The sequence below is a fragment of the Canis lupus genome, chromosome 25 (assembly GCF_003254725.2).
Source record: "Canis lupus dingo isolate Sandy chromosome 25, ASM325472v2, whole genome shotgun sequence".
Classification (NCBI taxonomy): Eukaryota; Metazoa; Chordata; class Mammalia; order Carnivora; family Canidae; genus Canis; species Canis lupus.
The window spans coordinates 4,178,359-4,295,596 of record NC_064267.1 but is presented as its reverse complement, the minus strand read 5'-3'; the positions used below and the strand labels follow the sequence as shown (position 1 = coordinate 4,295,596).

At 37.1% G+C, this 117,238-nt stretch overlaps 2 protein-coding genes and 1 pseudogene across 10 annotated transcripts; 1 reads left to right on the top strand and 2 right to left on the bottom strand.

Annotated features, from left to right (window-relative positions):
• Window positions 1-5,204: 5,204 nt before the first annotated feature.
• On the bottom strand, window positions 5,205-46,314 carry CCDC169 (coiled-coil domain containing 169). The gene is given in 8 exon segments (XM_049100839.1): window positions 5,205-5,783; window positions 17,767-17,843; window positions 18,412-18,465; window positions 18,687-18,785; window positions 37,511-37,551; window positions 37,833-37,854; window positions 37,856-37,944; window positions 46,235-46,314. Coding segments are annotated over 8 exon segments (543 nt in total). The 5' UTR covers window positions 46,296-46,314; the 3' UTR covers window positions 5,205-5,683.
• Window positions 37,833-84,550, bottom strand: SPART (spartin). Of its 9 annotated transcripts, none has more exons than XR_007405723.1 (12): window positions 83,804-84,007; window positions 79,638-80,449; window positions 77,128-77,325; window positions 74,695-74,862; window positions 70,813-70,936; window positions 65,253-65,447; window positions 64,111-64,269; window positions 63,941-64,031; window positions 55,390-55,702; window positions 47,915-49,907; window positions 46,235-46,314; window positions 37,833-37,944 (listed from the first exon to the last, which is right to left on the bottom strand). XR_007405723.1 is itself a non-coding variant. In XM_049100837.1 (10 exons), the coding sequence occupies exons 2-9, from the start codon at window positions 80,445-80,447 to the stop codon at window positions 55,429-55,431; spliced, it is 2,019 nt and encodes a 672-aa protein (XP_048956794.1). In that variant the 5' UTR covers window positions 80,448-80,449; window positions 83,804-84,007; the 3' UTR covers window positions 37,833-37,944; window positions 55,390-55,428. The 9 variants fall into 9 exon arrangements, 5 of the variants coding, with proteins under 5 accessions (XP_048956794.1, XP_035573609.1, XP_035573611.1 ...); XR_007405722.1 differs by having other exon boundaries at window positions 47,964-49,907; XR_007405724.1 differs by lacking the exon at window positions 46,235-46,314 and having other exon boundaries at window positions 47,964-49,907.
• An 11,822-nt stretch (window positions 84,551-96,372) lies between these two features.
• On the top strand, window positions 96,373-110,802 carry LOC112669398 (nuclear transport factor 2-like; annotated as a pseudogene).
• The last annotated feature ends 6,436 nt before the right edge of the window (window positions 110,803-117,238 follow it).

Below are 117,238 nucleotides of genomic sequence, written 5' to 3'. Positions count from 1 at the left end.
TTAACTGTGAAGTCACGTCAGAGTACTTAACGTTTGTTCAAACAGAAAATGAACCCTAAAAAAGCTGTTCATCCACAAAGGAAGGCCTCATCTCCAACATCCGCTTCAAACATGGGCAAGAAGACTGAAAAGGAAGAAACTCCCATGGAGTAGTGCCGGAGGCCACTGAGAAACATGGATAAGAATATTCTTCTCTGGAAACAAAATCAGAATCTGATCAAGGAACCTACCCCATTCCCAGAGAAGAGGGCTTTCACCATATCTGCCCAATGGGATTCCATAAATGCTATGGACCAGTGATGTTGTGCATTCTTCCTTTTTTGAGTAAAGGTGAGTATGGGTATGCTCCCCTGCTCAGGCATTGGTTGGTGCATTCCACCAATGTTTGAGCACAGTCTCTTTGGCTATCAGTCTGTATAGCCTTTGTACTAGGCTTAAAAGAACAATAACCTAGAAAGTCATTGATGGAAAAGCAAGAGATTCTGTTTAGTAAAAAATAAAAAAATAAAATTCTAGTTATGTTCAGCAAACTGAAAAATACACTGAGTTAGAACCAATTTAAAAACATCAACTGAGGGGTGCCTAGTGGCTCAGTCAGTTAAGCATCTACCTTCAGCTCAGATCTTGATCTCAGAGTCCTGGGATCGAGCCCTGCATCAGGCTCACTACTCTGAGGAGAGCCTGCTTCTCTCTCTCTCCCTCTCCCTCTGCCCTGCCCCCTGCTCGTGCTCTCTATCTCAAATAAGTAAATAAAACATTTTAAAAAATAAAAAATATCAATTGAGGGGTGCCTGGATGACTCAGTTGGTTTAAATATCCTAAATATCCAACTCTTGATTTCAGCTCAGGTCATGATCTCAAGGCCATGAGATTCAGCCCCACTTTAGGCTCTGCACCCAGCACAGAGTCTGCTTGAGATTCTCTCTACCCCTTTCCTTCTGCCCCTCTCCCTACTCCAAAAACAAAAACAAAAAATATCAATTGATGTTATAGAATTTGACTCAATGATGCAGGCAGGCCAGAGGCCATCACTACCAATAAATAGCTAAATTTATCTCTATGTGGTTTCAAAGAACAGTATCATTATCTACTGAAAAGAAAAAAAAATACATGTAAGACTTACTAAAAATAATTTGGTGCTTTAATAGTGAATATCAGTTAACTGTTTCAACAAATAAAACCCAAATCTCAGTGACAACACATGCACATGCACATACACTCATTCACAGAAGGATTTACTTTTCCCATACACCACAATCAAATGAGGGTCAAGAAGCTGAGATCAGTGAATCTGCCATATGTAATAATTCAGGCACACATGTTTCTTTCATCTGTGGCTCTACCATGCCCTGATGCCTTGGCATTTACTTCTCAACCCTAGATGTCCACTCATCAAAATTTTCAAAGAGCACAACCAAGAATGATCACCTGGGTGGTTTTTATGGGCCAGTCACAGAAATGTGTATCATATATGCCTAGATTATATATATAGTCACAAGACCACACCTAGCTGCACACGTTTCACAATCGTATTTCTAAACACAGCAGCATATATACATTAACCACTACTTACCAGCATGTTTCACACATGTATCACTTTAAAAAAAAGTAGTATATGCACCAGGCACTGTTAGACCATCTGTTTCACACATGGAAAACGTGACCTTGTTCTGCTCCATTAGAGAAAAGGTAAGGAAGTCTGGTAAGCACATAGCAGCCTCACCACAGTCTATCAATTTGATCACCAAATATCCTTTTGTTCCTTTCTTCCCAGAATATACTTACCTCCCCACCAATCAAGACAAGACAAAGCCCTATCTAGTCATTTTACCCATTGTAAGTTTCAGTGATTAGGGTGAGAGAAATTTATTTAGGTGATAACATAAAAAAATGTTATAGACTGGAGTGTCTATGTGTCTATGTGTCTAACTTAGTTAGTTAAGTGTCTACCTTCAGCTTGATCCCAGAGTCTTGGGATAGAGCCCCATGGTTAGGTCCCTGCTCAATGGGGAATCGGCTTCTCTCTCTCCCTCTGTTGCTATCCCTGCTTGTTCTATCTCTCTCTCTCTCTGTCAAATAAATAAATAAATAAAATCTTTAAAAAATTGTTTTAATGCAATGCCCCCATATTTCTCATTTACCTCTATCTCTTGGCAGGTTATTATTATAAGAGTTACTCTCAAACTACAGTTCCTTTTCTTAAGGCCTTGATTCTTGGGTTATTCATATTTTGCTTTGTCATTCTTATATTTTTTACACTACAAGACTTTTTAATTCCTTATGTGCTTAAGGGTCCTTATAGAACATTTACCTTATGTTTAGATCCACCTTTTCATTTCTGATATTTAATGAGTGTCAAAAAAAATATGCATGTCCCTGAGGTAAGTTCTGATGGAGATACAAAGATGAATAAGACATGGCCCTACCTATACCCAGCCCCACCCTAAAGTCCTCCTCCCCCGCTGCCGCCAACTCAAAACCTGTCCTAGAAGCCAACTCTCTTGTAACAGAAAAGACATGGAAAGCATACAAGAAAATAAACCTATCATTCAGGACAGAGGTGGTTAGAGCCACAGAAGTGGCATAAGCAAGGTAGTTAATCAAAGGAGTTTATTTACTAAAGAAGTCAATTCTAGTTAGGAAGATTAAAGAATTCTCCATGTCCATCAACAGGAAGTATTATTGACTGACTCTCAACACCCTAGTATGAAATTTTTACCCCCTTTTTCTCCTTTGTCTAGCTATCTGGCTATAATAAAGGCTTAACTAAGTTGTAACAATAAGAAAAAGGAAACGATAGAGATAGAGGAAAATATTATCCCTGAAAACTCCTAAACCCTAGAGTGAAATTATTTCATTGATCTCTTCCCACTATTTCCTTATTCTTTGCCTCAATTCCTTCAACATTATATAGACAAATTACTCTAGTGCTGTCAGCTACTTTCAAAACTTTCTTAACTATTTACAAACTGGAAAGTCAGAATAATTTTCTAGATACTTTATGATGTTCTATAATTTCTATTACTTGTTTTTATTACATTAAGATACCAGAATTATTGCAATAAAAATAATAAAAAGGTTTATACTCCCCTCTCTGTGCCACACACACACATAAAGGTACCTTTGAGATCAATTATTTCTATCTTCACTCTACAAAGTAAAATCTTGACAGGAAGTTAAGCAAGCCTTCCTAAGTTCGGCACTGTGTCAAGGTATGCTCCCTTGTACTCCACAGGTCTCCTCTTCTCCCTCCCGCTTTTCGCTAGCTCACCATTTGGAGCCTAATTCACATTCCTTTGTAGAGCTGGACAGTAAATTTGTAAAGCAGAAACATGTCTTTTGGCATAAGTAGACTAAAGCTCCCTTTTTGTCTCCTACAGATATATTTAAATAGTTAAAATCAATGAATTGACTTTGTACCATTATGTTAACATTCACTACTAAATCATCCCACGATATTATAAACTCTGTTTTGCAAACATTCATTTAAGTTAAACAAAATGTATTAACTACCTGTCCTATACTAGGTATTAAGCTAGCTGGTGACAAATGATGAATAAGATTGTTCATTTAAGTGCTAAGATAAATGACATTGAAGTGCTTCAAGTGCAGGAAATGTATGAGAGGAAATAATTTCAATATTAGAAAGTGCTGATTGCCGCATAATAAACTATGTGGATGAATCACAATCCACTTATGCATATAATTGTACAGTGAGGAAGTCTCCATTTTTTGGTATTATAAATGCTGTTAAACCATTTAACATCCTGCATTTTCTATACGCATGATTTTTCATTACAATAGATTATAGAAATATAATCATGGAGTCAATGTATGAATGTTAAGGCTAATTGAAAATATAATCAAATTGTTTTCCTAAAGAATTATATTTTATATCCCTACCAGCAGTATACTAGAACTTTTAAACTTCAGATGTATTAGTATTGAAAATTATCATTTTGAAACCACTGTTTAAAGAAAAAAGAAAACCACTGTTTCTTATAGATGAAAAAATACCTGTTTTTGGTTTACATTTAACAAGTGGCCATTAATAATACTATACCTGGTTTTGTTAGTTGTGGCTACTGGTAAAGCCATAATGTTTTTGTTTTTTAAATTTATTTATTCATGAAAGACACACACACACACACACACACACACACACACACACACAGAGGCAGAGACACAGGCAGAGGAAGAAGCAGGCTCCATGCAGGGAGCCCGACGCGGAACTCGATCCCAGGACTCCAGGATCACGCCCTAGGCCTAAGGCAGGCACTAAACCACTGAGCCACCCAGGGATCCCCTCCATAATGTTTTTGAAAGTCCATATTTACAGCCTACATGATACAATCACATTTCAGGAAGTGGATTTTCGTCTCTGGTTTTCTTATCTGATAAATGAGCAGGGAATCACAGAAGGGATTTTTGGCAGTCTTTGAATCCAACTTCCACTCATTGCAGGAATTCTTTCTAAGACATCCCTGACAAAGGTCTCTCAGCCTTGAACATTTCCAATAATGATAAACTCACTGTTGGGTGGTTCTCCAGATAACAAGGCTTTCCCTGTAACTGAGATAATATCTATGAAATTGCCTTGTTAAAATAAAAGGATATTCTATAAATTCAAAAATTTTCTAATTCATAGATCAGATCAATCTATTAGCTTCTTTTTATTTTTATTTTTTAAGAGTTTATTTATTTATTCATGAGAGACAGAGACACAGGCAGAGGGAGAAGCAGGCTCCATGCAAGGAGCCCGATGTGGGACTTGATCCTGGATGCCAGGATCATGCCCTGGGCCAAAGGCAGGCGCCAAACCGCTGCGCCACCCAGGGATCCCTAAATATTAGTTTTCTAGCAAAGTACAAAGCTTAGAAGTTGTATCATTTGCCTCCATCATTTTACAGATGTGGGAAATAAAGATGAGATGAAGGAATCTGCCCAAAATCTCCTAAGTTCACGGCAGGGTGGGAATTATAACCAAGCTGATTATTGGTTCAAGGCTATTTCTGTAACACCATGATAGTTCAAATCAAAATTTAAAATCCATCTGATTTTGGCAGCCCTGGTGGCGCAGCGGTTTAGCGCCGCCTGCAGCCCAGGGCGTGATCCAGGAGACCCGAATGGAGTCCCACGTCAGGCTCCCTGCATGGAGCCTGCTTCTCCCTCTGCCTGTGTCTCTGCCTCTCTCTCTGTGTGTCTCTATGAATAAATAAAATAAAAAATCTTAAAAAAAAATAAAATCCATCTGATTTGTAGCTTTGTTTAAACCATAAGTTTAAAAGACCCAAACAGGATAGAGCCTATAATAGCCAAATGTTTTGATGAATTCATATTTTTAGCTGATAGTCAACTAGAAACCAAATATAATAGCAATGTTACTATCAGCATATGTTATGGATATATTATTAAATGTTAAGTGTAATAATGCCAACCTTCAGGCTTTCTAGGATATTTCTAAAATCATAAGCAATGCTATTAGATGTTTTAGGATCTATCACTTGAGAAAATTATTTTCATACAGACAAAGGAACAAACTTCTGGAAGAGGAGCTAAACAGAAGTTTGATAGTTCTTTCTTGTCTATTTCATTCCCTGAAAAATGTGTTAAACATTAACTTCACCAGTTGAATATTACAGATGAAAAAAAGGAAGATATAGAAATCCACCCAGTTCTACAATTACGGATTGAGTTTTGGAAGATGGTTTGATCTTGTAATCTTTTTTACTGGTCCTCTCTTGGCATTCATTGTCTTCTGATTAACTGAATTATATCTTCTCCTGAAATAAAAGAAGTGTTAATCATAATTCTTCAGTCATCATCATGTACAGCAAAAACATGATATGCTTATAGTACCATCCTAAACAGCCATATGTATTACCATATTATCTCATTACAGATAGAGGAAACCAACTCAAGGGCAGATAATCCAAAGGCCTGGAAGGAGTCCATGAGGTGGCCTAATGTAAAAGGCTCTGACCAAAGAGGGATGAGATGGACCATTCTGATACTGCCTCTGGAAATATGAATTAAAGCTAAGAAAGTAGAGAGAAGCCATGAAGTCAGGCAGGGAGAATAAAGAAATAAGGATCTGTGAGTAAGCCAAAGATATGTACCTAAAATTATAATAAGATTGAAACTAAGATATACCAAGGTCTGTGATATTAAAAAAATGTAGAGAGTGAAGACGGCAGTCAGTAATGAGAAGAAAAGTGAAGTAGAGACTGAACTAGTTGATTATATAAAAATAACAGCAACATTTTTAAAGAACATAATTTATGTCAGGGACTGTTCTAAATTCTATTTATTAACTGATTCACATCAACCTCACAAAATCCCTATGAAGTAGGTACTATTATTAACCCTGTTATATAGGTGTGCAAAACAAGGTTATATAGTTAGTAAGTGGATCTGGAATTTGAATCCAGAAAGGCTGAGTTCAAAGTCTATGCCTTTAACTACTTTTCTGTATGACAGACCACTATAGTAGTGAACTAAGATGTTCTGCTCAGGTTTTTAAAGCTTCCTTGAATTCTAGTTTTAATACTGTGGGCTCAGTTATACTGGGATTCCTGTTCTTGGATTTCCATGGGACCATCTTTCCTTTATTGATTTACAGATCTTTATAAAGCCAACTTCCCTACACCCTTACCTAAGAGTAGAGTCAGCTTCAATTCCCTGGAAGGTGCTTTTCACAAGTACCTTACTCAGGGAGTGATGTCAGGAAAAATGACAGAATAAGGACTTTAGAAATTTTTTTCCTCCATAAAAGCAATGGAAAAATTGGGAAAAGTGGTCAGAAGAAACTTTTTCAGAGCTCAGGAAAGTAACCAAGTACTTGCAGCAATCTTGGAGAATTTGTTAAACACACTACACACACACACACACACACACACACACACACACACACCTGAAACTTAGCAAAAATACTAAACTTTGTAGCATTTTAACTTGCCCCCTTTCCCCAGCTGTGTGGTATCCCTATGAAAAAAGTTGAAAAACTGATCCTAAAATTCATATGGAAATTAAAGAGACTCCAAAAAAAACAAAACCATCTTGAAAAAGAAGAATAAAGTTGAAATAATCACACTTACTTATTTCGAAACTTACTGAAAAGCTAGTCATCAAGACAGTATGGCACTGGCATAAGGGTAAAATTATAGATCAACAGAGAAGAGCTGAGAGTCTAGAAATGTATGTTTATGGTTGACTGATTTTTTAAAAGGGTGCAAAGACAATCAAATAAGGAAGAATAGTCCTTACAAAAAAAATGGGGGTTAGGACAACTGGATAAACATGCACAAGACTGAAACTGGACCCCAATCTTACACTATATACAAAAATTGACTAAAAATTGAATTAAAAAGAAGCTAAAGCTATAAAAACTCTTCGAAGAAAACATGTATAAATCTTTGTGCTCCTGGATTAGGCAAAAATTTCTTAGATATGATACCTAAAGCACAAGTAACCAACAAAAAAGATTCTAGGAAGCCAAGATCAATTGGGCTTCATCCAAATCAAAACTTTTTTGCCTCAAAGAACATCATTAATACAGGAAAAAAAAAACAATAACAGAATGGGAGAAAATATTTGCAAATCATGTATCTGATAAGGTCTAGTAACCAGAATATATATAAAGTACTCTTATAACACAAGACAAAAACCCAGTTTAAAAATGGGCAAAAGGGGGTGCCTGGGTGGCTCAGTTAGTTAAATGTTTGTCTTCAGCTCAGGTCATGATCCCAGGGTCCTGAGATCTAGTGACATTGGACTCCTGCTCAGTGGAGAGCCTGCTCCTCCTTCTCCCTCTACCACTCCCCCTACTTGTGCTTTCTTGCTCTCTCTCAAATAAATAAATAAATAAAATCTTTTTTAAAAAATGGGCAAAAGATTTGAACAGGCATTTCTCCAAAGAAGATATACAAATAGCAAGCAAGTACACAAAAAGATACTTAATATCATTTGTCCTGGGGTAAGTACAAATCAAAACTACAATGAGATACAACTTCACAAGTACTGGGATAGCTAGAAAAAGAAAGAGTAATAACAAATGTTGATAAAGATTTGGAGAAACTAGAATCCATATACATTGCCAGTGGGAATATAAAATGGTACAGCTGCTCTGGAAAATAATTTGGCAGTTCCTCAAAAAGGCACAAGAGTTACCAATTGACCTAGCAATTCAATTCCAAGGCATATACCCAACAGAATTAAAAACACATATGCACAAAAACTTGTGTAAGAATATTCATAGCAGCATTATTCATAATAGTCAAAGGTATAAACAACCCAAATGTCCATCAATTGATTAATGGATAAACAAAATGTGACAGATCCAAAAACTGGATTATTCAGCCACAAAAAGGAATAAAATACTTATATATGCTCCCACATGAATGACTTTGAAAAATTATGCTAAGTGACAAAGTCATGCACATAAGGCCACATATTGTTTGCTTCCATTTATAGGAAGAATAAACAAATCTATAAAGACAGAAAGTAGATTAGTGATTGGTAGGGGCTGGAGGAGGGAGGAATGGAGAATGAATGTTAATGGGTAAAGGGGTTTTGGGGGGATGTGAAAATGTTCTTTAAGTATATAGTGAGGATGGTTGTACAACTTTGTGAATATACCAAAAAGCAATGAGTTTCACTTTAAAGGGATAAATTATGTGGGAGATATAAAACTGGACCACTTATGTGGAAGAATGAAACTGGACCACTTTCTTACACCATACACACAAATCAATTCAAGATGGATAAAAGACTAACTGTGAGACAGGAATCCATCAAAATCCTAGAGGAGAACACAGGCGACAACCTCTTTGACCTCGGCAGCAGAAACTTCTTGCTAGGCACATCTCTGGAGGCAAGGAAAACAAAAGCAAAAATGAATTATTGGGACTACATCAAGATAAAAAGCTTCTGCACACCAAAGGAAACAATCAACCAAACTAAAAGGCAACCTATGGAATAGGAGAAGATATTTGCAAATAACAGATTGGATAAAGGGCTAGTATCTAAAATCTATAAAGAATTTATCAAGCTTAACACCCAAAAAACAAACAATCGAGTTAAGAAATGGCCAGAAAACATGAATAGACATTTCTCCAAAGAAGACATACAAATGGCTAACAAACATATGAAGAAATGGTAAACATCACTCATTATTAAGGAAATACAAATTAAGACCACAATGAGATACCACCTCACACCAGTCAGAATGGCTAAAATTAACAACTCAGGAAACAACAGACATTGGCAAGAATGCAAAAAAAGGGGAATCCTCTTGGACTATTAGTAGGAATGTAAATGGGTGCAGCCACTCTGGAAAACAGTATAGAAGTTTCTCAAAAAGTTAAAAATAGAACTACCCTATGACACAGCAATTATACTTCTAGGTATTTATCCAATGGATACAAAAATAGTATGATTTTAAATCTTCACTTATAAGTGAAATTTAAGAAATGAAACAGATGGGGTGCCTGGGTGGCTCATTGGTTGAGCATCTGCCTTCTGCTCAGGGCATGATCCCAGGATCCTGGGATCAAGTCCCACATCAGGCTCCCCTCAGGGAGTCTGCTTCTCCCTCTGCCTATGTCTCTCCTCTCTCTGTGTGTCTCTCATGAATAAATAAATAAAATCTTTTAAAAGAATGAAACAGATGGACATAGGGGAAAGGAAAGAAAAATATAAAAAAGATAAAGACAGAGAGGAAAGCAAACCATTATGAGACTCTTAACTACAGGCAACAAAATGAAGGTTGCTGGAGGGGACGTTTTAAGGGGGGATGCGGCAATTGGGTAAAAGGCATCCGGGAGGACACTTGATGTAATGAGCACTGGATGTTATATACAACTGATAAATCCCTAAATTTAACCCCTGAAACTAATACTACACTATATGTGAACTAACTTAAATTTAAATAGAATCTTGAAAGGAAAAAAAAGGGGGGGTAAATTTTGGGGTATATCAATTATATCTCAATATAAATATTTTTAAATGTTGTATTTTGGGAATAAGCCATTTCCTGTGCAAAGAGTTTCCTTAATTAAATAACAATGTTTTAGAATAATTTCATCTTCTGGTATAAGAGGTAATTAACCACAAGCATTCACTTATATCATATTCAAGTAATAGCTCATTATTGTTTACTATACTACATGCTTTTATATTATGCTAAGGCTGTTTTAAATAGCTTCCTTAATATCAACCATTTCCATAAGATCTAACTGACATGATGACTCTAATCATCAAGCTGAGGTACATAACTCTAAAAACATGTTTAATCTACTAGGCCTCTTTTAAAACCGTGTTTTTTTTTTTTTTTTTTTTTTTAATTTTTATTTATTTATGATAGTCACAGAGAGAGAGAGAGAGAGAGAGAGAGGCAGAGACATAGGCAGAGGGAGAAGCAGGCTCCATGCACCGGGAGCCCGACATGGGATTCGATCCCGGGTCTCCAGGATCGCGCCCTGGGCCAAAGGCAGGCGCTAAACCGCTGCGCCACCCAGGGATCCCTAAAACCGTGTTTTTTGAACTGCAGGATGCAATTCAATAGTTGATTGATTTAGTGAATTATAGCAATATAAAAAATAGAACAAAACAAAATATTAGCATGCATCACACATAAGGCTAAGTATTATTTCATACATGGTTTCAGTTATATATAAATATATATGTGGGTATATTGGGTCACAATATGTGATCAGCCATGGTCAACAAAATTTGACCTGAGTATCATAGTTTTTCATTTTTCATTCCTGAGTATCATAGTTTTTAATACATGAGAGTAGCTGAGACCCTTGCAAGATTACGCAAGCATAACAGTGTTATAGCTTTGTCACTTGCAGTTTCAAATTATTGTCATATGTCTTATTTTCTTCCCACAAATAAATTCTTTGTTACTTTATTCTTTATATTCAATAAAATACTACATTGTAGAAAATAATAATAGCTGATATTTATTGAACTGGAGATTTTTCAATAATTTCTAATTCTCATATTAGCCATTCAATTTGGATTTTGTCATTCTCATCTTATAGGTGAATAAACTAAATCTGAAGGAGTTACTTACATAAAGCCACATTAAATAATAAGTGGCAGAGGCAAAAACTGATTATCTGCTCCAAACCCAGTGCAAATTTTCATTTACCACCTTAATTTTACCATACTATTTTTAAAAATACCACACTGGATTAGGTACACAAATATTTACACTGTTGTTTTGACTTGAGGTATTCTATAGTCATTCTAGGAGATGGACTTTATTTTTATTTTATTTATTTTTATTTCTCTTTTCTTTTTTTAATTTTTAATTTTTTCAGGGCAGTTGGATGGTTCAGTCAGTTAAGTGTTTGCCTTTGGCTCAGGTCATGATCTCGGGATCCTTAGACTGAGCCTCACATCAGGCTCCCTGCTCAGTGAGGCATCTGCTTTTCCTTCTCCCTTTGCCTCAGCCCTCCACTTATGCTTGCTCTGTCGCTCTCTCTCTTTCTCAAAGAAATAAATAAAATCTTTTTTAAAAGATATTTTTTTCTTTTTTTAAGTAATCTCTATACCCAATGTGAGACTCAAACTCCTAACCCTAAGATAGATCAAGAGTTGCATGCCCTACCAACTGAGCCAGCCAGGCAACCCTTGACTTTTCTCCTTTTTTAAAAAAAATTTTTTTAGTTAAGAGAGAGAGTGAGTGCATGAGTGGGAAGAGCAGAGGGAGGGACAAGCAGACTCCATGCTGAGCGCAGAGCCCTGTGTGAAGCTCCATCTCATGACCCCGAGCTCATGACATCAGTTGAAATCAAAAGTCTGATGCTCAATGGACTAAACCACCCAAGCACCTCGATTTATCTCCTTTAATATAATGTAGTTAAAAATTATTATGAAGTATACATACTCTTTTTTTTTAATTGGCTGCCCCAATCTTACCCTACAAAAACAAATGGAAACACTAACAGCAATTAGACACAAGTATTCCGTTAATAATTACCCTGACCTCCTATATATGTTTGGTTCCAAACGAAGTTTAGGTTTTTTTCTATATTTATTTAAAATCTGTATTGTTCTTTCCTTAGTAGAACCAATGGAACCTTATAAAAAACAGCTCCTTATCTTAAATGCCCTTTTTGAGCTGGGTAGTTTTTTGTTTTTTTTAAGATCATATTTATTTATTTGAGAAAGTAAGAGAGAGAGAGAGAGAGAGCACGTGCACAAGTAGGGGGAGCAGCAGAGGGAGAGGGAGAAGCAGACACCTCCCTGCTGAGCAGGGAGTCCAGTGCAGCTAGATCTCAGGACCCTGGGATTATGACCCAAGCCAAAGGCAGACACTTAACTGACTGAACCACCCAGGCACCCCAAGCTGGGTACTTTAAATTGTGTTAAAAGTACACATATTCTTATAGAAAATACTACAAAGTACAAATATAAATTATCCATAATCCCATTATACTATTTTGTATTATAATTTTTCTTTACTACTATAGGTAAACATTTAGCTGTATCAATTATCTATTTTCCTAGAATGTAACTTTTTGTAACTTTATAATATCATCACAGTTAATTGAATTATTCCCTTAATTTTGGATATTTTGGTTGTATTTTCTCTACTCTAGCTGCTTTTCTTATCAAAAGGAGGTTCCCTGAACAATCTGTCTCTCAGTGAGTCTCAGAATTTCCTTCAGGTCCTGTGGATTCCAGGGCACTAACGATTGCCTTGTTACTTTCTTCTCTAGAGTTCTTAATCACTCTAGAACACTTCTAAGCAGAAAAAAAAAAATGAGGATGTTCACACTAAAGAAAAAATAAATTTTACAGTTTTCTACTTTTAGGAATCATTACTAGTGGTATCAGCTTTTGAAGTCTTTGCTTCTAGGAAGATGATTTTTTTATAGTTATATGTGCCATGAGTCATTGTCATAAGGTTAACTATTAAGTTGGCAATTCCAAATCTCATGCTAAAAAGATCATTTCTCCTATTTATCTTAAAGGTGATATCTCTTATTTATCTATCTTTTTTTTAAGGTTTTACTTTTAAGTACTCTGTACACCCAATATGAAGCTCGAACTTACAAACCTAAGATCAAGAGTCACACGCTCCACTGACTGATCCAGCCAGAGGCCTCATACCCTTTTTTCAAATAAGTATATATAAGGATCTCTAAGATACATCTTACAGTAGCAGTATATCTCATTCATTTTGTGGCTATGGTTCCTCAAAGTAGGAATATATGTAATAGCTAATATTTAGTATCCCTCTCTGATAGATTTTTTTATAAATAGTATATCACAGTCAAATAGGTATTTTCTTCCTTTTTTTTTTCTTTTTTTTTTTTTTTGAGAGGGAGAGAAAGTAAGCAGGGGAGGGTGAGGGGTAGAAGGAGAGGTAGAGAGAGAATCTTAGGCAGGTCCCATGCCCAGTTCATAGCCCAACATGGGGCTACATCTCATGACCCTGAGATCATGACCTGAACTGAAATTAAGAGTTGGATGTTCAACCGACTGAGCCACCCAAGTACCTCATCTGGGTATTTTTTAATGCTCTGATTTATTCTGAACATTAGGAAACTCCATAGTCAACATTTAGCATTAGCATATGTAAGAGTATCAACCAAAAGAAACATGAAAAGCCACTAAAACTTTATTTTTAAAACACTGCTTTAAGTATAGCACATATAGAACAGTGCACAAAATAGAGAACTAAGTTCCATGAATTATAATAAAGCAAATACTCATGTAACCACTACCTAGGTCAACAAACAGAACATTGCCATCACATTGGAAAACCTTCTATTTATCCCAATCAGCATTCTACTCCTTTCTTCTTTTTTTTAAAATATTTTATTTATTTATTCATGAGAGAGAGAGAGAGGGGCAGAGACACAGGCAGAGGGAGAAGCAGGCTCCATGCAGTGAGCCTGACGAGGGACTCGATCCCGGGTCTCCAGGATCATGCCCTGGGCTGAAGGCAGTACTAAACTGCTGAGCCACCCGGGCTGCCCTCTACTCCTTTCTATTGGTAACCACTCACTATCCTATCTTCTGACACCACGGTTTAGTTAGTTGTACGTGTCTTTGAATATTATATAAATAGAAACATATTATATGTATTCTTTTATTTCTGGCCTCTTTTCCCTAATACTGTAGTAATTATTCATGATTTTGTGTGAGCTGGAGTTTGTTTTTATTGTTATTATTCATATGTATATAATATAATGTTACTATTCATAAATATATGAATATTTGTTTTTACATAAGAATAACATATGTATGAATATATATCTCTCAAAAAATCTTATCCAATCTACTATTGATGGATATTTGAGTTCAGTCTATGGCTGTTATGAATAAAGCTGCTATGAACATTCTTGTACAGGTTTTTTGGTATAAATATATGCACTACTCTTTTAAATATATAACTAAGAGTGCAATTGTTGGTTTATAGAGTAGGTGTATGATCAGCTAAATGTATAAAGTAATACTAAACACTATTCCAAAGTGGTTGCATAAATTTACAATTCTTCCATATATTTGATAACACTTGGAATCATCAATCTTTAAAATTGTGGTGGCCTCTCATAATTTTAATTTGCATTCCATTGAATAAGTAATGATTTAAGTCCATTGGCCATTTGGATATCCCCCTCTGTGAGGTGCTTAATACTAAAACTTGGTTTAAAGACTAAAACTTAAAAATAAATAAATAAATAAATAAACAAATAAAGACTAAAACTTGAATCAAAAAGTTACTAAATTCCAGAGTTGAGATAGTAACTCAGAATAACAATATTTTAAAGTATAACCAATTATATATAACTAATTTGGAAGGTTATAGGTATATAGAAATGTTTCAATTTGAGTTATGTGGGTTATTAATATTTCCAGAAAGTTTTTTTCCCATTTGTATGATCATTTATTCACTCATGAATTCATTTAAAAAATTAGTAAACACCTATTTATTTATGCCAGGCACTGTATTCAACATTAGGTTCCATCGAAGGTGGAAGTGACATATCCAAAATCAAGCCTGTGCATTGCCAGAGGGCACAGACCAGCTTACTGAGCAGGTATCCCAGACCATGTCATCCACCTCTGATGCACTAGCACCTCCAGCTCAGTTCAGGCCTATGGCATGGAAGGATCCAAAGAGGAACTGATCATCAGGATGATATAGCAGGGGACAAGGAGGAATGGGTTGGCATCCAGGTCATCTACTTCAGTGTCCTTTAGTATCATCTTTCCCAATTTGACAATTAAGTGGATGAGAATCACTTATACATGGCCTGGAAAGGACATGGAAAACAGGGCTTTGACCGGGTAGGTCACCCCATCAGAGGAAGAGAAAGCCCACACTTTATTCACTTGTGAGTCAGCTTGATACATGAAGACTGCAGCTGCACTGTAGCCCTATTCTCTCCTCCAAACCTATTTCCTTCCCTTACCCTTGAGGTACTCATTCTAATAATGCTCACAAGCAAACTTCCTGCATGCTGATTTCCATTTCAGAGTGTACTCCCTGAGAGATCCAATGTACAACAGTATTCAGTGGAAAACTAAACCGTCCTAACAGACCTATAGTCTAATAGTACAGATGTGTGTGTATATGTTAATATGTAATTAGAATGAATTTTATTTGCATTTTCAAAATCTTTCCCCATTATTTAAGCAAATTTGAATAAAGAGGTATTATCTTTCTACAAGAAATTTGATTTGGAAGATAAATGTAACAATAAAAAAGAAATAAGTAGGGTAATTGTGCAGAAAGAGTTACTGTAGCATGGGATGCCTGGGTGGTTCCGCAGTTTAGCGCCTGCCTTTGGCCCAGGATGTGATCCTGGAGTCCCGGGATCGAGTCCCACATCGGGCTCCCTGCATAAAGCCTGCTTCTCCCTCTGCCTGTGTCTCTGCCTCTCTCATGAATAAATAAAATCTTAAAGAAAAAAAAGAGGGTTACTGTTGCAGGCCTAAAACTGCTGCCCTCAGAAAGACCTGTATGCAAGACTGGTTTAGTGGTAAAAAGTTCGCAACACTAATATAGAACTTTCCTTAAATGAAAAGGAATGGCTCACTGTACTTAAACTGTACAAACAATATGGTTTTCTGTCTATATATCTTCCTTCTGGAAGTTGGGAATTTAGTATATGTTAAGCAGAGGTTACCTACATGACTGGTCCCCAGTAAAACACCTGGGCTCAGTACCTAATGAATTTCCCTGGAAGATAAAATTTCATATGTTGTCACACATGTTACATGACCTATTGTTGGAGGAATGAAGTGTGTCCTATGTGACTGTACTAGAGGATTTTAAGAAGCTTGTGCCTAGTTTCCTCCAAACTTCATCCCATACACCTTTTTCCTTTGATGATTTTTCTTTGTATCCTTTGGCTGCAATACATCCTAGCTGTATGCACAAATATACATTGAGTCCTGTGAGTTGTTCTCGCAAATCACTGAACATAGGACTGGCCTTGGGGCCCCCAAGTATACTAGTTTTCAGAGGGAAGTAATTTTCCAGAATTTAATGTTTTAACCATATTATATTTCTATTGATAAAAATGTACAGGATAATGAATTATAATTTATTGATTTTATTTTTAAAGATTTATTTATTCATGACAGACACAGAGAGGGGGGTGTGTGCAGAGACACAGGCTGAGGGAGAAGCAGGTTCCATGAAGGGAGCCTGATGTGGGACTCAATCCCAGGTCTCCAGGATCAGGCCCTGGGCTGAAGGCGGCGCTAAACCGCTAAGCCACCCGGGCTGCCCCATGAATCATAATTTAAAATATTTATGACTACTCAAGGAAAATACACTTTCATCTAGCTATCAATATATTGGACAAAATGTTGCTATCCCATAAATCTCCACCAAAAATACTTGCTATAATATACCTTGAATGTCCATATTTGAAAAGAATTCTGATTTACAGCTAATTTTATATCATGGATTACTTTTTTCATATTGTTAAGTTATATAAGGATATATTGCCCCCACTACATAGAAAAGGTTATGTAAGACAAGGATTACCTGGATTAATTCTTCTGTACTCAGTACAGAACAAGAAAATTATGGGTAGATATAACCTCCTAAACCCATAAAATATTCCTCTGTTCTTTATTCATGCTACATTGCTTTTATTTGCATAGGAAAACACAGTTTATTATTTTATTTATTTAAATTTTTAAAGATTTTACTTATTTATTCATGAGAGACAGAGAGAGAGAGAGAGAGAGAACGAGAGAGGCAGAGACACAGGCAGAGGGAGAAGCAGTCCCACTTCATGCCAGAAGCCTGAAGTGGGACTTGATCCTGGGACTCCAGGATCAGGCCCTGGGCTGAAGGTGGTGCTAAACCGCTGAGCCACCTGGGCTGCCCAGGAAAACACAGTTTAAACTGCACTGTCCTCTACACTAATTTCAGTGTCCACATTTCATCAGTAAAAAAGTTAAGGCTGGTAATTTAATTGTATTTATATTGTTAATGATGTAGATTTATGTTCCTCTTGGGTAGGGTATTGTTTTAGTTTAGAAAATAAGAACTTATCATATTGGAAGACAAAACATATTCTTGGGATCTACAAAAATGTATATAAATAGTGAATAGAGAGCACAAAGTTCTTTAAGTTCTTCTACCATCTGTCTGTTATTTTATATCATTGCTATAAAATCTAGAAGTTACGCTTCCAAAATATAATGGACACCTGTTTTGTCAGTACCATTCACATGCAAATATAATTAATTAGAAAGGAAAGATATAGTTAGACTTACATTTTCACTAGATTCTCTTTCACTCTAGGCAGTTGATCCATCTGTTGCCTTTTAGAAACTTGGTATGAGTCAGAGATCTGAAATACAAACATTTGAGCATTTGATCTCTTATTTCATGACTGATTTTGGAGATAAGAGTTAATAGTCCATTCTCAATTAACTCTTTTATACCAGTATTAAAAGGTTTTTAAAGATTCTGGAAACTCCTTTATCTCAACCCCACATTCCATGTAGTATTTAAAATAAATAGAGGAAATTGTGAAAAGCATATCATTTTGTGATATAAAGATCATTGAAGGTTTTCATAATAAACATTGAATATAAATAATACATACACTTTGCCATTAAGAAAGATATGACAATAGTTTGAATTCTAGAAATTATAGATCAAACTAAAAGGATAACTCAGGAAGCAAATATACAAAATATTCCCTTAATCTAGGAAACTTTTATCTCCTTTTTACGTTTTTATAAAAGCTATAAATTTTCCTTTTACTTTCTATATTTAGAAAGTTGGTACATTTTCTCCCATAATTCCAACATATGTTTGTTTACCAAACCAAACCAATCAAAAGCCTAGAAGACTGAAAAATGTAATTTACAGTGAGAGGAAACTCTTAAAATTTGGAAGACAATAAAAGTTACCTGTGACATTTTAGCTAGGTATATACGGCACTCATTGTTGGTCTTATGGTAAGCCTACAGGAAAGATATAAAAGTAAATAATCTAACATCAGAGAGGATTTGCAATACTAGCAAGACTATTCCTAAGTCAAGTTTATGTCTCTATACTGTTTTTTAAAATAGTGTAGGAAATAGTTTTGTAAGCATTTTGGGATAATAATATAGTAGATTTGTAGATAACATATTAAAAATAATGGCAGTTACAAAGAAATATCTAGTATAGAATGAAAACAAACCTTTGAATCTTGTTCCAATCTCAGTGCACAGTCTTTCACTTAATTTTCAAGGCTCCTTTTCTCTTTTTCTAGCTATTTAAGCAATGTATTTAAGGATTCCTGAAAATATAAATAGTAAATTTTTACATGAACTCATGCTCAAAATAGCAGTAAGAAATTTCTTCTTTGGTAAATTCCTCTACCTCATAATGTTCTGTGACTTCAAATTCTCTAAAATGTACCTACTAAGTAATAGTAATAATAATAATTAGAATATTTATTGAACCCTAACAACATGCCAAGTCAGTACCTGTGCTAAGTGCTTTCCACAGATTATTTCATTTAATCCTTATAAAATCCATGAAGATGACTAATATATTTATTTCCATTTTACTGTTGAGAAAACGGCATCTGACAGATATTGAATAACTGGTACAAAGACATACAGCTAATAAGTGGTAGAGCTGGAATTAGAACCCAGGTAGTTTGGAGTGCTACTACCAGTGGCTGGCTCAGTCAGTGGAGCGTGCGACTCTTGACCTTGAGCCATACGTTAAAGATTTTAAAATAAAATCTTAAAAAAAAGAACCCAGGTAATCTGACTCCAAAGCCCACACATACTAAATAAACAATTATATATTTTTCATATGACTGATACCAGTGTAACAACAGTACAGTAGAGGAATAGACCATAAAGTTAATGACCAGGAGAAATGAGAGAATATTGCAAAGTGGGACAGTTCTGGAAACTAAGACCTCAGTCCAAATGCCATTCATCACAAATAGTTGGAGCTAAATATAGGTTTAGCCAAATGCCAGAGAAATACTGCATTACACCAATTTGGTTTAAAAATTTAATCCCTAAACCAACAACTAATTATTTGCAGTAACTCCAATTATTTCTCATATTCTTACACATTACCACAATAACATTAAAAAAAATCTCCAAATTGAATTCTACATAACCCTTGTTGGTCATGATCTAGGTAACTGAATATATTAAAAGAAACATTTAAAGAAAAACAGAAGCAGCTGATTTAAATATCCACAAAGTGACACTGCAAGATATTTTAGAGCTCATACCCTCCTCCTGAAAAACAGCTAATTCTCTAAAAATGCTTCTAGATACTTAATACTTATTAGAATTTTAAAAATTGTATTGATAGGATAATTAGGTCAGCTGAAACAAGACAAGTTCTTGTCTCTAAAAATAACACCAGTGATAAAACAAATCCCTTGTTGTGACAATTCTTCACTATGTATATTTGATAACCATTAAAACATAACTGGGTGTTATTTCTTAGGCAGGCATTATTTGTCTTTGAATATCATACATTGGGCATCATAAATGGCTTTCAGTCCCTTCCCCCAAATATAAACTTGCTCCAGAAGAAAGTCCATGAAAGCTCCACAAATTTAAGAGGTTAAACTGGGTTATCTTATAGAAAATTAAGCCCTTATGAAATAAACCACTGCTCAAGTATGAAGAGTTTTTAAATTCAAATCAAGGAGTGATGGAAGTAGTTCAAAATTTTTGCTGTACAGATCCTTGCTAGGGGAATTCCAAGCTTAGCCTACCATAGTAATATGGTTTAGTTACATCATTTGTTAAATGCATTTTTATAAATGTAAAAGAGAATTTAACTCTTTTTAATATTGTTTCAATGGAAAAATGCACTCTAAGTTCTAAGAGAAATTAGCTTATTAATAAACTAATACTGGAATACAAGTTATTTTATATTAAAGATGACCAGAATGAAATATAATCCCAAACTCTAGAAACTCATATAAGAAATGTGCATAAGAAATGGGTAAAATTTAAAAAAAAAAAAGAAATGAGGAAAATTCGGGATGGCTGGGTGGCTCAGTGGTTGAGCGCCTGCCTTTGGCTCAGGTCGTGATCCCAAGGTCTTGGGATCAAGTACCACATCAGGCTCCCCACAGGGAGCCTGATTTTCCCTCTGCCTTTGTCTCTGCCTCTCTCTGTGTGTCTCTCATGAATGAATAAATAAAATCTTAAAAAAACAGAAATAGGCAAAATTCAAGGCAATATATGATTAAATGCCAAAATGTGAAATATAGATAATAAATGCCTTACAAGTTTTTAAAAGAAGCTGATCAACATGGGCTAGAGCACTCAGGATCCCCCAAAGAGGAAGGATTTGGATGGACAAAAAAGAGGGAGACAGGAGAGATTGATATTGATCAAAGACGAGTCAAAATGATTGCTTAGTGGTAATAATAGAGCTGAAGCAAAATATTTGAGCAATAAATAAGAAATAAGGTAACATAAATAAGGAAGGACCTGTTTAATAGAAGATTTAGACTGCCAGGCTCAGGAAGTAAAACACTGGGAGCTATTGGAAATTATTAAACAAGTGGCATGATGAAAGCAGAGGGTTAGGAATACTAATCAAGTGGCAGTTCTTATGACAGAAGAGTGTTTTCTGTTATTTCTTGATGTGGATTTGCAGTTCTAAGCTTTGTAGCTTAAATTTATTTATTTATTTATTTACTTACTTACTTACTTACTTACTTACTTACTTACTTACTTATTGAGAGTGTGAGCGAGGTGGGGTGGTGGGAAGGACAGAGGGAGAGAGAGAGAGAATCTCAAGCTAGAACACAGAGCCAGACACAGAGCACCATCTCACAATCCTGAGATCTTGACCTGAGCTGAAATCAAGAATCAGACACTCAACCAACTGAACTACTCAGGTTCCCCCAAAGCTTAAATATTTTTAATATGCTTTCTTTGGGTTAGACTATATCTCACTACTATTCCTATCCTGACTAAATTCTTTGTCATTTAATTTTACAATTCATTAATTTTACTCAAAATACATTAAAAAAATACATTCATCGAGCAGCTCCTATGTGCCAGACATTGTGCTAAGGATACCACTGAGAATTACAAATCCAGACCCTGTCCTCATTGAGCTGAGTGTCTTATATGGTTTACCTTTATGAATGTTACATAAAAGCTTGAGAAGAATCTGTATTCTGTCTTTGGATGGAATACTTTATAAATGTCAATTGATTGTGTTGTTTGACACTGCTGTTCAGGTCAATTATGTCTTTATTGATTTTCCTCCCTTTTTGACTTATCAATTACTGATACGTTCAGTATTGAAGTCTCTAACTTTAATAGTGGATTTGTCTATTTTTCCTCCATTAATTCATCAAAATCACCATTTAAGTGTTCCTGCTAGTTTATGTTTCCAGCATCTTCTGTTCCAGGTAAGCAGAGGTTAGTGACTACCTGGATTTGTCTATTTATTAGATTTCAGGATGGGAGTTTGCCTAGCAAACTCAGGTCACTGACTGACTGATTTTCAGATTATTTACCTCTTGCTTGTTGTAATGACAGCACTATGAATATTGGAGCCGAAACCAGAAGTTGCAACTGTTCTTGGTCCTCTTTTCTAATTGGAACAAAAAGAATACGTTCTCCAAATCAGTGGTTACACACCCTACACATGAAAACTTATTAGTTTGCTTAGTGGTAATACTACATCTGGCAAAGCAACTGCAGTTGGGGCTACTAACTGGTTAAGCCTGCAATGGCCTACAGTGTTTCTCCAAAATATATCCAGTTTTTGGGACACCTGGGTGGCTCAGTGGTTGAGCATCTGCCTTCGGCTCAGGGTGTGATCCCTGGGTCCTGGGATCAAGTCCTACATTGGGCTCCCCATGGGGAGCCTGCTTCTCCCTTTGCCTATGTCTCTGCTTCTATGTGTCTCTCATGAGTAAATAAATAAAATCTTAAAAAAAAATTCAGTTTTTGCAGAGCCCAGACTGGCAAATTAAACAGAGTAATAGCAGGCACTAGGACCCTTGCATCTTTTAGGTTTTTAATTGTGATACTAATCACTGCTGTCTTCCCTGGGATAAAAAAAATGGTTTTTGCTTTACAATTTTGGCATTGGGTTAGGATGGGACAGTTTCTAAAGCTCCCATTTTGTTTTTCCCATTGTAATAGTTTTTACTTCAGAGATGAAGGTCTAGTGTGGGGGTTAACTTCAACTGCCAAGTATATCTGTTTTAATTATGTACTCAGGGACTGGCAAAATGACAACCATGGGGGTAGAGGAGTCTACAGACACATGGAGCCCATGTGATTTGGACTCTAGGCCTAGATTCCTATTTGAGGAATCAATGTCAACTCAGATCTCAAAATGTCTGGTTGTTTCCTTTTCCACAGTGTACAGGCACCCACATAAATGGTTAGAGGCCTTTTTGGGGGAAGATTGGAGATATGGTCATGATATATATGTGGACTGTTATAGGGTCCTTTCTCCTAGGAACCCAGGCACCTCTTTGGTCAATGATTTCTGGAACTGAAAAGTGGTTAAGATCTGGGAAATGATCAAAGAATTGTGCTTTCTATTGGGTTAACTGTCCTCAGCCTCCTGCTCCCCCATTCTGGTTTTTTTTTAATAGATGTTGAACAGCACCCTCATTAACTGACCTGGCAGCCAGAAGAGGTGGAGGCAGATCTTGAGGGGAGAACCCACTGCTTTATCAGAGAGAGGACTCTGTAGCATCTTCTAAAACAGTGAGTATTCTAGCCCTTACTAGAAGTATACCTGGGCCAGAGGGTCCAGCTGGAGTTGCAGAGTCAATATCCTTAGGCCCATCCAGCCAGATGTCCTCTTATACTTTCCAGGATTCCTGGTTATTCTTTTTAGGGCCCTATCTTTTGCATAACACACGTGCATGGCCTGAGCATTTATTTTTTTATTTATTTTTTATATTTTTTTTCTTTATTTATGATAGTCACAGAGAGAGAGACAGAGAGAGAGAGAGAGAGAGGCAGAGACACAGGCAGAGGGAGAAGCAGGCTCCCTGCACTGGGAGTCCGACGTGGGATTCGATCCCGGGTCTCCAGGATCATGCCCTGGGCCAAAAGCAGGCGCCAAACCGCTGCGCCACCCAGGGATCTCGGCCTGAGCATTTAAATGTCTCTGGAACTCTGTAACTCACAATCTGGTCTTCAGCTTTATTATTCTATGGTGTCTGCCCTTCTACTACGGGTATAGAAGACTTTTACCACCAAGACACTCTGGTTTTCACTCTTAAATATTAGTGCTTGTTCACTGTTCTCAGTCTCATTTATCCTTACACAGGGTGTCACTACAACTTAAAAATAACTCCATCTTTTCCAAATGCCTACATCTTGGATTCTTCTATAACATTTCCCTCTGTCATAACATTTTCCAAGGTCACCATCAGTGAGGTTTTTAGCAGTTGAACTGCTGCACTGAACCAGGATCTGCTATTGCCATATCTACAAATCAGGACAGCATCCTCTGCCTGCCACACAGTAAGTGAGCCAGGCCCAAATCCCCATCTTACCTCCTGTTTTTTTTTTTTTTTTTTTTTTTTTTTTTCGGTTGTTTTGTTTTGTTTTGTTTTGCATCACTCCCAGTACATCTAGTTGTAGGCTTAGTCTTCTGAGAAGCAGACACCAAGATGGGATTAAATGTGAAAGGATTCTGTTATCAGAAATGCCTGCCTGAGAGGAAATAGGGTAAGAGCAGAAGGATGGGAAAGTAGTTTGATTATAATGCAAGTCTGAGCCTTAGGGAAGGGGAAAGGGAAAGAAAGTTAGGTAGAAGTAGAAGCATGCTAGGCTGGCATGCAGCCTAAGGAAAGTTTGGCAAAACCATCAAGGAATCCTTAAGCCAAAGTCACGGACAATGGAGTCCCATGTTTCCCAGGAATAGGGTTGCTTTTAGTATCCCCCCTATACCTACATGGGCAAAGAGCAGCCTATGGGAGGTGTGGCTTTGATGCAAAAAATAGTAATGTATTTTGAAGCCCAATTCCTCAATTAACTTCCCTATTCTGGGAAGTCTGTGAGATGCATTCTCTGGGGAGCCACACTAACAGTCTTTTCTTTTCTTTTTTAGGATTTTATTTATTCATTTGAGAAAGAGAGAGACACAGAGATAGACAGAGAGAGAGATCGCATGAGCATGAGGAGCAGGTGGAGAAGAAGAGGAAGTAGATTCCCCGCTGAGCCGGGAGCCCAACATGGGGCTGCATCCCAGGACCTGGAAGTCATGACTTAAGCAGAAGGCAGACGCTTAACCATCTGAGCCACGTAGGCACCTCACTAACCATTTTTTAAGGGCATTTCCATTTTACAACTGAAGAACTGTCCAATGTCCTACCTTAGCCATTTGTTTTCTGTGAGTAGTGCAAGGGGAGAGAGCTGAGAGTTCCATTATTCGAACCACATATTTTTGTTTAATTCCATCATTCTTAGACCTCTATCTCATTCTCATCCTCCTCTGTGCCTGAAGGCCCCAAATCCAGAGCTTCTGCAGTTTAATTTCTCCAGTGGGGGGGGGGGGGACACTAACTGAAGGAAAGTATCCTATGTGGGATGGCAGAGGGGTCCCAGTGGCCAACTGTTCCATGTCTATATGTTCAACTAATTTCCCAGTTTCCTTCCTCATCTCCACCTTTTTCAATACTTGGGGCTGCCAAGTTCCAATGCACTAAGCAGGTCTAAAGAGTGACTGCTTTGTTTTTATTCATATGCCTTCCTCTTGCCAACTGCTTGTTGTTACTTTCTCAACTTTGTCAAGTGAATGACTACGGTCCACCTGAGGATCTTCAAAAATTTGTTTAAGTCTCTCACCTCCTGAGATCTTCTATATTCTCCTTATCCATTATAAACTATCATTTCACTGCTAATAAATATCACATCCAAATCTAAATCTGTGTGCCTATTCTTAACATTTGCTTGATGCCTCAATTTTACCAAAACCACTTTAAAACAATGTTACACAACTTCTATCCCAATAAACCCAATTCTTTAATGGTACCAGGCATAGTTTTCTAATTTCACATGGGATATTTGGATTTGGTTAGGAGGGAGTATTTTAGGACTTCTGTACATAGTAAGAAGAGTAGGAAGAAGGGTTTGTGAGACAGGGTAAGAGTGAATATGCCAAACAATGAATTGTAGTACTCGTTAAAATTTTTTTCCTAACAGATCTCAGGCCTGAGAGCCTACTACATATACCATCTACCTTCTTAATTTTATAACAGAAAAAAAAAAATCTTGACCAAAATGGGAACCATTATAATTAAGCACATTTTTAAAAGCACCATACTACTACTACTATTCACTAATAGTTCTTCAATAATTTATACTCAACACAGTGAATTATAAAATGGACTGTATTCAAGATGGTAGCTACCCATCCTGGTACTTGAGTTAGGAATTCCTAAATTAAAAAATGTTTAAAAATGGCAAAATGTTAATTTCATAAGTTTGTATATACATGTGGAAAACATATTAAGCAGAAACTTCATATCAGATGTGGACCCCTTGCCTTGTCCTTCTGACTTTCTTCGTAACTACCTTCAGCTTTAACATCTTGATTTCTTATCCTTCCAGCCTATAACACACCATCTTCCAGCTCTGCGCTTGTTTGTTCCCCTTTGAGTCTGCATGGAGACACACAGTACAGTATTTTCTCGTTAGCCTTAGGACTGCTCCTACAAGTAGAATTCCTGGGACCCACCTCACTTTTCTTCCCTGAGCCTGCTTCCTACAGTTGAGTTTTAGATGCACCATGCTTTGATATTATGCAATAACTCAGGAAAGTAGGATGGTTCATTAGGGCAAGCCCACGGGAATAAGGCAAACATAAAAATAAACTGTCTCAATTAATGGCATCTGTCATATCAACAGACTAAAAAAAATCATGTGATCAGATCAATAGATGCAGAAAAAGCATTTGACAAAATCCAACACCCACTGATACCAAAAACTCTCAATAAACTAGGAATAAAAAAAATAAAATAAAAAAATAAACTAGGAATAGAGGGGAACTTCCTCAACTTGATGAAGAATTATCTTAAACAACAACAACAATTATAGTAACATCATACTTAATGGTTAGAAACTTGAAGCTTTCCCACTAAGATCAGACGTACAAGGTAAGGATGACCCCTCTCATCACTTGCAACATGACACTAGAAGTCCTTGCTAATATAATAAGGCAAGACAAGGCATAAAATGTATACAGATTGGGAAAGAAAATAAAACTATCTTTGTTTGCAGACAACATGATCATCTACATAGAATATTCAAGATAATCAACAACAAGCTCTGGAACTAATAAGAGATTATAACAAGGTTGCAGAATACAAGGCTAATATATGAAAATCAACTGTTTTGCCAAAGGTCAGTTGAAAAGGATCTCTTTGTTCTGGGTGTTCTATTTCTGGGCTTTCTATTCTGTTTTATTTATATGTCTATCCTTTTGCTAATACTAATCTTGATTACTGTAGCTTTTTGGTAAATCTTGAGGTTAGTAAACAACAGTCCTCCAATTTTGTTCTTCTTTTTCAACATCATATTGGCTGTTTGGGTCTTTTACTTCTCCTATAAACTTTAGAATCAGTTCATCAATATCCATAAAATAACATGTTGGAATTTTGATTGAGATTGCATTGGATTTATAGATTATGGTGGGAAGAACTGACATCTTGACAATATAGAGTCTTCCTATTCATGAAAATGGAATATCTTTTCCATGTATTTAGTTCTTTGATTTTGTTCATCATAGTTTTGTAGTTTTCCCTATCCAGATCTTACACACATCTTGTTAGATCTATATCTAAGTATTTCATTTTGGGGGGGTGCTAATATAAATGGTATTGTGTTCTTAGATTTCAAATTCTACTTGTTCATTACCAGTAAAACAAAGGAACAAAGATAGTCTCTTTTCCACAAATGGTGCCAGAACAACTGGACATCCACATGCAAAAAAACTAATCTAGACATCTTATACCCTTCACAAAAATTAACCCAAAGTAGATCACAGATCTAAATGTAAGATGCAAAATGAGGGGCGCCTGGGTGGCTCAATCAGTCAGCCTATGACTCTTGATTTCTGCTCAGGTCATGATCTCAGGGTTGTGCAATTGAGCCCTGCGTCAGGCTCTGTGCTCAGCACAGTCTGCTGGTCCCTCTCCTTCTGCTCCTCCCCCTGCTTGAGCACTCTCTCTCTCTCTCTCTCTCAAAGAAATAAAATCTTTAAAAAATAAAAATAAAAAGAAGTCTGGCAGTATCTTATAAAACTAAACATACTCTTACCATATGACCCAGTGATTGCCCTCCTTGGTATTTGCCCAAAGGAGTTGAAACTTATGTCCGTACAAAACCTGCATATGGATGTTTATATAAGCTTTATTCATAGCTACTAAAACTGGGAAGAAACCAAGATGCCCTTCAATAGGTGGATGGACAAATGAACCATGATACATCCAGACAATGAAATATTATTCAGCACTAAAAATAAATGAACTATTGGAAAACACATGAAGGAATCTTAAATTCATATTACTAAAACCAATCTGAAAAGACTGGATCTATAGGACATTCTGGAAAAAGCAAAACTATGCAGACAATAAAAAGATCAGTGATTGCCAGGGGTTGGGGGTGGATAGTGGGGAGGAACAGGTGGAACACGGAGGATTTTTAGGGCAGTGAAAATACTCTGTATTATATTATAAGGATCAATATATGTCATCATACATTTTCCAAACTCATAAAACATACAACACCAAGAGTAAATTCTAAGGTAAATTATGGACTTTGGGTGATTATGATGAGTCAGTATAGATTCATTCCAGTAATGGAATGAATAATGCTGATAATAAGGAGGCTATGTGTAGGGGTAAGGAGTATGCGGGAAATCTCTGTGCCTTCCATCCAAATTTGTTAACTTAGAACTGCTCTAAAAAAGGTATTAACTAATTAATTTAAAAAACTGTCCTGGGGAGAACATGAGAACACATTCGGGATTTTGTAAAAACTGTATTAGTCATTAAATACTCTGGATCATTAAATGCAAGATATTTGTAATTATCCATTTATAAAATTATTATAAACATCAGAAATCCTTTAAAATTATAAAATTATACTACAGTAACTTCAAGGTTCATTCTAGATTTTGCTTCTTTATTTTACTAACTCCAAAATGAACTATTTTTTAAATGTTTTTATCAAAGTCACATATTCTCTTATCCCATCACTTCTAATTCATTAGAAGACCCATAATTTAATGTGCTTGATCTTCCCGAGGAGCTTGTTTTAGCTAATTATATAATCAATGGTCACACACTAGGAAACTATAGCCTGAAAAAACATACTAAAGCCAGAGGTAAATTGAAGACTACACTGGAAATTAACCAAAAAGAAATCGCGTACACAAAAATTAATTCTCTTATCATGGAAGAGGTGTTTTGTTTTGTTTCTGATACTAATTAGTTCTTAGTATTTCACCTATGATCATGTCTTAATTTGCTTGGAAAAGATCATTTTCTAACAGCACATTGAAACTATATGGCAGATATAGCACTTTAGGGGTAAGAATAAGAAATTTTAGGATGCTTTTACATACCTGAAATCAAATATACTTAGTTGTGCTTTTCTTAAGCCCCTTTTTTCTATCCTAAGTAAAAAGGAAACTCTATCAGCCACCAATTTTTTAAGCAATGGTAATTGCTATACTATACTAAAGAACACATAAAAATTACAAGTGAAAAAAATCACTCTACTGAATGGTTACAAGAGAAAAAATATGAGAATATAATTACAGCTCCTAGATATGCAGTACTTTTCAATGAAGGCAATTGCAGCAATGAATGAATACAGCCTCTGCGTGCTTAAATATCAAGTGCCCCCTTGTGGACAACATTGTTATTAAATTCATATATAAAATATGTGTTACTTGTTTTGTGATTTGAGGCTACACCTGTCTCCAAACTGACACATGATCTTTGAGAACACAAACTTGGTAATATCTGGGACAGAATACATCAGGAAGCAGCCTCAGATGGATTCTACATATCTACCACTAGTCAGATGACTAGTGGGAATTTCTCCTCTTGCTTTGTTTATATCACATTCTTGATAATCCAAGATCCCTTCAATAATCCTTTCACTATATGGCAGATATATCACTTTAAACACAAATATATTTAGGAGTGTCAATAGTGTTTTAGATTCGTTACTATTAATGCCTGGCTATCAGGTTCTAAAATGTATATTTATGGCTTTAAAAACAAAATTTCTAAGAATGTTCTGAAGGTGGAAATGACCAAATTGAACCTACTGGGAGCATGATGCCACTACAGTGAGGTAATAGTTCCCTGGAAGGTCCAAACTGGGCTAAATGTTTGTCCAGGATCCCATAAAGCAGCATAACTAAAAGAAGAATCTGAATCACAACAAAGGGGATTCAGGAAAATGATATGGGGCATCAGGATGAACAAAAGAGTAGGATGCTGATTAAAGACATCAGCAGTCAACATGTAGAATTAAATGGACGAAAATAGAGAATGATATGAGGGGAGAGTCTTGTTTCTTTGAAGGCTCAAGTGCATGATGAAGAGACTAGTCCAGCTGTTTGAAATGCCTCTCCTACTAAGGCAGGGCAAGGAGAGATTTTATGGTTCGTCTTAAGGAAAGCTAAAACATCCTTCAGAAAGGAAACTAGGTAAATATCCAAAAGTTAATATTGCAAGAAGTCAATTGACCAAAGGATTAACTTGCAAAGAGGCCAATTCACCAAGGATTCTAAATTTACCAAATTATCCAAAACTTGCTTTTAGGAGAATCTTCCATGCATGTGAACTTATAACCTAAACATATTCTTTTTTGGAATATATTTTTCAATGATGATACTAAATGCTAAGCCATTTTCATAAGTTTTAGCTTTTAACAAATTGAACATTCTTTAAAATGCTAGGGTTACAATCATAAGAATGTATTCAATGATTTAGATTTTGGCAAATTAATTTCCTATGACTTGATTTTCTACAAATTGATCAAGAGTCTTCCAGAGAACATTTAATGTGAAACTCAAAATTTTCCTAAATATTGTTTCTCTGTTTCCATACTTTTTCCTTCATGTCCCCCATCATCAGATAGCTTTGTTGGCTTTGGGAGCAGGATCTTCTGTGCTATCTCCATCTGACTGACAGAGTGTGTGTTCTGGTGAGAGTTTTCCCTGAAGGGTCCAAGCTGTCTGGGTATAATGAGAAACAAAGGAATGCACTGATGGGAAAAAGAAGCAGAGAGAAATAGAAGTTCTGTGGTTTGAATGTCTGTGTCCTTCCCAAATTCATATGTTGAAATCCTAATGCCTCATATGATGATATACAGAGGTGGGGACTTTGGGAGATGCTCAGGTTATGGGGATAGGAGCCTCAAGAATAGAATTAATGCTCTTATAAAAAAGACTCCACAGAGGTTCTTAGCCCTCTCCCACCATGGAGGGCACAGCAAGAAGGAGTCATCTCTGAATCAGAAATCAAGCTATTACCAAACACCATATATGCTGATGCCTTGATCTTGGGACTTCCAGACTCTAATGAGAAATAAATTTCTGTTGTTTGTAAGCCACCCCGTCTGCGGTATTTTTTTTATGGCAGCCAGAACAGACTATAAGATAAGGGGTCATCAATTTTATGACTCCTGATGAATCAAGGAATAGCATTTCCATCATGCAATAGAGTTGACCACAGGGTTATGGTAGAACTTTTTGATCAACACTTTATAGTAACTTTTCACAAGAGAGACTATCTTGTACATCTTTCCCTGAGGGATATAGATCCCCTAAATCTGTTATTATTGTTGTTGTTATTTTATATATTAGTGTTTTGCAATAGAACCTATTGTGATGTCTGCTAAAAAATGCAATGTCCAGGCCTTATCCCAGACCTACCCAATAAGGATCTCTGGGTGGTAAACCCAAGAATATACACTTTTAATAAATTTTTCACCATGATTCATGGTTTGATAATTAAAGGACCCCAACTCTATATACTGACCAGCAACTAAGAACATGGCAGCATTGGACCGTAAAGGGAGGCAGGGAAGTAAAGGGGCCAATCATCCTTTCTGTTTGTGGCACAGTGTAATAGATATTCAGCTTGAGTGGGCCTAAATAAAGTAATCAAAGAGAGAAGACATCAGCTACCAGTATGCTAGTAGTGACAGTAAAGCACTCAAAGATTACTCAAAACACTGCTGGGGAACCACCTACGGATGGGGCTGTCCACCAGGAGCCATAAAGTTCTGATAAAGAGTTCATCTGAATCCTCAGCTTCATATTCTAATTGGATATTAATGAGGAGGCCTAGAATGCCATGTCAGAACCAGAAAAACAGCTTCTGCTCATCAGAGTCAGCAAAGCCTAATTATCCTTAACTTTGAATCATTTGGAATGCTTAAAACAGATCCTAGTCTTCCAGTGAATGGCTACAGATCTTTGTTCAATACACCACAAAATTCTTGGAGATAACATTAGGTAGACACTAGGTTCTTCTGGTAGATGTAAATAAAAGGGGTTAGAAAGCCCAGCAACCCCAAGAGAAGTAAAATTTCTGTTCTTTTTATTATATCCCAAAAGAAGCCCCTGTTCTCTGGACAGGTACTAAAAGACCACAGAATTCTATAGTTTTAAGAGGTACCAGAATATTCACAACTTCTGTAACAGCACAGCTGAATAAGTGAAAACATACTGCACAACTTATCCTTGCCCTTATTTCCTTGAAATGGGCTAAACTTAATTTCACAACTGGCTTGTTCTAAGGCAGCTTAGAGCTCCCTCTAAAGTTCGAGTTATCAAAGAAGGGATGAAGGGAACTAACACTGTATCAAGGGAAGTGCTTACTCTGTATTATGCATGATACTATTTGCTTTATGTATCTCTAATAATCTTTATGACAACCTTGCAAGAGAGCATAATTAACTCCATTTTACAGATGAGGAAATTAAGCCTCAGACAGATGAAATAATTTCCTTAATGCCCCATAGTCTGAATTTGAACCAGGATAGTCTAATTCTAAAAGCCATGTTTCTGGGCAAGGTGGGTTAAACCCACTCCATTGTCTCACCCCTTTTTTTTCCACTACACAACATTTTCTTTCAATAGCCTGTCTTCTAATTAACTTGCTTCTAACCTGCTTACCTTGTTCCCCTTTGAATCAATAATGTGCTGGAATTTCAAATTATGTGCTTTATCCTACCTTGCACCTGAAATTTCTTGGAGAACATTCTTCTGCTGAACACTCATCAAACCCTTCTCCTCCCTTGGCTTCTGTGATACCACTCTTTTCCACACTTTTGTCTTCCCTCTCCCTTTCTCAATAATTTTTCTTCTTAGTTATCTTCACTGTATCGCCTCCTCAGCTAACATCTTAAGTGTTAGTACTCCCTAGGGTTCCATCCTCAATTCTTCTTTTCAGATTTTGTATTTCTTTCTGAACAATCTCATACTTTGATGACTTCAGATGACACTGATGATTCCAGGATCTCTCCTTTCAGAGAGACAACTTTCCATAGTCTAAAACCATGTCCAGGTGGCTGATCACTATGATTTGTGTAATACATACAAAACTAAACTCATTTCCTAACATTCAGCCTACTTCTGATGCCTACAGTGCTGTTGACTGTAATAATTGTTCAAGAGAGAGTCCTTAATCTCCCTCCAATCCTCTTCCAGTCTCACCTGAGCATCCACATACTCACAAAATCCACATTCTTAAATATCTCTTCAATCTGTCACATTGCCTCCATCCCCATATACTACTGTCCAAGCTGAACAACTTACCTTCCTGTACCTGGACTGCTACAAAAGCGTCCTATCTGGTTTCTCTGCCTCAAATCTCACTCACCCTGGGGAAGCCTTTCTCCATGGGGGGAAAGACTTAAACTTCTATTAAATACTTTTTTATGCTTCCCATTAAAAAAAAAAAGTTTCTCATCACATATAAAGAGGTTCATATGCATATAAAATCCCTTGTTATCAAGGCCCTGCTTATATTTCCAGTCTTATCTCCCATCATCATCTCTTTTACTTATTACAGACCTAACTATAGACCTTGGGTGTCTTTAGATTGATTTAGAGGGATTCTATCATTATTTGAAAATGTGCATATCCCATGTTCTAATATTTTCACTCTATGTATGTTAGAGCAGTTGTTCTCAAAATTGGTGTATATCTAAATTATCTGGAGAGTTAATAAAGAACTCAGAATTGGCAAGCTGTTTAAAGGATAGGGCAGGCTGGGGATGCCTGGGTGGCTCAGCAGTTGAGCATCTATCTGCCTTTGGCTCAGAATGTGATCCTGGAGCCTGGGGTCTGGGATTGAGTCCTACATCAAGCTCCTTGTAGGAAGCTTGCTTCTCCTGCTTCCTGTGTCTCTGCCCTTCTCCCTGTGTTTCTCATGAATAAATAAATGAAATCCTTAAAAAAAAAAAAAGGATAAGCCTGGCCTTTGTATTTTTATGAAGTTTCCTACATGATTCTGTTACCTTAGGAAAGTTTAAGGACCACTGCCCTAACCCAAGGGCTGGCAAACTATAGCTTGAAGACCAAATCCAGTCACAGTCTGTTTTTGTAAGCCAACATTTGTTAGAATAAAATCCTATCTATTTATTTAGATATTGTCTATGGCTCCTTTCACACTACAACAGCGGCATCAAATAGTTGCAACGGAGATCATATGGCCTGCAAAGTTGAAGTATTAATTACCTAGCTCTCTACAGAAAAGTTAGCCAATTCTGGAGGAATACTTTGTATCAGGAGACATGTATAAGTATGTTCCCTGTGGCAATGTTTGTCACAGTGAGATTTTGAAAAATCCTCATAGGGGAATAAATAAATAAATAAATAAATAAATAAATAAATAAATAAATAAATAAAGATATATAGATAGAAGAATACTATGTAGCAAATAAAATTTACCAGATCTTTATGTATTATAACATGGACAGAATAAAAAGAATGATATGTACAATATGATGTTTTTACATGCATTTTTTGATATATCTGCAGGTAAGATATTACTTAATATAAATATTAAGTAATATTTATATTAAGTAATATTTATCTTTGTCTTTTATTTTTCAAATAATATTAAATGAATATATATAACTTTAAAATGAAATGGTACTGGGGCACCAGGATCTCAAGGTCCTGGGATGGAGCCCCCCGTTAAGTCATGCTCCCTGCTCAGTGAGAGTCTGCTTCTCCCTTTCCCTCTGCCCTTCCTCCTCACCCTTACTTGAGTTCTCTAAATCTTAAAAAATAAGTGAAATAGTACTCATTGAAAGTGCCTTTGTGTGGCAAATAGAGCTAATTGCATAACAGATATTCATTCTACCCTTCTTCCTACTACTATGCTCAGTAAAACACTAAATATTCCAGCCTTTCTTGCAGATACAGGAGGCCATATGATAGAGTTCTTTTTTTTTTTTAAGATTTTATTTATTTATTCATGAAGAGACACACGGAGAGGGACAGAGACATAGGCAGAGGGAGAAGCAGGCTCCCCACGGGGGGCCGGATGTGGGACTCCATCTCAGTGCCTCAGTACCTCGGGATCAAGACCTGATCCCAAAGGCAGATGCTCAACCACTGAGCCACCTAGGTGCCCATATTATGCAATTCTAAGCAATGAGATATAAGGGGAGACTCTGGGTACAGCAGTGTTAGAAAATGCTTTGAAAGAAAGCAAATTTGACTGGCCTTCACCTTTGCCCTTTGCCCTTCACCTACTTCTTTCTATGAAAAAGAAAGTGAAGCGGTCATCTTGTGAGCATTAGCCACTCATTAAAGGATGGCAGAGCGGAAAGTCAAGTCAGGAGCCTGGAGGAGCCACTGTGCCAACCCCAACAAGGATAAAGAATCAGTAAATTTACAAGTAGTGTTTGAATTCATATTCTATCACTCCCAAGAAGTTCAAAATCTTTCTCTAATTATCAGCCTTAATAGAAAGTCAAAACTGTCTGCATTCCATAAAGAGTATGCATCTGAATTTCATAAATATTGTTTTTATATAAAGAATAAGGCTTAGTATACTATCTTCTGTCCTTGAATAAAACATTTCATCACTGGATATAGGATCCTTGGATCCCAATGTTTTTTGTTTGGTAGTTGGCGACTTCTACCACCAGCTCCTAGGCTAGATTCCTAATCCCTGCTGTTTTTGCAGACTCCTCCTGATTCCCCTGTGTAAGAAACACCAGATACTCATACATGCATCTGCCTAGAGAATAAAGAGAACCAGTTCCTTAAGAGCCTGAACTTTCATTATCTTTCCTTTCTGCTTGGTACATGACCCTGCTCTTAGTTTTTCTAACGTTTCTTTAGTCCTTTACTGAAGAGAAATAGAATTCTCTGCCTCCAGATCTAAACCTCTTAGAGAAACACATTTTTTTCAAGAATAACACAAATTCATAAAAAGAAAGAATTTTGTCAACATGAGTATGTTACAGTCTGAGGTAGCTGTGAGAAAAACCAATCAAATGCTTCTTATGTATGCTATAAAGTATCATACCATGTCACACCAGCACTTGCTGCTATTCTCCATAAGGCTGGAGCTAGCACTGAGGATGAGTTATCAAGCAACTGAGAATCAGAATATTTTATGTTCTGTAGGTAGTATTTTATATTTTATATTTTATAGGTAGAACTAAAATTATATCCATAGTTAAAGAAAGACAAGGCCTAAAATAACCCTTGCAGTGATTTCTAAGTACCACAAGATGGAGATATAACTCCATGATTTTTCCTGACTGCAAGACAAAAATAAATTTCTGAGTTGAAAATGACAGAGGTGTACAAAATAGGTTATTTCTCTCCTGATTTATGATTAAAAAAAGATATTTTTATGTATTTTTCACTAAAGGTCTGCAGTTATTCAATGAGCAATCTCTGTAGCGCTCCGGTCCTCAGGACCTCTGTGAATATAGCAGTCAGTTAAGTGCTCTACATAAAACACGTTAAAAAACATGTTATTTCTGATAGGTAGTATAGAAGGGCTGTTGGCATAGCACAGTATAGTCAAATGGGTCTGGGTTTTTTTAGAGAAACAGAATCAATTTCCACATTTCCAGACTGTGATTCTGAGCAAATCACTTAATTGTTTTAAGCTTAGTGTCAAATGTGTTAAAGGAAATAATATTAAATTTTAGCTCATGGGGTTGTGTAGTTCTGCCAGTTTAGCAGAGTATTATATTTATATTTTCAGATAAAGTACCCTTGATTTTTATAAGATTTCCATGTTTTTCTAGATATTCTAGAAATAAAAATTCAGTGTGAGTTCTAAAGAAAAGGCTATTTCCAAGCATATTCTAAATCCACCATAAGCCATGCTTTACGTCTCCTCCACATTTTAAAAAACAAACGTTTAAATGAATTAAAAACAAATACATGTGCTTTGTAAAGTAAAAACATATAAATTTAAGTAACTTATCAGGAGGAAAGGGCAGCCCAAAGAAAATTAGGTAAAGCAGCCAATAATTGTTTTTTTTTTTTCATGTGATAGGGTAATTTTATAGGTTCTCTGTTGGATTTTATACATTATGTGTATATGTGTGTTAATGTGAATATGTGTGTGTGTATATCTATACATGTGTATATCTATGTTCTAGAGGAAATAGAATGGAAATGTTTTTAAATAGGTATGATATATATTTCTGTGTTTAATAGGCTCTTTTAGGTTGCAGGAAGTAGAAACATTTTCCACCTGGACTGACTATTGAGATTTGAGATTCTTTTTCTTCCATTTTTTTTTTCCATTTTGTTTGTACCTGCAACCCTGCCCAGCTTTATAAGGGGGAGATTAAGTTGAAGGATCTACTATAGGATTCCTTACTTCCTAGAAACAGTTCCACTGAACAAAATATTTTATTTGGAATTTTCAACAGTCTTTAAACTTTTTTTTGGAACCTATCTAAAAAAGAAATACATAATTTCTTTCCTTCAATTATTCTTTTAGTTAAACCAGTCTTTACTCACCACTGGCATTTGTTCATAGACACGGATAGAAGACAATCTATCTACAACAAAACAAATATGAACAATTAATATTTTATCACTTTGGGGGCAGCCCCGGTGGCGCAGCGGTTTAGCGCCGCCTGCAGCCCAGGGCGTGATCCTGGAGACCCTGGATCGAATCCCACATCAGGCTCTCTGTATGATGCCTGCTTCTCCCTCTGCCTGTGTCTCTGCCTCTCTCTCTCTCTGACTCTATGAATAAATAAATAAAATAAAAATCTTAAAAAAATATTTTATCACTTTTAACTCAATTTATAAAACATATACATAGTTGCTTTGGTACCTGAAGGATTTCCAGGGATTTTTTTCCATTTTCTCTTCTAGAGAAACAATTTGCTTTTCTAGTTGTTCATTCAGTTCCAGTTGTGTCTCATAACGAACTTTCCATTCACCACCTGAGTGAAAAGTAGGGGGATAGGAGAAAATCAACTTGTCACCTCTCATTTATTTACAACATTAATCAGCTCAATCTTACTGCACTTGACTTTGTTAGCAATATAGATGAACTAGAATGAACTAATTTTTAAGCATGCATTTCTCTATTAGATAGGATCTTTGAGATTGCAGACAGTAAATTCAGTCAGATTACTACACAGCCAGACCTCACTAGGACTATTGTGATTCCTGGTCTTCTCACTTCCTATTCCCTTTATCCTTCAGTTCCTCACATACCCTTACACAGAATTTTATTAGAGGGACTATTAGGAACATGTTTCTTTCCTTGTAACCTGAAATATCCATACATAACAGTCTAAATAGTTCTAGCCTCCATCTAATGTCATATTCTTTTTTCCCTTTGCAAACAAATTCTGAAGTCTGTTTTACAATTACCACTTACATGTTTGTTACATATAAAATACACAATGCTTTACATATATTAACTAATTATTCCTCATTTGAAAAAACTTTGTTGCCTATTTTACAGATGAGGAAACCAAGGCTCAGGCATGTCAAATAATATTCTTAAGGTGACAAAGCCAAGAATGGGGAAACTGGGGCTTCAGCCCAGTTTTATCTGACTTGAATGTGTATCCTCTTAACTGCTGTGCTAAAACATGCAGTTACCTATTCAGTCATCTTCTCTTATCCTTAAACAGGCTTCTTTCACCAAACCCCTTTGGTTATTAAGACCAAAACATTTGTTTTATTGTTATAGGAGGGGAGGAGCATACAGCCTAGAACTAAAACATCTTTGGTCAGCTTCAAGGCCCAAAGCTATTTTCTTTTCTCTTTCTTTCTTTCTTTCTTTCTTTCTTTCTTTCTTTCTTTCTTTCTTTCTTTCTTTCTTTCTTTCTTTTTATCTTGAAAGTACACTTTATAGAGAGAAAAATGATGGCTTGCTTCTGAACCTTAATACTCTTTATATATATGAGGCAATTTCAGCTCCATCATAGCTGACAAGAAAAATCTAAGTAGGAAGAATATAAGCATATACTACCAGCCTCAACCTTCTAACCTGGCCACATGTCTCCCATACCCCCTCATCTCTAGCAAATAGTGTTCCAAAAACAGAGGCAGGAACCCTCTCCCAAACTGAGGTTGAAAGTTATTAATCCAAATGCTTCCAGGAACGAGAAGGAAAGAGGAATCTGACAGACTGAACATTTATCCAAAAGATACCACTGAGTTCAAATAGATGGAATTACCAGTATAACTGGCTAGGTAAAGTCTCTCTCTGTAATTGGACCTCTTTCCCCACCATGGAAATGGGGGCTTCAGATCAAAATCAGAACAGTTACCAAAAAATTAAGAATGTAATTCATTTTTAGCACATCTAACTATAGTTTGGAAATGTTTACCTCCACTTTAAAATATTGATTTAGAGATCCTCAAATATAGGTAAGCCTAATAGTATACTATCATGTATTAATGTTAATAAGTGCAAGGCCCTGGAGGTAATGATGTCAATATTCACATTCCCCAGTGTGATGAACTGACTTCAAATGTACACCTTCAAATGTGTAATTCCTTCAGGTACATAGATGGCTCCGGATTGTAGAAGACAAAAGACAAAGAGAAAGCAAATGGGCTATTCTTGAATTACAGGAGAAAAATTTTAAATGGGGAAAAAATAGTCTTATGGTCTTGTAGGGTCATATTGTGACTTCCATGGCCCCTTGACACTTTTGCCTTTGTAGGCCTCTTCCTCTATAAAAAATATTAAAAATTCTATTTTTACTACTATGCTGGTATAAAGACAAATATAGTCCAGACTGGATCATATTCATTTTTTCTTCTGATTTTAAAATAAAATATCTCATTGGCCTCTAGAAGTATCATCAAGGGTCCTTCATAATGTGCCCACTATGCCTAATGGATGAGTCAGCTGGGGCAGATATGAAAGAGAGCTTGACTAATTCTAGGTCAAATTAATAAAGAGTACAAACTAATCTGTTTAGAGCAAAGAATACTCTGTTCTTAAGCTATCTAGCTATGAGTAATCATTGAGACTGATTTCCAGAGTTAATTTGAAATATCTTTGTTTGATATTTTTGCAGCTAGTTCATATCTAAATCTAATCTGTCCTCCCTGTATTAATTATTGCCTCATTGCCAAAGTTGATCTGACAATGCATTCAGTGCTGTTTTGATCTTGCTGTGAGGAGAATGATACATAAAACAGGAGAATCTATTTTAGAAAAATCTTAAGCTGCATAAACTAAATGGACCCAACTGATTGGTTGCTGCTGTTGAACTGACAGGAAAATACAAACAGAGCTATCAAACAGTTAAATAATTAACATCGATCTGTTCCAGTCTATTATGTTTCAAATTCTAGTAAGATAATGTATACATTATTAACAATTCATTGATTAATAATTAATCAATTAAAATTCAACTGCATAAAGACTACATAAATTACCAAAACCTGCAGCCATAACTGATTTACATGGCTAATACCAAAGTGTGTTAGAATTTCTGATTCCGCAACAAGTGGATGGAGGCCCACAAAACTGGAGATTAACAAAATTGTTTTCTTTTCACAAAACAGCATTGGCTCTCACAAATCACATGAACTTTCTACTTATCAAGTATTTCTTTTTTCTAAAAGAGAACCACACTGATTATTTCTTTCTCTACCACATTTTGTTCCGTGATAATACAAAAGTACCAAAAGTATTAATTCTTTATCCATCTTTAAAATGGAATAATGTTTAAGCTACGTTCCCAATTGGGAGTAAGAGTGGCAGTTAATAATGGCAAGTTTTTTTAATAGTCTTGATACTAAGGGAATTTAAGAGACATTTGAAACACCTGAATGAGAGATGTGGCGCTATCTTTGAGATAGCCACAACATGCTTGAAACCAAAAAAGATGATCCCTGATCTTCAGCACAATAGCAGCCAATCTATAAAGCCCAACAATACACTTACCATAAACAATTATTTGAAATACAGATTACAAGGCTAAAAATTTGGCAGAAACATTTGTGTCTCTTGGTGGAAAAAATACCCAAAGCAATACTTCCATGAACCATTGCTCCTTCAGTAACTCTAAAAACAAACAAACAAAAGCATCACTCTTTTTAAAAGATTTGTTTATTTCTTTTTAGAGAGAGAGAGTGTGTGACCATGAGGGTATGAGGGGAGGGGCAGAGGGATCTTGGCTAGGATCAGTACAACAGTCAGCAAAACCAAATCAAAAATTGAAACGTTTTATAAGTTTGATTTATGGCCAATTTTATGAATTGACCTTGGAAGAGGACACTCATAAGGTAAGAGAAAACTAAATTATGGTGTGCCTAGGTAGCTCAGTCAGTTAAGCATCTTGCTGTGGGCTCAGGTCATGATCACAGGGTTCTGGGATCAAGCCCCAAGTTGGGCTCCCAGCTCAACAGGGAGTCTGCTTCTCGCTCTTTCTCTGCCCTTCCCTGTGCTTGTGTGCTCTCTCTCCCTCTCTCTCTCTGTCAAACAAATAATAAAATCTCTAAAACAATTAAATTAGATACAGCCCTATCTTTTAGATGTTTTTTTGTTGTTTTTTGTTTCGTTTTTTTTTTTGCCTTAGATAGCAGTGTTAACAAAAACAAAGCCCTATTAAGCAACAATGCTAAATAATACATTTTAAAGTGTTTAAAAGGACACAGTTGAATTGATTGAAACTTGACTCTATATAGACTTTAATAATTCAGTCATGTTTGTGTTGATCATTGCATTTATAACAGTGATGAAGTTATGTTAATTTGCAAAGTCTTGTAAAATAAGAAAATGTTAATAGGAAAGGAAAAGCCTAATATATGGCACTATACTGGGCACTAGAGATACAAAAATAAGATAGATACAGTCTATCATTTTATTCCAGGGTTTCTTTCTAGTGTAAAATCTCTTACTTTGAATAAGGTGAGAATTCTGGTTGAACTGTTATTACTGCCTTATAATCACAAGTCTTCTGCTATCCTTCATACAGGTTCTGAATATTTCTAATCAAGGCTTTTGTCTGATATTTTATAGTTTGGGCTGAAATTGGGAGTACAATCATTTAAGAACCCTATTTTTGAACTGGTTAGTGCTGTTTTTTTTTCTTACATAAACATTTCTTCCATTACTGCATCCAACCATTCATAATTCTTTACTAATACAGTAGTTTTTCAATTGATCTCTGGAAAATTCTGGATATCAAATTATAAAAACTAAAAATTATAATAATTTTATCTCTTCCTAATAGCTACAACTCTTATGTCTATTTCAAATTTTATTGCTTAATGGAAACTTTCAAAAATATTAAATTTTAATGGTAGCATCTGGCATCTCTGTTTTGTTTTCTTCCCCCCAGGGGTAGTAATACCTCTAATGTTTCATTACTAAATAATAGGCCATTTTAAGATAAATAGAAGTATTCCTCTGTTTAAAAAAAAAGACAAATTGAAGTTTATCAAAACATATTTCTAGCATTTACTGAGGTGAATTAGAAAACTATTTGATCTGTTAACATATTACCCAATAGCCAAAGGGGCTTAGGGATAGAAACCATCCGATAAATGAAGATTAAAAAGAGCTCAAAGGAGAGTTCCCAGATGGAGATGTAAATTTGTGTGTTGTCATTATACAGACAGGATTTAGCAGCATCTGATCAAAGATCACCTAAGTAATGAGTGCATGTATCAAAGAAAAGTCAGAGCACTGAGCCCTTGGGCATTCCCAAGTTTTCAGAAATCATAAAGGTGAAGAGAAATAAGGAATGGCCAGTAGGTACAAAGAAAACTGAGAATATGGTATCCCAGGAGCCAAGTGAGCAAAGGGTTTCAAAGATAAGGGTGACCCCTTGTATCAGTGCTAAGTCAAGTGAGATGAGGACAAGAGTTGACACTGGATTTAGCAAATTGGAAATCACTAGTCATCTTGACAAGAGCAGTTTTGGTTGATTCGAGGTAAAACTTCTGTTCAAGAGAGAACAAAACTATCGTCCCTGTGCTGGGCAAATCTAGCCCATTTCTAATCCTAGATGAACAAGAGCCTCAGAGCCTCAGAGCCCAGAGCCTCAGTAAATCAAGTTTCTCTTCTCTAGATGAAAAAATATTGAGAAGCAAACTTGAGCATAAGAGGTTGAACAAGTAGAGGCTGAGTGTGGACTTTGATGCCAGAATGCCTACATTCAAATGCATATCTATCACTCAGCACTTCTGTAGCCTTGAGAGAGATTTAGAATCCATGAGTCTCAGTTTTTCATCTATAAAATGGGGTAATAATATCGTTTTCAAAGGGTGGTTTCAATTTTTAAAATACACTTAAAGCTCTAACCACTGCTAATTCTCACTTTTTAAAAAAGTCATCTGAACGTGTTCTTTCCTCTTCTTTATCTTGTCACTGAACTTTAAGATGAATTTCAGATTTTATTAAAACATAAACCACTTCTGTACTCACTTTGGTAGCACATATACTAAAACATAAACTATTTTTTCTGCACAGAGTTTCCTATGAACCCTAAAGGCCACTATGGGAATGTGAAGCCCCTTGAAGTTGTATTTGCCATTTAGCCTAAAAATTAATACAGTTAATAAGCCAGATAGACTAAACAAGTATAAACATGTAAGAGTGGAAATAGAAACCACTCTTTTGAAGAGTTCTGCTGTACATAGAGCAGTGAAAGATGACACAAGAGGAAATGTGGGGCCAAAGGAGCTTTTTCATGTTTTTTTCAACAAAATAAATCCAGCCCATTTATATGCTGAGGACAATTGCTGGAGTAATGTCCTTGGTAGGTGAGAGTAGATAGGATCTATCACATACGTGGAGGAGTCCCTTAGATAAGAATATGCAGGAGAACAGGAAAGAAGGAAGAGGATATACAAAGATGCACGTAGGTGGGTAGCTTTCTTGGTAGAAACAAGTGGAAATCTTCTCATTGCTTCTCTTTCTCTTTGAAGGTAAGCTCTTAGCTGATAGTGAGATGGGGAGAAAGATGATGGAGATTTGGGGAGAGTAGCTATGAAAGGATCATCTAAACAAATGTACCCAGAGTTGCCACTTGTGCACGTATTTCTTCTATGATATTAAAAATTAATAAATTCATTTTAGTACTCCTTTAATATTGTTCCATTGGCTTCAGGATCAATACGAATTCATTAGCATCATATTAAAGACTACTCTTAATTTGTCTTCATAAGCGTTAATCTCATCTCCTGATATATTCACAGGACAATCTATATGCCATTTTCATCAATTACTTAAGAGTTCTCCTCAAATGGCACTATGTTTAATGCTCCCTGTGACAGATTATATTTTCCAAAGATGACTGAAATAATATACCCCCACCTCTATGTTCTTCTGTACTATGAACTTGATAAGTAGAGTTTCCTACTACATCCCTTTGAATCTGTGACTGTTTTTGACCAATAGAATATAATGGAATTGATGTTGTACCAGTTCTGGGAGTAGCCCTTAACTGGCCTGGCAGTTTCTGTCACTTGTGCCTTTTTGAATGCTTGCTGTTGGGATACATCCTCTTGGAACCCAAGCACCATTCTGTGAGAAGCAAAATCTACAAAAGCCATGAGTAGGTATTTCTGATAGGCAGTACCTTGCTGGGCTCCCAGCCAACAGCAAGTATGAGATACTAGCCATGTGAGTCATCTGGGAATGCCCAGCCCAATTGAACCTTCAGATAACTAAGCTCCAGACATCTGACTGTAATACATGAGACCCCAATTGCTAACCTCCCAGGTTTTCAAGCCCCTAAGTTATAAGGTGGTTTGCTATGCAGCTATAGATAACCAGAACTGTTCAGTGCTGATGTGGTAAATAGAAGTTGTCAAAGCGTGATCACGTAGGTACGTGATCTGGGATGAAATGATATGCTACATGATCTTAGCAAGCTATTTAAATTTCTAAATTCCATGTTTCCATAAATAAGGTTAATAATAATCACCTCACCTGACATAGTTACTGGCCTTAGTTAAAGAAAGGGTATGTGTTTCTGACCCCTCCACCTCAGGGTTTAGCTTTGGCCCCGAGGAAAGAACTCTATCATTTTACCTTTTCTTTTTATACCCACATACCAGTTCCGCTCCAAGAGAAGATACTAAGTGATAATAAGATTTGTTAGGCTTACATTTTACTAGTGGGCATGGTTATTGCATTGCATGCATATTTGTGAGTGTGACTTGTTTTGTCTGTAACTGGTTAGATGAGAAAATCCCAGCTAGTCTCGCCAATTCAACTATTTGGTAAGTGCACTGACAGTCTCTCCTGACAAAGCCAGTTATATATTCCAGTATAAACGTGGAGACATAGGAAGCTACTCCAGATGTGGGACAGAGTAGTGTTCTCCATTCAAGCCTTAAAAAGAGCCTTGGGAACTAAGAATAGTAGCATTTTATTTATCATATGGTTACTAATTCTGTTTGTTTCATGGCTTCCCCAATAGAAGAGGAGAGAGGTGTAAATGGGTTTAAGAACCAAAGTCCACCCCCATAACCCTAATAAACTCCTACTGTTCTTTAGCATTCATTTCAAGCCCTGTCTTCTCTGGAAAAGTTGTCTTTATGTTTTTATCCAAGTTGTGTTAGGTTCCCTTAACTGAGTTTCTATTTCTCCTTTTGCAGAACTTAATTCCTTTCTGAGAACTGCATTTTAGTTTGATACTTTCTCCCAACAGTTAGTAAACCTCTAAATGGAAAGGTTTTCCATTTCAAGTGTTGACAAATGGCAGGGTCTCAATATTTGTGGAATGAATTAATATCTTATACATTATAAATTTTAAGGATATATGGGTATGTGGGTATGTGGATGCATGTGTATGCACACAACACTCACCCCCTGCCCTTCACCATTCTTACAACACAAATAGCCAAAACCTAGATAAAGATTTTAAAGTTATAGCCAAATCCACAGAAGTTAAGATATGAGGGGTATTACTTGAGTTACACAGAAAATTTGTGACATTTTATTATTTACCAAAAACAATAATGTATTGGTGTCATGTAACAAAGGTTTTCCTAATTGATGAACATTTTTTTTTGATGAACATTTTGAACTTGAAAGTAGACAAATGATTATAGAGTAACAGGTCTGACACTGAAATATTAGTTTTAAAAGCCTCGATAACAAATTATTATTAATGCTGCCAAAAAGCAGTACTGAGACCTGGTACTATTATTTCCTACGTCTAATTTGATGCACTATAGGTATCTTGGTAAACTAAACAATAATTATACAAGAGTCATATATAAAAATATTTACTTATATACCTTCATCATCAGTATTGAGTTTGGCTTCCAGTTCCGCTATCTTGTGTCTTATTTCAAGCATTGATAGTTGCACTATATCCCTATTATTGAAAATATCTTGTTAATTATGATCCAGTATAATATGAAAATAATACAAAGTAACACACAACTACTTTAGGAGCAATTTATTATGAAACATCACTTATTGAAGGCATGGTTGAGAATCAGAAATCAAGCAAGTGGAGGATTCTGATAACCAAGTTCCACAAGGACCGTAATGTGTACTAAAGCTCAGAGGCTCCTAGGTAACCATTAGTCACCTTTACTCTTAAATGATCCCAAGAAGTTGTTCTGGTTTCTCAAAGCCCAGCAAATTAACTGCAAATTATCAGAGAATGGAAGACTTAGGCCAATGGGTAACTGACAACCAGAGACAAAGAGGAAAAGAGAAACACACACACACACACACACACACACACACAAAACCACATACACACAAATAGCATTCCAGAGATTATCTATTCAGGACATTAGTACATTAATTGTACATTAATTGTTAATTAATTAATTACTGTACTAATTAATTAATTAATGTACTAATTGTTAATGTACAATTAGTACATTAATTGTCAAAATATGATGAGAGAACCATTTATGCAATATGTATTTTTTATTGCCTACTATACATCAAGGCATTGTGCTATGTTGAAAATACTACAGTGAATAATTAAACTGGGCAATGGTGATAGCAGCAGCTAATTTCCATTGAGTGCTTATCATAAGCCAATGTTATATGCTCTGTACATACTTTTCACTCAATCCTGGTGACAACCACATGAGCTATTATGATTTATACACCAATCTTCGAGTTGAGAAAACTGAAGCTTAGTGGTTTATTAAGTTGATCATGTAGTTACAGAGTGATAAAAGCTGGGATTTGTATTTATGCAGGATTCCTCTAAAGTACTTGCTTTTATACTCTAAAATTCCTAAATTTATACTCTAAAATTCCTAAATTTATACTCTAAATTCCTCAGGGAACACATAATCTGTCCTCAGCATGTTTACAGTTTAATATCAGCCCAAGAAATAACCAAGCAATTTAAAAAGTGTGTTAGAGCTACAACAGAGGAAAGCACACGGAGATTTAGGGACACAGAGGAGTCCAAATCTCATGGGGCCTGCTGGTCAGATTGGAGGTATTAAAAAAAAAAAACAAAACTTAAAATGTGTCAAAGATTTAATACGAAGTATAATAGTGAGTATTTTAAGAAGTATATAGAAGGCGCGTCATTTTTACAAAATGCCACCGTTTCTTAAGTTCTTCTAAAGGGATGATGGAGAAGCCTAACTAAACAAAACCTTTGGAATTTGAAACAGAAGCTGAAGTCCGCGCAACATGAAAATCAAACGCATATTTTAGTATTACAGTCTGTGCACACAATACACTCCATCTGACCTGATCCAAAGACAAGAATCCTGCCTCCAAACCTGCCTGTTTGTAATATCAAACGCTTAATCAAAGGGCAAATGCTATGACACTGTAAAACACTGGTTTTCGACGTCGCAGGTCTGCCGGGGCTCGGATCACCCTGCAGGCCTCACGTCGGCTTCCGCTTCCCACAGCAGGACGCACGCAGGGGCAAGTCCCTGGTCGGCGCGCGCCTGGCCCTGCGCTGCGCCGCGCCGCCCGCCGCTCACGTCGATGGGTTTCTTTCAGCAGCTCCATTTTAAGGCGATCGGTGCTCACCCGGTCGAAGTTGTCGCCTCTTCCTTCCTCCATAGTGTCAGGTCAGAAATGTCCACGCCCTCCCCGTCTTCCAGCTTCGACCACAAGAGCTGAAAAGCCACCCGGAACCCGGGAAGAGAGCGCCGTCGCGAGCCGTCGCCGGGGCGCACCGACTCCCCGACTCCCAGTGGCCAGTGGCCGCTGCCGGCGCCGCGCTCTCACGTCACAGGGCGGCGCCCGGGGGCGCAGGAAGGCGACCCGAGCCAGTGCCAGTGCCAGTGGCAGAGCGGGGCCCAGGCTGGCCCAGGCTGAGCGTCCTGGGAACACGTCAGAAAAGGGACCCAAACTGGTGGAGGGGGATGTGCACCAGCTGGATGACTGTAAGGAGTAGGGATCTGCTGGCCTTAAACACCGACCCATGCCCATGCCCGATGTTCACTTTGCTCTTAGACCTTGTTAAGGGAAGTACTGAACAGTAGTTTTTTTTTTTTTTAATTTTATTTATTTATGATAGTCACAGAGAGAGAGAGAGGCAGAGACACAGGCAGAGGGAGAAGCGGGCTCCATGCACCGGGAGCCCGACGTGGGATTCGATCCTGGGTCTCAGGACCACACCCTGGGCCAAAGGCAGGCGCCAAACCGCTGCGCCACCCAGGGATCCCCTCAACAGTAGTTCTGGCTGCGCCTTTCTTGCTTCAGTTTACTGCGCACAAGGGTTCTGGTAGGAGTGTCTGAAGAGAACTTGAGAAGGCACTGCCTGAAACTGTTTCCAGTACAGATTATTTTGTTTTGCCAAGTGTGGGAATTGTCCCTGGACACAGCTCGAAGCTGCTTACAACAGCTTGAAGTTTCATGCCTGTATTTGTAATCACAAATTTTGCATTTTGCTCCTGATGTTCTGTGCTTTAGTTATCCCTGCTCCCATCCATCTTTGAGTAGAAAGATGGGCTGCCTTGACCTCTGATTTCTCTGGTACACTTTCCATATCCTGAGTCAGTTTTAGAAGTGTGAGCACGGGACTGTTTTCTGACAAATCAACACAAGTACTCCGGTAAAGAGTTGTTTATTCTGCTGTTTCATCTTCAGTGTTGAGAAGAGTGACCCTTGGTAGTGGTCAGTAAATATGTATTGTTTATGCCCATAAGATACTCCTTCAAAGATTTTTTTTTTTAAAGCATAAAAAGCGTATGTGGTAAATGCTTGTTTCATGTGGTAAATGCTTGTTTCATTTGGTTTATGCTTACCAACATACTTTTGGAAACTCGATAATTCATGGGAAAAATAGAAAAAACTTTTGGGACCTATGGTTGCTACACTTAAAAGTTTGTATAAAATGGTAAAATGGTTCATTGGATACATGCTGGAACTAAGGCAAGTCTTCAGTTAGAAAGTGGGTTTTAAAAGAGAGAAGGGAGATTCTGGAAATTTGGAGACTGTACTGGGGGCTGTTTTAAGAACAGGGACAGTTTGGAATTCAATTGTTTGAACTGAGTGTAAGTGTAATAAGTAGCACACTCTACTGCCACTGTTTAATGTCCAAAAGAACAACCCAGATTTATAGGCAAAAGAGAATTTAAAGCATTTTGAAGAATCAGTTCAATTAATAGCAATTGAAGGTTATTATGTACAAAGTGGTTTGTAAGAGATGGTAAATAGGTTATTTTAAAAAAACTACAGTTAATTAATTTATTTATTAATTTTATTTATTTATTTATTTTACTACAGTTAATTTAAAAAGAAGTATAATATGAAATAATTCTGTCAATTAAGTCATGTGGTATGGCAAATCTTGTATTCCCACTTTTTTTGCTCAGCCTCAGACAGGTTGTGGGGAGCAAGTTGCAGGTCTCCTCTCAGACACTCACCAGTTTCTATTTCCTGCCTTAGTGGCTTTCTTCTTTCTTCTCCAGCCAGAGTTCGTAGTTCTTTCCTCTCATAGACTGAAGGGGTGGAGGTGGGCGTTAGCTGGAGGACAGTAGAGGGATAGTTATGTACTCTTTCAAATCTTTATGATTTACACCTAAACAAAAGCTCTTGAAATATCAAAAGCCAAGAATTAATGTTTTTGTTCTCTGGTTTCTTTGTAGAGCCTTGTGCTTCTTTGGGTCAGGAGGGTCAAGAATTCTCTCCACCTCCAATGCTACTTCCAGCTCACTACTTTTCCATCCTCATGTAAAAACCACTCCTCTGATATGGATGCCTTTTTAATGTAAAAAAATTAGATTTTAATTCCAGTATAGTTAACTTAGTGTTATCTTAGTTTCAGAGGTACAATATAGTGATTTAACAATTCTATACATTACCCAGTGCTCATCATAAGTATACTCTTAATCCCCTTCATCTATTTCACCCATTTCTCCACCCATCTTCCCTCTGGTAAACCATTAGTTTGTTCTTTATACTTAATAATCTGGTGAGTTGGTCTCTTTTTTGTTCACTTGTTTTTTAAATTCCGCCAGTGAAATCATATGGCATTTGTTCTGACTTATTTCACTTTGCACCATACCCTCTAGATCCATTCATGTTGTTGCAAATGGCAAGGTTTTATTCTTTTTTTATGACTAACTTTCCATTATATATACCACGTCTTCTTTATCCATTCATCTATCAATAGGCACTTGGGCTGCTTCCATAATTTGGCTATTATAAATAATGCTGCAGTAAACATAGGGGTGCATTTATCTTTTTCAATTAGTGTTTTTGCATTCTTTGGATAAATTCCCAGTAGAATTACTGGATCATTTGGTAATTCTATTCTTTTTTAGGAATCTCCATGATGTTTCCTACAGTAGTTGTACCAGATGCATTCCCACCAAGAGTGCACAAGCATTCCTTTTTCTCCACATCCTTGCCAACACTTGTTTCTTGTGTTTTTGAGTTTCACCATTCTGTCAGGTGGGAGATATCTCATCCTCACATCTGCGTCTTCTTTGAAGAAATGTCTGTTCATGTCTTCTACCCATTTTCAATTGGATCATTTGTTTTTTTGGTGTTGAGTTACATAAGTTCTTCATATATTTTGAATACTAATCCTTTATCAGATATAATTTGCAAATATCTTCTCCCATTCAGTAAGTTGTCTTTTAGTTTTGTTATTTCCTTTGTGGTGCAGAAGGTTTTTGTTTGTGTTTTTGTTTTTTTATTCAGTAGGGTTTTTATGGTTTTATGGCTTCAGGTCTCACATTAAGGTCCTTAATCCATTTTGAGTTTATTTTTCTGTGTAAGTGGTCCAGTTCTTTTCTTTTGCATTATAGCTGCGCAATTTTCCCAGCACCATTTGTTGAAGAAATTCTTTCCCCCATTGCATATTCCTGTTTCTTTGTCAAATATTAACCATGTAATCATGAGTTTATTTCTGGGCTCTCTATTCTATCTCATTGAGCTATGAATCTGTTTTTGTGCCATACTATTTGGATTACTATAGCTTTGTAGTACACCTTGAAATCTGGGATTGTGATAACAGTTTTGTTCTTTTTCAAGATTGTTTGGCTATTCAGGGTCTTTTGTGGTTCCATACAAACTTTATTTTGTCCTACTTCTGTGAAAAATGCTGTTGGTATTTTGATAGGGATTGCATTAAATCTGTAGATTTCTTTGGGTAGTATGGACATGTTAAGAGTATTTGTTCTTCCAATCCATGAGCGTGGAATATCTTTCCATTTGGTTATGTCATCCTCAATTTGTTTCAATGTTAGGAGTATTCCAGAGTACACATCTTTCACCTCCTTGGTTAAATATATTCCTAGGTATTTTATTTTTGGAGCAATTGTAAATGGCATGCTTTCCTGATGTAACACCATCTACGCCTTCTCCTTGCTTCTACTCAGAGTCTTGAGAGTCATGCCTTGTCTACTGCCTTTGACATTAGAAGTGGTCTTTCCAACTGAAAGTCTTCTCCACAACCTTGCCCTTCAACTTGCAACTCTCATCGCTTTTATCTCCACTCCACTTCCACAGCTATAAAAACTCTGAATTTGTCATCAGAGTGGCTTTAGCTCAGAAAATTTAAACTCAACAATTGCTGTCTACCAAAACCTCATTCTTTCAGCTCCCAACTCAGTTACTCCCTAAATAGCAATATTTTATTAACTAGGGATATTGTCTGTGGATCCTCTTAAACCTGCAAATGCTGGGACCTTATTCCTTACCACAGACATCTTACTTCTTTGATAAGCACATTCTCGCAACCTGCTCCTCAGCTGGCTTCCAAATTTGAACAAAATAGATTGGTGTGTGTGTGTGTGTGTGTGTGTGTGTGCGCGCGCGCCTATGTAGAGGACACTTTCCATTAGTCTGTTTCTTCCAATGAATAGCTTCCAGGGTGACCAAACTTTTTTCATGTATGACAACTTTTTGCATAGAATACATCTGAAGATATTATTTGGGTTTTTCTCATCTATGTTCTTAAAGACTTTAAAATTCATCTTTATCTTTAAATATATTATGAATAGAAAAAAAATTTGAAGAAAACAAGCTTTCAGAAACAACACAATGTTTTAAGTATTTCTGTTGCTAAACTAAATACAAAATGGCAATACCCATTAGGAAGTGTGTTTAAACCTGAGTTTGGCAAGAATAGATCAGAGAACTAGTTTCTGTTTAAGTAGAGCTTTATTCAGGCTTACTGAAAAAACGAAATATAAAATGATTTCTGCTTAACAAGCCCTAAGCTTCACTTTTCTTACCTTGCCCTAAAATACCTATGAATACAGAGAAAAAGACAAAAGCTCACACTATCACCAAATCTAAGACTTATGACCTATTTGCTACTAACTTGGGCAATTTTCTACCAACTACCAAACCAGTGGAATGGTAATAAAAAGAGAAACTAGCGTTAAGCAGCTGGAAGCAAAGGGTATCTATAAATGCCATTTGTCCTTCCTTATCTACCTCTGTTTAAGAAAAATGTCTGGCCTAACAATCACTCTACTGTGTAGGTCCCTCCTTTTTGAGGCTAGTCTATGACCTCTTTCCTTTCATACTGTTCTCTTTTCTTAGAAAAGATCCAACTAAATAGTAACCTCTCTTAACCTCACTGTATCTGCTTCGTATTCTGTAAAATGAAGGTTGCAATAGTGTGTGAATGTTATGAGGTTAAAATGAATTAGCCTACATAAAAGCACTTAGAACATTAATGGTTCACAGTAAGCACTACATAAACATTAGCTATGATTATTTCTAGACAGCTGGTGCCTGGAGGTACTCCCAGGAAACTACCCCATATAGCATGAGGGAGGGACAGTCTGTAGAGGCAAAAGTAGGAAGAACCCTGGTAGCAGTCAATATTGAGTACTGTTCTTTTATACACTGTATCTATTGAGTATCAAAGAGCCAAGCAGAGCTTAGTAAAAGTATACACTATACAGTGAAAACTGGGCTAAGCAGCTGTGATTTTTTCAGTTTCACTGGGCCACAGGGTATACACATACTTGGTATATTTTGGAGGTGTCTGCGAGGGCGTTTCTGGATGAGATTAACATTAACATTTCAATCAGTACACCTAGTAAAACAGATTGCCCTCCCAAAGGCAGTGGACCTCATCCAATCAATTGAAGACTTGAATATAACAAAAAAGGTAAGAAGGAACTCCTCCTGCCTTTTTCAGTTGGTGTACTAGTCTTTTCTGGCCTTTATACTCAGACTGAAATGGGCTCTTCTTGGGTCTGGAGCCTGCAGGCTTTCAGATTGGAACTTATACCAACAAGTTCACCTAGTTCTTGGGCCTTCAGACTTGTACTAAAACAACAACACATCAGCTCTCCTGGGTCTGCAGCTAACTGAATGGCTACCTTAGGAATTATTCTCAGCCTCCACAATTTTGTGAGTCAATTCCTTGTAATGAATCTCTTTATACACACACGTGTGCACGTGTATATTTATCTCATATACTCTAATGGTTCTAGAACACTCTAATATAGAAGATATTATGATTGTGTCTATATTAATCTGAAAAAGAAACCCACAACCAAGTGAGCAGAGCAGAATGAAGTGAAATGGACAACTAAATACAAATTTAACAAATACAATTGTGACAAATCAATTTTGCTGACCTCTGCTCTAACTTTGTAGACTTTAGCATCCAATATTTGTCATTCCACATCTCAAACTTAAGGCAGAGACTAAATAGAAGCTATTTACCAATTCAATTTTATTTCCACATTATCCCTGGCCTTAGAGAAAGGATCTATCAATTCTAAGTGTTCCCAAAATAAATCCCGTGAATACATTTGAGGCCAAGTAATTCAGAAACAATTTATTCATAAAGAGCACTTTAAAGATAGTTTTGAATGAAGTCTAATAAACTAGCAGCCATTAAAGGTTCAGAAATATTAGAATGGACAACAGCTATGAAAATCAATACCAATCATTTAAAATCAGTAAACAAAAATAAAATGCCACTGGGTATTTACTTATGTATTTGTACCTTATAGGTCTGTGAATGTCCTGTCTTCTGCCAGAGTGGAAACTATTATACCTCACCCACCACCATGGATTAAGCCTAAAGTCTTCACATTCTTTAGCATGATTGTAAATAGAGCTTTTTCTAATAATTTGTTGGTTTTACCATATAAAATCCCAATGACTAAATCCCAAAATAAAAATATATTTACCATTCAAAAAATTGTTCATATTTTTAATAAATATTTAAGCCTTCTGAAATAAAGAAGTAGATATGGTAAAGCGATTTCTTAAAGTAGTTTTTTGTCCAATTCAAGTGATGATAATCACTTCAAATTTTAATAATTATCATATACCAAAATTTCCTAGGCTCCTAGATCAATACCAGTTTAAATCCAGAAGACTTGAAAATCTCTTTGTATTCATTCTAAATCAGAAAGACCATTCCACTTCTGAATAAAGAGATAAGCTACCAAATAATTCTATAGACTTCATCTTATTTTCCATGATTAGCCTATTCCCTGTATTGAAAAAGTCTTAAATGTTATCTGAGAATTATTTTAGTTTAGGATTATAGTTGTTTTTAGCTTATATACTGAAAATTGACAAGCACCTAGAAAAAGAAATCCACAATTAGTGCAAAACCAGGAGACAATATTTTAAGTAATTCCTTCCAAGTACAACTAGAGCTAAGGTTACTAAATGCCAAATTTTATGTAAATATATAATTTCCTATCTTGCTTTTTGAAAGACAGCAAATACAAAAATAGCTTAACATTAGGTTTAATGAGGTTTACAGCACATGTATTATTAGTCTTATTTTAACTGCAAAAATATTTTAGCCACATTTAGAAAAAATAAACTTAATGAGAATATAACCCTATATTTCTAAAGGCCAAATGCAAGAACACTGATTCTTCTCCTTGTAAGCAGAATACATGCTGTAAAGCTTATGAAATAGTCACTTCATAGGAATGAATACATTTTTAAAACACTGGTTAATCTGTGGGGAATTCCACATTTGCCTATTTAACAAAAATGCATCCACCTTGTAAGGCTTTGGTATAGGTGATTCACAGCACTTCCATCATTTCTCTTTCTTCTTTGCCTCACTCTTCTCTAGGTCCTTTGTCTGCTCACCCGTCTCCCTTTTCATGTTTACATTTGCTCTTCCTTCTTGATTACTCCCCTTAGAATTATCAACTATTTTATAGTCTTCCAGGAGTGTCTGTCCTGTTTCTTTTGCAGTTTTCTTCACCATTGCTTTGATACCAATGTTATCAATATTATAGGCAGTTACACCAACATTGATGGCAGAATCTACTGCATCATGTGTAGCTTCTCCTGCAGTATGCCCGTATCTTTAAAAGATTGAAAAAAAGTATAATGAAATTATAAATATAAATTGAGATCTTCTGATTTAGTATTAAGTAAGTCCCATGATTAGTATGTTATTCCTGAAAGCAAAATCAAGGGTTATGTTTCAATTTAATTAATAATCTAAAACAGAGTAAAGAATAAAATCAAACTGTGCCAAGGCTGTATTTCTCTTTTAGCAGAAACTGCGTGAAAATACACTCGGGCTAGCTGAGATTAATGTAATAACAACTGTTTGTATTGAAGAATAAAATGCAAATATAATAAAGATCAGTCACTGTTTCCCTTTTCTAACCCACCCTTTCTGGAAATAGAAAATTTTCAATGAAGCAACTATAGAACACAAAGAATCTAGAGTCACTATAAATGGTTTCAAGTTCTACCTTAACTAGATTTGGTTAGGCCTTTTATTTATTTTTTAAAGAGGGAGTAGGGGTGGGGTGTAAGGGGCAGGAGAGGAAGAGAAAGAATCTTAAGCAGGCTCCATGCCCAGCACAGAGTCTGACAGAGGGCTCAATCTCAAGAGACTGAGATCATGACCTGAACCAAAATAAAGAGTCAGATGCTTAACTAAGCCACCCAAGCGCCCCTGGTTAGGTCTTTTAAAGTATCAGAATCCAAGCTTAGCTTTAAGCAAAGATTCTACAACACTTTCTTCCTCACTCCACTGCAGATTCACTGGCATTCTTGCTGTTCTTTGAACCCATGAAACACACATGCGCCATCTTATTGGAAGTAATTCCTTCCAATAAGTAAGACCTTTTCACTGGCTGGTATCTGCCTAAACTATTCTCACCCAGGAATTCACATGTCTCACTGCCTCACCTTCTTCAAGTCAGTTAATTATTGTCTTCTCACTATCTCACCTATTTTCAACTGCTTTACCCCACATGGTCCATCCGTCAATCTCCTGATAAACTGATAAGCTGTTCTTTTATATTCAATAATTTATCACCTGCTACATAGTATAGAACTTAACTTCCTTTTTTTTTTTGCTTATCTTGCTAGAATATAAACCCTATTTAGAAAACAAACTCTGCCATGTTCATTAATAAATCCTATGTGCTAAGAACACTGCCTGACATTCATTATTTCTTGAATGCTTAAAATGATTAATTCCTCTGCTATCTACCAACAGTTTCTTGAGCATCAAATGTATAGCAAAGTGCTTGGGAAATTATACAAGCACTATACAGAAGTGGTTATTATAGACAATTATCAATATCTGTGTTTAGTACCATTTCCATGAGAAAATACAAGTTGAAAGCCTATACAAAAACACTAAAAATTATCCCATTTTTTTCTCTTACCGTTTTTAAAGTACCAGATTTTTCCTTGCTCAGCAAGCATAAACTTAAAAAAAAGGCACATTTTATAATTTTCTCTAGGACACACTGAAGATTCCTATGTGCTTTGTGACTTATACCTGGACATTTTATACTAACATTGGACCCTTTGAATTCACAAGTCCTCTATTACCATTAGGCTAACCTGGAACAGTGGTTTGTGATCCTATTAGCTTGTTCATACTTGGGTGTTTTTTTTTTTTTTTTTTTCAATCTCTGTGCTAGAGTGTATCTCACTATGTTATTTATTTTAGAGAGAGGGTACAGAGGGAGAGTGTGAGGGAGAAGCGGATTACCTGCTGAGCATGAAGCCTGATGCAGGGTTCAATCCCAGGACCCTGAGATCATCATCTGAGCCAAAGGCAGACACTTAACTGACTGAACCACCCAGGTGCTTCATATACCACTTTTATTTGTTTGTTTGTTTATTTATTTATTTATTTAAAAAAGATTTTATTTATTTATTCATGAGAGACATAGAAAAAGAGAGACAGAGACACGGGCAAAGGGAGAAGCAGGCTCCATGCAGGGAGCCTGATGTGGGACTCGATCTCGAGTCTCCAGGGCCACTCCCTGGGCTGAAGGTGGCACTAAACCGCTGAGCCACCTGGGCTGCCCATATACCACTTTTTAAAAAAGATTTACTTATTTGAGAGAGACAGAGAGCACCTGCGATTGAGGGAAGGGGCAGGTGGAGAGGGAAAGAGAATCCTGAAGCTGACTCCTCACTGAGAGCAGAGCCAGACACAGGGCTCAATTCCAGTAACCCAAGATCATGAACTGAAATCAAGAGTCAGATGCTTAACTGAATGAGCTACCCAGGCACCCCCATATCACTCTTGATTGGGGCTTTCTCACCAGACACTCTTGATTGGGGCTTTCTCACCAGACACTGAAGCTTCCTTAACTATTGTTTGCCAGTTCCTGTTGCTTTGCAATTTGCTGATTTTGCAAGAAGACATGGAACCTTCTGTCAATCATGCCCCCATAAATGCTATTATCAAGTGGCAATGGCTAAGGTTAAATGATAAGAAAGGGGTGGTAGCAGTTTCAGCACTAGAAGAATGACCATGATGTCCTGTTGAGGTTTCTCTTAGGGCTCCTCTTTTCCAGACTATGTGAGCTAAAATGAAGTGACATGGTTAACTTAAGAATTTGGCCATATCAGTGTTTTTGAATAAAGGAAATCCTCCAGATTCAAGAACTTCCACTTCCCCTATTCTACTGATGCAGTTTGATACCTACAACTGCACTCATGATATTTTTATATGTAACACAATTCCAAAGGCTACATTTTTAGCAGTAATGTACTAAAAAGGCATCTGTGTTGATACACTGATGTTTTGCTTGTTTTTCCATGCTATCTCCATTTCAGCAGCAATTCCTGTTAATTTAGGGAACAGTACCAAACTCGGAGTCAAAAAACTACATACTAATACCAATTGTGCCCAAAACTAACCATAAGAAGATTGGTGAAGTATCAACCTCTTCACATCTCATCAATTTCTTCTTTTTTATCTCATAAAATGAGATGTACAGATTAAAGCACTTTGAAAATTCCTCTATACAAAATGTGTAATTAAAGACCAAATAAAATGGCTTTTAAGTGGTTGTGTTTATTTGCTTTAATGTATCCTAATCTATCACCTCTGCTTCCTAATATGCCTCAGAACCAGTATTCCTGGCAGGCATCTATTCTTCTCTTCCTTGATAAGTAACTGCTCAGTTCTTTTCTTCATTCAAACTATACACTGTAGATTCAGACTATACTGCTAAAAACTAGAAAGTCTATTTCTGGTAAAAAAAGACAGTATTTTTTTAAAGATATTATTTATTCATGAGAGACAGAGAGAGGCAGATATACAGGCAGAGGGAGGAGCAGGCACTGTGGGGAGTGTGACGTGGGACTTGATCCCAGGATCACACCCTGAACAGAAGGCAAAGCTCAACCACTGAGTCACCCAGGTGTCCTGACAATGTTTATTTTTTATTTACTCCTTGAAAAGTTTAATTACAGCTTATTAGATTTTATATGCCAAGTAACACTACCAATTGAAGAGCAATAAAAATGAATATAAAGTATGCTCTAAATAAGTCAATGAGACTTCATATACAGTTTGAATGAGACTCTTCAGAAATTTCTCCAGGGGAAAAAAAATTCTCCAGCACATTCAGTAATGTCTACAAAGACAGCATATTGGCAGTGATTCTAGATTTCACTAATTATAACAAAATTTCAGTCATAACAAATTTCAAAAAAAATCTTCCTAAAATTTAATTTACATGCAACTTTCAAAACTATTCTTGGAAATATTAATCTTAAATATTCAAAATAGAAATAGCACCTTCTTAGTCTATCCATCCAAGACAGGTGGGTTGTAGCCAATTTATGAAGGACCTTATAGGTGAAGTTGAGGAATTTAAACTTTATCTTGAAATCCATGGCAATGGCACAACCAAATTTATGTTTCTAGACAGCTCTAACTCGGTTGCATTGTGAATTGTAAGTAAGAGGGAGACAGAGGAACCAGATAGGAAACAAGCTATAAGATAGCTGAGAAATGATGCAGGTCTATTCTACAGTAGTGGTAACAAGCCTGGAGAGAAAAGAATAAATATAAAAAACAAGATTCAGCAAATGAATAGCTGAAGGGTTATGTAGTTGGGATTTATGAAGCATAAAGATTAAGACAAAAACTGGAAACACAAATATGATCGGTTGTAACTACAGACACCAGTATAGACAATATCCACAAAGAATAGAAAAGGATTGAGCATAGAGTAAAGCCTTAGAACCAATATTTAATGAATGGATATGGAAGACAACAACTCTAAGAAGTAGTCTGATAAGACAAAATTGAACAGTGAGCTAAATGACAATACTGTTGTGTAAATATAAAGTTCTTAATTTTAAAGTAAATATAAAGTTCTTAATTTTAGGTACAAATATCAACTGTCCAAAAATAAGATGAAAGCCCAGATTTTAAATAAACTTTCATAAAAAAATAAATAAATAAATAAAAATAAATAAATAAACTTTCATTAAAAAAAAGTTTCATGAGTCGATAAAACAACAGCTACTAAAAAGATATCTTTGTCTTGTATTCCCTCTTTGCCAAATGCTAAATATTACCAAACAAGGGATGCAGTCCCACTGTGTTCTACCTGGAAACAACACAAAATACTACATTCAATTCTGGGTTCCACTTTTCAAAGAATACTGATAAATGAAGGGAACTGGAAACCATAGTACATATAGAATTGTGAAAGGAGCTGGGAATATTTAGAAGACAATAAAAAGTAAGTAAAGGACATGATAATGTTTAAATACTTGCATAGTTACAGTACAGAAAAGAGAAGGCTGATCTTATATAACTCTTGAATAGATGCTATATAAAACTGGTTTTGAGTAATATGACATCTGCCAAAGAATTAGCTTTAATGAATTTGAATTTGCCCTGTCACCCAGTGCAAATTTAAGGGGAATTTTAATTAAAATTCATTAAATAAACCAATACAATACCTTTAAAAAAGTAAATTCCTTATAGAAAAACTATTTTACTAAGCTTATTATTCAGAAATGTGTTCTAAGATAACATTTTAGTGAGGGGAAAACAAAAATAGATGTTACTTACTGAAGTTTTATTTTTTTTCCTCTCAGCAATTTATTTATGTATTTTTTAAAGGTTTTTTTTTTTTTTTTTTTTTTTTTTTTTTTTTAAGTAATCTCTATACCCAATGTGGGGCTCAAACATAAGACAACAAGATCAAGAGTCACAACGTCATCTGACTGAGCTAGTCAGGTACCCTATCCTCTAAGAAATTTGAAATGGAAAAAAAGGAGTGTAAAGGTGAAATTTAGAAGCTATGGAGAAGAGTAATAAATTATTTAGTAGATACTACACTGCAATTAATATAGTGGGTTGAAGTTACTTAATGCTTTTCATTGTTCCTGTAGGTCTTCATGTTCCTAATTTAAAATAAGAACATTAATGTAATTGACAAAAATAGTCTTAATGAGTAATGCCTACACAATTTACTAAAAATTTAAGAGTAAAATTGATTATACAGATCCTTAGTAAAACATTCATAAGCAATGAACATAATCCTATATAATAAAACCATGGATATAATTAAAAACATGAAAGGTATAAACAATATACTTCTGTAACACAATCTGCTTTTAAATATGCCTAAATGAAAAGATAACTTTTGTACTGGCTTGTACCATGAGAGATCAGGTAAAGAAGTACATATAATACATTTGTTTTTCACCTAGGCATAATGCACATAATTATGGCAGATTCAAAATGCTTGAGGGAATAACTTATTATAGGAAATAAGAATACAAATTTTACCATACTACCAGCAGTTGGAGTAGAGGAGAAAAACAAAAAAGCTTACTCTATCAAATACTTTTCCAAAGTATAAACAAATTTAAATAAATGTAAATTCATAAATATAAAAATATAAATGTATTACTTATATTCATAAATGGAAATTTATGTAAATAAATGAGAACTAAATTAAATCAAATAACTTGCTCTTCCATTTCTTCAGTGATAAAAATCATTAAATTATTACTGCTTTAATATTTGCAGTTTCTTCTCTTAAAAGAGAATTTCTACTTCTGGGCCAGATTATTCTTAAGAGAGGAAACAGTATTACAAAAACTCTTTACATCCTCACTACCCCTTCCATCATTCTAATTAAATTTCTGCTAAGACCAAAGTTAACTTTATATACAAGCCTACCTAACCAAATTCTCACCTGTTTTTTCATTCCACGAATCTTTGAAGGAAAGGATAAAAAGAAAAGCAATACGTACCATAACAAATAAATAAGCTCAGAACCACTGTTAAAAGTCCTTTTCTTCCTATTAGGTTCTCCTCACTAAGGACCAAAAATACAAAATCTATACCAAAACCTTGCTGGTTATGTGAATCCCAAATCTTTAATTAAGCTCTTTAATTGTATTTAAGCTTTTTTTTTTTTCATTAAATTAGCAAATGGGTAAACCTACTGACTTTTAACATGACTGACTATCTCTAACAAATGATACTGATAATCTAAAAATAATTCACTACTGGCATAAAAGGCATGTCTGACTTTCTTGGGTTCTTGCAACAAAAGAAGAAACTTTTTTTTTTTTTTATTATGACTGATCCACCAAAGTAAACTCAGAGCCACAACAGAAGATGTGTTAAAGATCAAGGCTACAAGTACCAAGAGGGAAGTTGGAAGCCTTGGGTTTTATATTTCCACCAAAAGAACTTCAGATCTATTCTGTATTTTCTTTGCCAAATCTTTTGGTCAAATTGACACTTCAAGATGCTATGTTGCTTTGATTCAAAGGTATGCATGCCCCAGATGGAGACCAAATCAACTCAGTTTGGAAATTAAGTTAGTTTTTCCTAAGCCACAGGTAATTTACTATGAGGGAAGAGAATGTAAATGCATGATAGATAGTGGTGGAAAATAACTCTAGATACTAAACCTGCACAGATGTCCCATCAAGGGCAGAGTTGGTTCTTTCACACTGCATGATACAAAGAGACTTGGCTTATATCCTAGTTCTACCACTTAGTAGGGGTATTATCTTTAATGAGGTATTTTAACAGCTCTATGCTTCAGCTTCCTCATTTGTAAAATGGAGATAACAGTGTTAAGGATGAGGGATGTCTGGGTGGCTCAGCTGGCTAAGCATCGGATTCTTGATTTCTGCTGGGGTCATGATCTCAGAGTTGTGAGATGGAGCCCCATGTTGGCCTCTGTGCTGGGCATGAAGCCTGCTTAAGATCCTCTTTCTCTCCCTCCCCCATTGCCCCTCCCCCTACCTTTCTTTCTCTCTCTCTCAAAAAAAAAAAAAAAAAAAAAAAAAGAAATAGTGTTAGGGGCGTGTGGGTGGCTCAGCTGGTTAAGTGCCAGCCTCTGGCTCAGGTCATGTTCCCATGGTCCTGGGATCAAGCCCCACATCAGACTCCCTGATCAGCTGGGAGCCTGCTTCTCCTTCTACCTCTCTCTCTGCGTGCTGATCCTCCTGCTTGTGTGCTCTATCAAATAAATAAATAAAATCTTTTAAAAAATTGTGTTAAAGATTAAACATATATTGAAAAGCACTGGACACAATGTCTGGTACAGAAGTATGAACTCAACTGCTTTGAGTGGATAATTAATATAAATAACAGAGTTGAGAATACCATTAATATTACCTTTTTGCTTTCTGAATAAAAATTTTTTATTAGGCTTTAAACTAATTTAAAGCTAAGAAAGCAACTCGGGTCCTTCATACTAGATTTATTTTTAGACCTAGATTCCCCTAGGACTTATAAAGAATAAAGAGCTAAAATCAAATGATCCTGTTTTAAGTCTCACATTTAATAGTTATCAGATTGGCTTGGGCAGAACACTCATTTCTATATTTGTCCACTTCTTAATATATGAAATAGATAACATGCAGTCTGTCCATTCCAATAAGAATGAACAAGGGTAGAGTCAAGTAAGATGTGACAATATTTAACATTCTTTGTATACAGAAGGGGCTAATGTTAACAAGGTACAATAGTTTAATTTTAATTCAAGTTTTTCCCACCAAAACTACTAGTAAACATCACCCATCAAGAACATGCAGTTAGTAAGGTATTGAGTCACTATAGGCTTTTCTTTTTCATTAAACTTCTTTGCATTAATGATTAAGAAATATAACATTAGTAATATAAGACAAAGTCATAGTAATTCTATTAATTTGCCTAAATACTATTAAGAAAAAGAGTGAAAAAAATTTTTATCATATACCCAATTATGACACAATCATTTTAACTATCTTGAATTCTTATAACTGCCCAAAGAGATTTAGTCATTAAAATGATAACTTACTTGTATCTGACAGTTTGTACAGTTTCTGCTGAAACATTATTAACAATACATTTGGCTGCACATTCCAATCCCTGCCAGACAGTTGAAAATCCTGCAAATATATTTAAAAGTAAGTAAGACTACAGCTAAATGAATGGAGTTTCCTAGTAAAATTTCTGGGCCTTTGTTACCTTGAACACTACTTGCTGCTACAACCATAGCACCATCCAAGGTAGACTTTCCATTTCTGTCTTTTTTAAGAGATTCTGGAACAAGTTTGCTTCCATGCTTCTTGACATGTGGAGCTAGTTCCTTTCCAACACAATTTGCTACAGTGCAAACTCCATCAACTAATGTAACCAGAAAAAAAAGGAAACACTTAGAAAAAAATGTATTCTTCCCTTGATTTTACCACTCTTACTTATAAAAATTCTTACATGAGCATCTTACATGAGCAAACTTATTTTATTGCATAACTTATCATTTCTATATAAGGATGAGAACCATGGCTGGCTAGTTTTTAAACAAAGGCTCTTATTTGGTTTAAAGATATGTTTGCAGAGCCTAGTGATTAAAACCTTGCTTCTAAAATATAATTTTCTTTTTGGCAAGGTCCACCTTTCATATTTTCCAGTTATGTCCATTTCTATGTTTTCTCCATTTCAACAAATATCTCACTGAAATAGTAATAAGGTATTTAAGTCTATATAAAAGTAAACAAACCAAAACCTGATTCAAAGAATACTGAATACCAAAAAGATAATCTTCCTCTAATGATAATTCACTAAGGAGTGATTGGACTACCTTAAAATACAAACTTTAGATTTACGATTCTCAAAGGACAATGAATTAGTAGCATATTGCTTGGGAAGGCTGACACCAGAATCACTGAATCAACGTAGTTCAAATAAAACATCCCTCCCACTTGACCCCAACTACTATGCAGTGAGCTGTTCTTAAAAGAATGTATCCTATTCAAGGATAGCAAATATATTCAGAGCCATTCCTTTTGAAAGACACAGCACTCCTCTCTCTGATACACCAAAATAACCCTTTAACCAATGTTTCTCAAAATAATATGCAAACAACAATCACCTAGGCAGGGATCTTGTTTCTGAATCAGTTAATGTGTGCCAAGTACGTGAAATGTTTCTAAGGCTCTCAGATAGGTTGATGTTGCTACAAACCCTATTATGAGTAGCAAAGTGAAACTGTTTTGTCCTAATCCTTTACTTTTAAGGTTAAACCATCTAAATGAACATTCAGATTAACCTAGATTAAGAAGCCGTTTTTAATTTAACTGAAAAAAAGCAGTCCTCCAAAGTTACTTTACCCAGGAACTGACTGACTTTCGCTGCTCCTCCTGTAGCCTGCTTTGCTATATAAAGTCCCCTGGTCACAGCTGGACTAACTTCCACTGGTTTTTCTTCTGGTTGAATCCGTTCACGGAGTTTAGAAGCGCCTTTCTGGATTGCTTTGCCAGTAAATTCAGCACCTTTGACCAAACCCCAGCTCACCCAGGAAGCACCTTTTTATAGGAAAATTTTAAAGTGTACAATATTAGAGCTGATTATACCTGTAAACCCTTTAATAAACCAACAGGAAAACAAAAACAAGGAATTCACTGTTCATATCTCAAACATGCCATAAACTTTCAACTTTACAATTCTAATTTTCTAACTGGATTATATATCTAAGTAAATTCATCTTTAAGAACTTAGGTCACAGATCACTCAACACAGTTCTGAATTACTCTATGCTTCTACTACAACTTATAGGTATCTATCTACATGCTACTTACCACAATGTTACTAGTAAGGACTAATTTTGGGTTTTGATGCCAGTAACATGGTATCTAGCTTGAGGACCCAGGTATCCTTTTTCTTTTTGCTTTAGTCCAGGAACCACTTTTCCTCTATGAAGTGTTAAAGGGTTTAGACACAAATAATGCAAATTGGAAACCAGTAAACCTAAATCTCAAACACCAAGGCAGAACTCTTGCTTGCTTGCTTTGGATGAAAGGCATAAGGCAGGGGGTCCTGGTCCTCCCTCAATCCTAAACCCAAACCCCACAATCTCAGCACCTTTTAGCTTGTAACATGGACGTGAATGACAGACATAAGAATACTCAAAGAACGCATGAGAAGAAAAAATATAAGAAGAAAACTGGGAAGCCTAGATTAGCCATTTTTCTTGATGGTAGTTTCCAGCCCTTCAATGCTTCTCTTACAGCATGCATGAAAAATGAGATTGTGACAGAGAAAGCAGGATAGCATAGACTTCTCTAGTGAAAAGGTCCTGTGCACATGTGGGAAAAGGAGAAGTCAGAAGGAGATGGGAAAAGCAAGAAAAAATATAGAAGAATAGTTTCCTCTAAGAGGAACTGTTACCCTGCCTTGGAGAGCTTACAATATTAAATATTTCTTTTTTGGCTAAACCCTGAAACAACAAGCTTTTAAAGCCATACATATAAAATACCTAAGTATATTCTTCCAAGGTCTGTAGCATGGTTTTTACATAATTACTCTGGCCTATGAGTGAGCAGGCATTCAGCAATCATGTGAAAATCCTATTTATTTAAAAATGCTAACAATGAAAAATAAAGTGCCAAGTGATAACTGATTAGGAGAACTGTTGTTTTTCTTCCTATTTTAGTCAACATGTCTACCTCTAGCTCAAACACTAGCCTCCCTGGAGGAGGACCACGTCTCAAACCCAGACAAATACCATCCAGTCAGGAGTTCCCATAACAAAAAGGGATTGAAGACCTCTATTAAAAAAATACATATGGGTTTTTAGAGTTAACTTACAGGTTGAAAGATTTAGGAAGTAAAAAATCAGCTGAATTTGAAGAAGACTGAGAAATCATAAACGACAATGAAACAAAGGAAAGCTCAAGTAGACTATATACTCCTGCAATGAAACAAACCAGAGGGACAGAGTCCACTGATGACTAATAATAAATGGAAATTAGATAAATGAAAAGTCACAGGACTGATGAAGAGAAATAATTAGGATGCAAATTATAAAGCAGCTATCACCATGTAAGAGAAATAATACAGTAAAACCAAAGATACTACAATAGAAGATGAGAACATGTAATATTTTATTGGTAGCTATTAAGATCTTTTAAAGGGCATGTGTAGGGATCCCTGGGTGGCGCAGCGGTTTGGCGCCTGCCTTTGGCCCAGGGCGCGATCTTGGAGACCCAGGATCGAATCCCACATTGGGCTCCCGGGGCATGGAGCCTGCTTCTCCCTCTGCCTGTGTCTCTGCCTCTCTCTCTCTCTCTCTGTGACTATCATAAATAAATAAAAAAAATTAAAAAAAAAGAAATTAAAGGGCATGTGTAGTGCCAGATATAGATTTCTTTTATCCATATTCACATTATATGCATACATTTAATGCTGAGATATAGAAGGCAATGAATGTTTGCTGAATAAATAAGAAGTTGGCAGATGACTTAAAATGATTTCACTCAAATCTAACCCAATGGAGGGCTCTAATCAGTCTATTTTTTTAAAAGATTTATTTATTTATTTATTCATAGAGATGCAGAGAGAGAGAGGCAGAGACACAGGCAGAGGGAGAAGCAGGCTCCATGGAGAGAGCTCGACGTGAGACTCAATCCAGGGTCTCCAGGATCACGCCCTGGGTCGCAGGCGGCGCTAAACCGCTGCGCCACTGGGGCTGCCCTCTAATCAGTCTATTGTTACAGATCCTCCACTTCTTCCCAAATCAGCTTACTAAATTCTTCATCTAAAATGTTTGGCAGTTGCCTTCTTAAAATGTAATTCTAGCCTTTCAAACCAATATTCTATATAGGTAAGTTTTAAGCAGTTACTTTATGTTTTTTCACCTTTTATATTTATGAAACACAGGACTGTAGCTTTTACTGATCTTCACTGATCTGCTGACACAGGACAGAAACCAATCATGGGCTAAAGTCAATGAGCTCAGTTTAGATCCCTGATTACTTATCTTTGCATAGAGCCTGCATGGGTCAGGTAGAAATAGTCTCTTGATAGAGATCATTTTCCCTGGAGTAAATCTTGGATATTTTCTGCCACTTTGTTACTTGTACCTTAAGTATTTGGTGAGCTAGTTGGTTTTCATTCTATATACAAATCAAAACCACAATGAGATATCACCTTACACCAGTGAGAATGGGGAAAATTAACAAGGCAGGAAACCACAAATGTTGGAGAGGATGCAGAGAAAGGGGAACCCTCCTGCACTGTTGGTGGGAATGTGAACTGGTGCAGCCACTCTGGAAAACTGTGTGGAGGTTCCTCAAAGAGTTAAAAATAGATCTGCCCTAAGACCCAGCAATTGCACTGCTGGGGATTTACCCCAAAGATACAGATGCAATGAAATGCCGGGATACCTGCACCCCGATGTTTCTAGCAGCAATGTCCACAATAGCCAAACTGTGGAAGGAGCCTCGGTGTCCATGGATAAAGAAGATGTGGTTTATGTATACAATGGAATATTACTCAGCCATTAGAAACAACAAATACCCACCATTTGCTTCGACGTGGATGGAACTGGAGGATATTATTGCTGAGTGAAATGAGTCAATCGGAGAAGGACAAACATTTTATGGTCTCATTCATTTGGGGAATATAAAAAATAGTGAAAGGGAATAAAGGGGAAAGGAGAAAAAATGAGTGGGAAATATCAGGGAGGGAGACAGAACATGAGACTCCTAACTCTGGGAAACGAACTAGGGGTGGTGGAAAGGGAGGTTTGCGGGGGGTGGGGGTGACTGGGTGACGGGCACTGAGGGGGGCACTTGATGGGATGAGCACTGGGTGTTATGCTATATGTTGGCAAATTGAACACCAATAAAAAATAAATTTATATTAAAAAAAGAAAAAGAAAAAAAGTATGTAGAGAGATATGTATGTACTCTGATAGGAAGTTAAAATAATTTTAATGTAACCAACTATTAGGGCTATTGCCAGAATTGAGGAGATAAGATGAAAAGAAGAGTTACAAAAGCCTACTGAAATCTCAAGTAGTAAAGTTGGCCTCTAAGTGTTACCATAGTGTAGTTTTTCTCATTTTCAAACGATGCATTGCTGAAAGTTTTTCTGAAATCTCTAGATATCTGTCCCCAGGATTAACTGATTCTAAGGATGCTCCATCTCTTTGAATAAAACCAATATGTGGAATCTGTGTGGTACCTAGGAGCGTTAAGACTTTGTGGCATGCAATACCGTCCAAAGAGAGCCAAATAGCATTGCCTGTTCCACATGTTCTTTCAACATGACGTTGACATTCCTCCTATTGAGAAGTGGAGTCTATGTCAAATCCCCATAAATCTAAGGTTTGTCACTTTCTTGTAGTGAGTAATACCAGAAATTTCCAAGAATATATCAGAAAGAGTATGTAGTTTCTGTTTGCTGTATCAGTCATGCTTGAAACCCTGACTTACCCTGTAGAAGCCTGACGAGCTAAAGGCTGCTAAGCTGTCAAACACATGGACACCATGTCTAGGCACTCTATCTGGAAGTCCTAGATTTTGAGCTCTTTCAACCCAGACACCCGATTTGTCAGTGAAGGGAGACCTCAGACTGATTCCAGCCCCCAGCTACTGAGTCAGTCATTAGTCAGCCATTGAGTCTTCCTAGCTGAAGTTCTGACATCACGAAGCAGATAAAAGCCATTCCTGCTGTGACCTTTTGGAATACCTGGCCCACGGTACTCCTAAGCATATACAAATATTTGTTGTTTCATTCCATGAAGTTTGGGATGGTTTGTTACACGGCAATAGTAAATAGAACAGTTTTATATCAGTATGAATTAAAAAAAAACTTAAGAAAATAACCTTTGAAATTAGTTCTCTACATATGTGTAAATATAGGCAAGTTTCCTGAATACTGACTTAATAGTCTAGCAACCTGTAAAGTTATGGGGCAGGGTAGTAACAGTGAAGATTTTTCTTTAAAACTTCTTTGAAAATATTTTTCAAGGGTCCAATTTTAACCGTTAAAATTACAAGTGAAAAATTTGGCTTTCTCTTTTCTTATCTCCAGCAGCTCTCTGACACTGGGAAAGATATTATGTTAGCTCCTAATTAATTTTCATTTATTTTAGCTTGTTGGTTTTTCATGTTAAAGGTTTCCTCTGCTTTAGACATCTTTATTTTTTACTGACTTCTTATAAGGTACAGTGATGGAAATCTGTATTGACAGTCTTAAATGACGGTCAAGATCTCCTTACAGGGTCATGAATTTGGCTTGCTAAAGAGTAACTGGCAATATTTTTTAAAAACAAAATAGAAGATCTAAATCTGAGAGCTACAATAGCTGAAAAACTAAAATATTAACCGATGAAAATGGAAAAACATGTCAGTAATGATCATTCCAGTTTTAAAATAACTGATCTGATGCCCTCTCTAACCAGAATTAAATAGTAGGGCCTACATCCCAAATAGCTTAGCTATAATTCTAAGATCTCTTCATACCTCAATTGCTGTGTAGTTAGGGAGTGCTGCTTTGTTTCTAAAGATGGATGAGTATCTTACCATTTTTTTTTTAGAGAAAGAGGAAGGAAGAGAAATGGAGAAAAGAAAAGGATTAAAGGTGAACGTCAAAGGGGAAAGGAAAATCATTTTATGTTCAGAAGAGCTATCTGGAGAGTTGTGGGATTCCCAAAGCTTTTCACTATCAATTTTCCCCAAGAGTGAAACAGAAAATAGGCAAGAAGAACTTATGCCTTTATGATAATATGTAATGTTCTAAAAAATTAGTTCCTTTTGTTTTTGTTTAAGTATTTATTAAAAGATGATTTGGAACCAAAATACAAAATATTATCTTTCTAAATATTCTTACAGATTCCAAAGATTTCACATTATAGAGGAAAAAAAATTAACATTACTATAATACCTGACAAAATATTTTGAGCCACTTTCTCACTCCATTCAGGTAATTCCTTTGCTTTTTCTTCTGAAACTGGCTCATAGGGTACAATGTGACTCAGATTAACTTCTTCACTTGAAGTGTCTTTGGCCTAGTAAATATGTTTCAAAATGTAAAATAAGGAGGAAAAATTATAAGCATTATGTAATAAATTATCAAGCCAACAAATACTATATATAATTAATAAAAATATCTCTAGCCAACATAATTACCAGTGTATCTTATAACATAAAGCAAAATACCACAACTGTCATAAAGTATTTTATGTTATAAAGTATATTCTCCTAAGTCAGGTAGGTGGCTGAGAGACAGTTATGATATTCCTGTGTTATGAATTAATTCCTAATTACCAAGCACTTACAATATGGAATACAACAATGAACAATAAAAACATTTTTGTAATTTAATACTCACAAAATGCTGTTTTTTCTTTCTTTCTTTCTTCTTTTTTTAATGGCGATAAAACTTAAAACTTATATAGGGTCTCCCTGGTAAGTAAGATTTAAATACCAACATATCTCCAATACAGCATTTATCAAATCATATTTAAACTGATGAGACTATGAGTTCCTTCATAAACCTATCAATCCCTCCTTGATGACAGTATGCACAGGATACTCAATAAGATTTAGAAGATTTGTTAAATGACTCAATCAGTAAGGAAGGATGTATCCAAATAAACTAGTTTTTGATAGAAATCAAGTAAAAGCCATCTAAGTGGAAATGGGGAACACAGAAATACCTGTATTTTTTGCTAATTTAACAGCTATTATGAGGCCTAGTCTCAACACTCAAAATGTCAAAACTAAATTTATTCATTTTAAGAACTTAACAGCAGGCTAACTCAGACATCATACTATAAAATTAATTGAAAATCAAACTGCCCAATAAAAATACAAAGAGAACGTCACATAAAATATAAAACAATATTAAAAACAAAATAAAAACTTCTATATGGAGGAGGGGAAGCCATTCATAAGTAAAACCCAAAGACAAACAACATAATATTAGCAACTTCTATCTTTAATAATGAGCCAATGTCCTAATATATAAAGAGTCCCTGGAAAATGAGAAGAAAAGATTAGCAACCCAGTAATTAAAAACGCACAAAGGACAGGAACAGACGTCACACAGAAAACAAAATTCATGGAAACCTTAGCAGACATACAATATTATTCACAATAAAAAATCAATGCAAATTAAGATGTTCCAATATATCATTTCTCATCTATCAGACTGTCAAAAATACAGAAAGGCTGATCACCCACTCTGTGAACTAGGCTATGAAGAAATAGGTCTCCTACACTGCTGGTGGGAGTGCTGAAGAGTATAGTCCTTAGGGAAGCAACATAGCAAAATCTATCAAAAATACAAATGCTTTTACTTATTGACTCAGTAACCCCACTTCTAAGAATTTATCTGATGAATTACCTGGGAATGTATGAATCAATGCATCTATCTACAAAGTTACTCACTGAAGCACTGTTTCTAATAGTAAACACCTAAAACCATTCCAATACTCAATAAGAGATTGGTTAAAGAAATCTACTATAAATTCATACAGTAAAATACGAGGTAGCTATAAAAAAAGATTTGAGAGGATTCTCCATTTAACACTGAAAGATTGGGATGCCTGGGTGGCTCAGCGGTTGAGCGTCTGCCTTTGGCTCAGGGTGTGATCCTGGAGTCCTGGGATCGAGTCCCACATTAGGCTCCCTGCATGGAGCCTGCTTCTCCCTCTGCCTGGGTCTATCTCTGCCTCTCTCTCTCTCTGTGTCTCTAATGAATAAATAAATAAAATCTTAAAAAAAAACAACACTGAAAGATCCCCAGGCTCTATTATCAAATAAAAAAAAAAATACAGGACACTCTATGATACTACCTTCTATATAAGAAAAGGGGGAGAAATCTGTTATTTGCTTTTTACATGCCTCAAGAAACCCACAGAAGAAACACAAGATCCTGATAAAAAGTGATTACCTACAGTGACAAGGAAAATGGTACAAAGGTGGGAGTAAAGTTTTTCAATGTATATGCCTGTTTATACAATTTGATTTTTTTAGTTAACAACTTAAATTTTTAAAAAATAGAGGTTTTAAATGATATGAAAAATTTCCAAATATACTGTTAAGTAAAAAAGTAAGGAGCAAAACAGTATGTCTCTCATGCTGCCATTTGTATTAATAATTGTATATAAGTGTGAATGTACATTTATATCCAAACACAAAATAAACATGTATATATGTTGGAATGTATCTGCAAGGAGAAGCTAGCAATAATGTGTCTGCAGCAGGGAATTTAGGTGGTTGATGGACAGCAGAATGGGAAGCTGACTTACTTTTCACTAAGTATCTTTTTGATTTGCTTTTTGTGCATTAACTTAAATTTTTTTTTAAACAAATACATTTCTTGGAGCCATCTTGGGCTCCCAAAGTCCTCATAAATCTGATCTAAGGTGTTCAACACAAATAAATGTAGAATATTCAAGGGGTGCCTGAGTGGCTCAGTCGGTTAAGCGTCTGCCTTCTGGCTCAGATGGTGATCCCAGGGTCCCCTGGCTCAGCAGGGAATCTGCTTCTCCTTCTCTTCCTCCTTTCCCCCAGCTGTGCACACTCTCTCTCCCCCTCTCAAATAAATAGCATCTTTTTAAAAATGTAGAATATTCAAGTGGCATGAATTAATTTCTAAGATAATTATTGAGCATTTACAATGTGGAATACAACAATGAATAGAAAACTGTAATTCAATACTCACACAATGCTATTTCTTTCTTCATACATTTGCTTATTTTACTACTTCTACCTAGAATCTCCTTTAACCTGTTGTATGTATGGCCAACTCTTGCTTCATCCTCAGGACTGATCTTAGGCAAATGCCCTCTCAGAAGCCTTCCTTACTGGTTACCACACCACAAGAGGCCCACATTATCGACGAGGCTAGGTTGTACATTAATGGTACAATCTAGCATACTATACAACCTATGTGCCTTCATCTAATGATCACACCGGATAGAAATTTTCTTTGCTAATCTGTCCTCCCCATTAAACAATAAATTCCTTGAGATAAGAAATTTAACTTTTCCACTATGTTCAGCATTCCAGCACTAAATAAATACTTACTGAACTGTATTCCGAATTTACCATCTAGAGCATATCATATACTCAAGATCTAAAAAATAAAAGAAAAAAGCCACTAAACATGTATTTTTTTAAAAATTTATTTATCAGGGAGAGAGCGAGCATGCACATACGAGCTCAGGGAGGAGGTATAGACAGAGGGGGAGAGAGTCCCAAGAAGACTCCCTGCTTAGCACAAAGCGAGATGTGGGGCTTAATCCCAGGACCCCAAGATCTAGACCTGAGCCAAAAACAAGAGTTGGATGTTCAACTGACTGTGCCACCCAGGCACCCCACTACTAAATGTATTTTTAAAAAAATCATTCTCTTTCCTGATGGCCATCCATAAAGAAAGGGACTGAATAAAAATGGTAGTGTAAGGAAAAGCGCACCTGGCTCCAAGATCCTGGTGTATACAAGAAGGTAGAGAACAACACAAAACAAAACAAAAAATATGCATTAACATAAATACAAAAATCTTTCAAATACTTCATAAAAATCTAGCCCCCAAAACACAAAATATGTTTTAAAAGAGTTTAAGTAACAAACACTGGAAAGGAAAATATTAAAGCTGATTCTAATTATTTTTACCAGCGATCACTTTGTGACTATGCAAGTTGCTCTGCTTTAGTAAACAGGGATAAGATCTTATAAATAATTGAAACTGGTGAAAGGCACCATTAGAATAGAATATACACACATACCTTATTGCTTTGTTTCTTATTTTACTTACTTTTTTCCCCCGTTTTCCTTTATGACGCACATCCTTATTGTCTTGGTCCAATGAAGGACCCAAATGTCTCACATCAGTGCCACTGGCTTCCTTCAATTGGTCAGAGGTGCATCTTGCTCTTCCAGGAATTTGGAATTCATTTTCTCCTTCTGCCCGGTTCCAGTTGGCCTAGGGGGTAGACTAAACCTTAGATCAAATTCGAATTTTTTCTAAGCTGCACTCTAGTAATGTGCTTGTTCAAACACTGATGTGTTTGAAAGTCTAATACAACCACTTTTGCTGGTCTTTTCTCTACACTTTTGTGTTTATCTCATCACCAAACCTCAACCCCTTGAGTTCTTTAGTTCACAAATGGCCTAAACCAAATTTCTAAAGAAAAAGCATAAAAAATAAATTTACAGCAGTTGTTGGTTTAAGTTATCATTAAGCCAGATGTAGCTACATTTGAATTTAATTAAATAACATATGGTAAATTTTAAGAAACACATACATGTAATACTAAATGAGTTTAAAGGCAATAACAAAACTTACGTCCAGTTTAACCACTCTGCATTGTTGGAAGACTGATTTTGATTTTGATTTTGTTTTTGTTTTTGTTTTTTTAATACATTTTTTATTTTTTTATTCATAGAGATGCAGAGAGAGAGAGAGAGAGGCAGAGACACAAGCAGAGGGAGAAGCAGGCTCCATGTAGAGAGCCTGATGTGGGACTTGATCCAGGGTCTCCAGATCACGCCCGGGGCTTCAGGCGGCGCTAAACCGCTGCGCCACCGGGGCTGCCCTGATTTTGTTTTATGTTTGTTTTTGCACTTGAATACTGAAGGTATTCTGCTTGCAAATACTTTGCTGAATGAATATTTAAGAGTAAAGACAAGTCAAAATCACAGCTAGTAACTAACTTTTGTTTAGTTGGGATTTCTGGGACAACAGAGCAAACTAAAAATGCCATACAACCACAAAAAGTAAACATACTACCTAAAAGCTAGTTTAATTTCTATCCTAAAACCCAGTATTATAGGTCCAATAAATATAGGGGTGAAAAGGAGGAACTACTCCATAATAGGTCTGAAATAATTAAGGATGTCACTTCATTCAGCTAGTAAACAGCAAAGCTAAGTTGCGAACTCCTATCCATTTGACCATGTTTCTGCCTCTGTCAACTACTCACTCCCCATGAGCACACTGAGGCTACATACCCTTCTGTAAGGATACCATACGTTTTATTACCATAGCTTAAATGTTTAGCACTGACTATGCTAAAGTATATGCTGATCACCAGGTCGTTCTCGTATATAGTTTATATAACCTAATGCTAGAGATGACTCTGACCTTTTACTTAGCTAGTAGTCTGCTCCCGTCACCTGTGATCTTTCTGATATAAGTACAGAATGAAAGTATACTCTACACTTCCTGAGAAAAGAAGAACATAGCTTTCAAGACTGAACTCAAAGGAAACTATTTTCTGAAATCTTCCCTGATCTCCTTCCTGAACTGTGTGTATACTTTTATTTCATCATCTATCATCATCCTGTACTATGATTATTCAGCCAACTACAAGTGCCTGAGAATAGGACCTGTTAAATAGCATCTTTATAGTCAGTCTCTTGTTCTATATTCTCATCCATCATTTAGTACAATACCTAGTTAAATAATGGATCCTAAATATACATTGACTGAAGTAGAGAATAAAATATTATACTATCATTCTGTCAATCTCAACTTCAGAAAACTGTCAATATTCACAATCAAAAATATTCTTCCCCTTTTCTTTTACATTAGGATGGGCAAGAATACCTGATGAAAGCTTCTCCTTAATAGTCTATATATTTCAACTCCCTATGAGAGATCAACATGTGGGCAGAAAAAAAACAGGCTTAATAAGGCAAATTCATATTTTTAATTGCACTTTATTTTCTATTTAGCTTTATTTATCATGAGAACAAAGACTCCCTAAAGTAAAACCTGTTTCTTCCTCAAAATGCCAATCACCCCCAAAATGTCCAACATATCCCATCTACTAATGTCAAAATTACCTAAACTTCACCATTTAGTCCCATTAGACTATTTTTCCAACTAAGCAGGAAGGCTGTGGTGACAGCAACAGTTAACATTCACAGAACATTACTACTTGCCAGCACTGATATAAGACAATTAATATATTAACTTTAATCTTCACCAGTCCAATGAGGTGGATGAATTGGAAACTAAAAAGCAATAACTTGAGCAAAACAGCTGTAAAGAGGAAGAGTTCAAATTCAAATCCAGGTAATCTGACCCCAGAGCCCATAATCTTAATTCTATTTACTACCAATTTCTAACTAGTATTTGTGAACACACAAGCAAATTAAATATTCCCAGTTTCCTAACTGATCACATTAGACCCTATTATAATTTCTTTAAAAGTGTCAGTGCTAAAAGGATGATACAAGTTACCTGAAGCCGAAGGTCAGACATCTGTCTTAGTAAATCCTCAAAGAGTTCTCTATCATCTTCTGGTAATTCAGAAGACAAGACGACCCCCACAAAACATCCTGATGCTTGTAACATGGTATCAGGAAACATGTAGGCCCCCACAGTACATTTAAGAACTGGAGATCTATCAGGAACTAGAGGATATAACCAGTCACAAACCTGAAGGGATTAGTTAGGAAAAAAAAAAAAAATCAATGAATAGAACTAGGTTTTCATTGAAGTTTTAGAATTGTTATACAGAAAATCAACATTTCAAAATTCTAAATGCATTTTACAAGCTTTATAGAATCATTAGCATCAACAAATCCTCACTAAAAATTAGCTATTTGCCAGTCTCTTTATGCATATCACTCACTCACAAGAACTGTCCTAAAAATGTCATTGCTTCTCTAATTATAGTCTCGAAATTAGTGACCTTAAATAGCCTACACATAATCAACAATGAGTCTAGTTTTAAATAAACAACAAAGTACATTAAGACTTTTTTATAATTCAAATTAGACATGCTTTTGTGAAAATAACTAAAATCAACCTGTTTTTAAGTACATGTATTTACTGATTTAATCCTCACGACAATTCCATAAAGTTAGATATTGTCATTCTATGTATGAGAAAACTGAGGCAGAGAGGTTAAATTGCTCAGAGTCTATGAAAAAAAGTGGAGCTAGGATTTAGACACAAGCTATCTGGCACCAGAGAAGCCAAACAATTCTTTTAATTACAAACCCAGCATTCACAGGGTCACCTGGGTGATTCAGTTGGTTAGATATTTGACTCTTGATTTGGGGTACAATTTTACTCATGATTTATAACCAAAAATAGGAGATATTAGAAAGAATAAAAACATTTTCATCTAAAGCACTCAAACAGGACAAATTTTTACTAGAGAACAAGTCATTTTAATGGTTGAGCTCAATCAACCAAAGTAGAGTGTTTCTGATATTCATTTCCCATATCTCCAGTAGCCTGGCCCCTAAAGGCTTTTTTTTTTTTACTGTATTTTATTGTGTTTATTATATGTATGTTTGTTTTGGGGGGTGAGGGGAGAGGAAGAAAGAGAATCTTAAGCAGGTGTCATGCCTAGCGCAGAGCGTGGCTCAGTATCACAACCCTGAGATCATGACCTGCGATGAAATCAAGGAGTCTGACACTTAACTGACTGAGCCACTCAGCACCCCACCACACCCTGGTTTTAAATTCCATCGTTAAAACAGAGCTCTATTACCAGGTCAGCAGAAAATATTACAGCTTTTATCAAAATCAGCCTCTTCACAATCCCAATCAATATGCCTACTCTTTCTACCTCAAGGATTCTTTCCTAAAATAACCTACAGGATCCATAATATTCTTCCTATCCAAAAATGAAGTCTTTTTTAAAGCAATGCCCCAAATTATCTCCTCCATACACACCTATTACGTCTCCAACTACCTTTGAACAACTTTCAAGCTGACTCCACGTAAAAGCTACTTAAGAATTGAAAGTAAAGTATACTAAGTTGCTCACGTAGTTACTTCTACATGCATGCAAATGCCTGTTACGCCCAGTGTAAATGGAGTCCTCACTTCTAGAACCCAAATCCCTGTACTGATGTCCAACTTTTAAAAAGATTATTACAACATTACCTTCAAAATAGTTCATTAATTCCACAACAATGCCCTAACAACACCAGTTGTTACTTAGCAAGTGTCTTTACTACTGGACCACCAAGGGCAGTCTGGTAAATTTTTCTGCTTAGAATGTTAGAAATACACCTTAAATTATCATCACAGTCTCTACTTCTATACCAAAGTTTCTCAACCTCTGCATGGTTAACATTTGGGGTTAGATCATTTTTTAATTGACAGAAGTGATCTTGTTTTTTTTTTTTATTTTTATTTTTTTTAGTGATCCTGTTTAGATGTTCAGCAGTACCCCCTGGCTTCTACCTACTATATGCCAGTAGCAGTAGCACAACCACTCCCCAGCTGTGACAACCAAAAACATCTGCAGACATTGTCAAAATGTTCTTGGGCTGGAGAGTGGCGGGTATCACCCCAGGTTGAGAACCGCCATTCTGTATATTCACCATTCTGTATATTCGGCTGGGTCTAGTCCAGATCAACCCCTCAGATGCGGCTTGACAATACTTGTGGAAATTTAGTTACACATCCAAATGAGTTACGTAAATCCCTCTGAATTGAAGTTATTAAGTTTCTCCTCCAATAAAGAATTTGAAATTTTACGGATGAATGCTCCAATGCCCCTCAGGTCTTGTCATCATAATTTTAATACTAAAACACAATTCTGTATCTAAAAAAAAAAGTTATCAAACATGCAAACATTTAAAGCTCATAAATTTCACAGGATATGTTAAAAAGGAAGAATGATCTTTTTTGCACTTGATGTCCTGAACACATAATAAATATTGACAAACAAAAATAATGTATTCTATCTATATTTCAAATTATGTTTACATTTTTCTCTGGCTTACCTGAAGAAACCCAGGAGGACGGTTTAGAACAGTATCAAGAGAATTATCCAAGAACCTCACAATTCGAAGGTACCCTGGATATGAAGGTGCACTAACCTCCCCTGCAGGATTTACAAAAAAAATCTGTACTCCATTTGGTATCAAAATCAACTCATCTGCATCTAGCCCTAAGGTTTCAAGAGGAGGTGGCTGGGAATGATTCCTGTAAAAGTCTTCTCCAACTGACGAAAATTCCCCAGATTCTGTTCCATAGGATACAGTGTAGTGGCCCTCAGCAGCCTGAGGTGTATAAGCAGGAGGTGCTTCTGCTGGATGACTTTGAGATGGTATGGATAAAGAACTAGGTGCAGGAACCAACCCTGTGCTTGTCGTTGAAGTGTTTCCATTTACTTCAGCATGCTGGTGAGGTGAACTAAAGGACTGAGGCTCTGGTGACTTTTCAGACATGTCTTTAGGTGGAAATTCTGGATATAACTTGGGCACCTCCTGAAGATCATTCCGTAGAGAAGTGGCAAGACCCTTCTCCAGAATTTCCAACCTGGTACGTACATTCTGTAGTGTTTCTTTCATTTTCTGTTGCATCTGTCTAGCAGATTCCCACCCAGGACCTATGTTTTCAGGCTCTGTTGATGATATGCTGATTCCTCTGAGCAGATGTCCTATTCCTTGCTTATAGTAGCTCTTTGCTTCTTCCTTCTGACCTAATTCATCTGTATTCAGTCCTTTATTAACAAATAAAAAGGCTTTCTTGTATGCTTCCTTGATGATCTTAATTTCAGCAGGTTCTCCATTTTGTGGCTCTTGCTCCATTTCTGCCAAACAGAAAATATTATCTTTAATTATCTAATTTAACTATTTGTTTACTGAATTATTATCAATTTCTCCTACCTAAATATATTTCAAAGGGACAGGGGCCTTTGCTGGTCTGTCACGTTTACTACTGTATTCCCTAATCTATTATTAGAACTGACATAAAGAATGCACTCCATTGTATTTGTTGAATAGATATATAATGCTCTTATTTCTAAATATCTTTAAAATCAAAAACAGAAGAGAATAAGTCAAAATATATTTACTGAATAATTTTCTTGTTACAGTTTCTTATCATAAAAGTTTCTGGGCGGCTTAGTTGGTTAAGCATCTGCCTTCAGCTCAGGTCATGATCTCCGGGTCTTGTGATTGAGCATTGCATTGGGCTCCCTGCTCAACAGGGAGTCTGCTTCTTCCTTTCTCTCTGCCTCTGCTCATGTGCATGCTCTCTCTCAATAAATAAATAAAGTCTTTAAAATAAATAAATGTTTCCTACCATATATCTAATGTTGGAAACAAAGAGTCTCATTCTAAAATTCATTATAATATAAATCCAGATTTTATCCAGCTAATTAAAAATGAGGTTGAGGGCACCTAGGTGGCACAGTTGGTTAATCATTTGACTCTTGGTTTCAGCTCAGGTCATGATCTCAGGGTCATGAGATTGAGCCATACATTGGCTCCAGGCTGAGCAAGGAGTCTACTTTGGATTCTCTCTTCCACTCTCTTTGCCCCTCATGCTTGTGCTCACATACTCTCTCTCAAATAAATAAATAAATCTTTTTTAAAAAATGAGGTTGAATCACATATTGGAGAGGACATAAATGAGAAAAAATATCTAGATGAAGCTTTAAAGTTACCTCCTTCCGCTTAAAGGTGGCAGGTTACTCACACGCAGTTAGCCCTATTCCCTCCCAAAACTCCATTAAAATAATTCTAGCAAGATAGAAAGGCATAACCTCTCATTCTTGTTAATGTGAAAAAAAAAAAAAAACATGACAGGTACTTCACTAAAGAGAATCTTTAAATGGCACATTAAAAGGTGTTCAACACCTTATCTTGTGTCTACCTACATTTCAAAGCTTATGTTACATAGTATGCTCAAAGATTTCTTGAAATAATGTGTCACACTGGAGGTAATGGGATGGCCACTGAAAAGTCAAGTGTGAGGAGCAGGGTCAGTGGTGATGTGATGGTGGTGTAATTCCATGGGTCAGTCGCTGAACAGCATTTCTTGCTGGCATCTCCATCTTGGAAGAAAAAAAGTTTAGCAGGGAAAAAAAAACCTGTAAATCTATCAGGTGAAATGTAGTTGATAATTTCTGCACAAAAAGTAAATTTTGTACTAAAATACTATATTTCTGAGATCTTCCAGGATTTGATGTATTCTCAGTAGTCTCCGTGAAAATGCGTTTCACAGAGTTAAGAACTTCAGAATAGTTTTTTAAAAAATTAAAAGAAAATATGTCAGATCCCTAATCACAATTAAAAGCTTATCAAGTGGCTTGAAAAAAGTTATTATTACATGACTTCACATACTCTAATTTTTATTTTTTAAATTTCTTTTAAGGATTGATTTATGGGAGGGGGAGGAAGACAGGGTCTTCAGCAGACTCCACTGAGTGTGGAATGCCAGGCTCTATCTCACCACCACCTGATCTGAAACAGAGCGGCTTAAGGGACTGCGCCTTCACATACTTTCATTTTTAAAGTTGAGAACAGAAAATTTTGAAATGTCAATCTATAGTACTACATAAAACAGCACCCACACCAGTATAATTGTCTTAAAACAAAAACCAGGAATGCCTGGGTGGCTCAGTGGTTTGGGGGGGGGGGGGACAAGGTCAGGGGGCAAGTCCCCCATCTAGCGGGCTCCTTGCAGGGAGCCTGCTTCTCCCTCTGCCTATGTCTCTGCCTCTCTCGGTGTCCCTCAGGAATAAATAAAATCTTAAAAAACAAAAACAAAAACCCAACAACAACAAAACCAAAATCTACTTCCAGATACAAATGGTGCATTTCTTAAATGTTCTAATACAAGAAGTAAAACATGTTTGTTTCGGACATAACTATGTGTGTATGTGTGTGCGCGCATATATATAAGCTTTAAAAAAAAAAAATGACCTCAGGAGAAAAGGTAAAAATTCTGAATCAAACATCTGACAACTTAGTTCAATCCCATATACCCTAAAGGCAGTAACAATCAAGCTAAAGGTCAGTATCACAAGTAGCCCCTAATACAGAAAGGGCTCTAGTGCCCGCTTACCCTGCCTCTTTACAAAAAAAGAAGAGGGAACTTTTACAAATATCTGCATGCAACTCCCTCCAATAACATCCTACGCATTCTTTTCAGAGGAACAATACAAATGACGTTTCAGAAAGCCCCACAGGTAAGAAAGAACATAAAACCTTCCTGTTTCAAACAGGTTTCCTGTAAAATCACCAAATGGGGTGTTACTGCAAAGGAGAGTAATAATTAAAAAAAAAAATAGCTCCATTCCTAACTGGGGACATTTTTACATTCCCCTACTTTCTTCGTTTTGCTTCCGGAAATCAAAAAACAAAAACAAAAACAAAACAAATAAAACGTATTGAACTCTTAAATATTTAAAGCAGTATTCAGAAGCAGCAACAATCTTGAACGTATATCCATTAAATTACAATGCAATAAAGTGAATTCCGAAGATCCTTCAGTGACAGAGTAGAGCAATTCATTAATCAGTGGAAAACTGGGCCAACCCTTCCGTAACGCAGTAGTGCCGCGTCACGAAACGGTGCACGTTCCAAGTGAAACTTTTTCCGGACGCACACATCAGAGCGAGCGCCTCTGCAGTGCTCAAGCCCAAAGGAACGCGAGCAGGGACTCGAAAGAGCAAAACCGTGCGCTAAGCTTTCCCGATTCAACTGCTGTTGGCCGCTGGCACTCGGTAAACATCACCGAACTTTCACGAGGCCTCAAGCGCTAGGAAAGGGCGGATGACCACAGCCATTTTCAAAGCCAAGTAAACAACGCGTAGGAGGCAGCCAGACCGGCCCACAGAGATGTTCCAAGAGCAGGATCTGAGGGCGGCAGTGGGAGCAGCGCCTCCACACCCACGCGGTCAGGGGCGCGCGGAGGTCGACGGTCCGTAAATAGAAGGCGGGGGCTGAGAGAGCAACTTCTCAAACTAGTCTCTCGAAACTGCTCCCTTCCACGGGAGTGTCCTGTCTGGCACCCGGGCGAGGGCTCCGGGCCTTCCCTCCCCTCCCCTGCCCCTCCCCCCGTCCGGCCAGGCCGCGGGGATCGCGGCGCTCCCGCCACCCGCCCGCCTCGGGGGCCCAGGCCAGGCCTAATGCTTGGCCGCCGGCCGCCGCCCCACCTGCGCTTTCCGGGCTCCGGGCGCTTCGGCGCCACTTGAAGAGCTCCCCGCCCGGCTGCCGCGGCCCACACCCCTCCTCGCTCGGACGCGGAGCCGCAACGGAGCACCGGGCCGCGGCGGTCCCGAGGTTCTGAGCGCCCCGCCCGCGCGCGCCGCCGCACGCCGGGCCTCACAAAGCATTCCAAGCCGCGCGCTCCAGAGCGCGCCACGTCACGCGGCCGCCCCGCCCCCGGCCCTCGCTCCCGCCTCAGGAACCCGCGGGTCGGCTCTCACGCGACGCCCACTCGGGCGCCTCGCCCCCGGCCCGCCCAGCCCACGTCCTTCCCACTCTGACCTTGGAGGTGGTGTGTGCGAAGCGGGCCGCTCGGATGCCGCAGTCGAGGTGAACCCGCGGGGAGGACAGGACGAGGGCGGAAGGCCCCCAGGGAGTCCCGCGAGCGGCGCTCCGGCGGCCCCCGACCCCGGCGGCCCCCGACCCCGGCCCGGGCGGCCACGTCGTCTCCGCTCGCGCTTGCGCAGTATCTTTGTCCGCGGTGGCCTGAGGGCTGCTGCGCGGCTGCGAGGGGGGCGGGCGGCGGGCGGCGGGAGCGTCGCGGCTGGAGGGAGCCCTGGACGCGGCGCGTCGGGGAGAACAAAGGCTGGTCTGCTCAACTCTCCGGAACCTAATCTTTGTTTCTAACAAGTCTAAGACAGTCACCTTCAAAACCCGCGTGCGGTGCTTAGTAAAACTCTCGGGCGCGGCTCCGTGTGTGAGTGCGCGCACGCGCGGAGTCGGCGCAGCCGTACGGAGGTCCAACCCCGGCCCGGGGTAACCAGCCGCGCCGCTAGACCACCGAGGACTGAGGCCCCGAGGCGAGCGTAGCCCGCGTTTCTCCCCTTCTTTAAAATCACTGAAATACAGTAGAGGATAGATCTCATATTCTTCAGTAGACTTGCCTTTGAAAGTTTTTATATATACTGCCCTGAGCATTTACAAATAGCTAAGTGACTTGAGGGATGGCAGTGACTTAATTACAGATGAATTATTTACCTCAATTGAATTAATTAATGATGAGGACTGTTGGATGACCACTGGGTGAGGCTTTTAAATTAGGGGCCACTGGGGAATTTCCCCAAATCTAAGAAAGGTAACCGTCATTCATCCCAAAAAGAAAAAAAAAAAAAAACCCCTTTAGGAAGGTATTTGTTAATACAGTGGTTTAAATGATTTTGCTCGCTCTTCTTATACTCTCTAAAAGAATTCTGGGAAAAAAATGTGACTTTTTCCCTCATATTGACCATAAAAATTTTAATCTGGGGACACCTGAACGGCTTACTGGTTGAGCATCTGCCTTTGGCTCTGGTCGTGATCCTGGGGTCCTGAAGTCCTGAGATGGAGTCCCTGATCCAGTCCCTGATTCGGGGCTCCTTGCAGGGAGCCTGGTTCTCCTCTGCCTGTGTCTGTGCCCCTTTCTCTGTGTCTCATGAATACACAGAATCTTTAAAAAATATATTTTTGATCTGACTTAAATAGGAGCAAAAGATGCAAATTGTTTTATTGTAAATTGACATTTTAAAATAAAACTGTCGGGATCCCTGGGTGGCGCAGCGGTTTAGCGCCTGTCTTTGGCCCAGGGCGCGATCCTGGAGACCCGGGATCGAATCCCACGTCGGGCTCCCGGTGCAGGGAGCCTGCTTCTCCCTCTGCCTATGTCTCTGCCTCTCTCTCTCTCTCTCTGTGTGACTATCATAAATAAATAAAAAAAAAAAGTTTAAAATAAAACTGTCACATAACCCTTTCAAATGTAGCCAGTGATACCTAAATACCAGGCAACTTGATATACTTCCATTTCTTTATTCTGGAAAGTCTTTTATTGATCACCTATCATACTTCTCTGCATCATACATAAGTACATAAATTTAAATCTAATTTAAAAAATTTCCAGTAGCATCAAGTAAAGTTTTATGAATGTGAAATTTCGAGGTTTCTGGGTGGCTCAGTCGGTTAAGCATCTGCCTTCAGCTCAGGTCATCATCATCTCAGGGTCCTTGGATACAGCCCCCAGTCAGGCTCCCTGCTCACGGGTAGTGTGCTTCTCCCTCTCCATCTGCCTTTCCCCTGCTCAGCTTCTCTTTCTCACTCTCTCAAATAAATAAAATATTTTTAAAAGATTGAATTTCTAAATACAAGATAATTACATATGTAGAAAACCTTAAAATTTACTACAAATCTACTAAAACCAATCAAGTACATCAAGGTTGCAGGATAAAAGGCTAGCTTACAAAAATCAATAAAATTTCTAAGCACTAGCAATGAATGCTCCAAAAATGAAATCAAGAATGTCATTGAGAAAACTATCAAGAACAAAATTCTTGGGAATAAATTTAACAAAATAAGTGCAAGACTTGTCACCAAAAACTGCAAAACATTGCTAGAGGGTTTATAGAAGACCTAAATGAATGGAAAGACATTCTACATTAGCATACTGAAAGATTGAATATTGTTATAATGGCAATATTTCCCAAATTGATCTACAGATGTAACATGATCCCTAAGAAAATCCCTGACAACTATTTTGCAGAAATTGGCAAACTAATCCTAAACTGACATGGAAGTTCAAGAGAGCCAGAATAGCCAACAGTCTTGAAAAAGAACAAATGTGGAAAATGTACACTACCTTTTTTTTGTTTCTTTTGTTTTTTGCTTCTTTTGTTTGTTTTTCAAGTTTTTATTTAAATTTCTGTTAACATACAATGTAATATTAGTTTCAGGTGTAGAATTTAGTGATTCATAACTTTCATACAACACCAGAGCTCATCACTGCAAGTGCCCTCCATAACTCATTGCCCATTTAATCCATCCCCCTGCCCACCTCTGTCCTGTTTGTCCCCTATAGCTGAGTCTGTTTCCTGGTTTGCCTCTCTCTCCTTTTTTTTTTTCATAGGTTCTTCTGTTTTGTTTCTTAAATTACATATATGAGTGAAATCATATAGTATTTGTCTTTTTCTGGTTGTCTTAGTTCACTTAGCATAATACTCTCTAGCTCTATCCACGATATTGCAAATAGCAAGATTTCGTTCTTTCTGATGGCTGAGTAATATTCCAGTGTGTGTGTGTGTGTGTGTGTGATCCCTTCTTTATCCACCCATCAGTTGATGTACATTTGGGCTCTTTGCATAATTTGGCTATTGTTAATAATGCTGGTATAAGCATCAGGGTGCATGTGTCCCTTCAAATCAGTATTTTTAATCTTTTGTGTAAATACCTAGTAGTGAAATTGCTGCATTGTAGGGTGGTTCCCTACTGTTTTCCAGAGTGGCTGCACCAGTATGCATTCCTACCAACAGTGTAAGAGGGTCCCCTTTCTCTGCAACCTCACCAACACTTGTTGTTTTCTGTGTTGTTAATTTTAGCCATTCTGACTAGTATGAAGTAATATCTCATTGTAGTTTTGATCTGTATTTACCTGATGATGGGTGATGTTGAACATCTTTTCATGTGTCTGTTAGCTATCTATATATTTTCTTTGGAAAAATATGTCATCTGCCTATTTTTTAACTCAATTATTTGTTTTTTGGGTGTTCAATTTTATAAATTCTTTATGTAATTTGAATACTAACCCTTTATCATATATCCTACTTGCAAATATCTTCTTCCATTCCAGAGGCTGCCTTTTAGTTTTGTTGTTTCCTTCACTGTGCAGATTTTTATCTTGATGAAGTCTCAATAGTTTATTTTTGCTTTTGTTTCCTTTGCCTCAGGAGACTTATCTAGTAAGAATTTGCTACCACCAGGGTTAAAGAGGTTACTGCTTGTATTCTCCTCTAGGATTTTGATGGTTTCCTAGCTCACATTTTGAGATTTATTTTTTCACCCATTTTGAATTTATTTCTGTACATGGTGTGTAAGAAAGTGGTCCAGGTTCATTTTTTTTTTTTTTTGCATGTTGCTGTCCAGTTCTCCCAACATCATTTGTTAAAGACACTGCCTCTTTCCCATTGGATGTTCTTTCCTGCTTCGTTGAAGATTACTTGACCATATCATTGTGAGTCCATTTCTGGGATTTCTATTCTGTTCCATTGATCTATGTGTCTGTTTTTGTGCCAGTACCATACGGTCTTGACTACTGCAGCTTTGTTATATAACTTGAAGTCCAGAATTGTGATGCCTCCAGCTTTGCTTTTCCTTTTAAAGATTGCTTTGGCTATTCTGGATCTTTTGTGGTTCCATACAAATTTTGGATTTGTTCTAGCTCTGTGAAAAATGCTGGTGGTATTTTGATAGAGATTACATTAAATGTGTAGATTGCTTTGGGTAGACATCTTTACAATATTTGTTCTTCCAATCTATGAGCATGTAATCTTTTACCCTGTCTTTGTGTCATCTTTAATTTCTTTCATCAGCATTCTTTAGTTTTCAGAATACAGAAACCTAACCTAACCTTTTTGGTTAGGTTTATTCCTATGTACCTTAGGATTTTTGGTGCAATTGTAAATATGGTTGATTTCTCTCTGGCTGTTTCATTATTAGTATATGGAAGTGCAACAGATTTCTGTATGTTGATTTTGTATCCTATGACCTTACTGAATTCATGTATCAGTTCTAGCAATTGTTTGGGTTTTCTTTGTAGAGTATCATGGTATCTGCAAATAGTGAAAGTTTGACTTTTTCCTTGCTGATTTGTATGATTGTTCTGTTTTTGTTTTGTTTTCTTTTTGTTGTCTGATTGAACAAGCTAGAACTTCCAGTACCATGCTAAATAACTTTCTGAGAGAGGCTATTGCTACCTTGTTCCTGACTGTAGAGGAAAAGGTCTCAGTTTCCCCACTGAAGATAATATTACCTGTGGGTTTTTCATATATGGCCTTTATGATGTTTGGCATGTTCCTTCTAAATTTTGTTGAAAGTTTTATGGTAAATGGATGTTGTACCTGTCAAATGCTTTTTTTGCATCTATTGAGAGGATCATATGGTCTTATCCATTCTTTTATTAATGTGGTGTATCACACTGATTTATTTGTGAATATTGAACCACCCTTGCAGCCCAGGAATAAATCCCATTTGATCTTGGTGAATGATTCTTTTAATGTACTGTTGTATTTGATTTGGTAGTATTTTGTTGAGAATTTTTGCACTCTATATTCATCAGGGATATTGCCCTGTATTTCCTTTTATTTATTTATTTATTTATTTTTTTTTTTTTTTAAGTGGAGTCTTTATCTGGTTTTGGAATCAGGGTAATTCTGACTTCACAGAACAAGTTTGGAAGTTTTCCTTCCATTTCTCTTTTTTGGAACAATTTGAGAAGAATAGGTATAAACTTTTCTCTAAATGTCTGGTAGAATTTCCCTGTGAAGCTATCAGGCTGGCTTTTTATTTGTTGGGAGACTCTTCATTACTGATTCAATTTCTTTGCTGGCTATTGATCTATTCAAGTTTTCTATTTCTTCTTGTCTCAGTTTTGGTAGTTTATAAATTTCTAGGAATTTATCCGTTTCTTCCAGATTGTCTGATTTGTTGGCAGATAATGTTTTGTAACATTCTCTTTGTACTTTTGTGTTATTTCTCCCCTCTCACTTGTGATTTTATTTATTTGGATCCTTTCTCTTTTCTTTTTGATACGTCTGGCAGAGGTTATCAATTCCTGGTTTCATTGATTTGCTCTGGGTTTTTTTTTTTTAATTTCTATATCATTTTTCTGCTCTAATCTTTACTGTTTCCCTTCTTCTGCTGGCTTTAGGCTTTGATTGTTGTTCTTTAGCTCCTTTAGGTGTCAGGTTATTTGAGATTTTTCTTGCTTCTTGAGGTAGGCCTACATTGCAATATACTTCCCTCTTATGACTGCTTTTACTGCATCCCACATGTTTTGGACCATTGGATGTTCATTTTCGGTTGTTTCCATGTATTTTTAAATTTTTCTTCTTTTGTTTCCTGGTTGACCCATTCATTCTTTAGTAGCATGTTGTTTAACCTCCATGTATTTGTAATCTTTCTAAATTTTTTCTTGTGGTTGACTTCAAGTTTCATAGCAGTGTGGTCAGAAATTATGCATGGTGTGATTTCAAGTCTTTTTGTACTTATTGAGCACTGATTTGTGACCTTGTATGAGATCCATTCTGGAGAATGTCCCATGTACACTTGAAAAGAATGTGTCTTCTGCTGCTTTAGGATGGAATGTTCTGAATATATGTGTTAAATACATCTGATCCAGTGTGTCATTCAAAGCCATTATTTCCTTGTTGATTTTCTGCTTAGATTATCTATCCATTGCTGTAAGTGGGGTGTTAAAGTCCTCTACTATTATTGTATTATTATCAATGAATTCCTTTATGTTTGTTATTAATCATTTCATATATTTGGGTGCTCCCAAGTAGGTGGCATAAATATTTACAATTCTTAGATCTTCTTGTTGGATAGTCCCCTTAGTATGATATAGTGCCTTTCTTCATCTCTAGTTACAGTCTTTGGATTAAAATCTAGTTTGTCTGTTATAAGTATTACTACCCTGGTTTTCTTTTGATGTCCATTTGTATGATAAATGTTTCTTCATCCCCTCACTTTCAATCTGCACATGTCTTTAGGTCTAAAATGAGTCTTTTTTTTTTTTTTTTTTTTTTATGATAGTCACAGAGAGAGAGAGAGAGAGAGAGGCAGAGACACAGGCAGAGGGAGAAGCAGGCTCCATGCACCGGGAGCCTGATGTGGGATTCGATCCCAGGTCTCCAGGATCACGCCCTGGGCCAAAGGCAGGCGCCAAACCGCTGCGCCACCCAGGGATCCCTAAAATGAGTCTTGTAGGCAGACTATAGATTAGTCTTGTTTTTTAATCCATTCTGACACTATAGATTAGTCTTGTTTTTTAATCCATTATAGTATTTAGTCCATTTACATTTAGAGTAATTGTTGATAGATATATATTTAGTGCCATTTTATTACTTGTTTTGTCATTCTAGAGATTTTCTCTGTTCCTTTCTAGTCTTTGTTACTTTTAGCCTTTCCTTCCCACTCAAAGCATCCCTTTTAATATTTTTTTACAGAGCTGGTTTAGTGGTCACAGACTCCTTTAGTTTCTGTTTGTCTGATAAACTCTTTACCTCTTCTTCTGTTCTGAATGATAGTCTTGCTGAAAAGAATATTCTTGGATGCAGATTTTTTTCCATTCAGCATGTTGAATATGTCATGCCACTTTCTTCTGGCTTGCCAGATTTCTGTGCAAGAGATGCAGGAGAGATCTGCTGCTAGATTATGGGTCTCCCCTTGCAAATTAGGAACTTCTTTTGTCTTGCTGCCTTTAGGATTTTTATCTTTATCACTATATTTTGCAAATTTAACTACAATATGTCTTAATGTTGGCCTGCTTTTATTGATTTTGATGGGAGTTCTCTGTGCCTTGTGGATTTGGATGTCTGTTTCCTTCCCCAGATTAGATAGGTAATTGTTGATACCTATCAATTGTTGTTGGCTCCCAGAAGAGCCAAATCTGCTCAAATAAACCCCTCGAATAAACCCTCAGTCCCCTTTGTCTCTCTTATTCTTCTGCAACTCCTATGATATAAATGTTACTATATTTAATATAGTCCACTGAGTTCCCTAAATCTGGTCTTGTGATCCACAATTTTTCTTTCTCTTTTGTTCAGCTTCATTATTTTCAATAATTCTATCTTCTGTATCATTTATTTGTTCCTCTGCTTCTTCCATCCTTGAGGTCATTATAACCAGTTGGTTTCAAAATCTCAGTTATAGCATTTTTAACTGATTAAAATTTAAAAATTAATCATTAAAATTAAATTTTAATTAATAAAATTAATTAAATTTTAGTTAAATCATTGAAAGTTTTTATTTTTATTTTTTTTAGCTCTTTTTATCTCTGTGGTAAGGGTCTTTCTAGCTTTTCTCAAGCCCAGTGAATATCCTTATGATTGTCTTTTTAAATTCTCCATCAAGCCATATGACTTATGTGTGTTTCAATTAGATCTCTGGCTGTGACTTTTTCTTTTTCTTTTAGTATGAATTCCTCTGTTTGGGCATTTTTTTAGGTCTCTGTCTTCTTCTGTACATTAGAAAAGCCTGTTATATTTCCTATTCCTGAGAATAATGGTTTTACAAAGAAGAGGTCATATAGTGTCCAGGGCCTGATGCTTCAGGGAGTGTTTCTGGTATGTGCTGTGTGTGCTCTGCTGCTGTGTTTTAGCTGCTCTTTCCCTCAGGTCAGTCATCTGCAGAGGTTCTCCTTGCCTGCAGTGGACAGTGTTTGGGCCTTGGCCAGAGTGGCGAGTTTTAACTAGGTGTGCACTGGTCTGCTTGTTAAATGAGACCTGATGCTTGCTACTTCTACTAGAACTGAAGCCTTGCAGAACTCTGTGGTCAGTATACATGGTGTATGCAGGAGTTTTGCTGGTCTTCTTGGGAAGGGGCCTGCTGTGCTGGTCCTTAGGCACACTTGCCTGAGAAAAACAGTACCAGGAGAGTGCAAGGAGGTGGGACTTGATGTAAGCAGGTCAGGTAGCCAGGGTTGGCACTATGATATTTAGTAAAGTTGGTTTATGCTGAAGGGTGGGGAAGGGAAATGGCATCAGCCAGCTCCTTTCTCCCTGGAGAAGGGACTCAGTGCTTGCTGATCCTAGGGAGGCACTCCCAGAAGAACAAATAATTTCCCCTAATGCATCCCAGGCATTTTTCAGATCACTGTTTTCATGCTGTCTCCAGGTTCCTTGCCTGCCTGGAGCAGTGCATTGCACTTTGGGCTTTATCCCAGCCAAATCTGCTGGTTTTTAAAACTGAAAACTTTAGGGACTTTGTGTGGTGGAGACCTGTGCTGGTCTTCCAGGGGAAGGTCTCGCTGTGCTGGAACTGATGCAGGTTTGACTGAGAAAGGGCAGTTATGCTAGAGCACAGGGCTGTGGAATTTGGAGCAAAGGAAGCTAAAGCTCCAGTGTCTGGGTTAGCCACCCTCAGTGCCTATACTGAGGGGCGGGGGAGGGAAATGGTGCTCTGTTGGATCTTTTGTCATCTGAGAGGCAACTCTGCAAATGTCACCTCTCAAGATGCATTCTAAGAAGAATGAACAGTCTCTCCCTGCACCTTTGGTGATTCTCAGATTGTGCCATCTGCCCCGATTGCTTGCATGCCTTCTCTCCTGGAGTAGGGCAGTACCTTCAAGACTCTATCCCAGCCAAGCCCATGGACCTCTAAAGCTCCAGTCTTTGAGCCCCTCTGGTTGCAAAAAATCATGAAAATCAGCCCTTCTTGCTTACCCAGCCAACAACTTTGGGGAAGCGTTCCCCTTATGCATATCCCTGTGTGCTCCATTCTCTCTTGCCTGTTTCCACAATCTGGGCTTCCTTGCCTCTGCAGCACCAAATGATCTATTTCTCCCCCAAATCCCAGCTCCATAATTCCTACCTTCCTGATGTGGCCTCTTCTCTCCCTCTAGTTGTGCAGTTTGTCTGTCAGTCCTCAGGTCAATTTCTTGGGTAGTGAGAATAATTTGATAGTTATCTAGCTGTGTTTGAGGGACAAGACAAGCCTAGGGTCCTCCCCTTATGCCATCATCTTAGCTCTCCTTCACACTTCCTGATATCAAAATTTACTACAGAGCTTCAGTAATCAATTCAGTTTGATACTGGGATGATGACAGACATATGTAGGGTAGAATTGAACAATGGAATAAAATTAAGAGCCTATAAATAAGCCTATTTACAGTTAGCTGATTATCAACAAAAGTGCCAAGAAAATTCAATGGGAAAGAAATCTTCTTTTCAACAAATGAAACAATTGGATATTCATTTAAAAAGATGAATTTGGACTTATACCTCACACCATACTAAAAGGTTAACAGAAAATTGATAAAAAATTTAACTATAAGAACTAAAACTCTAAAAACCTTAGAATAAAACATGCGTAAATCTTCATAAAGTTGGGTGAAGCAATGAATTCTTAGTTAAAATCCCCAAAATATAAGCAATAAAATAAAAATTAGTAAATTATACTTTATCACAATTAAAACCTTTGTTCTTAAAAGATACCGTCAAGAAATTGAAAATACAACCCACTATGAGAAATCATTTGCAAATTATTATATCTGACTTGTATTTAGGATATATAAAGAACTATTATAATTTAATAAGATATGTAATACAATTTAAAGATGGGCAAAGGATTTGAATATAGACATTTCTCCAAAGGTATACCAGTGACCACAAAGCATATGAAAATATGTTCAATGTAATTAGTCTTTAGAAAAATGGAAGGAAAAAAACACAATATGTCATTAATTTACCCACTGGAAAGTCTGAAATGAAAAAGATAGATATTAACAATTGTTGACAAGGATGTAGAGAAATTCAAACCCTCATGTATTACTGGCACCGATGTAAAATGATGCAGGCATATTTTGGTAATCAACTTGACTATTTCTTAAAAAGTTATATGTAGACTTATTATATGACCTGCAATTCCCATCAGAGGTGAAATTATGTACATGTTTTCATTTCTCTTGGTTCAAAAAAATCAACTGACATTATAAAATTCCTTCCACTTCTCTTTATTTCACTTAGGGAGATAGAGTTTCTCAGCTTTCTCATCTGTAAATGCTGAAATTGGAATAGAATTGGTGCTGAATCCTGCCTTATTCTGGAAATGGAACACCTATAATACATATAATACAAATAATAATACAAATACTTGTACACATATACAAACTGTACAGGTATACTTGACAGAAATGTTCATAGAAATGTTATTTAAAATCACCAAAAAGCAAAAATAACCCAAACGTATATCAATCAACAGATGAATGGATTTTTGAAAATATAGTAAATCTATATAGGGGATATTATTCAACCCCCAAAATATTGCAATGTAGAGGAACTTCAGTAAAAGATGCCAAACATGAACATATATTGTATGATTCTATTTTTTTCATTTTTTTAATGGCAAATATTCAGAAAGTAGAGTAGTAGTTGCCTAGGGCTGGGATTGTTAATTAGAATTGACTGTAAATAGGCATGGGGTTTTTTTTAGGGTGATAGAAATGTTCTAAAATGAGATTATGATGATACAATTCTATAAATATAATAAAATTCAACTAATGTACATCTAAAATGAGTGAACTTTATGGAATATGTATTATATTTAAAGCAGTTTGAAAAATACCTCCTGGGCAAAGAGATTATTATAATTATCTGTATTTATAAGTATTTTAAGTTTGAATAAAAATTTATTGAACAAAGAATATATATTTATTGGAGATATATCTTGAAGAGATGACAGGGACTTTTTTCAATTAATTCATATACTTCTGGATGATAATTTCCAAAATGGGACATAATTCAGTTTCAATTCTATTCTAATTTTAATATTTATAAATGTAAAGGCTGAGAAACTCTGGCCACATAAACAAAATGAACTGATCTAGGTTGTCACTGGTGATATTACCTAATTGATCCCAGCTCATATTAAATTCAATAGAATGACTTGGTGTAAAATAAAACTCCTGCTAAGTACATTATTATGTTGAAAGCTAATGTGATAATTATAATCTAAAAGTTCTGCGTGAGGCTAGGTCTTCAATGTATGTCATTACACATTCCTTCCTTAAAGTTTTTGCATATGGAAAGTGTGAATTTGACCAAAGGTTAATAATTGTGATGTTTTTAGTACAGTATAATTTTCCCCTTTAGAACAAATAGTGGATACTGGCCAAATGCAGCATTTGAAAAACTGAGTACAAATGGATAAAAGTAATTTCTTATTCATAGAGTTGGAGATACTTAAGTAGGCTTTGTAAGTTTATATTTCCATATGAAATATTGAGTCTGTTCCTTAGCAAATATACTTACCCTTAAAAAATCCAACCTATTAAAGTATGGAAAATAATTCCTTTAATATTTCTTACTAGCCTGATTTGGCTTTGTTCTAGCTAAATTGATATTTTTAATATTACGTTACAAAGAAGCTAATGGCTGGTTCAGTAAAGTACCTCATTTTCTATACACTTAATATGCATAACAAAGTGGGGGGATAGAGTTTAAAACTAAACACCAAAATTATTCTTATAGCAACTGCATTGCTTTCAGAAAATCTTGGTAAGCCACTTAGAGTCAGGGTGAGGTCCCCAAGAACAGGCAAATAAAAGAAAATAAATCAAAGAATACTTATAGCATTTCGTAATACTGTTACATTAGAAATAAGCAGACTGGCAGCAGGTGGAGTGGAGAATGAGGAGCAGGGAAAACTGAAAGAGAGGAAAAGCAACATGGCAGATTGACAGAGGACTCAGAAGGAAAAAAAATTGCCTTATTTTGAATTTGAGGTTGTTTTTGCCATTATGATGAAGCCTACATTTCCAGAATCCTTCAGTGTAGTTTTCAAAAAATTCTTTGTGTTTTGTTTTGGTGACAAATTTCAAAAGAGCCTCAATACCCATCTTGTTTACATGGTCCAGAACAAGACAAATATGTGAATGATGCTGGGAGAATTCAGTTCACTGAATTAGGGAAAGTAAAGGCCCAGACCCAGAGGTGTCCTTAAGACTATAAACCCTGTGGGAGTTTCTGGACATCTCAAAGATTTTCTACGAGAGGTAGAGATGGAGCTCAAAGAAAATGTCAATGCCCTTCAGTCAGAGACCATCAAGAATATGCCTGAAGTTTGAACTTCTGTTTAAACACTGCTTGTCTTTTTATAGAAGAAATCTGTAAATAGAATGTAAAAGAATCCCTTGATAAGACACCAAAGCAGTTATCTTCAACATTATTAAAATGGTGGTTATATTTAAGTATTCCATGTATACTTATAAAGGTTTTTCAAGTTCTACATAATTAGCAATTATAAGAATAAAAACTAGAAGGTATCTTTAGTGCTGGTTGGCTGTGATACTAGCCCCTTCCCCTCTTGAGTATGTCACTTATTAGGAAGCTAAGAAGAAAAATGTGTGATGAATTGCTGGTAAAATCCACTGAACACCAGAATTCATTATTGGATATCCTGTTTATCTTAGAAGAATTCCCTCTGCAAAACAGCTAACACTTTTCTGGCAATATTCAGGCAATTTCAATGGAAAGATCTAGGTCTAGAAATTCCATCTTCAGCACTCTCAGTTCTTGGAGCTGGCCCCATCCCAGCCTGACTGCCCAAATAAACTGATGTTATAGCAGATAACTAGGAACACAATACTCAACAAAACACAAATTTGAATGCATCAGTTCATAGAGAGTTCATACGCAAAGATCCTGTTCATGAAATAAAAAAAGAAAGAAAAACAAAAGCCTGCTAATTTTGTGAGACTTTATAAAAATACACCAAGGGTTACATTCTTATAGTTAAAATTTTCAAGCGATTCTCTCCAGAAATTCCTTCTTCATCATTCACTCATATTATTTCCTGAACAGTTTATGTTTCTTAGTCGTCGTTGTCTTCTTGTTCTTGTTCTTCTTTTTGCCAGTTTGGATTTCTAATTGAAATTGTTTTTGTTTTTTGGGATCCCTGGGTGGCGCAGCGGTTTGGCGCCTGCCTTTGGCCCAGGGCGCGATCCTGGAGACCCGGGATCGAATCCCACGTCAGGCTCCCGGTGCATGGAGCCTGCTTCTCCCTCTGCCTATGTCTCTGCCCCTCTCTCTCTCTCTCTGTATGACTATCATAAATAAAAAAATAAAAAAAAAAAGAAATTGTTTTTGTTTTTAAAGATTTTATTTATTCATCACACACACACACACACACACACACACACACACACACACACAGGTAAAGACACAGGCAGAGGAAGAAGCAGGCTCCATGCAGGGAGCCCAATGTGGGACTTGATCCCGGGACTCCAGGATCATGCCCTGATTCAAAGAGCAGGTGCTAAACCCCTGAGCCACCCAGGGATCCCCTGAAATTGTTTCTTTAAAAATAAAATCTCTTTTCCTAAAGCAACACAAACTTTAAAAAGCATTCATCAACCTAATATAGCTGCAAAGACTTGGTGCCATGTGAAGATGAGAAATAAAATAAATTGAATTTACCTATGTTTTTTCTACAGGCTCAGTCTTTTTGGAACAATTGCTATTGTTATTACCAATAAAACAGTTGTTGGCTATTAAAAAATCACATTCAGGACAGAGGTGGAACTTGAAAATACCTGTTTCTTTTTAAAAGAGCCAGCTCTATCATCCAAAAAAAAAAAAAAATCTTTAATTTACATATAGACAAGTCCCTATGGTGTCAGATCACAGCATAACTAAACATCACTGAACTGTATTTAGTCGCAAGCCTTGCTTGTAACAGTGGGGGTGCTTCCTATGCACTACTGAAGTGATAGAAATTAAAATGCTAATGATACCCAGTTTTAAACAGCCCACAGAAACTACATATGTATTAAGCCTACTCTCAGAGTCTATAAATTACTCCATCAGAATATATTAAGTCAGGACTTTGGAACTTAACACTTTCAGATGAAAACAATTTTCATTAAATTTTCTGAAAAGTCAAATTTGGGGCCATAGTAGTGTCAGTTTTTTAAAGCTCAACTATATGGAAGGTCTCTGGGTGGTCATTTTAACTCCTTTATTTTATTTCCCTCCCCAATAAAGCAATAAGGAGGCTATCATTAGATCAAAAAATGAAAGCTCAGGAAGTTTAATATATTCCAAACAACACAGCTAATACATAACAAAGCCAAGATTCACAAAGATTGTTTTCGGAATTGCTATTTTGTCAAAATTGATGGTTTGTTGAAGAACTATTACTGTATGTTCAGGATGAGTAGTTTTCATATATTATCTTTGAATTCCCCCCTCTCCCAAACCATACAGAATAAAGTTTGTTAACACTAAGTAACATGATCAAATTCTCACAATCGGTAAGTGGTAGAACTATAATTTAAACTGGAGTTTTTTGTGGGGGCACCTGGATGGCTCAGTTGGCTAAGCATCTACCTTCGGCTCAGGTCATGATCCCCGGCTCAGGTCCTGGGATTAAAACCCGCATTGGGCTCCTTGCTTAGCAGAGAGTCTGCTTCTCCCTCTCCCTCTGCCTGCTGCTCCTGCTTGTGCTCTCTCTCTCTCTCTCTCAGTCAAATAAATAAAATCTTTTTTAAAAAACCCTGGAGTTGGGGATCCCTGGGTGGCTCAGCGGTTTGGCGCCTGCCTTTGACCCAGGGTGCGGTCCTGGAGTCCCGGAATCGAGTCCTGCATCGGGCTCCCGGCGTGGAGCCTGCTTCTCCCTTCTCCTGTGTCTCTGCCTCCCTCTCTCTCTCTCTCTGTGTGTCTATCATGAATAAATAAATAAATCTTAAAAAAAAAAAAACCCTGGAGTTTTAGACTTTAAAACCTTTCTACTGTAACACAGTATCTTATAGTTGGTTATCCAGTTCCCAAAGATAACATACTTTGGAAGAATCTGAAACATCCTGGGACAGAGAAAATTTTGCCATGACTACAAATTTGCTGGTTTCTTTTTTTTTAGCTCTAAAAATATACACTAGAATCATGGACTATCAAATGAACTCATGTTTGAATCCTAGCAGTCTTACCTACTGCCTAATAAATTTGGGCAATTTCCCCTCAGCGCTTCAGTTCTCACCTTTGGTAACTGGGGTAACAACAGCTACTTCATAAGACTATGCTAAGGATTAAATAAGATAATGCAGAGTTCTGTACCTCATAAGAGGCAACCAGTTGGTGTGGTCAAGAGCACAGACCTTAAAACCAGCTGCCTGAGTTCAAATTCTCAATCTGTCATTGATTGCCTCTGTAATCTTGGGCAAATTTACTTTATTCATCTGTGCCACCGTAATAATAACTATTTCATGAGTTAGTATGTGAAAAATGCTTAGGATAAAAATTATTCCATTAAATCAGATGTGCCTGGCACATTGTAAGTACTATTTAAGAGGCTGTTAAATTTTAAAAATACACTTTGAACACAGCAGATGCTGAATAAATGGTAGCTATTTTACTCCGCAATCACTTGGGCAATTTTAAAATAATATATACGTATATACTTCCACTGATACTTAACTTTTTTATCTTTGGAGAAAATTCCTCCATTTCCATTAAAATAACATGTAAAACTGAATCTACAGCCCAGAATAATTAGTCTTAGAGTTACCCTAATAGATTCCCTGAACTTGGGGAGGGAGAAGAGACATGAAGGGAGAGGAAGGTGTTAGGGGGTCTTTCAGATTTGCGGTTAAGCAACTGGACATGCTATTTACTGAGATGGGAGTAAATCCTCTACAATAGATGATTGTACCAACGAGAAAGGGGGAGAGAAAGAGAACTAATAATTGTTTGGTATCTCCCAGGTACCGAGAATTATTTTGTGTCCATATTACCTCATTTCGCTCTCAGAAATGCCCTAAGGGTATTGCCCTCTCTGTTTTACAGATCTGTGAAAATCTCTGAAGAAGCATGTTGTGCCTTAGAGGCAAGTGAATCAATTTGTCAAATAAAAGTTTATTGCATATGGTGGTAAGAATTTTTTTTAGCTCTCACACCTTCCCCCTACCCTTAAGTTCTGAATGTTCACATCAATATTTACATTGGTGTGTTAGAGTAATCACTACTTTCAACCCAAAGTGACACTTTCCTATTCCCATTAGTCCTTTAATATCTCCATGGACAAAGAACCTTTAGAAATGCCAGGGAGGCTTTAGAAAGTTTAGTTATAACTTGACAATCTGTAATAGTTAGATTACTCTGCCCAGAAATGTCACGGGAGTTCCTGTCTTTCTCCAATACTTACCGTTACACACAGACATACTATCATAGAGCTAAAATTCAGTTTAATGATACTGCACATTAACCTAGTAATGTTGTCATATCGATTTCACCGTTGATATAATGTAATTGGTTTCAACTGGAAGCAAATCAAAGTATATATGTTTCTATTTCAATCTTCTGAATAACTCATGCCATTTGTATTCCCTGAAATTTTGGGGAACAAAATGCTTTAAACAGAACCTCATTTGGTCAAAAGAATTTGTCTTTTTAAGAGTGGTATTTCTGAACTCTCTAACAACAACAACAAAAGTTCTTTTTTTTAAATTTTTTAATTTATGATAGGCACACAGTGAGAGAGAAAGAGAGAGAGAGAGAGAGAGAGAGAGAGAGAGAGAGAGGCAGAGACATCGGCAGAGGGAGAAGCAGGCTCCATGCACCAGGAGCCCAACGTGGGATTCGATCCCGGGTCTCCAGGATCGCGCCCTGGGCCAAAGGCAGGCGCTAAACCGCTGTGCCACCCAGGGATCCCAACAACAAAAGTTCTGAGTCATAGAATCCATGAAGTTTTCAAACAAAACCACCACCAAAGCAAATTTCCCATCCATTTTTCAAATTCACCATAGGGCAAATATTATTTAGAACCATATTAAAATGCTGATAAAAGCATTTTCACATGGTTCCACCTAATAGATCATAAAGAGCATAGTTCATAAATCTTAAGGAACATTAACTATCATAGTTATTTTTAAAATCCCTTCATTCTTTAAAAGTCTTCTTTTTATTTGAATGGAAAACCAAAACTGAAAACTCACTAAACCTTACTATTTATTGCCACTACTTATGTTTCCTATTATATTACAATATTCTTATAATCAAGCTCTACTAGTTACAACAGAAATATTTACAATTGATATTTTTGCTCTTTGGTTTTAAGATCAACTCTTGTCATCGTGAATATCAATGATAAACATTTTATGCTTGTGGATGCTTTACGAGTTGTCAGCATAATTATGCAGATACTATGTTGTGCAATCCCTATGACCTTTCATTCTAGGCAGGCATTTATTATCACTCCAGCCCTCGCACTGAACATGGGCAAATATTATCCATGTATTACAGAAAAAGAAGTGAGGTGACCTTCCTGGAGGGGCCAGGCTAAATCCAGATCTCATGAGTCATCACTGAGTGCAATGTATTAACTACATCTCTATTAAACAACCTGTCCAGTAGTGACAGTCATTAAACAAAACATGCATTCCAATATTACACTCCGAAGGAAGCATGGCTGTCAGATGGGGTCATACCTCAGGACGCAAAATCCCTACTCCCTCTCTCCCCTGGCTTTTCCTGAACTCCAGCTCCTCTCAGGCAGCCTTCACACTATGGAAAAGAGAAAGCTCAGAGCTTTGGCCAGGTGGAAGCTGAAGGGGCAGTGAGTGTGGGCCCTTCCCTCTACCAAGCTCACTCACCATAACGGTTGCTTGGTGCCCAAGAAGACCCCACAGCCTGCTGCCTCTTAGCTGCTAACCCAAACCCAGCAGAAGAAAACAGACCATAACATGGAATAGGAAGATTTTTTTTTAATGAGATTTTGTTCACAGAGAACTTAAAAATTAGTATCCTACTCTATGGATCTTTTTGATACTAATTTTCTGTTGGTGATAATGAACATGGTGGAAACACAGGATTGTCAAGAACAGGATTTTGCATCCTTCGATGTGCATACACATCCTCTGAATACTTTGAAAAACAGATTTCTCTTCAGTAGGTTTGAGGTGGAGCCTGGAATGCTATATTTCTGGCAAGCCCCCACAGGATGCCAATGTTGCTGGTCCCCAGACCAAATATTGAGCAGCATGGAACCAAATCACTTCTAACAGTCCTTATATTCTCCAGAATCTGTGAGAATGGGATAAGTCTGAAGATTATTAATGATTTTATTTTTCCTGAAAGCAACAACCAAAAAACAATCTAACTGATCTTATTTTTTCCCTTATTAATTTTTTCAGTGGAAGTATGTGAATGAAACAATTTGTTCTCCCAGTGTCTTGGGAATAAATCAGGTGTTGGGTTGAATAGGCATTTCTTCCTCTCTTCGATCCCCAGTGCTGCAGAGAAGGGCTGAGCTGCTTCCTGTGGGTTCATCCCCTTCTCAGAATTTTCCTGTCTAATCTTCTCTGCCTTTGCCTGATTTTTTCTTCTATAAAGATTTAGCGGTTTTATTGATTGGAGACAGATTTTAGCAGGAATGTCACAGTAGTTTTAGCTTGTGCAGTTGGTTGCATTCTTTTAAAATTAGCCTGAAATTAGATCACTGCTTAAGAGAGCCATAAAAATAATTATCAGTGCACAATATCTTACTCTAAATTATTTGGCTGCTTTGGGTCAGCCCAATCTAAATGCTGCAGCCTTGATTTTATTTTTAACATTTTATTTTGAAACCAAAGACTCAGAAGAAGATGCAAAAATAGTGGTCTCATGTACTTTTCAGCCAGCTTCCCCCAAAATAACATCTTACAAAACCATCATATATTATTAAAAACAGGAAATCTACACAGACACAGTAAACTGGACAGCAAGACTTATTTGGATTTTTGCCAGTTTTTACATGCATTCTTTTTTTGGGGGGAGGGGAGCATACAGGACCATGAAATTATACAGATTCATGTACCCACCACCACAATCTGATTGTGAAAGGCCAGTATCCCCAGGATTCTGTCCAGCCCTACTCAGTTCTCATTCTTCACACTGTCCGTGAACCTTCTCATCCATGATCATGACGTTAGCCACCTTTTGTATTTGCATAATTCCCAAATTGATCACCCTCACCTCTCTCTTGGGCTCTATTCCTAACCCTTCCATGACCTATTTCTGGACACCCACTGGATATTTTATCTGCACTTCACACTTCAACTATTCAAAACTGAACCAGTATCCCTTCATTTTTAAACTTTTCTGTCTATGGGGATATTGCATCCTGTAACCCAAGCCAGAGTGCCCAGGGATCATCCTAGATGTATTCATCAGCCATATCTCACCTTCACATAATAAACACAACTGATACTCATTTAGCAGCTACCATGTGCCACACATTCAGCTCACTTTATCCTGAGAGCAACCCTAAGCTTTATCAGAAATGGCTCCAAGTTCCCTGAAGACTAAAACTTGTACAGTTTTAGGATCCCTTTTAAAGAAAAAGAACAGAAAAATACAAATATCAGGAAATCTTGCAGTACGCTATACTGTGGATGAACCCTGAAGAAAGATGTTGTGCTAAGTGAACAAAGCCAGTCATAAAAGGACAAATTGCATGATTCTATTTACATAAGATATTTGAAATTGTTAAACTCATAGAATCAGAGACTAGCACGGTGGTTACTGGGGGGAGTTGCTAATCAATGTGTATGAAGTTTCAGCTACACAAGATGAATAAATTCTAGAGATCTATGCAACATGGTGCCATCGTTAACACTGTATTGTACACTTAAATTTTTTAAGAGGATAGAGCTCATGTTGAGTTATTTTTTTTCACAAGAAACTAAAATTTAAAAAAGAAAATTACAAATACCAAATTAGTACTTACAAAAATAAATACTTGGAATGCCACAAGTGATGGGTCCTGAAAATTGACCTTTATTCATTTCATGACACAACCGCTCCCAAGGCAGGGGCTATTCTTACTTCTGTTTTATGATAAGACAATTGAGGCACAGAAAGTTTGCATACTTAACTTGACCAGGGTCTTCCTGCGTGGGAAGGCCCATCACCTGGTGGGCTCCTATGTGATCTTCCTGCCACTAAACAATTCTCCTTTGTCCATTCTCCATTCTGACCCCAGAAGCATCTGTGCATAGACCATGTCTCTCCTGTTCAGAATCTGTACTTAGTTTTTTATTACTTTTAGGATAAGAGACTCTTTTGCATGACTTCTGGGCTGTCTCTGGCACTTGATGCTGTGGGATGCTGAAGTGCCAATGTCTCTCCAATACTTCACACTTCAGCTCCTTTCCATATGCCTTTCCCACTGCCAGGATTGCTCTCTTCCCCTTCCCTCTACCCTCAATGCTCTTTATTATTTTTTTCCAAATTAGAAATAGCATTATTAGTCACTTTTAGCTTATAAGAGTAACACATAGTTAAAAATGAAAAATATATATATACAATACAAAAAAGCAGGAACATTAAATGAAAATCACCAGGTCTATAAACCCATTATCTGGGAAGAACCACTATTAACAATTTAGTATATACACTTCCCATATTTCCTGCATGTCAGAGAGAGTGTGTGTGTGTGTGTGTGTGTGTGTGTTTTAGTCTATAAAATTGGGAGATGTTACTATGTTTTCTTTTAAGATTTTATTTATTCACGAGAGACACAGAGAGAGAAGCAGAGACATAGGCAGAGGGAGAAGCAGGCTCCTCGCAGGGAGCCTGATTCCAGACTGAGATCATGCCATGAGCCGAAGGCAGATGCTCAACCACTGAGCCAGCCAGGTGTCAGTTTTTGTTTTTGTTTCATTTTTATCAATCTACCAGACTCTTGCCCCAAATATTTTGTTGTTGTTAGTTTAATGTATCTCTTTGGTAACTGGGAAGGCCAAGCATCTCTTTATGTGTTTCTTCTATTAAGAACTGCCAAAGGATATGTATCCTTCTCTATTAAGCTTCTACTAAAGATATTGGTTATGTATGTTAGACTATTATTTCAACTTTATCCTTAGTCCTTTGACTTTGTAATGATGTAATTTGGAATGATTTAATTTCATATACTGTTGGTATCATTAGAATAACAACCACATATTTTTATCTCTGTAGCACCACAATCTAGTACAATGCCTGCAAGAATAGGTGGTCAACAAGTATTTGTAGAATGAATGAGTGGACTAAAGTTACATCACCTCATTTTAGGGTGCCCAATATATTGGGGATAAAGTCTCATCCTCTGATTTCCTTTTCCTTTTTTACACAGAACCAAGAGCCAAATCCTATGAATTTCACCTTCAAAATGCTTTAAACATCCCACTATTGCCACTCTAGTTCAAACTACTGTCATCCCTTACCTAATTTCTGTCATAGGTTTCTCTTTCTGGTCTCTCTAACTCAATCTTTACTCCATCTGTGACCACAGTTTTCTAAAATAAAATCTGTTCACTTCATTCTCCTGTTTAAATTCCTTGAATCATTCTATACTGCCTGGAGAACAAATGTAAAATCTTTAAAAAATGGTCTAAGAGTCTCCATAAAAATCAGGTCGGATTTCCCATCTCAACTTCATTTCTTCTTCCTCCCTCTCTTTACACCTCCTGTGCTCTAGCCACACTACACTTTCAGCTGTTCGAGAACAAACTATGCTTTCTGTATTCTTTGCTTTCTAGATCTATTCCAAATGCCGCAATTGCCGTGGAAACTTGTCCTCTCTCTCCACTAAGATTATCACACTACTATCACCACCATCAGCACCACCAGTACCACCATAACCATCCTTGCCTTGGGCACCTTTCTCTAAATTTCTGTACTTCCTCATTATTTTGAAGATAATCTTACATTTCTCTCTCTATTCCATCTTCCTGCCTGGATAGGAATTCTGGTTCAGCAATTTTAAAGAAACAAATATCTGAGTACCTATTTATGATGCTCAACTCAGTTTCCAGCTGAAATTTTGAGCACAGCTGAGTTCTGAAAATATATTAGTTATAAAAGGCTAAAAGCCTACACGTACTTTTTTTGCAATTTTAAAATAGTGTAATTGGAGCTCCTCTTAGAGCAGGGGATCTGAGAACAAACGGGGAGGTAGAAGTCAGTATTTTCTCAGCCTTGTTAGTTAAACAGGCAAAGGAGAAGCAAGCTTCCCTGGTTACATCTTCTCACTCGCCAGTGTGATTATATAGTCCTTAACCTAAAGAATTTTTGGTTCAAACATAACAATAGATACATATTAAAATTACTTTTATTAAGCTTTAAAAACATAATACAGTCTCTGAATAAATGTGAATAATCATTTGCCTCGACAAATTTACAGTCCATAATTTCTTTGTGTATTCCCTATTCTTGCTGGAACATGGCTGAAGTCTAAATATTATCAACAAGAAAAGGATTCAATACATATATATTACTATTCATAAGCTAAAATGATCATGGGAACAAAATACTAAAGCTCATTATTTTTCTTTCAAAGAAATTATCAGTTTAAGGTATTTTAAACATGTCAACAAAAAATACTGTTTCTTTTGTTGCTTCCTATCTCCTTTCCATTTTACCCACATGAGTCAGGTCTTCCTTAGCTGCTGAGATACAGGAATAAACGGGCATATCCTCTCCCCTCACTGGGCTTACATGAGCTTCCAAATAAACAAAAACCAATCTGGAAAATTTTTGAGGAAGAAGGGCCATCAAAAATAAAATAGAATTTCAGCATTTAGAGCATGCTTATCAATCATTGAAATGGACTATTACTTCCCCAAATTTCCAAATTTGCAGCCAAGATATTTTTATTCCTCCTTACTTTAAAAAATTTGACAATAGGAAGTTATTTCTAATAAGTCATTTTATGTCTTTCCTGCTAGAGTTGCAAGCTTAAGTGTCAGAATCTAAAACATCTTGTCAACTTAATCAGTTCATTATGTGTCAAATGCAGTATTTAGAGAAGTCAAGCTATCTGCATATTTAGATGTTTGTTTTATATTTTCCAATCAATTTTTACTAAAGTGAAAATTTAAAAGCCTAATGTATCAAACCATAAGTTTCTTGAGCATAAAAATAATGTATTAAAAAACAAATTGCAGGGGTTTTTTTCCTTCACATACTTCCATGTTTCTTTAAATTAAATCAGCTATTGATTTGCTTCTAAGGTCATTGTTCCATATCTTTTTCTCCCAAGTGTTGACATCTTGTCCACATCACTGTTTATTAAGATTTTATATAGCAAGAGGCCCAGACAGAACGAATAAACCATATTAACTCACTTAGTCACTTAAAAGCCATTGCAGAAGCTACAGTAGGAAAAATATAGAATTATTAGTATTGCAAAGGAGAGACATAGTTTTATACTCTTCAAGATAATTGGTGTCATAGTATTAGCAGACACCTTAGTTATATGACATATAACATTTTGTCTCCAAATCTTGGTGTGATTTCACCACTGCTTTTTGTTGTTGTTGTTAATTTGGGTTTTCATTTTCATTTGGAACCATAACTTATCCCAGTTATGAAGGCTGCCTGGACTCTGATTTGGAATGTTTCCCAACCCAGGCATTATCCTCTTCGAAAATAATCTTTGCCCAGACCAGAAATATATAAGGATCTGGGTTGCCATGCTTGACTTCAGGGTGACTCGAACATGACTTTGTGTCTTAACTCTCATTACTCCTAAATGTAAAGGAAAAATCAAAGTATTCAACTCTCATCTGGCAAACAGGAAAATTTCCCTCTGATTTCCATTACCTGTTTCCCTCATCCCTCTCGCACATTCACTCAGTAATTCACCAAATATCCACGGAGCCCAGCACTTCAGGAAGCATTGAGACACGGACCCAGGTTTGACTCTCCATCCCTCTGCCTTCTGAGGATGTTGAGGCCAGGGAGAGGATGGGACAGACCTTAAAATACAAAGTGCTCCTTTAAGTGCCTTCTGAAAGGTAGGATACTGTGCATAAGTAAAATAATAGTGATCCATAATCACAGTAAAGTTTATTCCTTTACCTACTCACGAGCAATCCTTCCTAGGCAAGTCACTTATGATTTCCTTCCAGAATTGAAGAATGCATTCCCAGAAGGAAGGTGTGGCTGCTGCTGGTGCTATGCTGGGCATGGGGGCAGGAAGAAGCAGGGAGTGAAAGACTCTTTCATTCCCTTGACAAAGGCAGCCTTGCAGCTGGGGCCCTGGTCTGCTCTGCTAAGCCTTGGCCTCTTGAGAAAGAGCATGTGTTCCTCTCATGATCTGAGACTTAGCCACTAGCCTCTGACAGCAGCCAGGAGATGTGGAAGACAGTTAAATGACCCATTTAATTTTATAAAATGTGGGTCAACATTTTATTTTCCCTCCAAATCAGGACTATCTACTGAACTTAAAACTTTTACCTATAATCCCTCTACCTTAGAACCACGATGGTGAATTTCTGAGTAACCTGGGCATGTCAATATATACTTACCCCATCAGCTTCCTCATCTGTAAAACAAGAAGGTGGTAACAGATGTTCCTAAGGTTCCTTCCAAATGAAAACAAATATGATTTTTAAATCAAGAGAATTTCAAGCGACCCACACTTGACTGTCAAGGAAAAGAATATATATATATATACAGTATAAAAATATATAAAATATATATTAATATATATTATATATAATAAATATAAAATATAAGATACTTTTATGTGTATATATATTTATATATATATAAAAGATATTTGCCTGTTTCCCTATCAGCCTTTTTCTATCATTTTAGATGACTTCTTATAACTCAGTGAGTGCGCTGTGTGTTTGTTATTCCTCCACTAACACCCTGGCTTAAAACAAGCAAAAATGTAAAGGTTTCTATTCTAATCCAAAATTTTAAATGTGGACACACGCACATAGCCTGGGATGCAGCATGAAAATGAAAGCCCAGATGAAATGTAACTCAGTAGTTACATTAGAATCACCTAGCTAATTTGGTAGGTAAAGGCAAAGCCCAAGAGTTAATGTTTTTAAAAAGTTCTAAATGATATTGATGCTGCTGGTCCAGGACCACATTTTGAAAACCACTGGTTTTTAGCAGAATTCCCATGGAGACCTATCTCCAGCATCTGTTCTCTTCAGATCCCTTCAAGTCAGGACGTGCCTCAGACAAGAGTTTCTCTCCACCCCGCCCCCCCAATCCCAGTGTTTGTCAAATGTCAGCAAGTCCTGATGATAATGGTGTTTTTCTTCATGTCAAAGCATTTCCCACCTATCCCAATCGCCCACCAATTTCTCTGCTCCCTTGACTATTTCCTTGACAGGATTTCAAGCCACTGTGAAACTTGCATTTTAATACTCAGCATGATGTTTTTCTTTTGTTTTGTTTTCTTTTTTGCAGATTAAGAACTATCATTAGTGGGTATCCCTTTCTAATACCTGGGCCACTGTGATCCAAAAGTCTGCCAAAAGTTCTGTGCTCCCAGAACACAAAAGAAATGGAGAGGCCAGTCAGGTCAGGGTGGTGAAGCAGAATGTTTGCAGCGTGTTTAGCTAACGTGCATAGAGGCGCAGTGTCTGTTGTACCAAGTGTTTGTCTTTGCCTTAAGCAGGATCTAAGCCTAAGACGGTGAAAAGAAGGATTCTGTTTAAAATTTTCATTTTGTGGGATTTGAGTACATAGTCTTTAGTAACAGAGAAATACTCCTGATCACAGGAAATGCGTTTCAATTAATGTTTCTTTATAATCAATGTGTTCTCAGGTCCCTATACACTAAGAGGGGTCTAGAGAATAAATTACTCTGGAAGTCTATGGTATGGCCATAAAGAAGAAGAAGGGGTGTTTGTATGAAATAAAAAACAGCGCTGGGTTGCGGCCGCCGCCGCCGCTGCCGCCATCGTGCCAGCCCCTCGGGTCTCAACAAGGCCGGGTGACGCTCCAGAAAGGGAGACAAGCCAATTTGGGAGCAGATTGCATCCAGCTTCATTCAGCAATACTACCAGTTATTTGATAACGACAGAACCCAACTAGGCGCAATTTATATTGATGCATCATGCCTTACGTGGGAAGGACAGCAGTTCCAGGGGAAAGCTGCCATTGTGCAGAAGTTGTCTAGCCTTCCGTTCCAGAAAATCCAGCACAGCATCACGGCACAGGACCATCAGCCCACGCCAGATAGCTGCATCATCAGCATGGTAGTGGGCCCCTCAAGGCTGATGAAGACCCCATCATGGGGTTCCACCAGATGTTCCTACTAAAGAACATCAGTGATGCTTGGGTTTGCACCAATGACATGTTCAGGCTTGCCCTGCACAACTTCGGCTGACCTCTTCCCAGCCAGGCACTCATGCTGTTTCCTCCTCCTTCCTCTTCCTGATAACTATTCACACTCCTCCAGATGCTCCAAATATCATACACAAATGAGCAGGGCCGCGGTGGGAGCGGGCGCAGTGCGCTGCTACTACCGAGGTATTGTGCATGATGTTTGGATGCTAGAATAGTTGCATCTGACAGGAGAAGTTTGTGTGGTACCAGCGCATGCCTTGGAAAGACTTAAGTAATGCAAAAGGTTGTCTTTTTTTTTTTTTTTTTTTAATCTACTGACAAGTTGCTCTAGTAATCCAAAGAAGTAAAGGAGAAAGCAGCTGCCTCACCGCCCAGATATTGATTTGTTCTGATGTTTCAATGGCTCATGATATAATAAAACCACAAAAATTTTCTTAAAAAAAATAAAATAAAAAACAATTTCTTGAGGTATTTATATGACTTAATTTCTTAAAAGGCTGATACATTATGCTAGAGGTGTAGTTATGTACCCTATTCTCTTTTTATGTGCCAGTATGAGGAGTCATGCCTGATATCCTGTTAGAGTGCCAGCATTTAAACAAAACAAAACAATTCTAGAGGCTTATTTAGCAGCCCTCCTTCTTTTTTAAAGTAAATGTACCCTCAACATGGGGCTGAAACTCACAATCCTGAGATTAAGAGTCACATGCCTTACTAGCTGAGCCAGCCAGTTGCCCCATTAGTGGCCCTCTTTCAAGATGATAAAGCAAGGTCAGTTCCCGTTACCTGCCCCTCCTTCCCCCTTCCCTTCCTGCTCATAAAGAGAGTCTTGGCATTTGGCAGGAAGAGGAGTGAATCTGGAGGCTGGTAGGAGCAGAAGAAGCAGAGGGTTGCTGCTGGTGGTGATTGCATGGAGGGGCGGCGGGGGGGGTTGCTAATCTCACCCCTGTACTAAAAAGATCCAAGCTTCACTTGCAGACAAGCTTGCTGAAGCCAGCCACTCATCCCAGCCTTTCCAAATTCTGCCCATCCAATGGCCCTCCCAGGTACTAAGGCATCTCTTTTTTTCCATTGTTGGCTATTATGACATATTTTTAAATTGATATATATGTTTTTATTATGTGGTCTGTGTGTGTATGCTTGTGTATGCGTGTGTGTGTGTGTGTAAGGGTGACAGAGTTACCATGCTTCAGGCTTCACTATCCTAGCCATTGCCCCCATCTCAAGAATTCCAAACTCCTTTTCATCTGATGCTTCTGAATTAGAACTTTCTACTAAATTTAATCTATTCAATAGAACTTCAAGCTTCCCTTTAAAATGGCTTAAATATATCAAATAATTTCTTTTTTTGAAAGCTCCTCACTCAAGGACATCTTTGACATTTCACATTTCCAGGAACATCTATCATATTTTACTAAAGGGATTCCAATGTCACACAAAACTTATCAGCACATTGCCTCAATTCTAGTGGTAGTGTTGCAAATTATTATTATTATTTTTTAATTTTTATTTCTTTATGATAGTCACAGAGAGAGAGAGAGAGAGAGGCAGAGACACAGGCAGAGGGAGAAGCAGGCTCCATGCACCGGGAGCCTGACGTGGGATTCGATCCCGGGTCTCCAAGATGGTGCCCTGGGCCAAAGGCAGGCACCAAACCGCTGCGCCACTCAGGGATCCCAGTGTTGCAAATTATTACTATGGGCAGCAGGTATAGTCTTAGTCTTACTCCAAGATTTTTATCAGTATAGATTGGTGGTGACCTAAACATTTCTTTTTTCTAGATGTCTTATATTTTTTTAGTCTTTAATTAGACTGAGGTACTGGAGTACATTCCTTTTATAAGTGAATGTTCTCATTTCTACTGCTATTTATAATGCAAAGATAGATACTTCCTAATTATTTACTCTGGCCAGGAGCATTATTTATTTACAGAGCTGCTAATGTTTTATAACTCTTGTGAACTGGTCTACATCCATGGTTTTGCTATTGTTCTAAATTTTGCTTTCCATTTAATTGTAACTTTGAGCTAATACAGATATTGTTCATCTTTAGCTTTTCACTAGGGATTCAGGTCAAGAAGATAACAGACGTCTTGTTTGAACCCTGAAAACTGAAGTCCTCGAGGTGCCTTTAAGAACTGGATCCCTTCAAGGCTGAAACTGCTGTTTTCATCAGTGTGGTAAATCTAGATTAGACATTTTGTGATTTGTGATGTAGTTGTATCCACTTACTGTGGAGCTGCTGAGACAATAAACATTAACGATGGCCCCTCTACACGATGATATACCTGCCAGAGGGGCCAGAGAAAGTGGCTTGGGGAGAGAACAGCTGTCAAGTCCTTGCCTTGCCTTTGCTTCTCATGAAAACATCAGCATACTACAGAAGCATCCCTTTCCCCCAAAGATTAAGTGAGTCCCATCACCAGCAAGCCCAGACATACTCAGGTTTCTGGGGAGAGGATACTTGATGACTGGTGTACCTCAACAAGCTGGAGCCCCTGGCGCATCAGACGACCAGGGTACTCCCTTTCTAAAGGGAGTCAGATCGGTATAAACCAGAATATTCTTTCTAAATAGAGAAATGCTATTAGTCATGAAAATGATTTCACCCCTCAATCTCAAGTCTATGAATAAATATGTGATAATAATAATAAAGATGGTGACAATGGCTCAATTCTTATTCATCTAGGGATCCACATTGCTTATTCGCAAAGTCACATTCCAGTGGCAGAATTCAGCAGCCACAAGTTTTACAAAGTGTTTACTTTCTTTATTGTGACTCACTGAAGAGCATTAGAGGGATATGATTCATAATGTAGGCCAACACCTTTTAAATGTCCCTTCCTCCACTCTCCGAGTTCTCTGTATGCTCCAGGGTCCCTCCCAAATCAATGTTTCTTCTTACACTGAACTCTTCCTCTTCTTTCCTGTTCTTAACTGTGCTAGATACCTTGACTTCTATTCCAGCACCCTCTTTAAGAGAAAAAGAAATGGGGACAGCTGGATAGGCACTGTGTTTACTGTGTTACTGGACAGGGTTTTGGAAGTGGAGGATCAGGAAAGGTATCCTACTTAATCATTTTTAAAGTTAACAACTTTTGTTGCAACACAGTAGCGGCCTTTCATTATGCTATTATCACACTGCCACCACATAGTAGATGTAGTATTTGTGTTTTGTCATTGAAGTCTTACCAGCCCCATTATAAAGGAGACACATCTGAGATTCAGAGAGGATTATTAATATTCCCACAGGCACGCTGCCTAAAAGTGAAAAAGTCTGGCTCCAAATTAAAATCTTTCTTCCTCTAGAGTCTACACATCTGCCACCTCTGTCACTATGCCTGTTATCCTAAAGAAGTAATTCAAGGGAAAAAAGTCATTTGTACGCATCATTTAGATTACACACTGGCCAAAGGGTCAAGGTACAAAACTATGAATATGATTAAGTAAATTATTATCCAGCAACTTAATAGACTCATGTGGCCATTGAAGCATTATAAAGTAGATTGATAAAAATTAAGTTTCGTATACATATAATTACAATAATTTAAAACTAAGCATACACAGGATTAAAAATCATAAAAGTCATAAAGATGGCGAGATATGTCTATTAAAGTGAAGGGAAAGGGGTCATATGTTTCTCCAAGATTAAACTTTAAAAGACTTCTGTTTGTCTTTTGAAGGGAAGGTTGTCATTCCTGGGTGTACTGATTCTGTTGCCCACAAACTTTAAGAGCTAAACTCCCATTAAACTGATAGATTGAGACATTTCATATTTTTCATCTTCATAGCTACCCACAAAGAACTTAACGGTGAAATAACCAAAAACAAAACCAGCCAAACCTCTGCTCTCCTCCCTGCAGGGGGCACTGTGGGCTTGTTTGAACAGAAGACTGGCACTGGTTGCTCCAAACAAAGTGGTCAGTTAGCAATTTGACTTTCCTGCTCCGGCTACAATCAGGACTGTTCTCTGATACCCGCACTGAGCATTCCTATCGTCCCTTTTCCTACTCCACTAGAACACTCTGCTAGTCATCCAAGGATAAAAGAGCTCGTATATAGAAGTGTAACTTGGAGAGACTTATGTCAAACCTTGAAGCCTTGCTCCTAAGGGAAGTAGAGCCCCCAAGCTGATGGGAATTTGAGGTGCTGTGAAGCAGCAAGGAAGATACATTTAAAGCTAGGTTCTCCCTGCAGCTCAAAATCACCATTCTGCTGGTGGAAAGACTGCCTTCCTAAGGGGCTGTATCCTCAGAGGAAGATCTTTTTTTTCTTTTTCTTTTAAATAATCATTCCGGTGTTTATCACTTTCATGAAACAGCAGATGTTGAAAAGGAGACTTACCACTGTATATAAAATAGCCTGTTGTGTTCGCAGGTCAATTCATGCATTCTCTCTAAAGAAGTACCTCTTTATTCTAGAGGTGCATGTTAGACAACTGGCTTGAAAGTTGAGGATTATTTAACAACTCTACCATTCTCTTTGGCAGGTTTACTTTTTTTTTTTTTTTTTTTTTTGATTGTATCTATCCATTCATGAGAGATGGAGACATAGGCAGAGGGAGAGAAGCAGGCTCCCCTTGAGATCCCAGGACCCCAGGATCATCTCCTGAGCTGAAGGGAGATGCTTAACACTGAGCCACCCAGGTGCCCTGACAGGTTTACTTTAAATTCAGTTTTTTTCTTTTATAGTTCATCATAAGAGGCCTCACTCTGCTCCAAATGTTAGACTTTGTTTCTGACTCTAAGATCCCACAAGGTAAGGCATTCTATGTGTCTGGGCAAGGGCTTGTGGTTGATGGTTGATGGTGTGTGATTCATCCATCCATAGACACTTAGGCTGCTTCCATATCTTGACTATTGTGAAAAATCCTGCAGTAAACATAGGGGTGCATATATCTTTTTGAATTAATGTTTTTGTTTTCTTCAGACAGATACTGAGAAGTGGAATTGCTGGATCACATGATATTTCCATTTGTAATTTTTTGTGGCACTTTCATACTGCTTTCTGTAGTGCTAAACCAATTTATATTCCCAGCAACAGTGCACAACATTCCCTTCTCTCTACATCCTCACCAACACACTTATTTCTTCTTTTTGGTTATAGCTATCTTAATAGGTGTGAGGTCCTCTTTAATTGCTGTTTTGATTAGCATTTTCCTGATGACTAGTGATGTTGAACACCTTTTCACATGCCCGTTGTCCATTTGTATGTCTTTTTTGCAAAAATTTCTACTCACATTTTCTGCCGATTTTAATCAGATTTTATTATTTTTCTTTTTTTATTATTTATTTATTCATGAGAGACACAGAGAGAGGGAGAGGCAGAGATGTAGGCAGAGGGAGAAGCAGGCTCCTAGCAGGGAGTCCTGATGCAGGACTCCATCCCCAGACCTGGATCATGCCCTGAGCCGAAGACAGATGCATCCCTGATTTTTTTTTTTATTTGAGTTGTATGAGTTCTTTATATATTTTGGATATTAACCCTTCATCAGATATATGATTTAAAGATATTTTCTCCCATTAGATAGGCTGCTTTTTCATTTTGTTGATGGTTTCCTTCGCTGTGCTTTTAGTGCTTTTTAGTTTGACGTAGACCCACTTGTTTTTGTTTTGGTTGCCTTTGCTTTTGGTGTCAAATGACTGTGAATATTCTTAATGCTACTAAGATCAACTTTGACTATGTCTTCCTATAGATCAGCTTGCCACTTCCAAACCTAAAATGCCTGTCCTGATATTTGTTCCTAACCAATTTCCTTGCCTCGTTCTTAAACTCCACATAGGCACCCTACCCATGCTTATGCCAGAAGCACCTGACCAGTCAGGCTCCCTTCTTTTTCATCTGGCTTCACCCGGCAACCTGAAATATTACCTTGCCTGAGATTTTCACCCTCCGTTCATGCAAGGACTGTCCCTCCAGCTGTGACTGGGAGATTGTATATCTTGCTTTACTGTCTCCCTTTGGCTTAGATTCTTTCCTGTAGGGGCTCAACTTTGCTGCTCCGTTTGTTTGAGGGATGACAGAACAGATGCATGTGCCACACACTTCCTCTGCCTTATTACTGTCCCCAAATCCCAGTACACATGTGTTACATCTGTGAAATTAGGCTGGTGGCACTGCTTGAAATAGCATTCTCTTCTTTTCAATAGATTCAGACTTTGTGAAAAAATTGATACTTATGATTTAGGAGGAAGTGATGTATTTACCATATTCATCTGTATCAAATGCTAATCAAAAACCTCAGTTCAAGGCAGCCTGGGGGCTCAGCGGTTTAGCACCACCTTCAGCCCAGGGCCTGAACCTGGAGACCCGGAATCGAGTCCCACTTCAGGCTCCCTGCATGGAGCCTGCTTCTCCCTCTGCCTGTGTCTCTGCCTCTCTCTCTCTCTCTCTCATGAATAAATAATCTTTAAAACAAAAACAAAAACAAAAAAACACCTCAGTTCACTTATGATGAAGAACATTACATGGCATATATTGGTTGGAGATGACTACATCCTCATCCTGGTGACATGTCTCTATTTCAGGGGTAAAAACTGCTAGATCCAAGTGTCCTGCTCTCTCTTTCCTTAGACCACTGAGTCTGCAATGCAGCTTCAAAAACAACTAGTTGTTATGAAATATATCAAACCATAATAGGATTCTTCATTACTTAAGAACAATAAACTGTTATATGCTCAGTTGGAGAAGGTATTGCTTTCAGAGGAAAATATTCTGATAATGAAAGTATGCTTGACTTGATAAGATATATTATACACCCTGCCATCACAAATATTTGTTGAGAGTGATGGTGATTCCAGTAGGTGTAAATAAG

Bases quoted from the DNA above. Each gene is read 5' to 3' on its own strand.
- SPART (XM_035717718.2), bottom strand. From the start codon at position 80,447: ATGGAGCAAGAGCCACAAAATGGAGAACCTGCTGAAATTAAGATCATC. The intron at 65,448-70,812 runs GTATTATAGTAA...TCCTATAAAAAG, and splicing joins GGCTCAAAATATTTTGTCAG to GTGCTTCCTGGGTGAGCTGG. The intron at 64,032-64,110 runs GTAACAAAGGCC...ATATATTTGCAG, and splicing joins AGCAGCAAGTAGTGTTCAAG to GATTTTCAACTGTCTGGCAG.